Raw genomic sequence first — 115522 nt, 5'->3', positions numbered from 1 at the left:
TAGCCAGGGGCTAGGAGGGCAGGCTTGGTTCACCACCAGCTTTTGTTTCGCTGAGGGGACACTGTGAGGGTGGAGGCTGGAACCCACAGGGTTGAGAGTCTGAGGAGGAAGGGGCTGGGGAGAAATCGTATCCGGCAGCTCTGGGAGAGAGACAAGTTTGGGAAAACAGAGAGGTGTTGAAGTGCGACTGGGGGAAATTTTGTCCCACGTGAACTATGTGAAGCTCTCCTCAACTTCCCATAAAACCTTTCATTAAAACTATTTTGCAAGGGAGATGAATTAATGTCAATTTGGGGGACATGAATTATTGTCGGGGGCCCCAATAACGGACTGAGGCCAGCTCAGAGGGCCGGACCTGGGGTGGACCAGGGAGCTAGACACTCCTGGGTTATACAGCTTGAAGTGGGGTTCAAGTTCCCAGAATGGGAGGTGTCTGGGGGCTCAGGCAAGTGGGAAGGGAATGCTTTGCGGGGCCTGGAATGATGGCTGGGAGAGAAAGGCGGGGGGTTCTGAGGGAGAGTCCGGGGGATTTGTAAGATGGTGTGAAACTGTGATGGAAAGCCTCAAGCCCTGGACAAGTGAAAGGATTTATTGAGGTGGAAGGCAGGGAGGTGGCAGCGGATAGGACACAGGTCACTGATTCTGATCTCCTCTGGCCTGTGTATCAAAGAATTTGACCTGCCTCACCAAAAAGGGGAAACTGTCATCTCCCACCTGGGCTGATAAACAGTTCCCCAACCGGGCTCCTGCCTGCAGTCTCTCCCTCCCTCCAATGTGTCCTCCACATACAGTGGCACTAAAATAATCTTTTAAAAGTCCAGTTGTCAGGGACTTCCCCGGCGGTCCAGTGGTTAAGACTCCGTGCTTCCAGTGCAGGGGGTGTGGGTTCGATCCCTGGCTGGGGAACTAAGATCCCGCATGCTGTGAGGTGCGGCCAAAAAACTGAAAAATAAATAAAGTCCTTCAATGAGCCTGCATCACCTACACCCCACCCCCACACACACACCAGATTTCATCTAATTCCTGAGCAGGGCAGGAAGCACACATAATCAGGCTTTGTCCATCTTTCCAGCCTCATCCATGTCACTTCCCTTCACCCCTCACACTCCATCACACTGAACTACACGCAGGTCCTCAAACACAACTTGCTTTTTCACACCTCAGGGCCTTTGTATATGCTCTCCCCACCCCATCCCCCACCTCTGCCTGAAGTTCTTTCCCCAGCTCAACTGCCAACATCCCGGAGCGTTCTGTGAACCTCTCTCTCTACCTGCTACTGTATTTCCACAGTACGCTGAACACAGCACTTCCGCGTTGTATCCTCACCATGTTATCATCTGTGTATGTGTCTATAATTAGAGGACAGGACCAGATGGTATTCTTTGCAGCCCAGGAGCTAGCACAGCACCTAGCTCATTGCTGGCATTCAGAAAATTTTCAATGAATGAGTCAATTCACAACTCAAAAGGGCCCACAAAGGAGACACCCTTTAAGGAGTCTGTTCAGCTGACAAAGACCCCCTTTTCTCTTAGAACTGCCCCAGACACCAACTGGACTGTAGGTGGACATCTTATCTGAATTGAGCCAAATGGATTCCTTCTAAGAAAAGAGAAAATAACTCCAAGAAAAGCAAATTTGTTTCTGGAACTAATACATGTAAACTCTGGGGACCGTGCAAACTCCACCATTTAAAATGCACAGTAGAGGACTTCACTGGTGGTGCAAGAATCCACCTGCCAATGCAGGGGACACGGGTTCAATCCCTGGTCTGTGAAGATCCCACATGCTGCGGAGCAACTAAGCCCATGTGCCACAACTCCTGAGCCCACGTGCCACAACTACTGAAGCCCATGTGCTGCAACTTCTGAAGCCCGTGACCTAGAACCCGTGCTCCACACTAAGAGAAGCCACTGCCGTGAGAAGCCAGCACACCGCAAAGAAGAGTAGCCCCCGCTCGCTGCAACTAGAGAAAGCCCACACGCAGCAACAAAGACCCAATGCAGCCAAAAAAAAAAAAGATAAAAAAATAGAGTATCAATCCTCACGTTTTAAAAATAATTATAATAAAAAAATAAAATGGACAGTAGAAAAAGTCACTGCTTAAAAAAGAAAATGAACTAGCCATCTAGAGGACTTCAGAAAGCTTTCTGATGCCCAGTTCCAGCCCTCCCCTGAGACCATGACAGATTCCTGTCCCGAGCTCCCTTGAGACACCCCTGTTTACTAATAACCTGCCTCCTACTCTGTGTTTGAGCTTCATGGGATTTCTGTTCCTTATAAATTCCTGACCACACAAGCCAACCTTTGCCCTTGGCAGAGTTGCCTGGAGGTTCTTTTCTTCAAAAAACTTCTACTTTAACACATAAATCACACTCAGGCATAAATTAGACTTTAAATCACCATACACATGCAGAACCAGCTACATAATTTATGGGGCCCAGTGTAAAATGAAACTGTGGAATCCTTTGTTCAAAAAGTACAGTTAAAGGTACTAAAAATACTTATAAAGCTTCTTCTTTTCTTCTGCAGTCTCTCTTTTGGCTTGTCGTGGTGTTTATTTGCTATTTAATGTCTAAGTAAATAAAAATTACAATATAAAATCCTTAGCATGAATTTTATCATTTATCTTTATACTGTGCAATGCCCACATAGAGAATCACCACAGTGACTGTATTTCTTGGCTTCTCCCAGAAGATGCAGCCAGCTGGTCACAAGAGATGAGTCCAAGTCGCCCCCAGACACCGAGTTGTCTAATGGAGAACTCCATCAGGCACAGGATACTTCACAGGGCAAGTGCAGACCCTTATAAGCTCCTGAAGATCCCTCCCCGAGACTCAGGCCCAGCAACCTTGACAACTGCTGGGCCCTCCTTCCCACCAGCCCCCAGATCTATGCATTGTACCGAGGCTGGGGTCAGGAAAGCCAAGTCAGGCATCTCCCATTCCAACAGGCTGGCTGATCCAATCCACAGGAGACAGGTGAACCCCAGGGTCTTTAAACCTCCACACTGAGATGTGCCCAGTATCTGGTGGGTGAGAGACCCAAGCTCACCAAGTCACCTGCTGAATGTGCCATGGAGCTGCCAAGCTGAGCAGAGATGGCCACCATTATGCCCAGCCCTAAGATTCTACGGAGCATACAGACCCTCCCTGCATGCACACTGGGCAGAGGGCAGCAATGAGCACTAGTTGAGGGAAGGGAAGGCGGGGTCTTGGAGCACCAGGGTGCTGGGAAGCGGGTGGGCAAGAACCCAACCCAGGGAGATGGGTAGGCTTCGGGAATCAGTACTACATGTGAGCCAAGGTCCAAGTCCCTGACACATGCTCCAAAGTCCCACTGGACTTCACTTATAAAGGACACATGCAAATATAAAATTAAGAATTTCCAGACAGTGGCTATAAAGCATTAGACCCCAAGCGCCAGGCTCTTCTGACATGGAGCTCTGTGTGACTGCACGCGCCATACACCCGTGAAGTTGACCCTCTACACATGAAAAAGAGTTCTAGACCTTATTAAATAACATAAGAACAAGAAGCTGAGACAAAAGAAGAAAAACAAACTTCACATACATATTAAAGAGCTTTAGAACACCCAGACCCATAGGTCAAGAATACCATTCACATCTCAGTTTGAGGACGAGCTAAAGAGCAGATGTCTCTACTCCCTTCAACACAGACTGTACAACTGACAAGAGGCTGTAATATGTATAGATAAATTGGAAATAGGTTGCTAAGCACTAAGTCAGGCTTTATTCCAAAGTGTAATGCCTTTAGCTAGTCAAAGGGTATTTCATGAAGACAGACTAATACCAGAGCAAAAAAGAGGAGGAGATATTACTGGTTTCCTTTGTCCTAATAACTCATGCTTTTATAGCTTAGAAATTCAACATGAGCTTCACTTCCTAGAGGCTTATAGAAAGAACTTCCTGTTGGCACTGGCTCCAAACAAGGCCTTTCGTATTTCTGGCATCTTTTGCTGGGATAAGAGATCCAGTCGACTTTCCAGAGTATTGGAAACCATTATTCTCTGATCACCACTGTAGACCTCCACACCTCCAGCCGCATCTGCAGCCAGTTGCACCCCTCTGTCAACTTGGACTTCCACACGTTTGTGGGAGACTGTCGTGTATTGAGGGATGGCTTTTTGCACTGCAGCCTCCACCAGGAGGAGGTCCTGCGGCCTGCAGCGTACAATCACCACGGGCTCCAGCAGTCGGAGCAGACCCTGGAGCACTAGTTTATCCAGCAGCCCCTGGTAAAATACTGGGTCTGCCACGAGCCTGCTGAGTCTCAGCTTTGCATCATTCAGCAACTCTGAGACGAGGTCGTTTCGGGCTCTCAGGACTTTCAGCCTTGCCTGATTCCTCATGGCAGACATCTGGATTTTCTTCTGCTGCTCTATCTGCTTCTCTTTCTTCTCATAATACTCCATAATCTGCAGTCGCTGGGTTTGCACAAGGCGTCCCTTCTCAATGCTGAACTCTTCCTCAGCCTTGGCATCTATCTCTTCTGCCTTCTCGTTGGCTTCCTGCTCAATGAAAGCCATCATCTGCTTAATCTGCTTCTGCACATTGACATCACTCAGGGCCATGGCTGCTCCTGGAAAGGGAGGTGGAGGGAGAACTGGTGGGCTCTCTGGTTCCTTTGACTTAGGGCAGAGTTTCAGGAGTGTCTCCAGAGTTCCACATTCTGAGCTGTGGAATGCATGAGGGGAGGAAGGATATAGTCAGAGTCCAAAGGGAAGGATCATGGAGACCATCTATTCATGAATCACTTGGAGGAAACTGAAGCCCAGAGAGGGAAAGCAACCTGTCCAAGGTCATACCCTAGTAGAACAGAGACCCAAACCTGGGTTCCCAGAGTTCCATTTCTACTACGCTCACCACCTTTTTGTCATCAAATAATAATGAGATGATTAGGGCAGACCTCAGGAAGACTTCTAGTCAGCAATGGCTCAATCACAGATAGCAAGTGGAGAGAATGGAAATGCCAAATTAATACAAAAATGGAAAATGTAGGCACATTTTGGGTTGGAGAGGGCTGGGGAGAGTCATAAGAAACTTGTGGTTAAACAGGAAGGTTGCTTTGAAGCAAAATCCAGGAAGGTTGCCTTGAAGCAAAAAGATTTTTAGACCCTCAACTGATTCAAAGAGACAGAAAACTCATAGGCAGATGGTGGCATCCTGGAGAGAACTGCAAGGTGGGAGGGGTTGAAGGTAGTCTTTTAACTGGAAGTGGTTTCCAAACCTAGATGTACATATGAATCACCAAGGGACCTTTCAGAAATACAGCTTTCCAGGCCCCACTCCAGACTACTGAATTAGTATTTCTGCCAGTAGGGTCTGGGAATCCATATCTTAAAAAGACTCCCTGGACCCCCCTATACTGTGGTGGGAATGTAAACTGGTGTACTCACTATGGAGAACAGTATGGAGGTTCCTCAAAAAATTAAAAATAGGGCTTCCCTGGTGCTGCAGTGGTTGAGAGTCCGCCTGCCGATGCAGGGGACACGGGTTCGTGCCCTGGTCCGGGAAGATCCCACATGCCGTGGAACGGCTGGGCCCGTGAGCCATGGCCACTGAGTCTGCGCGTTCCGAGCCTGTGCTCCGCAATGGGAGAGGCCACAACAGTGAGAGGCCCAGGTACCGCAAAAAAAAAAAAAAAAAATTAAAAATAGAGTTGCCGTATGATTCAGCAACCCCACTCCTGGGCATATATCCAAACAAAACTATAATTTGAAAAGATACATGCACCCCTATGTTCATAGCAGCACTATTTACAATAGCCGAGTCATGGAAACAACCTAAATGTCCATTGACAGATGAATGGATAAAGAAGATGTGGTATATATATACAATGGAATATTACTCGGTCATAAAAAATATGAAATAATGCCATTTGCAGCTACATGGATGGACTCAGAGATGGACTGCACTAAACGAAGTAAGTCAGAAAGAGAAAGACAAATGCTATACGATATCACTTATATGTGGAATATAAAATATGACACAAATGAACTTATCTACAAAAAAGAAACAGACTCAGACATAGAGAACAGACTTGTGTTGCCAAGGGGTAGGGAGTGCGGGGGAGGGTTGGATTGGGAGTTTGGGACTAGCAGATGCAAACTATTATATATAGAATGGATAAACAATACAGTCCTATTGTATAGCGCAGGAAACTATATTCAATATCCTGTAATAAACCATAATAGAAAAGAAAAAAAAAAGATTCACTGGGATGCTTAACGAGCCCAGGAAAATGGTCTATGAAAAAAATAAGACTAGCAATAAAGAGATGGAAAATATTAAAAAGAACCAAACAGAAAATTTGGAGCTAAAGAATACAATAACTGAATTGAAAAATTCACTAGAGGTGTTCAACAACAGACTTGATTATGGAGAAGAAATAAACAGCAAACTCGAGGACAGGCCATTTGAAATTATCTATTATTGTTGGAGAAGCAAATTTTTTTAAAGTGAAGAAAGCCTAAGAGACATATGGAACACCATCAAGTGGATTAATATATGTAATATAGGAGCCCCAGAAGCTGAAGAGACAGAAAGAAAGGAGCAGAAATCTTATTTGAAGAAATAATGGCTCCAAACTCCCCAAGTCTGAGGAAGGAAACAGACACCCAAATTCACAAACAAAAATGAGAAAGGAATCAAATCATGTCACTAAAACAAATCAGTGAAACACAAAGACATCAAGAGAGGGGCAAAAAAAAAGCTACAAAGCAGACAGGAAACAATGAACAAAATGACAATAGCACATCCTTCTTTATAAGCAACTATTTTATGTAAATTAAACTCCCTAATCAAAAGCTATAGAGTGGCTGAATAAATTAAAAACAAAACAAGATCCAATTATATGCTGTCTACAGGAGACTCACTTTAGGTTTAAGAACACACATAGGCTGAAAGTGAAAGGATGGAGAAAGATATTCTGTGCTAATGGTAACCAAAAGAGAGCAGGAGTGGCCATACTGATATAAAATATATTTTAAGTCAAAAACTGTCATAAGAGTAAAAGAAGGACATTTTATAATGATAAAAAGGTCAATTCACTAAGAAGATATAGTAACTATAGATATATATGCACCCAACATCAGAGTACCCAAATATATAAAGTAAACATTAACAGAACTGAAGAAAGTAATAGTCAGGAACACAGTAATATTAAGAGATGTCAATATCTCACTTCCAATAATGAATAAACTATCCAGAGAGAAGATCAATAAGGAAACACAGGACTTTAACAATGATAGAGATCAAATAGACCTAACAGACGACACAGCAAAATATTCCACCACCAGCAGCAAAACACACATTTTTTTCAAGCACAGTTTTAACACTCTCCAGCATGGATTACATGTTAGGTCACAAACAAAGCCTTAACAAACTTAAGAAGACTGAAATCATACCAAGTATCTTTTCTAACCACAATGGAATTAAGCTAGAAATCAATAGCAGAAGGAAAAATGGAAAACACAAATATGTAGAAATTAAACAACACTCTCTTGAACAACCAATGGACCAAAGAAGATATCTAAAGGGAAATCAGAAAATATCTTGAGACAAACAAAAATGAAATACACATACCAAAACTTGGGACGCAGCAAAAGCGGTACTAAGAAAAGTTTATAGCTGTAAAAGCCTACGTCTAAAGAGAAAGATTTCAAATATGCAACTTAACTTTATACATTAAGGAACTAGGAAAAGAAAAACTAAGCCCAAAATTAGCAGAAGGAAGGAAATAGTAAAACTTAGGGCAGAAATAAATGAAATAGAAAAATGGAAAAGAATCAATGAAACTAAGAGTTAGCTTTTGAAAAGATATAACTGACAACCTTTAGCTAGACTAAGAAAAAAAGAAGACTCAAATACATAAAACCATCATACTGATGCCACAGAAATAAAAAGCATTGTAAGGGACTACTCCGAACAACCATACACCAACAAATTGGAAAACCTAAAAGAAATGGATAAATTCCTAGAAACATACTACCTACCAAGGCTGAACCATGCAGAAATAGAAAATCTGAACTTATCTATAACTAGTAAGGAGATTGAACCAGTAATCAAAACCTCCCAACCAAAAAAAAAAAAAAAAAAAAAAGCCCAAGACCAGATAGCCTCAAAGGAGAATTCTACAATTATTTATTTATTTATTTATTTATTTTTGCAGTACGCAGCCCTCTCACTGTTGTGGCCTCTCCCGTTGCAGAGCACAGGCTCTGGACGTGCAGGTTCAGCGGCCATGGCTCACGGGCCCAGCCGCTCCATGGCACGTGGGATCTTCCCAGACCGCGGCACGAACCCGTGTCCCCTGCATTGGCAGGTGGACTCTCAAGCACTGTGCCACCAGGGAAGCCCTCTACAAAAATTTTTTTAAAAATTAATGCCAACTCCTGAGAACTCTTCCAGAAAACTGAAGAGGAGGGAACCCTTTCAAATTCATTTTAAGAGGTCAGCATTATCCTGATACCAAAGCCAGAAAGACACTACAAGAAAAGAAAACTGCAAGCTAATATCCCTGATGAACACAGATGCAAAAATCTCAACAAAATATTAGCAAACTGAATTCAATAGCACATTAAAAGAATTATACACCATGACCAAGTGGGATTTATCCCTGGAATGCAAGGATGGTTCAACATACAAAAATCAATCAATGCGATACACCACATTAACAGAAAGAAAGATAAAATCACATGATCATCTCAGTAGATGCAGAAAAGGCATTTGACAAAATTAAACATCCTTTCATGATCAAAAAAAACGAACTAGGAATAGAAGGAAATTACTTCTATATAATGCAGATCATATATGAAAAGTGCACAGCTAATGTCATTCATACACAACAGTGAAAAACTGAAAGCTTTTCTTCTAACATCAGGAATAAGGAAGGCAAGGATGTCCACTCTTGCCACTTTTATTCAACATAACATTGGAAGTCCTAGCTACAGCAATTAGACATGAGAAAGACAAGAAAGACATCAAAATTGGAGAGATACAAAATCAACATATAAAAAGCAATTGTTTCTATACAATAAAAATGAATAATCCAAAAGGAAAATTAAGAAAACAATTCCATTTACAATGTCATCAAAAAGAACAAAATACTAGGAATAAATTTAACCAAGGAAGCTAAATAGTTGAACACTAAAAACTACAAATCACTGCTGAAAGAATTTAAAGACACAAATAAATGGAAAGACATCCCATGTTCATGGATTAGAACACTTAATACTGTTCATACTACTCAAAGTGATCTACAAAGTCAGTGCTATTCCTATCAAAGTCTCAACGGCATTTTTTTAAGAAATAGAAAAAACAATCCTAAAATTCATGTGAAACCACAAAGAACCCTGAATAGCAAAAACAATCTTGAAAGAAAACAAAGCTGGAGGCTTCACACTCCTAACTTCAAAATATATTACAAGCCTACAGTAATCGAAACAGCATAGTACTAGCAGACAGATAGACCAATATAACAGAATAGAGATCCTAGAAATAAACCCACACAAATACAGTAAAATAATCTTCAAACAAGGGTGCCAAGACTACACAACGGGAATAGTCTCTTCAACAAATGGTACTAGGAAAACTAAATATCTCATGCAAAAGAATGAAATTGGACCCTCATCTTACATCATATACAGAAATCAACTCAAAATGGATTAAAGACTCCCGTATGATCCAACAATCTCACTTCTGGATATTTATCCAAAAGAACTGAAAACAGGATCTCAAAGAGATATTTGCATTCCCATGTTCATTGGAGCTTTATTCACAATAACCAAGAGGTGGAAACAACCTAAATGTCTACTGATGATTGAATGGATAAAGAAAATGTTGTATATACATTGAATGAAATATTATTTTGCCTTAAATATGACAAGGAAATCCTGTCATATGCTACATAATGGATGAACCTTGAGGACATTATTATGCTAAGTGAAATAAGCCAGTCACAGGAAAAATACTGCACGATTACACTTAAATGAGGGATCTGAAGTAGTCAAATTCACAGGAGCAGAAAGTAGAATGATGGTTGCCAGGGGCCAGGTGGAGGGGAATTAGAAAGTTGTGTTTAATGGGTATAAAGTTTCAATCATGCACGGTGAAAAAGAGATCTGCTGTACAACAATGTGCATATAGTTAATACTGTACTGTACACTTAAAATTTTGTTAAGAGGGTAGATTTCATGTTATGTGTCTTTTACAATTAAAAAAAGGGGGGGGCTTCCCTGGTGGCGCAGTGGTTGAGAGTCCGCCTGCCGATGCAGGGGACACGGGTTCGTGCCCCGGTCCGGGAAGATCCCACATGCCGCGCAGCGGCTAGGACCGTGAGCCATGGCCGCTGAGCCTGCGCGTCCGGAGCCTGTGCTCCACAACGGGAGAGGCCACAACAGTGAGAGGCCCGCGTACTGCAAAAAAAAGAAAAGAAAAAAAAGAATGCTGTCCCAGAAAGATGCACCATTCACCAAGCTTGGTGGAAAAACAACCCCGTGTTTCTGACAAAGACCAAGACTTCGGGTTCAACCTTACAAACTGTCACTGGAAGTTAAAAAGAAAATGATTTAGTCCATCCATTCCCACTATTTTAGGATGTAATTTTTCTTAAACTGCACTTTTGTAAACAGAGCAAAACATTCTCTGCTCCTAAATAAGACAAGTCCATTAAATATTTTTAAAAAAGGGCTCTCTGGGTAACCCTGCTAATCACCAGCTTTGGAAGCCACCATGAATGAAAGCAGAGAGAGTAAGAGATGCAGGAAGTCCCAGGTTAAGTGTGTAAAGGAAAAAATGTACCAGACAAATCCTTACCAGTCCACTGCCAAGGGCCAGCCTTTGCTCTGGCGCCGGGCGTCTGTAGGCAGAATGTGGAACTTGGAACACGCACTGGAACCTGGCACTGTTGCTTCCTTCTTTCTGCAGACCCTCACAGTTTGACCAGGCAGCTCGAATCCAAAGAGCCAGACTGTCACTGGGGAAGGCGGGCCAAACCAGCCAAAAGGAGGCCAAGAGGAATTTCCTTGGCACAGAGGCCTCAGCTGGGGGCTACGCTTGCATGCCCAGAATCTCAATTAAGTTGGCACATGGTGGGCCTCAGCTCTGGGGTGGGCTCACCTTAACCAAGCTGTCAGAAACAGGTATGTATGTGAACCCAGGCAGCCAGTTTATTAAGTTACTAGTGAAAAATACAGCTGTCATGTTGGCAGGTCATGGCCCTCTTTTCCTGTATGTGAGTCGCCTGGGAAGCCAAATCCAAAGGTTGTTTTAGTGAGAAACCAGAGCAAGCAAAACTTGCCAGACAGCCTTTCAGAATGCCATACCAGCCACAGGGGCTGGCATGCTCCGGTCCATCAGGGAGGACATCCTCTCCAAGCCCAGACAGGGCTTAAGGAGGCATCGCCGGCTTCCACAGTATGGTTGCTGGAGTGAGACTGCTGGAATTCAGATCCTACTTCTGCACTTAACATTTGTATGACTTTGGGAAAGCAGCTCATGCCTTGAAGCCTCAGTTTCTCCATCCGTAAAATGGAAATAATAATAGCATGCACATCATAGGATTATTGTGAGGCTTAAATGGAAGAAGTGAACGTTTAGCATACTGCTAAGCACAAAGTTAATCTTCACGCTTGGTAGTTACTGTCATTATCAGCATCACTAGTACTATATTATTACTAGCTCTTCCCCTCCGCTTTAAGCCTCATCACAGTCACTCTCTGTGTGTACAGAGTACTTATGACTGATTTGAGTTCCACTCCCTAAAATAAGTAGAAACACATCCTAGTCTTGCTTCCTTATATTCAAATTAGGAGCCCTGCACGGAGTTTGGGAACCTCCCGGCACTTCGTGGCACATTCACCCATGGTCTCAGGTGGCCAGCCATATCCTTGGTGATGGTAGGTAAAGTCCTGGAATTCCAGGGCTCTTGGGCTGAGGCTGGGGTAGAGTCATCCCACAGCCTGTCACAGTCTCTGAATCTGCAGTCCTGAGTTCTCATACTTCTTCTGACTCCCACTTCTACTCAGTCTATCAGTGCTGGGACTTGAAGGCAGCTGCAGGGTGGGGCAGGGCTAAAAGTCAGGAATTGAACAAGTAAGTGTCTCTGCATGAACTCGGGTGCCCGAGTAATGTGTCTGGCAGATGTAACTTCCAGTCTGTCTGGGATGGGGATTATGAGCCCACTTGAGCCTGTGGCTTGAACAAAACAACAAAACGAACTTAAGAAATGTGAAACACACGTGTCGGCTCTTGCACAAGGGCACAGGATTCTCCATTCAGATAAGGCAGGCTTGCACTGTAAGTGGCATCCACCCTGCCCATGTTTGGGGCTGGGGGCAGATCTAGAGCTCTCCAAGACAGTCGTACTCCCACAAACTATTCAGTACTGGGCTTCCCTGGTGGCGCAGTGGTTGAGAGTCCGCCTGCCGATGCAGGGGACACGGGTTTGTGCCCCGGTCTGGGAAGATCCCACATGCCGCGGAGCAGCTGGGCCCGTGAGCCATGGGTGCTGAGCCTGCGTGTCCGGAGCCTGTGCTTCGCAACGGGAGGGGCCACAACAGTGAGAGGCCCACGTACTGCAAAAAAAAAAACAAAAACAACTATTCAGTACTAGGGTTTCTTCATTGCCCCCCCAGACACATCAGGCTCAGTCTTACCTAACAGCTCTTGATCTTACAGTTCTCTCAGCTACAATGCCTTCCTCTGCTCCTCTCCACTTACCTAAATCCCACCTACATCTTCAGCCCAGTTTGAGCCCCACTACCTCCTTGACCTCTGGACTCCTCCTCAAAATGACAGCATGGCCTATTTTCCAGATATAATTCAGAGCTGGATTCGGAGTCTTCTGATGCTCTAGTTACCTTCCTTCCTCCAGGAAATTCCTTGAGGACAAGAATCTCTTTCTCTAGCAGGGGCTGGATGCAGACAGGCACTGGTTAAACATGAATTGATTGGATTAAGGCCCTGAGGCTGGGGCGGGTGTGTGTGGGGTACTTTCTTTTTTACTGTGAAATGTAATACACATTCAGAAAAGTGTATGGCTTAATGAATTATTATGAGGCAAATATCCTGTAACCAGCACCCGGGTCAAGCAGCAGGACATTGCCAGCATCCCCAGAAACCCCTTCTTACGACCTTAGGGAAGAAGACATTTCAAAACTGATGATTTTGTATTTGTAGGTATAAGAGGCATTCTTAGAGGAAGTGTGGGCTTGGAAATCTCTCCTCCCCGGCCTCACCTGTGTGATCCGGTGTGCACCTTGGGGAATCCTCGTCACCATTAGCGGGAAGAAGGGGTGGCAGGCGTGCTTGGTGGGCAAAATGTGTCCGTCACCCTGAAGCCCTGCCCAGACCCTGAAGCAACTGTTCCTCATTCTAGCTGGGATTTGTAAGTAAGTCTGAGGGTGGATGTGTCTGGGTGTGGGCTCCGTAACCCTGGCTGAAAGAGAAGCAGCGCCAAACCAGGGCCTCCAGACACTCAGACATTACAGCGTGAGGAAGGGAAGGGGCTTTCCAGAGCTCGAAGCATGGGGCAACTTGCAGGGCCCAGGAAGTGGGCGAAGCAATTTAGAATACTAAATTTAAATACTAAACATGTGGGAAGGGGGACTTCCCTGATGGAGCAGTGGTTAAGACTCCATGCTCCCAAGGCAGGAGGCTGGGGTTTGATCCCTGGTCAGGGAACTAGATCCCACATGCATGCCACAACTAAGAGTTCTCATGCCATGACTAAGGAGCCGGTGAGCTGCAACTAAGTAGTTGCAGCCCACCTACTGCAACTAAGGAGCCCACGTGCCACAACTAAGGAACCAGCAAGCCGCAACTAAGGAGCCCATGAGCCACAACTAAGGAGCCCACTGGCCTCAACTAAGGAACACACATGCCACAACTAAGGAGCACACATGCCACAACTAAGGAGCCTGAGAGAGTCACAACTAAGGAGCGCACTTGCCGCAACCAAATAAATAAATAATTTATAAATAAATATGTGGGAAGGGGGCATTCCCTTTTCTGTCTTTCAAGAAATATTTGTTGAACATCTACCATGTGTCAGGCACTGTGTAGACACTGGAGACAGAGAACAAGCAGACACCAGCCCACCTCCCAAGCCTACGACGTCATGAGGGAGATGTACAGGTAAACAGGAAATCACACTACAGTGTGATCTGTTAGGAATCAGCAGTTCCAAGAAAGCTAAGCAAATGAAGGGATCCAATCCCTAAAAGCCCCTCCCCAGCTCACCATGGGCTCTTTTATAATGAACTTCTCTGCAACCAGGTAGACCATGTAGTGGGTGGTTTGGGACACACCATTAGTGACCACACATGTTTTAACTGGAGGCAGGTCACCTGGAAAAGGTTAGCTAGTAGACAGTATTCGTGAAGGAGGATTTATCCAAATAGGCAAGAATCGATCAAGCTGTGATGGATACCTGACTCGAAGCAATACCTTGGGGTTTCCAGAGAGGACTTTGGTTCAGAAATATGGAAAGGTACCTGCACCCAACATGGGATGTGATAAAAGCCAGGAGAGCACACAGGCTGTGTGGCCACAGGCTTCAGCTGAAGGAGTCGTCCTCTGAGCAAGGGGTCAAGCTGGGAGGGAGAAGTACAGATGGGCACTGAAGAACAAACAATTCTGAGAAGCAGGAAGACAGAGTGAGATTGTCTAGACAGGGAGAACACTGTGGGCAGAGACACCGTACTGGGAATGTGTAGGAGGTCTGAGTGCAGAGAACAGATTGGTGTGGCAGCAGACAGGCCTGCAGTGGCAGTGGGAGTGAGTGATGTCTAGAAAGACGGAGTTCAACTGGGGAAGGTTTGAAATGTCACACTGAGAGCTGGGACATTAGGCTAAGGAGCCCTATCAAAGGCTTCTCAGTAGGGATGTAACTTGGCCATACCTGGGTTTAGAAAGATTAGCCTGGTGATGGTGGAGGCAGGAGAGCCTGGCTGTAAGTAAATGCCGGGTCGAGACTGCATGGATGAGGGCTTGGACATGAACACGAGATGGAAGGAGATGTGGTACAAGAGCCAGCAGGTTTGATGACTCAGGGACTGGCCCTGGCAGCACCTGCTGCAGCTCCACCCACAGGGCTGAGCAGCTCAGCTCAGCGTGAAGATGTGGGAAAGCGGGTGTGATGCACCCTGCTCCCTCCCGAGCCAGCTGTGGGGAGACAAAGCAGCAGCCAGAGAGTTCATTTGGTCTGAAAGTAAAAGGAGACACCCAGAGCGGAAATCAGAGAAGTGTCCACAAAGCTTTATCCCTGCTTCAATTGCTGATAACTAAGGGGCCACATACAGTTTTAATCTAAGAACTCCATCCCAGTGGCAAAGCAGGCTTTGGTTGGGGCTGGAGAAAGCTAATGCCACTACAGGCAGGCAGGTAATATAAAGGAGAGAACCGGGCAGGGTCAGAAACATTTCTCCCTAAATAATTTACATTAAGAATTCACAACTTAGGGCTTCCCTGGTGGCGCAGTAGTTAAGAATCCACCTGCCAATGCAGGGGACATGGGTTTGATCCCTGGTCCAGGAAGATCCCACATGCCGCGGAGCAACTAAGCCCGTGCGCCACAACTACTGAGCTTGCGCTCTAGAGCCCGCGAGCCACAATTACTGAGCCCATGTGCCACAACTACTGAAGCCCGCGTGCCTAGAGCCCGCGCTCCGCAACAAGAGGCCACTGCAATGAGAAGCCGGTGCACTGCAATGAAGAGTAGCCCCCGCTCGCCACAATTAGAGAAAGGCCGCGCGCAGCAACGAACACCCAACGCAGCCAAAAATAAATAAATAAAATTAAAAAATTTATATATAAAAAAAGAATTCACAACTTGATTTCTCCTTTTCAAACGTCTGCAGGAAGGTTACTTCAAAGGAATCAAGTTCCCCCCAAGAGCAATTTGCCACAAAGTTGCATAGCTAAAGGTTTTCAGTGGTGGTTCCCCCCACCTGCAAAAAAAAAAAGGCCCTTCTGTTTCATCCCTGCCTAAAGGGCCCAGGCTTCTGCTGCCTTTTGGAAATGGGGACTTGGGCACAAGATCTGATATTTTAGAGAAGCCGGAAATCCCATTTAAAAAGTAAAATCCATTTATCTTTTTTCTTTGTCTTATTGTGGTAAAATACACATAAGTTTTTATCATTTTAACCACTAAGTAATGTTCAGTGGCATTAAATATATTCACATTGTTGTGCAACAGACACCACCAATCATCTCCAGAACTTCGTACCCATCAAACACTAACCCCCATTCCCTCCTCTCCCTAGTCCCTGGCAACCACCTTGCTACTTTGTGTCTATGAATTTGATTATTCTAGGAACCTCACAGAGGTGGAATCATTTAATATTTGTCCTTTGTGACTGACTTATTTCGCTTAGCATAATGTCTTCAAGATTCCTCCATGTCATAGCACTTGTCAGAATCTCCTTCCTTTATAAGGGCTGAAGAACACCATTGTATGTACACATCACATTTTGTTCAGTCATCAATGGACATCTGGGTTGCTTCCACCTTTTGGCTATTGTGAATAACATTCCTCTGAATGTGGGTGTACAAGTATCTGTTCAAGTCTCTGCTTTCAATTCTTTGGGGTACTTACCTAGAAGTGGAATTGCTGGATCACATGGCAATGCTGTTTCCTTTTTTGAGGAAACTGCCCCACCATTTTCCCCAGTGGCTGCACCATTTTATAATCTCACCAGCAATGCAACAAGGGTTCCAATTTCTTCACATCCTCACCAATTTTTGTTATTTTCTGGTTTTTTGATAACAGCTTTCCTAATGGGTGTGAGGTGGTACTCATTATAGTTTTGATTTGCATTTTCCTAATGATTAGTGATGTTGAATATCTTTTCACATGCTTATTGGGCATTTACATATTTCCTTTGGAGAAATGTCTATTCAGGCCTTTGCCCATTTTAAAAATCAGGTTGTTTTTGTTGTTTAGTTGTAGGAGTTCTTACAGCTTTGTGGTCCTGAGCACTCAACTCCAGCTGCCAGCCAGGTAGCCACTCAGCAGAGCCCCTAGGGCAGGGTTTTTCAAAGTATGGGCCGTGAAGCCAAATGGAATAGAAAACCCAGAGTTCATTACAGGTAGTTAAGTTTAAGTGTTGTTCTGTCAAACCTTTGTTAAATATATGATATATATGTACATACGTATTCTGGTTCACAATGAAAATGTATGGGTTACTGTGATTTGCTGTACAAAACATTTGGAAAACACTGACTTCGTGTTAATTGAATCCACCCTCCTTAGAAAACAACCATCGTTACTCAAGCAGACCCTTGTAAGTTCTCCCACAATCGATTTATCAAAGTATTCGTCCCCCAAGACAGGCCCCCTTTAAGGTGGGGATGGGGGTGGGTGGGAGTGGTCTGAGATTCTGGCTACAAGATGTATAAGCAGCTTATATGGCTAATATCTATTGAGTGTGTCCCATGGGCTGGTTGGTCACAGGACGTCACGGGATGGTAACCAAGGGTGGGAACCAGGCTGCCTCTGAAGTAGGAGGCCTCTCTCTGGCTCGGATGCCCCCACGGGCCATAGCTGGTGTCATGAGAAGTGCGCTGGACGGAGCATCAAAGGTAAAAGTTTCGGTCCTGATGTCACTCACAGGCCGGGTGATCTGGATAAAGGTTCACAATCTGCCTGAATTCCATCTGGATAAAGACACAAAGCCTCATCTGTTTACAGAAAGGGTGTTAATGAGGAATTTTGTGAAAGCCAAAGGATGTGAGGAGTGAAGAAGCTTTGTAAAGTGCTAGGTGAACGTCAGAGGTCGTCATTCACAAAACACCACCCCAGTCATCCTGTCCTTCCCAGAACTGCACTCCCAAGCTGCTTGGGGGGTGGTAGATGCGGGCCAGGAGTCAGCCCAGAAAGCCTCCAGGGGCCAGAGGGTGGGTTTGAAGTCAGCGAGGAGCCCCAGGACACAAGCCCTTCAGAGGGAGCTGGCCGGCCAAGCCTCCAGCCTCTGAGCCAGAGCCAGGGACAGGCCCGAGAGCAGATGCTCTGCTAGTTCAGGGACATCAGGAACGTTTGGTACCCGTCCCCGGATCAGGGGATGCATTCAGATGCCAAGCGCTCCTTTAGTATTGACTTAACTCTCACTGTGATAGTCCTGACTGGCTTCACCTCTGCTGAGAGACACAGCTCAACCCCAGACGCAGCGAAGGTACTGGTTGGCGAGGAGGAGAGTGTATCCACCCAACTCTGTCCCTCACCATGCATAGTGACTTCCACAATGACCTGGTTGGGAAAAGTGCTATTTCTGACCCCCTCTGCACTCATCTTAACGCTTCACCCAGAGTCTAGTACATAGCAGTAGCGTTAAGCATTATGTGTTGGACCCACAGATGAATGGATGGGTAGTGAGGAAAGAGTCTCCCGTATAGACTGTCACAATCCTAGGGATTTGTAACTGTCTTTCAGATGAGGAGAGAGGAATATGAAGATGGAAGAGGTGCTGCAGTGGCCTGCCACAAGGGGGACACCTCCTCCTGTCCCACCCACATTCCTGCAACACAGAGCTCAATAAGAATTTTTAAAATCTAAATTATTTAAATGAATTTGCCCAGGGTCCTCTGGTTGAGACTATTCTACTCAGAGAGGTGATTTGAAGTCCCAGGCAAGGCTCTCACAATCCTAACCTACACCCCACTCAGGGATGACACTTGACATAATTAATGACCAACCAACCAAAATAGTCCTGCCTCTGCTGGAACAGGGTCTTGAAGGCCTCCTTCTCTGCTGGGGGCATTATCCTTTAGATGTTGAATCAGAAAGTCAGAGGGAGCCAGGGAAAGGCCTAGGTTGACTGGAGCATGGTGGGGGTAGAGGTGGGTTCAGGGTAGGAAGCATTTACCAACCAACATAAAATTATTTCAGGGACTTCCCTGGTGGTGTAGTGATTAAGAATCCACCTGCCAATGCAGGGGACATGGGTTTGAGCTCTGGTCCGGGAAGATCCCACATGCCACGGAGCAACTAAGCCCATGCGCCACAAGTACTGAGCCTGCACTCTAGAGCCCACAAGCCACAACTACTGAGCCCGCATGCCACAACTACCGAAGCCCACGTACCTAGAGCTTGTGCTCCGCAACAAGAGAAACCACCCTAATAAGCCCACGCACAGCAATAAAGACTCAACACAGCCAAAAATAAAAATTAATTAATTTTAAAAAAATTATTTCACCATCATTGTAAAGGGGTTGACAGTTAGTCCTGTCCCAATGACATCTGCTGGAAATTCCTATCTTTAACTGAAGGTCTCAGGAATGCAGAGTTTAGGATACAGCTATGGTGTTTTTTGTTTTGTTTTATTCCATTAGTCTTTTTCTCTTTAGTTTGGATACTGCTATGTCTTCAATGTCACAGGTACTTTCTTCTACAGTGTCCAATCAGCTGTTAAGCTCAGTCAGTGAATTTTTCATTTCAGGTATTGCATTCTTAAACTCTAGAAGTTTGATTTGGTTCCTTTTTTAAAAAATTTTATTTATTTATTTATTTTTGGCTGCATTGGGTCTTCGTTGCTGCACACAGGCTTTCTCTAGTTGCAGCAAGCGAGGGCTACACGTCGTTGGGTTGTGCGGGCTCCTCACTGCGGTGGCTTCTCTTGTGTCCCCTGCATTGGCAGGCAGATTCTTAACCACTGCGCCACCAGGGAAGCCCTTGGTTCCTTTTTATATCTTCCATTTCCTTCCTCCCCATGTTCCCATTTTCCTTTAAATCTTTGGGTTTATTTCTAATTCTTTTTTAAGTCTTTGCCTGCCAATTCCATTACCTCTGTCATTTCTGGGTTTGTTTCTATTGATTGATTTTTCTGGTTACAGTTCTCTATTCTTTACATATCTAGTGACTCTTGACCTTCTGAAATTTATGTTGTTTAATGTCTTTATTTTGTTGTTGTCCTTAAAGAAATGATGGAATTTGTTTTGCTCAGCAGTTATCATAATAGTGGATAAATTCGTTCTATATGAGGCTTGGGGGTCTAGAATTGCTTCTACTTCAGGGCTAATTTAGCCCTTCTACTAATGCATAACCCTTCTGGAGTTTCTACTGATTTCTTTGGACATTCAATAGGTCTCTTCACATTGGCTGGTTGAAACTCAAACATCCCCCAGCCCTGTGTGAGCCCTGGGAACCAATCAGCTCATGTTCCCTGGCAGTTCTTTGCCTACCATGGTGGAGTTTCACTCTATGCACGAGCAACTTAGTATCAGCAACGGACTCAAGAGGACACTCCCCCCTATCTGGTACTCAGCCTTGAAAAGTCTCCTCAGCCGTCTCTTGGACTCAGCAAGATCACTATGGTCAACTTTGGTTCCCCCTTACTGTGCTGCAATTCAGAAAGTTCTTCCAGCAGAAAGGGTAATTAGTAGTAGAGCTTGCCTCATTTGTTCCTTTCTTTCAGAAATCACAGTCCTGTGCTATGTTCAATATCTGAAAACAGTGATTTCATATATTTTGTGCAAGTTTCGAACTGCTTACATTAGGAAGGTATATAGGTTGAACGTGTCCCCACAAAATTCGTATGCTGGAACCTAATGCCCAAAGTAATGGTCTTAGTAGGGGCCTTCGAGAGGTGAGTAGGTCATGAGGGTAGAGGCCCCATGAGTGGGATTAGCGCCTTTATAAAAGAGGCCCAACAGAGTCCCTTTGCCCCTTCTGCCATGTCTGCAACCCAGAAGAGGGCCCTCCCCAACCATGCTGGTACCCTGAGCCTGGATTTCCATCCCCCAGAGCTATGAAAAATAAAGTTCTGTTGTTTATTAGCTACCCAGTGTGTGGCATTTTGTTATAGCAGCCCGAATGGACTAAGACAGAGGTTGGTCTGGTAGAAGTGGGAATCTCTGCTCCCACTGCAGGAAGCACATTCAATATAGCGATCCACTCCTCCAACCTCTTCTCAAGAGGCTGCGGTGCGAGGAACAGAAGCTGTCAGGGGCTCACTGCACAGCAAAGGAACCTCCAAGGACCATGCACAGCACACAAGATCGTGGGCAGGCTGGTACAGCTGCTCAAGACTGTCTTTCCAGGAGCCACGCCCAACACACGCCTCAGGACCTGCTCTGATGAGAAAATCACTTCTGGTGTCATCGCTGCCACCAAATTCTAGACAGTCAGTGTGTACGGCAGTCACTTCTGCACCAGGAACTCAGTCACACCACAACCAACACCACCACCCACCCTGTGTGCCACTTCCTGTGTTTAGTACTGAGTTGTGTACCCAACACTAAAGCTGCAACCTCCAGAAAGCGTGCCCTGTATTTATTTAACTCTAGTCACTTCAGCTCTTGAGTCTGACAATGAAAGCAAGGGTCTGTAACTTTCGGCTTCCAGAAGGGGCGATCTTTTCTTCCTACCATGACTTACGAAGTGGGAGATTTCCCAACTTCAAAACGTGCTTATAATACTCAGTGACCACAACATCCACCGTGCAAGAACAATCATAAATGAGTCTCAGATGGTTTTCTGGCACTCTTAGTACTGAAGCCTGGAATAAAGTCATTAATTTCATTTCTGGAAGAGGGATCTATGATCCAGCCTCCTTTGGACCTTATAAGAGGTGGTCACTCCCAGATCATATGAGTATTCTGCACCAGCAACCTCTAAAGAAGTGTCCTTTTCATGATTCAGCAATGGGGGCAATGCCATCAGGTATAACGACTGGTCTCCTGACCTAGGCTGCAGCAAAAGGTAGTTAGGAATGAAGATCGGAAAACATTATTAAAGATGCTTGAGCCCAAATTCTCAGAGGCTGGGGTTTACTTCTGAGTTCCTGGTATGTAATGAACTGGAAAAAAGAGATCTAGATGCATTCTAGAAACATAACTAGAAATGAAAAACAAGTGAGCCAGATTTATTGGATTTTTTTTATCATTCTGATCATTAGGAACCATTGACCTTTAAGAAATTGCTGCAGTGTTTAAGCCATTGGTATCTTAGCTAAAAAAAATGTGCAAGGTATATTACATCTGAGCCCTAAGAGAAAAGGATGCAGATGGGAGCTTTAGTGGTGGGAAGGAAAAGAGGAATAGGTATGGCACATAGCATGATGCTATGATCGTGGGACAGGTGAAGTCTGGGAAGCAAGAGAGCTCTGGGGAATGAAGAGTCTGCAGTCTGCAAAGAGAAAAGAAGCATGTATGGAGACAAGAAGCATAACTGAAGAGCAGAGGGGACGGGGTAAAAGGATGATAACCACTTTACCTCCTTACCAGTAACTCTAAGAAGGAAATTTGAAGGGGGCAGAGTGTACCTACTGTCAGCCAAGAATTAGGGGTTCACACCAAGCATGGATTCATGTACTGACAAACCAACTGACTGAAATTTGAAACAAATCATAGATTTGACTTAGATCCTTCTCACTTCCTTCTTCCCTTGAAATCTGCTTTTCCTAAAGTTCTTTATTTCTAGTATAGCTTGGGGAGGCCTAGAAACTTTGACTGGTGGGCAACAATCCAGATGTAATAGATATTGCTGGTCGCCTCCCCAGCATATATTCCCCAGATGCCTGCGATGCCTGCCGCCCGCTGTGCAGGAACCATAGAACCTAAGTGGGATTAAAATCCTGGCCTTGGGGTGGGCCCTGATAGGCCTAATCAGGATAGTCCCAATCCCTTGTCACAGTGATGGTTTCAGGGATGGCCAATAGCCCAGGCCTAAGGCAACGAGCGTCTGACATTCTGCTGGCCACCATGATGAACTCAGCTAATCTGATCAGAGAAAGTCCAAGACTTTTGTGCAATCAGTGAGTCAAGAGAAGCTCTTTCTCCTCCTGGGCAGTGTGGTGTACGGGTGGTAATGCCTGGACCTGGTACAACCATTCTGTTTTCAAGAGAGAAAGCAACCTAAGTAGGAAGCTGGCCCAAAGAGAAGAGAAAAACTGAGAGAAGTGAAGAAAAAAATAGATCCAGAGTTTTGATCAAGCCATGCCCGAAGCTTGAGCTACTTCTGTATGTTTCAGTCAAAGAAGTCCATATACTCCCTTTGCTGTTGAAGCCAGTTTGGGTTGACTTTCCTATTACTTGCAACCCAAAGCATCATGACACCAAATGATCCATTGGAATCCAGTTTTCCATTTTGGGGGTGAATGTGAGGGAACACAAACAAAATGACAGAAACTTAATGTCCTTCTAGAGATCTACTCTCAGCTTGATTTAGGCAGTTGGTCTCATGGTTAGGCACCAAGAGGAGATGGGAAAGTTTTTAAAAGTAAGGAAGAAAACTAAAATAAGGAGGATAAAAACAGAGGAGATTAAAAAGGAATGGAGAGAAGGAATATGTCAATGGAATCATACGTCAATGGATAACGCCTCAGAGGTATCCTAGCCCTTCCCCATGCTGTGTTACCAAGCCCTGTGGACTTGGTCATCTAAATATCCTGCTAGGGACTTCCCTGGCGGCACAGCAATTAAGAATCCACCTGCCAATGCAGGGGACACAGGTTCGAGCCCTGGTCCTGGAAGATCTCACATGCCACGGAGCAACTAAGCCTGTGAGCCACAACTACTGAGCCCACGTGCCACAACTACTGAAGCCCACGTGCCTAGAGCCCATGCTCTGCAACAAAAGAAACCACTGCAATGAGAAGCCCGCACACCACAACGAAGAGTAGCCCCCGCTCACCGCAACTAGAGAAAGCCCGCGCACAGCAACAAAGACCCAATGCAGCCAAAAATTAATTAATTAAAATATCCTGCTACCCATGGCCTCCTCTTCATTTACACAGCCATGCCTGGATCAGACCTTCGTGACCTCTCTCCTCACTTCCTCTGCCTTCACTCTCGTCCCCTCTAAATCCACGTTCTCACACCACTCCCAGAGTGATCTTCTCAAAAGACAGCTCTAAACTTGTCATTTCCTACTGAAACTTTTAATGCCTCCTTCATGTGGAACATGGGAAGTAGCATGAGCTCAGAAAACTGACCATTTTGAAAGCTAGCTCTGCCACTTACCAGCTACATGACTTTGGGCAAATTTCTGAATTTCGCTGCACATCACTTATCTCAACTGTAGTGATAATACTAACATAGTCAAGATTCCCTTGGTTACCAGTGACAGAAAACCAACCCACACCCACTAGGCAAAAAGGGAAGGGGGACTTGTTAAATCAAGTGACTAACTGAAGACCAGTAGGTACGACAGGGTGCCAGGGATAACCAGAAATAGGAACTCGTGAATATCCTGTGAGTCTCTTCCATTCTTCGAGGTTCTGGTGGAGCCCTGCATGCCCGGGTGGGGCCCTGCATGCTCTTACCGTGGCTTCCAGAGGCCCATGGCCTGGCAGCATCACATAGTTCTCAATTACATACAAACCAGTTGCCCTGCACCACTAATCCCGCATCTGTCCACCTACATGGCTCACCATTCCCAAGAAGTTGTGTGCTGTTCCTTCTTGCTGGGGGGCAGGGCTGTCTTTCCTAGGCATTCTTATCTTACTCCTATTGGCCTCTTAACCCCCAGGCCAATGACACCCTTCTGCAAATCCTTCCTCAGCACATCTAGAGCTAGGTACTAACAGCCTCCCTGCACTTGCCGAAGACTGTTCTTTATCCTCGATCACAGCACTGATCACATTATATAGTAATTATTTGTTGAGATCTGTTTGGTCCTTCCAGCTAACCCATCATTGGGCTGACCTGGGCATCTAGGATAATTCTCCCGTCTCCCTCCTACTCTACATTCAACTGGTGGAATCAGTCCAGAGCTCAAAGTACTCCTGGCAGTCAGTCTTGGCTTTTCTATGGGCCAAAGGGATGAGGTCACCGTCATCAATGAAGTCACCACTGCATGATTCATCTGACAGCAGTTCCCCACTTGGAGTGTTCTGATATTCCCAGAGCTTCTCCCAAAGCATCAGAACCTGGAGTCCCTTCCATTTTTCAAGGTTCTAGAGCTAATCCTCCAGCTCTCTGGATCCCTGGTAAATATCTGCCGCACTGAAAAGCAGCATGAGAACTGAGAGGCTGGAGTCCTCAGTGGGGGAAGCCTCTATCCTCCAGTCCTGGGACAGACCTCATTATCCCTCGAAAAGGCCGTCCCCATGTCTCTAGCAACTGCTTCTCCCCTGGCCCAAAGCTTTTGCCAGGATCTCTCAGGACACATTGTGAAGAGCCCTAGCGTTCTCAAAGGTGAGCCCTGACCTCACCCTTATGGATGAGCTCACATTTATAGATGAGAAAGCAGAGGCCCCAAGAACAGAAGTGGCATATGCTCAAGGTCACACTGCTAAGTACCGTCAGAGCCAGACCCAAATGCCCTCTCTAGGCTGAGTGCGCCCGGTAGCTCCTTAACCTCTCCTGATAGACCCTCCTTTCACAATCCCAGTCCCAGCAAATGCTGTCTGAAGAAGTAGTCCTGTAGGCAAAGGGGGCAAGTGCTCCTTTCTTCCCCTCTAGAAGGAAGTGGCAGAGACTAGTCTTGAACCAAGATCTGACTTCAAGGCACTGAACTGCCTTCCTTAACCTGTCATTCAGTACATAAAAAATATCTTCCAGATTCACTACATAACCTAAAGCAGCTGGCAATGTAAATACCCACACTCAGACACAAATGGAGGGGTCTGGTGAGACGTTCAGTGGGACCCCACAAGGAACTTCCAAGAATCCAGGAAGTCTTGCAGGACAATGGAAATCAGATTTGGGGTTTGAGAGTTGAGGCCTGGGAAGTGTGGCGTGAGGACATAACTGAGCATTTCCCAAAGTGTGTTCCAAGTCCTTGAATGCTGGAATTAGCTGGAAGCCTTTGACATAACCACTTCACCTCTCTGCGTCTCAATTTGCTTACCTGCAACCTCAGGGAGATCTAAGGGAGGTGGTCCAGTTGACCTCTGCGGTGCCTCTCAACACAGCATTTTCTGATCCTGTGAACTGATGAAAGGAAGCGATTTATCTCCTGTCAGCAAGGGGAGGGAGGGTGTGGTGGCTACGTGCAGAGTATTCTCCCCCCCCCACCCCCCGGCCCCAGGGCCTAAAGTTAGAAGCAGCACTGTTGGCGAGTGAACGCGACCTGGCCTGACGGGTGTTTCCAAGCAAGCATCGCCCAGGCAGGAAGACAGGGGTGGTTGCCTGGATCACAGGCCGCGTCTTAGAGCTCTAGAGTGTATCACTCCTCAGGGATCACAACCTAACACCTTCGAGGGACACTGGGACTGTAAAGGGGCCTCAGAGAATGTCGCCTATAGGGGGAGCAAAGGTACACCCGCCGCATCCAGAGTCGCAGAGTCTCCCTTCTCTGGCTGGTGCGGGGGTGCGTCAGTGGTTCAAGATGCTGTAACTCCCTTAGACACCAGTTTCGTAGTAAATGACTCAAGCTCTGCCGTGAACAGCATGGGGTGGTGGGGATGGTGGGAGGCGGGACGGAGCAGTAAGTCAGGAGTCCCTACTTTCCAGCTCAGGGACCACCGCCACCCCTCCCCCATCACCCCGTGCGTGAGAGTGAAAATTTTTTAAAAATTAAAAAAAATTTTTTTAACTCTCTTGCCCTTTCTTCCTTCCCGATTTCTAGTTCTGTTGTGCACTTAGAGGCCGACAGAATGGATCCTGCCTTCCGGGTGGAGTTTAAATATACGTAAATAATTTTTCATGACTATTGCGTCATCATAAGAGTCGTCGCGGTTCCCCAAGAGGCCTCCACGTCTTCTCCCAGCATCGGAGCCTGTGGACGCTTCTGGGCGTTGCGCACACTTTCGCGAGGAGCCCTCGCCTCCTCGCGAGCGCTGGTCGCTCGGCCCCCTCCCCCAGTCTCACCTTCCTCCCCGTCGCTCCTCCTCGGCTCCTCCTCCTCGCCCCCTCCCCACAGCCCTCGCGGGGAGTCAAGCTAGGGTGAGCCGGCAGGGCCGAGCTGCGTCCGCGGGCGGGGCGCGGGGCGCGGGGCGCGGGAGCCGGCAGGCAGGCGGGCGGGCGGGGGCGCGGAGCCGGCAGCCCGCAATCCGGGGAGGCGCCTGGGCCCGCCCTCCTCCGGGGCCGAGCGGGGAGGGGGCCCGGGCCGGCGCTGGGCGGGGAGAGCCGCCTGGCCCCTCCCCTCCGCCGCCCTCCCCAAAGTTGCCGTCTCCCCCGGGGCCGGCCAGTCTTATGATCCAGCGGATCCTCCTGGGGAGGCCGGGCCGGGGAGAGGGCGCGGGCGCCGAGCGGCGGGGGCAGCGGGCGGGCGCGGCGACCGGGGCCCGGGCGGGGATCCGGGCAGCGACCGAGGCGGCGGCAGCGCCCCGGGCCCGCCGCCCCCTCCCCTCGGGCGGGGGGAGTCGCTGCATGGGGCCGGGGGGTCGGCCGTGCTGCGCTGAGCGGCGGCGGCGGCGGACCCCCCAGGCGGGCTGGGGCTGAGCCCGGGGCCGGGGCGGGGGCTCCGGGGGGACCATGCCCGGAGGCCGGCCGGCCGCAGCATGGCTCACGGGCCCGGCGCGCTGATGCTCAAGTGCGTGGTGGTCGGCGACGGGGCGGTGGGCAAGACGTGCCTACTCATGAGCTATGCCAACGACGCCTTCCCGGAGGAGTACGTGCCCACCGTCTTCGACCACTACGCAGGTAAGCCTCGGAAGTGCTGACTAAGGGGCCGCTCCCCGGGCTGGGAACTTTGGAGCAACTTTGGCTGAGCCCCCTCACCGCCTCCCCTGCGCGCGCTCCCCACCCCTCCCCCGTCGCGCCCTCCGCCGGGCGCCCGGCCCCACCCCCAGGCTTTCCCTCTGGCAGCCCCTAGCATGCCGGACCCAGCCCTCTTCCCACCCCCAACTCCGGTGCCCCGTCCTGGCGCCCCGCATTTCCCATCCCCCTCGGCGCCCGGGGCCGACCTCCTTGACCTTCCTACAGCCGCCTTCCCTATTGCCCCAATCCCCGAGGGGGAAACGTGGCTACGGGACTTGGGAGAAAGGAGTGGGCAGCTGGGCGCCACATCGCCCCAGCCTCACGCCACTTCACAGTGAGCCGGGCACAAGGGAAAACGGGTGGCATCTCCCTGGGAGCTCCCGCTTGCCTCCAGCTGGGTTAGGAGGGAAGGGTCCTGATGGGGAACGAAACTGCCCCAGAGCCTCGATGATTGTGAGCTTCTCTCCCCGCCCCCACTTCTCTGCCCTTGCAGTCAGCGTCACCGTAGGGGGCAAGCAGTACCTCCTGGGACTCTATGACACAGCCGGACAGGTGAGTGTCTTGGCCCCTGGCCGCACCCCCCGCCCTTTCCCCAATTCAGGGTGTCTGTGAAGGGCCTTTGGAAACTGACGTGTCTAGGAGTGAGGGTGTGTCTGCAAGGGTCCCTCTGGATCAAGTATTTCTTTCTTCAAGTCACTACATTAGGGAAAGGAAAAAAAAAAAATCTCAGCAACAAATCCAGACCAGCCTACCCCATGTGAACCCCTGGGCTGAAAGTTTCTGCCTGTGTGTGCCTTCTGTCTGGTGCCTGGTGTGTGGGTCCCAACTCCTGTTGCAAAGTGGCAGCGGCCAATCCTGAAGCACTCTTATTTTTAGTTGCCGATGACCAGGTCTCCCCTCACAGCCTTTGTCTGGTCCCTCATTGGTGAGTGGTCTGCCTGCCCGAGGAGCCTGATTGGTGGGAAATGGCATCATCTAATATGATGGGAAGGCATTTGGTCCTGGTTATGTTTATTACAACATCATTGCACTCTGGGACTCCAGTCCCTGAAAACGTAATTTGTGGTATTACCAGAGGACCACGGGGAAAAAAGAAAAGAAACAACAACCATCCAGCCACTCCCAGGGGCAGGGAGGGGAAGGAGGGGTTAGGAGTTCAGTGTGAATCTTGGAGGAAGAGCTTTCTTTCGTTGTTCCCTAGGAAGGCCAGGTGACTTTGTCTGGGTTTTCTTTGGTAGAGATTATTGTTCAGAAAGAAAATGCACCCTCCGACCATTATTTGCAAATTAGAGGTGGCTTCTGAAGCATTAAGTTCTCCTCTCTGCCTCTGTCCCAGCTCCACCCTCTTCCCAAACCCACTTCTGCTGTGGGCCTAAGATGATTTGTTTGATGAAGTTTTGCAAAATCCATCCCTGTGATTAGACCTGAAAATTTGGGCGGAAGTTTCCCCGTGTCATCCAGACTTGAGTCCTTGAGAACATGTGAGCGGCTGAGGGCCTTGGAGAGTGTCTTTAGGGGATGTCCAGTAGTACAGTTTCCTTATCTGTAAGACGGGGTTCAAAAAGTTCAGACCATTCCCCTGGGCATGTATTATACCCTGGATGCTTAGCACTGAGTCCGGCACACACTAGGCGCACATTAGGTCAATAAAGAGGAGCTTTTCTTTGTAGCCCTTGTAGATTTGGATTTCAGAATTGTAGTACCGGGTTAGATTCCGAAGAATGTCTTGTTGGGGGGCATCTCGATGTGGCCTCTGGTTTCTATACTGTGAAGTTAGAGGAGCCCCTGAGAATAGAGGAACCACTGGCAGAGCACTAGGCACCAGGTGCCTGAGGCCGCCCACTTTCACCAAACTGAACCAGGTTAGTACAACGAGTTCTTAGCTTTCCAGGGCCCCTTTTCATTACCTGCTTTGTAGTTACTCCTTCTATCATTACCAGACGGTATGGAGGGCAAGAGGCAGAACCCATTCAATCAAATAAGACCGACTTTTAAGAAGTACAGCTGGTAAACAGCAGGTTGAAATTGTTGTTTGAAAGGAGAGAGGTTAAAAATCGTCTCTAATTTTAACTTCTCTCACTACTGCCTCTTCCCTTTTCTTTGTTACTTGTCACCATGGCCATCTTTTGACCGCGAGCCCTATTCAACAGGACATGTGTATGTCAGAGCTGTTCTGTGCACATTCAAATCTGGCTAATATCTACTGACTTCCTTCTACATATCAGGCCTGGGGCAGCCACATGCAAATATTATTTTATTTTCTGCACTAAACAACCCCATGAGATAGGTGATCCTCCATCTTTGCAGATGAGGAAACTAGGGCTCAGAGAAGCTAGGTTGCTGATCTAAAGTCACAGCTACGGAGGGAGGTCGCTGGGATTAGGACACGGGTCTGAATCTGCCGTAGTCTGAGGCGGTTATGTACAGATGAAGTCATGGGAGGTGCTGGGGTGCCACCTGGCTTGATTGGGTTGCTTGTGTCTCTGTAGACATGGTCCCTGGAATCTTCACAGTCATTCTTTGAGTGGGGGTTGTATGCCACCCCTGCAGAGGAAAAAACCCAGGTCCAAAGAGTCAAGTGCTGTTTTCAGTGGAGATTGTAAGCTGTCTTCTAAGTGGGATCAACCTATTAGTGAGAGTCAGATATTACTGTTTTTATCCAATGGTGGAGCACTTACTCTATTGGCCAAGAGGTATGTTAGGCCCCCTTGGTGTTTCTCTCAGTGTCTAAGACTTTTCTGAGTTAGCAATAATTCACCTTTCCGCCTCCAAGGGTTTATTACTAATAAGCAATCTTAGCAACATAATCATCAATGAGATGAAATGAGTGCCCACTTTGTACCTAGCACTGTGCTAAGCACCAGAGGGGTACAAAAGAATAAACTTAAGATAGGGATGTGCCATGTCTGAGGACAGCATAGGTGGAAGTGTCTGAATTAGATGCAATGTGTGATATGTAGGAGATTTCTATGTTGTACTTGGTCATTAAGACCTCGTGCCTCTATGAATTGGTAACCGATTAATCTTACAATAATAATAATGATAAAGAAACACATTCACGTGCATATACATATAGAGAGAAATTTTCGAGTCTGATGGGCAGCAGAGGAAAGCCCATGGGCTTTGGAACCAAATAGGCTTGGGCCCAGATCTCCACCTTGCTGTACCGGTCCTGTGATTCTAGCTGTATTATTAAGCTTCTCTGTGATCTAGTAAAAATGTGGTTAATTAGAATCTGCACTGCAGTGTTATAGGTCGGCTTAAATTGTTTAATGTCTATAAAAGCAGCTGACACTGTTCTTCGTTCATAATAGTAGATGTGTAATAAATATGAGAAATTATTGTGCTCCACTGTGGGCAGTTTTATAGGGGGAAGAGGTCACACGTGGAAGAGGACCGTGTATTATACTTGGAGTCGATAGAAATTCTACTAGGATGCCAGATCCTAGAGGCTTTTTAGTGGAGGTCTGATGCTAGCTTTGTACTTCGTAATTGCCACGGTCCCCATCACCGGACCCATGGACACGGTCAAGTGCTCCCTGCTCTAAATGCCCTGTTGTGTCAGGATGGTTTCCTTTCTTGATCAGAACCTGCATCCCCAGTGATGTAAGAGAAACTCTTAGAAAAATGAAGAGTTCAGCATAAAATTTGAGAACCAAGTGGGGTATGTAGGTTTCAGTCGATTCTACTTTGGGAGGTAAGATGGGATGAGGGAGAAGCTCACAGCACTTTAAAAAGTTCACTCGTGCACTTGGGCGCTCACTGTATTTGAACCACAGCACATCTCCCCTGGGTTGGAACTTCTAGTCTGTGTGCTTACTCTTGGGTCCCCTCTTTGACCCCAGTTGAGTTCAAAGCCATAGGTATCCAATGGCCCAATTTATATATTAAAGAACATATTACGGAACTTCAAGAGATGACTGTAGTAGATAACCTCTTGCCTTCCGGAGTAGGCTGCTTCCCCCTTAACCTCCGCTGCTATTGGCAGAGAGAGAGAGAATATATAGTGAATGTTAATGTGTCGGGCATCACGTTCTGAGTCCCATCACGTTCTCTGCCTGGGCAGACACCCCCGACACACTAGCATTAGGCCAAAGGGAAGACCCCCTCTCTTGGTCCAGCCCCTGGTGGCCCAGGAGCAGCCCGACATTTTAGTGCCAAGCATTTCAGAGTGGAAGTTGAAGGCGCTCCTTCCTCCTCCCTGTGGCCTGCTGGAGGGGTCCGGCTTCCGGTCTGGGCCTCTGCAGTTCTTCTCTTTTCTTGCCTGGCGTTCAGGGCTTCAGGGTCGGCTCTGCAGCAGCCCCAGTGTCTGCTCAGGGAGGTGCTGGAGGGGTGAGATTTTCCCTCCTGACTCTGCACTGTGTGGCGCTCAGGGGAAGTGAGAAGAGCTCTGGCTCTGGCAGACGAGCCAGTGGGAGTTGCCTGGCAAGCTGCTCTCGAGGTGCGGGCTCCAGGCTGATCTCTTAATCCTTGGCAGGAAGGCAGAACTTGATACCCTGAAGAGGGAAGGACGGACGCCCAGTTTATCCCAGGTCCTGGAATACCCACACTCAGGAGGGTGTGTTGGGAGTGAGTTTGGGTTCCCTAGAGTTCCGGATTTAGCCACTGCCTCAGTGTGTACACGTCCATATGTGTGCTTTGGGGTGTGCTGTTGCTATATCTGTTAACTTAAACACACACAAGTTCAAGGATGCATATAAGAGAGCTATAAATACCTCCACTAAGGTGTCCCCTGGGGTTGGTTCAGGGACAAGCGAGGTCTGTTTCTTACTTGACATAGCCCAGCAGCTGTGGCTGCCTTGCAGGCCCTCTGGGTGCCCCGGGAAGCACTTCCCCTCCAGAAGGGGATCTCCAGGGAGGCAGCCTGGGAATGCCCTGCCTTCTGGAATGCCCTGCAGCGCCCAAGAGCCTAGTTTAACAGGAAGGGGGAGGGGTAAGCCCAGGGTATTGCCACTCATAGAACGCCTCCCACCTTCAGGCAGGCATCCTCACAGAACCTTCCGAGGTAGACTCTTCCCAGGTGAGGAAATTGAGAGTGAGTGGGCTTATGAGAACCAGACCAAGATGGGATTAGGACAAAGGATTTCCTTACTTTGGAGGGGCCTGCAGGGAGCATCATTAGGGCTCAGGAAGTACCCACTCACATCACTCAGGCTCCAGGTCCCTGCAGCCCGACACTGTGTCCCTGAGGGGCCCCGGGAGCAGAGTTTGGGAGGAGCCGCAGGGTTCCTTCCAGACATCAGCTGCAACAGGTGAGATGCTGGCACTGAGCATCCTGGTTTCCCTTAGTAACCTACTGTAGATTTGTCATCTGTGCATTTTGCTAACCTTTTTAGAAGCTATTTATATTTCCAGTCTGCGCTGCATCATAGGGAATGCTGGTTTACTCCTCCGCGTGGGGAAGGTGGATGGCCTTTCTTGGCTTCAAAGCCTTTGCAGTGGCCGAATGCCCTGTGTCCCCCCTCTTGGCACTCTGATGTGAGTTTGGGATGTGATCCTCTGATCCATCCGGCTTCACTTCTCTCATGATTCTCTTGAGGTTTGGTGACATTTATGCTCTGGGAACCAAAGCTTACCAGCAGGTGTGTCAAGAATGGTGTTATAGGTGCGCCCAGATGCCATCCACTCAGCTCGGGAGTGGGGGGGGGGCCCAGTGTGTAGCTTCCAGGGGGCTGAGCATATATGGTCATTTTTATGTGTGCCAGGATGTGAAAAAGGTGGGAAGCATTGCTTTAAAGCTCATGGGTTAGAGGCCTTATGGAGAGCTGGGTGTTTGTGGTTTTGTTGTGGAGTTTGGGGTTTCAAGAGATGAGCCCTAGTGGTATTAAAACAAAACAAAACAAAGCCGTTCTCCATGGGGCTATCGGTTTCTAGCAATGACACGTGTTGGCAGCAGCTGGTACTACCAAGAGGCCTCAGGTACAGAATAGCAATATGCAAGGAGGAGGAAAGAGAGGCTGTTACAAAGAAACTAAGCCCAAAACCACACATGTTTTTAAAATTCGGGCGCCTCAGCTGAATTTCCTTTCACTCAGAGGGCTCGGTTTTGCCCTAATTTGGTGTGTTTGGGTCAAGGAGCGGCTTTCCTTGCCCTCAGCAGTTTGCTGTTCCTCTTTTAGTTTCTGGCAGGCAGCTGCTTTGCAGGAGGAAGAGCGGGGAGACCCAGCCAGGGAGGCTGCGCGGGGCGGCAGGATGGCCATGGCGGGTCATCAGCGCCCTTCCCGGCCACCCAGCTCTCCGAGTACAGTTCTTCCAGATCCACTGCCTGCTGGACTGGCTCGATTCTCTCTAAGCTCCATGAGGACAGGTGACCGTGTCGCTTTTTCTCCACCGTGTTTCCAGCACGCAGCCCAGTGCCTGGTGCGTGGTAGGTCTACAATGACTGTTTGTTAAATTGAGTTGATTCGCATTTGGCTGTCAACTCATTTCTGCTAAAAGGTTAACCAAAGACTAGGGTTATTGCTGTTAAATAAGAGCTTCTGGCACAACCCCTTTCTTGGGAAAAAGCTTTGTTCATTTAGTAGAAGTCTCTAAGTTTCAAAGGAGTGACGGGCATGGAGGTAAGCAGCAGGCCAGGCGCTATCCCCTGACCCAAAACCTGGGGGCTTTCCGTGGGCACCAGTGGGCCCGTCCCCCAGTGCTGTCTCTCAGGTGCCGGCCTCCACGTCCTTCCTGAGACCTGTCACTCTCAGATGCCCCGAGGGGGAGGCAGCTCGGCAGTGACAGTGTGCTTTCTCTGGAACATTTTTGAATCCTACTCCTCCTCTCTGTAGCTGTGAGACCGTCAGGCAGCCAACTTCTTCCCTCCCTGTGGACGGGGAAGGTGATGGCCACCTCGCAGGGTTGCCGTCAGGGCTAGTTAGAGATGATGTGTCGTTGTCCCAGATGGCCTCACGCTCAGTCAGGGGTGATGGTCCCGGCCGGCTTTGGGGGCTCTACCCCAGTTCAGTTCAGCTGGTGTTGATTCAGTGCCTCCTCTATGTCCCAACCTCCCATGGGAGAAGAAAGGGGGAGTCAGATGGCAGAAAGCAGCGGGGAACACTCCTCATGTGAAATTGAGTGGTACACCATCCCAGTTGAGAAGAGGTAGCAGGAATAAGCTCTGGAAAGCTGTAGGCTTGCAGGAAGAGATGGGAGGCAGTACAGTAGACTGGTTACCACTGTGGGCCCCCACATTGGACTGCCAGGGTCTACTTTCCAGCAAGGGGCTTGACTTCTCAAAACCTCAGTTTTCTCATCTGTAAAATGGGGATTATAAAATCAAATCAGAGCTTCCCAGCTCCCAGGTAAGGGATTTTTCTTAGCCTCAAGGTGGCTGGGTAGGGCCTGGGATGGACAGCCCCGGGCTCAGGTTGTCCCTTCCAGCTTGAGCCGTCTAACCTCAGTCACTTAGCCCATGGCCCCTCTACCCCACCCACTGTGTGCTGAACGCATCTCTCTCTTCTCTGTCCCAGGAAGTGAAAGCTTGGGAACCATTGGGCTAAATGAGGTCACGCAGGCAGAGGGGCACGGAGAACAGATATTCTGGGTGGAGAGGAACAGCATGGGGAGCACAGGCACAGGGCGTCCCAAATGTGTCTTTTTATGGTACCTCGGATCCCTGCTATCAGTGTCAACGTGTGGAGTAGGGATGAGAACTAAATTATGGAGTTTTTCACCCAGCAACTGACGACTTAGTAATTAGAGAGATATTAACCTGGTGCTGTGCTGCTTGTTGATTTTAATAGAAAGAACAGAACATGGGGAAAGGGGCCTCTATTATTGTTGCTGTTTCTTTTCAAGTGACTGGTGGGAGTAGAGGCCCAGCCGCCTCTCTCCTGATGCCCACACTCGCCAACCGTTCCCAGACTCAGGGAAGACCCCGGGGGTTAATAATGACACTCTCGTCATTGAGTGGCACTTTTACAGGGTGTGAACCACGTTGCACATGGTGCTCCGTGAGGCTTCTCACCTGCTCTGAGCAAAGGAAGCAGGTCGTGGTTGCCTCCTTTGCAGGTTCAGAGAGGTTAAGTGACTTGTTCGGACCACACACCTGGTAAAAAGGCAACACCAAGATTACAGGCCAGACTGCCCAACTCCAAGACCTGGGTTCTCTGTGTTAAACCACTCACAAGAATCAGCTTGATGGTGTTATATGTCTCCTTTACATCACGTATATTCTGTTGCTGACGATTTCATTAAAAAGTACATTCTGGGCCCATTGCTTTTCTGGACAGGAGAGTTGGTGGAATGGTGTCTATAGATGGGACACTAGGGGCTGCTGCTGAAATGGCTCCTTAAAGATACCTCCACCCCACCTCCACCCTGGGAGATGAAGGGTGTTTTGTCCATTTGTTCATTAACCTCCATTGTTGCTGAAAAAGAGGACTTCCCCTGCGTGGTGCAGGTAGCTGCATTGCCAGTGAGGCTGTGGAAGAAACTTCATGCTGGTGCAGGTGTCACCTGTTCCCGGGAAGGAGCTCTGCGCCGCTTTGCATTGTCACCCCTGCTCCGCCTGGCAGCCCTGACTTGACATGAACTTGCTGTGCGGGGGCTGCCAGGCAGATGTCTTTTCCATCCCATAGGGGCTGCCCCAGGCTTTTCTTTTCTCCCTGTAGGAGTTTCCTTATTTAGGTAAAGCTGCCATTTTCAACCTGTTTGTCCCTCTTCCATCGGGATGTGCCCTGAATATGCACCCAAAGACTTCCTCTGCCACCCACTCCTCATTTTGCCTGCCTTCCTGAGCGTCCTGTTGACACCACCTCCGCATGGGCTCCCACATCCCACGTCCCACAGCCTGGGCTGCGTCCCGCCGCTGTGACTGCCAGGACTAGATGAAAACACTCATTCAGTCAGTCAGCAAACATTCCTTGAGCACCAAATCTGGGCCAGTACCTGTGCAAGGGGTGGGACTTATGAGACAGATCGGGCCCAGGCCCTGCCCCCAGGAGCTCACGGTTCAGCAGAGTGGGAAAGGGAGAGGGTGCCTGTTCATCGGGGGCACAGAGGAGGCTGGGTTCTGTCCTTCCCAGGAGATGAGAATGGGCACAGCAGCCTGGGGTTCTCCAGGTCGATTTCAGGTGGAGAAAGTGCTCAGATTGGATTCTTACATGTACTAGATGCTCAGTGAGGGTTTGAATTACTGCACTGGTTCTCAGATGTGGTCCTCAAACCAACATGCATCTTCTGGGAATGTGTTAGAAATCCAGACTCTTAGGCTTCACCCCAGACCTCTGGAATCAGAAAATCTGGGACAACTCTGGTATGACAAGCCCTCCAGGTGATTCTGATACTGGCCGAAATGTCAGAGCCACCAAGTTAGTAAATGTGAACTTAATATACCTTGTCTTAGCACGCCACCTCCCCTCCTCCCCTCCCCCAGTACACACACACACACACTCTCTCCCTCTCTCTCTCTCTCTCTCTCTCTCCCCCTCTCCCCCCTCTCTCCCCCTCTCTCCCCCTCTCTCCCCCTCTCCCTCTCCCTCTCCCTCTCCCTCCCCCTCCCCCTCTCCCTCTCCCTCTCCCTCTCCCTGTCCCTCTCCCTCTCCCTCCCCCTCCCTCCCCCTCTCCCTCTCCCTCTCCCTCTCCCTCTCCCTCTCCCTCCCCCTCCCTCCCCCTCTCCCTCTCCCTCTCCCTCTCCCTCTCCCTCTCCCCCCCTCCCCCTCTCCCTCTCCCTCCATGCTCTACTTATACACTGTCTCCAGAGTGCAGGTACATAACTTATCCATCTTTTAATCCTTATTCATCTTTTAACCCCTGCCTATCCAAACACGCCTCCACACACCCTCATCTCTAGTTCTTTATGCGTGGTTGGGTTGCTCCATATTTGTTGGAATGAACTGAATCATTCAGCCACTGGTGCCGCCTTCCTCGCCTGCCTGGTGGAGATGGGGCCAAGGCATGATCAGGAGAAAACGGAAGCAGAACTTCTTAAGCTGCCCTTGGCTCCACTGGTGTGCTGTCTGGCCCAAGGCCATGCACACAGTAGGCTCCAGGGGTATTCCTTGATGAGGCCCAAGTGCCAAGCCATGTCCTCCCCCGTACATTAAGCATCCAGACAGACTTGAGACGCAAGACCTGCTCTGTTCACCGTAGCTGAGGTTAGCACTCTGGGAGGTGACAGGCCTGCCCCTGAGGACAATGCTGGTTTGGTTTGTGCTAAATTAGTTCCAAAGCAACAGATGGGCAATGATGTCCTTTTGTATTAAAACTCCCCACTGGGACAGTTGGAGGAAGGGCTGTTACTGACACCCTTCTCGGCAGTAATTACTTTTCTGGCTGACCATGGCTTTCTGCGCAAGTGTCCTCTTCCTCCATTCCCCTGCCTTCCCTCCACTTTTAAATTCCCCCTTTCCTCCTTCCTTCCTTCCTTCCTTCCTTCCTTCCTTCCTTCCTTCCTTCCTCCCTCCCTCCCTCCCTCCCTCCCTTCCCCTCTCCCTTCCTTCCTTCCTTCTTTTTTTACTGCTCTCTCTTTTTTTTTCCTTTTTTCAAAACTTGTTCCAGTATAGAAACGCCATCTTCTTTCAAATGGCCTAACGGTTGGGATTATAAATGAGTTGGCTCAGAGTATGCCCCCCTTTAAGAGCTGCCACTGAGAGAAAGAATTTAATTCTGATTGTCCAGCTCAATTAAAATTCCACTTACCAATTTCGTTTCTTTTTATGGCTGAGTTGAGTTATTTGTAGTGAGGTGGATGGACCTAGAGTCTGTCTTACAGAGTGAAGTAAGTCAGAAAGAGAAAAACAAATACTGTATGCTAACACATATATATGGAATCTAAGGGAAAAAAAAAGTCATGAAGTACCTAGGGGCAAGACGGGAATAAAGACACAGACCTGCTAGAGAATGGACTTGAGGATATGGGGAGGGGTCAGGGTAAGCTGTGACAAAGTGAGAGAGTGGCATGGGCATATATACACTACCAAATGTAAAATAGATAGCTAGTAGGAAGCAACCGAATAGCACAGGGAGATCAGCTCGGTGCTTTGTGACCACCTAGAGGGGTGGATAGGGAGGGTGGGAGGGAGGGAGACGCAAGAGGGAGGAGATATGGGAACATGTGTATATGTATAGCTGATTCACTTTGTTATAAAGCAGAAACTAACACACCATTGTAAAGCAATTATACTCCATTAAAGATGTTAAAAAATAATAATAATAAACAACCAAAAAGAATAGAAAAAAATTCCACTTACCCCAGCGTAATTTTCAAAGGGCCGTCCCACCCAGCGAGCTGGTTCAGGGTTCACAATTAAGGTGTTCCTTGTGGCCTCCCTGGCTCTGCAGGTATGGGGGATGGGATAGAGGTGAGAGGGTCCCTGCTTTCTTCAGACAGGGGCCTTGTCTAGCAGCAGGGAGCTTCTGGTCTTCATCCAGCCTGCAGAAAGTGAGAAGTCCTTCTGAGGAGGAGGCACCCCGTGAACTCCTCCCCTGAGACTCCAGCCCTCTTAGGGTTGAACCCCGTCTTTGAATTTCAGCTGAGAAAATCATCTATAGGCTACAGTCTAGCATTCTGTTTTATTCTTGTGTAGTTCTTTATCAGCACCCAGATTGTAAGCCCTCAGAGGGGGTCTGCATGTGGCACGTAGCGCTTAGCACAACTCGCAGCCAGGTGTGTGCTGGATATAGGAGAGTCTGTTAGAAAGATGATCATGAAAAGAACATCTCCCATGACTTTACATCACCTCCGTATCGGTTTTCTCGTCAGCTCATTTTAAAGGGAATTCTATTCTGTCTTGACATTGTTGAAGGTTTTTTAAATCGGGTTATAGGTGGTCGGTGTAATGCGTTGCCTGCTGAGGCACAGTAGAACTCAGTTCTTAACTCAGGGAGTCCATTAGCAGAAAGGCTGCCAGGTCTTTTTGGATAAAAGATTGGCCAGGATGTGTGCTGTTCTCCAAGTTTGGATCTGTAGGATTCCTTCAGTGTGTTTTGTGTCATGTGTCCCTCTGTTACAAGCAGGGGGAGCCCTGACATCCTGCTGCTGGGCCAGGCAGTGTGGAAGCATCAGAGTCTAGGCAAGCTGGTGTTACAAACAAAGCAATTCCTCAGAAGTTCCTCGTGAGCCAGACTGCTTGTTTACTCCTCTTTCCTTTTTAAAAGTTGAGATATTATTCATATTCAGTGGGTTTTATATATTCACAAAGTTGTGCGAGCATCACCACTGTTTAATTCCAGAACATTCTCATCACCCCCAAAGAAACCCTGTACCTATAATCAGGGACTCTCCATTCTCCCCTTTCCCCAGCTCTTAGCAACCACTAATCTACTCTTTTTTTTTTGTTTTTTTGCGGTACGCGGGCCTCTCACTGCTGTGGCCTCTCCCGTTGCGGAGCACAGGCTCCGGACGCGCAGGCTCAGTGGCCATGGCTCACAGGCCCAGCCGCTCCACGGCATGTGGGATCCTCCCGGACCGGGGCACGAACCCATGTCCCACGCATCGGCAGGTGGACTCTCAACCACTGCGCCACCAGGGAAGCCCACTAATCTACTTTTTGACCCTGTGGATTTGCCCATTCTGGACATTTCATATAAATGGAATCATACAATATGTGACCTTTGTGTCTGGTTTCTTTCACTTAGCATCATATTTTCAAGATTCATCCATGTTGTAGAATATACCAGTACTTCATTTCTTTTTTGTGGCTGAATAATCCTTGTCTGTCCTTTTTATTCCTTTTCGCCAGTCTTCATTACATGGACATTCTGCCCGAACCCTGGAAACCACTGGTCATGTACTTCTGGTGCTGTCTTCACCCCAGCTCTGGTAGGGCTAGGGCTAGTCCCTCTACGCTTTCAGTGTTCCAGTTCTCCTGTTGCCTCTGTTCATAATCTTCCCCACCCCCATCTACACCCTTATGTCTTTATTCATCAGATATGTGAGTATCTGTTAAATACAGGTGAGGTGAGGAACACGGAGATCCATCAGATAGGGTTCTTTCGCTGTAGGAGCTTAGAGTCCATTGGGAAGAGAAGATGTATACAGATGACCAAAATGCAAACAGAATATGGGACGTACCAAGAAAAGGTAAAGTGTGAGGAGTGTCATAAGGGTGCCTGACTGCTAGGCTGCTTGCCTGGAGCCTCCCAGAGAGCCAGGGCCTCAGTGGGGCCATCAAGACCCAGAGACTTGATTTTGTTGAGGCGCTCACATATCATCAGGTCCACCGGTCTGATCTGTGTTAACTCATAGAGATCTGGATATAAACAAGGTTGTGGAAGGATTATTTATCATGTGGTCTTGGTGGAAAAATGGACTCAAGCCATAAACCAGTAGCTCACAAGGAAGAAAAGCAGACAGCCAGTTGAACACACAATATGCAAATAAAAACTTTTTTTTTTCACGTATCAAATTGAACAACATGGGAAAAATTGATATTCAGGAGTCAGGGAAGTGGATGCTGTATGTACCGTTCAGTAAAAACTGACACGATCCATTTGGAGGTTAATTTGGCAAAGACACTTAAATTTTCAGTGATCCATTTCTATGAATTTATGCCAAGGAAACATTCAGTGTACACAAAGATTTACATAAAATGATATTCTTCACAGCCATATTTATAATAGTGATAAATTATGAACACAACGCATAGTAAAAAAGGATTTGTTAAATGATAGCATGATATATTTTAGAATGATCACAGCCATTAAGAACTGCTTTCAACAAATATTTAAAGATATATGAAAAGGCTAGTGGTGTGTTAAGTGTGAAAACACAGGAATCAAAACTATATTTGGCATTATTACAACTTTGAAAAATCTGCATATGTATAATGTGTAAGAAAAAGATTGGTATAAAATTGTCAAAATGTTAAGGCAGTTGGCTCTAGGTAGTGATATTGAATACTTGCAGAAATTTACTTCTTTATACTTTATTCTGTTTTTCTCCAATTTTAAAAAAAGTCACTTTATTGAAGTTATATATGCGGATGGTTTAAAGAGTCAACAGTTCTATAAGATCCTGTTATGGAGAAACAAAAGATCCCTCTCCGCTTTCCTACAGAGAAGTCCTTTTCCACTCCCCCAAGGCAACCGCTTTCAGTTCTTAGCTGTTTATGTTGGCAAAAGAAATCCTCTGTTGCCTTCACACCATGAATGATGAGGCTTTAGCTGTCTTTTGAATATGTCTTCCACTTCCCATCTACCTATCCCCAGTAGCTATATTGTAATTTCCATTTGATTATTGATCAGTGGTTATATTTTTATCACTGTGTTAGCATAGCTGAACCATGTAGTGTACTATAATTACTTTTCCCTCTTTGTGCCGCTTTTTGTTTCCCTGGAGTTACTAATTATCTTCTTCCCTTGCTTAGTTTTCACCACCTGTCTATTTCATTCTAAACTCACCTTTCCATACATTCCAGCATATCAAGTATTCTGTCAATTTCTTCTTGGAGACATTCGTCATGAGCCTACTGATCTGCTTCAGTTTGGGCTAGTTGCCTCGAGCCTACTGCACAGCTGTCATCCTAGGATTTTCCTTCATCATTACTGGGATTCCCTTTGGCTCTATGTCTTGTATTAGATGCCAATTTTTATTTTTCATGTCTTCATAGTTTATTTCCTCATTTTGGTAGAGTATATATTTTATTAGTTTCCTGAGAAAAGGTGCATTGTAGGCAAATTTTTTGATACCTGGTATGTTTGAAAATGTTTTTATTTCCTTCATACCTGCTTGACATTTTGAAAATAGATTAGAGATCATTTTTGCTTCAGAGCTTTGAAGGCATTGTTCCATCATCTTCCAGCTTCAATTTATGCTGTTAAAAAGTCTGATGCCAATCTTACTCTGGATTCGTTTTTAGGAACCTGTTTTTCCTGTCTGGAATTTCACACTCATGGTCTTCAGGGTAGGGTATAGCTGGCTATTGTGGGCTATTTCATCCTAGGGCCTCGTGTCCTTCAGTTCTGAGAAATTTTCTTGGTTTATTTCTTTGATTTCTTCACTTCCAATTAATCTCTTCTGTTTCACTAGAACTTCCAGTATTTAGATATTAGAGGTTTTGGGGGTGGTCCTCTAATTGTGCCTTCTCTGTGTCTTTTTGCTCTATTTTTGAGAGAGCTCCTCAATTTTATCATCTGCCCCTTCTATTTTTTTTTTAATGTGATTCTATTTTTAATTTTCAAGAACCTTTTCCTGTTCTTTGGATGTTCCTTTTTTTTTTTCTTTATCATCTTCTAAGTTTGGTTTGGCTTGCTTTTGGTTTGAATATCTTCTCTAATTTCTCTGAGGGTATTAATGATAGCTTTTTGAAATTTTTGTCTCCCTGCGTAGTCTGTCGTTTTGATCTCTGCCTTTTGTGGCAGTTCCTCAGGTGTCTACTCATATTTACGAGAGTGGCATTGGAGAATGGGAAACTCTGTGTATACGTGGGGCTGGATGACTCTGGCCCTTACTGAACGTCTGGGTTTCTCAGCCTCAGCACTGTTGATATTTCGGGCTGGATGGTTTGTTGTGAATGCTGTCCTGTGAACTGTAGGATGTTTAGTAGCATCCGTATTGTCTTCCCTACCCCAATCATGATGATCAGGAATGTCCCAGACACTGCCAGATGTTCCCTTGGGGCAGCGTCAGCCTGTGCTCCTTCTACCCCCATTTGAGAACCACCACTGTAGGGTGATTCATCTGGGTCTTTTCATTGGGGAACCTGGTCCTTCCTCTTGCACTGTTCATATTCCCCAGAAAAGAACCTTCCACTCTACTGCCTGAGTGCTTCCTGCTGGGCTGCCACTGTTCTGGGAGGTGAGGGGAGGACTCAGGGTAAGTATCTCAATTTTCAGTGTACCCTGGCCTTGTGTGTTCAGTATGTTCAACTGGGCCCCGTGTCCTCCCACCCAGGGAACCCTCTGTTCTTCCCTTTCCGGGGAATAAATATCCTCTGCCTTTCATCAGGGCTGGGGAGAGTATCATGATAGAGAACAGATCTGGGGTTTAACTGCTTCATAAGCAGACTGTCAATCTGCCCTCTTGTTTGTGGCTCCACCTTCAACCCACTTTCAGAACACAGTGCTCCAGCTCCCACACCTTTAGGGGGTTCTGTTGTACGGAACCGGGTGCTTCTTAACTTCTCCTCATTGCTGGCCCAGGATCTGGCTCCCAGGGTCTGCTAAATCAGTTCCTACTTGTTCTTTGGTTTTCTAGCTTCTAAAATTGTGTGGCTGTTGTCTCCTTCCCTGTTTGCTTTTCCTGTGGCTTTATGCCTTTTTTTTAAATTACTGTACATGTCAGAGGATTTTGGAAAGATCAAAGATAGATTCATGTGTTCAACTGGCTAGCATTTAACTGAATTCTTCTCCAATTTGTTTTAATAGTTAGAAAACATAAATATGAAGATCAAAGCTATAGTGATAGATACCTTTTCAGTGCCTGTTATCCAGTGTACCTTTCCTTAGCATAAGGTACCCAGGAAAATGAATTCATTAGAAGCTTTCTTGGGATTCAGGCTTTGGAGCGAAAGGTCTTAGAGGAGATGTGAATTTCATCTGGATCCTGGAACCACATGGCAACTGCCCCTCCCCCACGGGAGCTCGGCTTTCTAGTGTTCAGCATCTGTTTGTCCCCCACGTTTAGCGTCTTACTGTTGGGCAAAGCTAAATGGACACATATATTCTAATTAGGCAATTTCTCCTTTGCTAGACTCTATTTAGAGTCTCTATAGACAATAACTTTTAAGTCAACATTTTTCAGACAGGCCAAAACATACTCTATTAGGTTACAGCTTCCTTTAGTTACATTTTAATCACCTTGATTAGATTCGGGTGTTTTCAAGAATCTCGGTCATCTCTTAGTAATGACCCATATCGCAGATGACTAATGACGATTATGGTTTCATTTTCATGAATTTAATTCTCAACATGTAGCCATATGTCAAATTATTAGGGTGTCCTACTATAGTTCCCCTATATTTATTAACTACACCTCCAGATACTGACATTAGGAGGCAGGAAGGGGCACTTCCAGCTCTGGGGATGGGGGTGGGGGAGGGTCGGGACTGTCTTCCTAGGTGAGGAGGTGGCATGAGTGTGTGGGTTTGGGGTGGGGACAGGACATGGGTAGAACAGGTATTCCATGCAGCCTTTTCTAGTCCTCAGGTGGTGGACATACTCACTCCTGTGAATTCCTGTGGCACTTAGCGTATGTGTCTCTTGTCATTAATCTCGTGCCTACATCAGAGGCCTCTGGACCTGTTTGTCCCATTTAATCATAACAACAACCTCTGAGGTAGGTGATATTATCCACCCCTCCCCCTGCCTTTGTTTTAATGGATGAGAAAACAGGCACACTAAAGTTACTAGTATGAGTTACACGCGCAGCCCATGAGAGCAGCACTGGACCTCAGGCCAGGCCCGCAGGCTCCTGATCTGTAAGTCGTTCAATTAGTGACTTCCCCTGCTGCCAGGGTCTTACTAGGTTGCTTAACTAAGCTAGTGGCTCTCTGAAGGGAGATGTGTGCTGTTTGATTCTCCAGGAAGCAGCAGACTCCCTAAAGGGGTTGATGTGTGGGCTTGGAAAGGACTCAGCTTAGTGGGTTACGCCGGGCCGGGCTGAGAGCTGGAAACTCGCAGGTTCCCGTGCAGCTTGACCGGGCTCTACGGTCCACACCTGCTATGGTTGAAAACTGCCTCCACCTCCACCCTGACCCGCCCAACTGCTGCAGCCACAGTTTCGCCTGCACTTCACCGACTTCACCCTGGCCTCAGCTGCTGCCCTCCACCCCAGAGGGGGGGTGACAGCTGCTGTCCCAACACTGTCTCCAAGGGTTTTATGAGGATACGCAGAAGAGAATGGACATTTGAAACCCCTGGAATGACCGGGGTTTTTCTTGCAAAGCTTTGTTGTTTCCTCGTCTGCCCATAGTGTTGCTTTTTGATTTTGTTTCACGGGCTCTCAGTTTGTTTTGGTCAATGTCACATCTTCCTAGCCAGCTTCTCTGTGGTGGGAAGTCCAGCTCCTGGATTGGCTGAGCTTCTGGGAGCACGAGGATACTCGTACAAACATGGGTCCAGTGAACCTTTTACAGGCAGCAGCTGAAAACTGTCCGTGCTGTTTGCAGCACAGGGCAGAGAGGGCCTGGCGGCAAGGGCTGGGTGGCCATCAGAGTCCACGTGCATCATGATTCTTTTTCAGTTCTCAGGTCTCGTTTACCGTTGTTTTAAAAAAATACATTTGGGGTATATTAGTTTAGCTCTCTTCAGTTGTTTTAATAAAATTCCTGACTTCAGTTCCTGCCTGCCACGTAAACATATGCACTTAGTAAGCAGCCACATTTCTCAGTGTGTTCTTCACAAAGTTGCTTTTACCCTCAATCCTCCTTTTCCACCGATTGATTCCCCTCTGCCAAATCTGCCGAAACTGAAGAGCTTAAGGAATACTACTGGGCGTGGTGATAAACTCGCAGCCGCCACACAGGCTCCACGCTAGCTCATTTAATCTTCCAGCAGTTTAGTCCATTTTATGGATGAAGGAAATGGAAACGGTAAGTAACTTGCCTGGAGCCACATAAAACTATGATTCAAAGATTTAAAAGGTCTGTGTCTAAAACCTGTGACCTACTGCTTGCTTAGAACAAAGGGGCCAGGAGGGTCCTAAACTAGTTGATTGGAGAACTGCTGCCTTCCTGCCTCATTTCTGCCCAACTGTCCTGTAACTTTGGACAGGTTGGACGAGTTTCTCTGAGCCTCAGTTTCCTCATCAGTAAAGTGGGAGCTGCCCTATCTCATAGGCTGATGGTGAGGGTTTGGTGGGATAGTAGGGCTAGTGTGAAAGCAGGAGCAAGGCGCTCTGTGCTGTGAAGCAAAATAAGGCTAGAGTAACACAATGCGGTGACTCGTTAATAAGCCTGGAAGAGAGCTCTGCTGGGAGCCTCCTGTAGCACAAGAAGGCCAGAGCTGGAGGGGAGAAGATGAAGTGGGTGATGCAGAAGAGGCAGAGTAGGGGTTATGAGACATGCCTGAAGGAGGGTAAGCTGTGCTCCACAACGTGGAAGCATGTCACGGTGATGAAGGCAGGTCCTGAGGAGTGGATGGCTTGGGTATTTCTGCCAGGGACTCCCTGCAGGGAAAGGGTATTTCTGCCACGTGCAGGCATCTCTCTGAATTTCAAAGAAATCTGTGTGTGTGTGTGTGTGTGTGTGTGTGTGCGCGCACACGCATGTGTGTAGGCCCGTGAGGACCCAACTTTGCATACTTGTGGACCTATGTGTATTTTCCTTAAATTAAGGTGAAATTCACACAACATAAAATTAATCATTTTTAAGTGTACAGTTCAGTGGCATTTAGTACCTTCACAATGTTGCATAACCTCCACCTCTGTCGAGTTCCAGAACATTTTCATCACCCCAACAGAAATTGTGTATACTTTCTAAAGGGTCTGTTCTGTGCAAATGTATTTGTGAACCGCATTAGGCCATCCTGATTTTGCCTACCTGCCCAGAAGCCTCCCTCCCTCGTCTGCCTGTCCCATGTCTTTGGCCAAGGAGTGTGGTCTAAGACCTCAGATTCCAAATGGGTTTGCTAGTCATGGTAAACTCCTCCATGCAGTGTGGCTGTCTCGGGTGGGCATGGAGAAAACCAGCATTTCAGGCTTAATCAGAGGGTAGTTCCTGAGGCTTCTCTCGCCGCTTGACTGCCTGTTCTATCTATCTGCCTGCACCTATCAGTCATCGTAAGCCTCTTCCTCAGCCTCAGAGGCGAAGAAGGTAGGTGTTAGTCCACAGTGGAGGAAAATGGTGTTTCCTCTGCATTTGGCCCATCTGTAACTCCTAGTTCTATGTTGGTGCCCTCGCCACATGGGCAGCCCAGGTGCCCTGAATCCACAGTGCCCAACAGTCCTCTGTAGCTCAAGCATTAAAAAGGTAAGAGGGGGCTTCCCTGGTGGCGCAGTGGTTGAGAGTCCGCCTGCCAATGCAGGGGACACGGGTTCGTGCCCCGGTCCGGGAAGATCCCACATGCCACGGAGCAGCTGGGCCCGTGAGCCATGGCCACTGAGCCTGCGCGTCCGGAGCCTGTGCTCCACAACGGGAGAGGCCACAACAGTGAGAGGCCCGCGTACCGCAAAAGAAAAAAAAAAAGGGTAAGAGAGCTCTTCCCCTGGAAGTGTCAGACCTGGTACTTACATATGCCTGCCTCCAAATAGCTGGCCCTGGGCAGCATCCGCTCCCCTGTGATACAGGGACCACAGCACCAGCCAGTGTAGTGGGGATCCCTGAATAGTCTCCATGAGCTGCAGAGATGGGGCCAGTGAGTAGCAGATCCTTCCATACTGAGTGAGGGGTGGAGGGAGAGAGAGGGAGACAGAGAGGAGGAGCAGCAGAAGGAGAAGAAGGGGTGAGGAAAGAGCTGCCTTCAGTCATCTAGGGACTACTTCATGCTGATTCCACTACTTAGATCTTGTGCTCACCCAGGAACCAATATCAGGCACACCTCAGAGGTACTGCAAGGTCAGACCATGCAATACAGTGAATATCGCAATAAAGTGAGCATATGAATTTTTTGCTTTCCTAGTGCATGTGAAAGTTATGTTTATACAGTAGTCTATTAAGTGTGCAAAAGCATCATGTCTAAAGAAAAAGTGCATACCTTAATTAAAAACTATTGCTTAAAAATGCTAACCATCACCTGAGCCTTCAGTGAGTTCATAGTAGTAACGTCAAAGATCACTGATCAGGGACTTCCCTGGCAGTCCAGTGGTTAAGACTTCACCTTCCAATGCAGCGGGTGTGGGTTCAGTCCCTGGTGGGGGAGGTAGGATCCCACATGCCTCACAGCCAAAAAACCGAAAACAGAAACAATATTGCAACAAATTCAATAAAGACTTTAAAAATGGTCCACATCAAAAAAAAAAAAAATCTTTAAAAAAAAGATCACTGATCATAGATCACCATAACAAATATAATAATGATTTTTTAAAAAGGCCTGAAATATTGCGAGAACTACCAAAGTGTGACACATAGACATGAGGTGAGCAAATGCTGTTGGAAAAATGGCACTGATAGACTTGCTCGCTGCAGGGTTGCGACATACCTTCAGTTTGTAAAAAATGCAATCTGCAAAGTGCAATGAACTGAAGTGCAATAAAATGAGGTATGCCTGTGCTTTGGCCGGGGGCAGAGAGTGAGCCCCTTGGATAATCCAGGGACCACTTCATTCTGATTGGACTACTTGGATCATGTGCCCACCTAGGAACCAGTGACTTTGGCCAGGGGGTAGGGAATGAAACTCCATGATTGGCTTAAATCCAACCAGGAATTCTTTAAGCTAGATATGGGGTCAGGGTTCCCAGGGGCATGTGTCTGAATAGAGGAGTGGTGGGTCTTGACCTAAATCAGTTTTGGAAAGAAAGAACAAGTAGGAGAAGGATGCCGGCTAGACAGTCAATGATATCCTCCATCCTAGATAAAACAAATGTCAAGACAATGGCAAAAACGTGGTGGTGAAAAACAGTAGCAGGAACTAAAATGCTGGAAGAACTGCTCCGTCTGAGGCTCTGCACCTTAGAGCTCACCTTATTATTCAGGAAGGTGGGTTGGACAGAGAAAGGGCCCTGATCTTAGGAGGCAGTTGGAATCTTGGCTGAAAGCGGTAACTGCAACCTGAGAAATTCACCTGTTAGTGGAGGATTCAGAGGCTCTATCCATCATCTCCAGCTCTGCAGCCGATAAAGGAGGTGCAGGCCACCGTGATCTGGCTGCAGTTTGTTCTTCTGACTTCATCTCCCACACGCTACCCTCATTCATTCAGCAAGAATTTAATAAGCAGCTACTATAAACCAGACTTTGAAGAGTAGTCCTCTGCCCTCACGGAGTCCTGTGGAGGATACAGATAAGAAAAGAGGTAGTTGTATTACAATGTAAGAAACGGGATGACAGGAGAAGGCGTTACAGAGAGAGGGACCTTGATCTGAATTGGGGGTTTGGAGAAGGTTTGTTGGACCAAGAGATTTTTAGACCAAAGCTTGAAAGATGAGTAGGAGCTGCCCAGGTGAGGAGTGTGGAGAGGGAAGAACAGACTGGCTGGGCAAGTGGTTGACCGACTTTGTGTTTGGGGTTGATACTGAGGACCCCCAGGGTTATGGTTTGATCCTGATGGTTTGATCCTGATGGACCCCCAGGGTTATGGTTGATCCTGATGGTTATGGAGTTTGATCACCATTCTGATGGTGATGTCTTTTCGTGAGATGGTGAACTCAACAGGACTTGCAGATTTGAGGGGGAAGAAATGACTTTAGTTTAGAAATGTTGAATCTGAGATAATTCTGGTTCAGCCAAAAAGGAGGCATCTAGAGCTGGGTCTGGAACTCAGAGGCAGAGAGCTCTTCCAGATACTCGTTTCCCACTGTCAACATCTTGAGCTTCACATGCCCAAAATTGGCCTCTTGAGTTTTCTCCCTAATGTGTTTCTCCACCTTCCGTCTTCCTCATCCCTGTAAAAGACATTATCCATCCAGCTGCACAAGCTGAACCCTGGATTATTCCAGAAGGCTCCCTGGAGGCATCTGTCAGGGCTTTTCTGCCTTGGGCCTTTTGCCCCTAGTGTCCTATATCTGGCTTCTCAAAGCATCCCTCACATCTCAGGTAGACGTCGCTCCCTCCGAGAGGTCTTTCCAGACCACCCAGACTGAAGCTGCTCGTCCTGGTTATTCTCTGTCTCCTGGCTGTTTTCCTTCACAGCACCTATCCCAGTTCGCATTTATAATCATTTTTGTCCCAATTTGTTAAATACCTGACTCAGTGCCTCTAGTATATTAGATCCATCCCCCCTTTGATAACAATTTTTATGTTTCTCCTATACTTATCTTCAAATGAAGTCTATAGCTAATGTAACCTTTCTGTATATATAATTTCTAACATCCTGGCAGTAATAGGAAGGAAAAATAAAAGGAAAGTAATTCATAATCAACATATTTATTTCAGGGCTTCCCTGGTGGCGCAGTGGTTGAGAGTCCGCCTGCCGAAGCAGGGGACACGGGTTCGCGCCCCGGTCCGGGAAGATCCCACATGCCGCGGAGCGGCTGGGCCCGTGAGCCATGGCCGCTGAGCCTGCGCATCCGGAGCCTGTGCTCCGCAATGGGAGAGGCCACAACAGTGAGAGGCCCGCGTACCGCAAAAAAAAAAAAAAAAAAAAAAATTATTTCAGTATTAAATTCCTAAGTTCCCAGGGCTGAGTACTCAGAAATCATAATGAAGTAGTCAGGTGAACAACCATGAATGCAATAGCTCTAAAAGTTGACTAACGGGTTTGTGTTTTAGTGACAATTAGGGTACTAAGAGCAACATTGCCAGTGGTGTGCAATTTCCTGCATTGGTAAGCAACTCCTGTAATGTTAGAACAACATCAAATAAATCTACCTTTCTACTAATATGCAACAGAGATAGATCCTAGATTCAGGTAATTATTAAAAGTTTTTTCATAGTCATTCAGTGCCTAGAGGTACACTCATCAATCATGCAGGACCCAGGACTGTTTTTCACTACACAGGTCAGGTAGCACCCTGGCTCACACCCCTAAATGCTGGTAGAGTTCCCCCATTCGTGTTGACGATCAAAAATACCTCCCGCACTTCCACAGTGTCCCCTGGACCTAGAGTAGTCCTGCCCCAGTGGGGAGGCACTTGCCTCTCCTCTGTTGTACTGTGAATTCCACGAGGGCAGGGTCCACGTCTGTTTCTCACTGGAGTACACAGTGTTCAGCACCTAGTGGGTTTATGTTTATTGAAATGAAAGAATGCATGACTATTCCATCAACATGAAATTTGTGCCAAAAAAAGTTAGGAAAGGAGTACACTGCACAGAAGTGTGGCCTGACATTGACCTTCCTTCTGCATGCCTTAGGCCAGCTGACCTCTGTTTTAGTGAAAGAGACTTGCAATTATAGCTCCAGACAATGTAGAATTGCAGCTCTTAAATCCTTTACAATGAAGGAAGTCATCTCACCATGCACAAAAGAAATTGCACTGTCTCTGAAGCTGTGGTTTGTCTTTTTTTGGAAAGTCAGGCTTGTCTGTTGAAGAGCTCAAAACACTTGACCAGCTCTCTCATTTATCTTAACATGTGTATGCTATATTTATTCTCCCCTCACAGATGGGGAAATGAAGCTTGCCGAAGGGCCATATTTAGTTGAGTGTTGATCCTCTGCCTTGGGGGGTCAGCTTAGATAAAACAGTATCCTAAAACTCAATTTTTATGCAGTAGTTTAAACCTCCACCCACATTAAATCTGTTACTAGGGCTGCTCACAAGGGTAAAAAGTGTTAGTTTGAGCGTTTTTAACCATGTGACGTGGCGATCTAGTTCAGTCCTCTCCTTTTAGAGATGAGGAAGTGCAGGTTCACGAGACACGGTTAGATAATGGCAGAACCAGTTCTCCAGCTGGTCGTCTTTCTGCTACCGCACATTTCAACCTTTCTCTCTCTCTCTTTTTTTTTCTCCAGCTAACCTAAACAGGAGTTATAATAAGTCAGGCAGCCAAAAGGAAGATAATAATGGAAAAGAAGCCAAAGATCTGGTCCACTAGCTGCTAAATAATTAATTAATTAACTGGGAGACTGACTTATTCTAATCAAAATATATGAAGATGACAGTTGCTTAAAGTTAGAAGCTGAACCTTCAGTTTCAAGAATTCTTTTACCAAGAGCTAATCAGGCTCACGATAAGTAAATACCATCTCACAACTGAACAGGGATTTTTAAAAAAGGAAGGAAAAAAAGTCAAATATTTTTAAAGTTTTTGAAAAACAATGATCTCTTAGGAATTTCCAGCACTTAAAAAAATTCTCCTCCCCAAATTTTCTTTAGTCCACCTGTAGCAGGAGAGTGGTAGGTAAATTCAATAAACTCATCATCGATGCATTTTGAACCAAACTTACCAAAATATTCCACAAAAGAACTCAACCCAGCTTCCTTGGAAAAGTTATTTTTAAGGGGGTGAAAGGTGATATTTCACAAAGTTAAATACAAAATGAACTTGAAAGTGACAAAAGGACAACACAAAAAAATGAGGTTTCATAGACTACTGTTACCAAGAATTATTAAAGAAATGTTGATAATTGATAAGATTTCTGACAAAACACTTCATCTTCAGAAGGTAGCTTCAGTCCATGTGCCCTCTTCGCTTTAGTATAGCACCTTTTAGGGGGTAGAGTGATTCAAGAGCCATGCCTGATGCCTATTTTAGGCTTCTCACCAGAAACAGATGTTTCAGATGGAGATTACTACTCCTTCATTTACCACAAGCCACCAGTTGTCAGGGACATTCTTACTTAGTTGCCTTACATTTTATATATCTGCAAGTAGTCAGAAGCTGTTTTAGACTTTAGAAGTCTGGGGCTTGTCTGTTAAAGAATTATTCAGTTGTGGTCCCACTTTTTCTAGGTTGTTACAGAGGAGAAATTCTTACAAGTTTTGCTAATGACTGTTTTCTGAATCAAAGTAACGTCCTGGATTATTCGGAGGTGTAATATATTCTTATAGCACTTATAGTCTTCAAAGCACTTGTTGATCATCTCCCATTTTACAGACTGATAAACAAAGGCTCTAAGAAATAAGTGACTTGCCAAGGCCACATGCTAGTAGGTCATATATGTTCCAATCCTCTCCGTTCTGTAAGACCCAACCCAAATGCCACCTCTTCTAAAAGTCTTTTTTTAGAGTCCCCTAATTACTACCCTTGGTTTTCACCACATTCTGACTTGTAATACAATGTCTGCATACATTTGTCTCCCTTGCCGTGAACTCCCTATGAGCAGAAACCGTTATAAATGTTTTTGTCTCTTCCAACTTATCAATTCTCCCTCCTCAGTGCCAACTTTAAGCATGTTCTCTCATCAGCACCGCAGTTTCTTCTTCTGTTCTAGGCTGTGACTTTGAGGTCTACAAAGTTCTAGTGAGGTGCACGGGCACACCATGGGTATTATTGCTCATTCGTGTTCGTTGCCGTATTTTTAACATACAGGTATCTTACGAGAGCTTTGCAGATGTTTAAATTGTTTTACGAGTCAGAAAGGAACTAAACCTTGGCCTTCCTTCATTTCCCTGATGGATGCACATTCTGGGCACATAGCAGTGATACCAACCAGGGTTCTTGGCCTTCCCCAGTCAATAGAAATTGACTAGAGGCCAGACAAGAGATTCAGGCAAGGCTTTACTGGGGCCCCTGCTGCAGCAGGGGGGAGGGAGGGAGAACAAACAACAGGTTTCCTTGCTTGCTCACTCGCTGAGCAGGGGCGAGCTTGTTCCTTACATGGGGTGAGGGTAGGGGTGTGTCCAGGGGTTGGGCTGGAGGGGCGGCTTAGGTGGTGGTGTGTGCAGGGGGCATACACAGTACCCTGCTTTTCCTCCTGACACTCTGTTTTTGCTCCAGGCTCTTCAAAAGTGGCAGTTGGGTTTTTTGGTCTCTTTGTATTGATCTCTTTTGGGTCCAGAATTTGCCCCAACTGCGATGCACACAGTTATTTTTAGTCTCATATAGTTTCTTTGTATCTTGTTGCTCCAGGAGAGGTTTATTCAGGCACAAGCATTGCAGCACTGTAGCAAAGGTTCCCAGGCCCCAACCTGTCTCAGTAGGTGCTTATTAATGTTTCTTTGATTAAGCATTTATATATTCACCTGCTCCAATTTACACTCTCCCATTGTTGTATCTACTGCCTTTTTCTATGTACATGTCTTGAATTCCCAACTAAACTGTAAGCTCCAAAGGGGACGAGGGGACGATTATATTTTTTTATTTGTGTGTACGTGTCCTTAGAACATCTTCCATGCAGTATGATCTCAAAACATCTTTGCTAATTGATTTTCAGTGACCAGTTGTGTGATAGAATACCACAAAAAGCATGGCAAGGCCTATACCACCCAACTTGAGTGATTTTGCTTAAAGTACATATTTTGGATAAGTATTTTAAATAGGTGTACACATTCTAAAAACATGTATTTTTTTTAAAATTTTTATTGGAGTATAATTGCTTTACAATGGCGTGTTAGTTTCTGCTTTACAACAGAGTGAATCAGTTATACATACACATATATCCCCATATCTCTTCCCTCTTGCGTCTCCCTCCCTCCCACCCCTCTAGGTGGTCACAGAGCACCGAGCTGATCTCCCTGTGCTATGCGACTGCTTCCCACTAGCTATCTATTTTACATTTGGTAGTGTATATATGTCCATATATACACTACCACTCTCTCACTTTGTCCCAGCTTATCCTTCCCCCTCCCCGTTTCCTCAAGTCCATTCTCTAGTAGGTCTGCGTCTCTGCGTCTTTATTCCCGTCTTGCCCTTAGGTTCTTCACGACAATTTTTTTTTTTTTAGATTCCATATATATGTGTTAGCATACGGTATTTGTTTTTCTCTTTCTGACTTACTTCACTCTGTATGACAGACTCTAGGTCCATCCATCTCAATACAAATAGCTCAATTTTGTTTCTTTTTACGGCTGAGTAATATTCCACTGTATATATGTGCCACATCTTCTTTATCCATTCATCTGTCGATGGACACTTAGGTTGCTTCCATGTCTTGGCTATTGTAAATAGAGCTGCAATGAACATTGTGGTACAAAAACATGTATTTTAAACAGGTCACTAAAGTGGGAGGGAGCACCCAGGTCCACGCCAAGGGAACAAAGGTGGTACAGAAATGGGCACGCTTCTGGGCTACTGACTGAGCTGGGCATAAAAAGGGTCTCCTGACTGATGGCCATTTGCCACAGTTCTCTGTTGCACCTGAAGGTGTTTTGTTTCCTCTCAGAGCACATTTCGTTGGTCTCTTATTGTCTGTGGACTCTTGTCAGATTGTCAGCGTGTGATATTGTTGAAGGATGAAGCTTGTCATCCTCACAGATCAGGCACTCGTGATGAGAATGGAGAGCCTAATCACTAAGCTACCAGAATACATTGTAAAAAACTGGATCCCGCTGGTACTTAGCCAATTGATAAGAAGCTAAAGCTTTTACTAAGCAGTTCAACAATCCTGTTGACCAAATTCACCATTGTTTTTGATGTAAGCCCGTTGTCTTTAATACACTTGAGAACATTTCGGTTACCAGGCTGAAATGTTTAGATATCTACCTTTAAAAAAATTTTTTTGGACTAAAATGTAATTGATTTCTTAATTAGGAGGACACTAGAGAATTGGCTTTGAGGAATTCTTTTAAAAGAAAGAGCAGTTCCGCATTTAACTTTCTTTGTGTTGTCAAATTTTAAATATATAGCTGGGGAGGAAAGAATTGCATGCCTCAATTTATTTATCCCCAAATCTAAAATTTCACATTAAGTTCACTCAAGATATTGCACAGTAGATATAAACAGTTGTATATGATGCAGGGTACAGTACGCACAGGGGATCATTTATTTTTTTAATTTGCTATCTATTATTAGACTTCTAATTACTCAGGCTGGATGGAAGCAGCAAGGTCTCATTCTGATAATCACTGCCAATTATTTAGCTGGAGATTACAGGCAGAAGGAGTTCATTTTAGATGGTTCAGATTTAAGAAGTAACGTTTCTTGCCAAGGAGTTCTAAACACACTTGTCTTTTTTTTTTTAACCCCAATTCTTCACATTTTAACTATTCCAACAAAAATCTACAGTTTAACAAATCTAGAAGTGATTAGTCTAGTTCCATTCCTTTGTGCCCACATGTCTCTCGAGGAAAATCAGTATGCACTGTGGTTATGAAAGGAATCTGTACGATAGACTTATGTTCTATAAAATGTTTGGATGAATATTTGAATATTAAGCATTTCTAGAGAACTTTGCATTCACTTGCTTTTTATTTCTTGTAATACCCTCCCAGAGAAAGAGTGCCCTTTCTATTTCCCTGATGAGGTAAAATTTTCATTAAAAAAATCTAATTTGATTTTCTTAAAAAATGTGTAATTCTTTTTTTTATTACATTTTAAATAGTCTTCAGGCTCTTGAATCCCCCAAATGACTAATTAGTACAGTAATAATATATCATCCTCTTTTATTAATCTGAAAATTATACTGTCCTCAAGAGACCTCAGTTTGATTTGTGTGTTTTGATGCCAGAGTAGAAAATTTTATTTCTCACTAAAGGAGTTTCTTCCCTGTGGTTGGAGAGAGAACGCTGCAGAGCCAGGGCTCATGTGCCACTGATGGGACCCTGCGTGGATTGGCAGAGAATAGGAGAACCAGTTTCCCGTGGGGTGAAGAATTGATGTTAAAGAGTTGAAAGAGTTCTTTTATGTGCTTGGCACTCTGCTGAGTGCTTTAGTTGCAATATCTCATTTATTCCTCATAATCCTATGAGATAGTATCCTCATTTCTAATTCTGTGAAAACTGGATCTCGAAATATGGATGAGGAGAGATGTGTAGCAAGAGCCCCCCGTTCCCTGAGCGTGCCGTGTGCAAGTCTGCTCAGGAACAAACTGCTAGGTAGCTGCCAGGGGGAATGCTAAGATCAAATACTGTCCCTTTAATTCTTCTTCTCGACATGCAGTTTGAAATAGGAGGTAGAGTACAAGAAGTATACTTAATTCACCAAATTGTACTATTTAACACTCAAACTGATTTTTTAAACATGTTATACTTTTGATAATAGTCCTTTTGTAACTGACTGGGGTGCCAGCATGTTTCATACCCATTTTGCGTGATCTCTTCATTAATCATTTCTTAACACCAGAGCACTGCTTTATTCGAATCCAATTAGAGGCCTCCACTTTTAAAAATAAATGCTAAAGAAGATTGGGGATGGCATTTCCCATCTTGTCCTGAGCCAACACTTGAGAAATCTTTCAGTGCCCTTGGCTCCAAACTGCAGGTGTGCCCTTCAAAAGCATCACAGAAAAACAGGAGGGTTAGCTCCAAAGTCAGGAGTTTGAGATAATATGAGTTTGAGTGTAACATTGTAGTAAGAAAAACGTCAGAAGATGACATGAAAGGAAAATTGTCCCATGAGAGAAATACTACCTGAAACTCTGAGTGGAAGATGTTTTTAATATGCCTTTAATTCCACATTCATGCAGTTCTAGTAGTGAAGCAGGTCATTTAAGAGGGGTGGTGGCTTAGGCCAAAAATAAACTTTCCTTGAAACCAGATGAGAGGCTAGCCCTGACAAAAATGGAATCCTGACTGTTCACTCACAAAAATGTAAGCAAGTAGAATTTTGTGTCATAGGAAATAATCTAAATGAAACAGGATCTTCACTGCCTTTTGTGATGGAGAGATGCTAAAACAGCCCTTCTATAAAATGTGAAGCAGCAGTTTAAATATGGAAGGCATATTTTATAATAACCTATAAGGGAAAAGAACCTGAAAAAAAATAGATATCGTGTGTGTGTACATATATATATATATATATATATGTACACACACATACATATATATATAATTGAATCACTTTGCTGTACACCTGAAACTAACACAACATTGTAAATCAACTATACTTCAATTAAAAAAAAAATAATATAGCAGTCTAACATATTCCGGTCTGGAACCATGTCCAAGACGTACTGAAAGGTGCAGAACAACATGGGTTGCACGGTTTTCATCTGTGTACAGATGTTTAAATATGTACAGTTGTAGGCATATACATGCACAGAAAATCACTGGAAAGATACATACGAAAAATCTACATTTCAGGAAAGGAATGGAAATTGGAGAGGAAGGGGGATTTCGTGAATTTACTCAGTATGTTTCTATCTTTAAATTTTTACACAAACATGCATATGCACACACACACACACACACACACACACACACACACACACACACAATTAAGAAAACTATATAAACAGGGAAAGCAAAGATTTAAGGTCTCAGTGAAGATGTATAGTGGTTAAGGCATAGGTTCTGAAGTAAAACTGCCGGAGTTTGAATCCCATCTCCTTTACTTGCTGTATACTTCCTTACACAAGTTAGTTAATTACTGTTGCCTCAGTTTAGACAAATGCAACATAGAGATAATGGTTCTTATGTCATATAGTTGTTACAAGGATTAAATAAGTAATACATGAGAGAGCATATGGATCGTATGTTTAATAACATAGTGAACATTCAGATAATATTATTATAAATGACTATACTTAAACATCTAGCTACAATCAATTCTGTGTGCAAACTTTTCAGTTAAAAATGCTTCCAGTGACAGCTCTCGTCATCACAATGTATTTTCTCAGAGTTTCATTGTAGACGTTAATGATACTGTCATATTTTACCCCAGTGGTGTTCAGAGCTTCCAATTAGAGTAGAAGAGCAAAGACAAATGGAATTATGTTGTTTTTTGGTAGTATGTCATACATTCCATTTGTGGACTAGTCCTGACTTTGCTCCTTTGACCATCTAATCTAATGTACATATTTGTTAGTAAACTCTAGAAATGGAAATAATGAGGTTTTTCTTTCTCCCTTAGGAAGACTATGATCGTCTGAGGCCTTTATCTTATCCAATGACTGATGTCTTCCTTATCTGCTTCTCTGTGGTAAATCCAGCCTCATTTCAAAATGTGAAAGAGGAGTGGGTACCAGAACTTAAGGAATACGCACCAAATGTACCCTTTTTATTAATAGGAACTCAGGTACGTCTGCTTTGATTTTACCCATTTAAGAATAACCTCTGTGGCCTGCCTTGTGGTGTTGCTCTCAGACAAATGGCCCTAAGGTTTCGCAGATGAGATAATAATATGTTGAATCTCCGTTGTTATAATAAATTCTGTCACATTTTTGGAAAAAGTAGTGTCAAAGAAAGCAATTACTTTATTAGTTGGTTTTAAAGATTAGGTTCTTTTGTAATCCTTTTTTGATACGTGGGGATAAATGGGATTACATGCTTTATCTTTAAAGACTGATAATATTATGGGACATTATTAACCTTTCTTAACTAGATTGATCTGCGAGATGACCCCAAAACTTTAGCAAGACTGAATGATATGAAGGAAAAACCTATATGTGTGGAACAAGGACAGAAACTAGCAAAAGAGGTAATGCAACCTTTACAGAATTTAAAAGTAAATGTAAATGAAGCTAAGGTGATAATAGAAGCTAATATTTATTGTGCTTTACTGTATGCCAGGCACTGTGCTGAGTGTTTTACACGCATTAGATCATTTAATCCTTGCCTCGACTCAGTGAGGTTGGTCTGCTAGTACCTCTGTTTTACGGAGGAGAAAACAGAGGCACAGCCTTGTCAGGTAACTTGTAAGGTCCGGCAGGTAGTAAATGGCAGAGCTGGGCTTCGGTAAAGGCCTCACTCTGGCCTTTACTAAACCTGTGCTACACTGCCAACAGTATTTTCCTAGTAAGTCATGTGTACAAAGAGGCGTCACAAATAGGGGCTGCTTAATCAGGCCCTGTCGTCAGTGAAGACTCATGGTGGAGAAGAAATGTGTTGTTGAATTCTCTTCCACAAGAGAATTTTTATGCAAGGTGGAATATATTATCATTTTAAAAATATAACTGTGATGCACAAAATACCTTTTAACTTATATTCTTCCTCTCCCCAAAGTGAGGCTTACTTTTTTCTCCATTTGCCCCTAACATGGTTGGATTCTATTTTTTAGATGTTATGACTTTAATAGGACTTTTGTGGAAATGGAATATAATAAGGTATTTTTAAAAATACTATCAGGAGGCAGAAGGAAGCAAGAAAACTTTTTGGAGAACAGTTTTTCCTAAGGCAAAAGATAAATAGCTTCACTAACAAGTTACTAGCAAGGAATTTCACATATTAAATTCTGTCATCTTAGGAGAGAAGGAATTTCTAAATTTCATAAAGGTAAAAGTCATAAATGAAAGCACTGATGATTTAACTACGTAAAAATTTAATATGACATCAAATGCCAGAAATAAAATTAAAAGTCATATAACAAACTTGACATTTATGGCAGAAAAATGGGTTAATATCCTTAGTGGACATGAACCCCTTGCATAAGGATTAATCAGAAAAAGACATACGCATGCCCCAATAGGAAAAGGGACTCAGAACGTCAATGGGAGATTCTCCAAAAAATGCAGATTGCCATTGAAGATAAAAAATATGTTCATATTCCTTAGTAGTCAAATGTAAGTTCAATTTCCATCTATAAAATTGGCACACAAAAGAGACGTTAATTAGAATACCCACCGTTCCAGGTGTAAGCAATTGGGTACTTTGTTGTTCTGTTGGTCTTTGAGTAAAAGCCTCGACAACATGCAAAAGCCTTAAAGTCATGTACACTTTTGATCAAGCAATTTCATAGGGAGGAGTTTATCCTAAGAATATTATACGGGATGTGCTTAAAGAGACAGCCATAAAGTTCCTGCATTGTTTATAATGGCAAAAAAAAAAACCCTGCATCTATTAAAAATTTATACTAATTTACTTGCTGAGATGTTCATGTTTATTATGTAGTTTAAGGGGAAAAAAAGTGGTTGCAAAACACCTTTTCTAGACCTGTCAGCAGCATTTGGCACAGTTGGTCCCTTCTTGAAACACATTCACTTGGCTTCCTTGAACGCCCTCTCTTGGGCTTTCTCCCCGCTCGTGGGCCTCTCCTCCATCTCCCCATCTCTGAATGTGGAGGGTCCAGGGATCCGCAGTCAGCTTCTTGGATGTCTTTCCTTCTATATCCACACTCAGCCTTTAAGCTTGGTAAGCTTCTATCCGTCTTGTGGTTTGAACCGTCTGCTGCTGAGATTCCCAAATTTCTATCTGCAGCCTGGACCTCTTCCCTAAACTCTAGACTTGGTTATCTAACTGGTCATGCAACAAGTCCATCCGGGTGGTAAGCATCTCAAAACTAACATGTCCAAAACAGAATCCCCAATTTTATCCCCTAGGCTTAATCTTCTCAGTTACTCGGGTCAAAAACCTTGAAGTCACACTTGACCTTGCACTTTCTCTCATACCATTCAGTGAACCCTCCAGCAAAATATATTTTTCTACGTTCAGAAAATACCCAGAATCCAAACGCTCCTCTCTTTCCCCTCCTCTGGCAGCCTGGTTCAGGCCCCCTCCCTCTCTGGCCTGGATTACCGCAACAGCCTCTCACTCACCTTTCTGCTTCCGTCTGTGTCTGTTAACCTGTTCTCAACACAGCAACCAGTGAGACTTTAAAAATAGAAGCTCCATCAGCTCCCTGCTCTGTTCAGAATCTTCCAGTGGCTTTATTATCTTCCGAATAAAGAAAGGCCCAAGCCCTCACCCTGGCGTGCAGGCCCCGCTACTTCTCTGCCTCACTCATTGTGCTCCAGGCGCTCGGCCTCTGTGCGGTTTCCCTAATCTTCTGCCTCAGAGCCTTTGTCCTTTCACTGCCCCCTCTGCCTGGGATAGTCTTCCTGATGTAGACATTGTTCATTCTTTCACTCAGATATCACTCTTGTCAGTGAGGCCTTGCCTGACCTCTCCCCACTCCCTATCTCCTCCCCCATTTTTCTCCAGACCACATATTCTACCTCTCTATTTATTAGTCCACGGTCTTCTCCCTCTAAAATATAAGCTTCATGAGAATAGCTTAGGGACTTAATTTTGTTCCTTGCTCTATTCTCACATTTGGCAAATGAGAGTGCTCTGTAAGTTTTCAATGAACGAACGAATAGATGGATGGATGGATGGGTGGGTCCCCTCTCACAGTAGAAGCCAAAGTCCTTACTCGAGGTCGCTACCTCAAGGCTGCCTCACTGACTGCCTCTCTTGCCATTACCCCTGCTCACCCTCTTCTTTCCCACCCCCTGAATGCTCCGTGCATGCTCCTGCATCAGGGTCTTTACCTCTGTGGCTCTGTCTGCCTGGAAACTCTTCCCCTAGGTATCCTTCAGTGCTCAGACTTTACCTTGGTGAGCAGCTTTCTCTGACCACCACCATTGTCCTCTGCACCCTTTCCCTCCCTCACTCTGCTTGTTTTTTTTTAACCTGTAGCATGTGCCACCATCTGCTCTATATTCCTCTGTGTGTTCCTCCCGCAGTAGAACTTAAGCAAACGTAAGCATCACACAGCAGAGACTTTGCTGTTTTGCTCAGTTCGTTGACATGATCCCCAGCACCTAAAAGCAGAGCCTGGCATATAGTAGGTACCCAGTAAATATTTGATGAATGAAAGAATTTTCCATAGAGAAAGTCTGGAAGAATATACACTAGTATTTTAACAGTTAGCTATCTCTGGGTATCATAAATATGGATGATTTCATTCTTTTTGCATTTTATGATTTTCCTTATAATGGTGTATTTGTGTGGTATCAGTTGTTGTAAAAAAGACTGTATATATTTGTGATTTTTTTTTCTCCCTCCCAGATAGGTGCGTGCTGCTATGTAGAATGTTCAGCTTTAACCCAGAAGGGATTGAAGACTGTTTTTGATGAGGCTATCATAGCCATTTTAACTCCAAAGAAACACACAGTAAAAAAAAGAATAGGATCAAGATGTATAAACTGTTGTTTAATTACGTGAGAAACGTCTTCAGTGGCCAAGTAAACTGTCCATTTCTCTCAGAAAGCATATGAAATGCTAAAGCTATACCCAGACCTCTTAAAAATAATGAAGCAGTTTAAAACTTGAAAGGAAAAAAAAAAAACAACCCTGTCCTCAGAATTCTATAAAGTTGATTAAGAATGTTTCTTAAAGGTCCAAGAAGCAACAAACAGCATCTGAAGCCACAATCTATTATAAATACTTTATTTCAACTAGAAGGTACAATCTCTCAGGGGTTTCATAGTTTAAAAAGCTACAATCACATCATGTTGTAACTATATAAAAAACAGTGCTGTTAAGTGGAACTGCCTGGCTTAGACCATATACATGTCTGCACAGTCTTTATGGAATCTGCACAAAGAAATATCTTCTCCCTTTGCTCCAATTAATTGTTCTTGTATGTAAGTTTCTTTCTATTCCAGTATATCCAGAGTGGTGAAGTAACAAGGCCAGCCACGTAGCCAAAGGTCGCTCCAAGCGTGCAGGAGATGGGCCATTCCTGAGGAGAGAATGTATGAGATCGAAAAGAACAAATGTTTTATTATTACTTGAGCACAAGTGTAACCTAAATATTTCTATATTAAAGCTTAATGTGCTTTCTCAAAGAATGCCAAAAGTGTAATAAGGTCATATCTGCATTTATCATGAACACTAAAAATGTACACATTTTAGTTAATGTGCATTCAACTGTAACAAAGGTTTCTGGCAATTGTAGATTTAGTTTGATGCTCCCCAAACTGCATGAGTTACATGCTGAAATTACAAATTAAAACTTTGGGTCAGACTTTGCCATAATCCTGGACTCAATTTAGCTCTCTGAACTAGTTGGTAGTTTTGTTTTTCTAATTTCCACATTGGCTTGTATATCAAATGAAACGAAAAGGGTGTATGCTGACCAAACCACAAGAAACTTTAAATTGTGTTGAAAAGACCTAGAATTCAAGCATGTTACATGGAATTTATAACAAAGCAACTGCTTTCATAATAAAACTGATTTCACCTTTCAGATATAGATATTGGAACCACAGTAGAAGTTACAGAACCACAGCTTATGTACACACCTAGAGTATAAGTTAAATGACATACTGGCTTCCAAATACCCATTTTCTCCAGCCATATTACATTTCACAATATTACGTCAAGCCAGAAGTAAATAACGTTGACTTATTTCATCCTCGAGCAGTGCATGGTAGTCCCTAGGTTTTGAAAGGTCCTGCTTTAAAAAAATTTTCTCATGTTTATCTATGAAGCTTATTTGGTATACTGGAGCCATTTCTAATCTTTCTCTAGGGAAACAGACTGTATAACTGTGGTAGAGGTGAACCATCTTAATGACTAGTTCTGTTACCTAATTAAGCTGTCTCGTTTGGTCTGCTGTTGATCTACCTTATTCCAGATGCCATGCAACAGACAATAGTGTTAGACAAAGTTTCAGTCAGTGTGAACCAACTAATGCAGTTCAGAGAAGCATAATGTAATCCATAAAATTTTTCCCAGCCTTTCCTACATTTAAAAATGCTGTTGCCTAAATTATGATTTCTTTATGTCTTCGGTGAGCTTCTGTTAATTTCCATGACGTGAGCTTATAGCTATGTCTATTGCACAGATTGGGTAATGGAACACTAAACTTTGATACTTGAAAATGACAGCCTTAAATGCTCATAGCAGTCACAAATCTAGGATGTACTGTCTTGTGTGTGAGCTTTGTAGAGATTTTTTTAAAAATATAAGCATCATCTTCCCCATTGACGTGCGGAGAGTCTACTGGATAACTGGTCAGGAGCTTTCTCTCCTGAACTGGACAGTGGATGTCTTCTTTCTCCCAAGAAGTGGTGGTTCGCATTAAGTACCATGGCCTTATGTATGCTCAAATGGAATCTGATGTAACTTTCTCATTTAATTTTGGTCTGCTATTTTTAGATAGAATTGAAAAGAACTGTATAACTCAATTAGTATATGAGCTAAGTTGTCCAACACATGGTATAAAGGAATTAAGACAGTAAAGTATTATACATTTATTTCCAACTTGCCTTTGGGGATTTGATGGGAATTTTTTTTTTTTTTCTTCCTCAAATTCACATCTCTGAAACTCTTCACACTTGGTTTCCTAGCCAATAAAGTTAAAATCTAGAATTTGTCCTGCCCTAAGAGAAATGGACTAGGACTCTGGTGTCACCTCTGTTTCTTGACTGGGCCTCATTTTCCTCATCTGGGACGTAGAGGAGACGATCTCTAATCTCTCCCATTTATCAACTCTTAGGATTTTCTTCTTTCTTACAATAATCATTGTTGGACATTACCTTTTCGGCTTCATGTTCTTAAGATGGTAGAAATCCTGTATATAGATGATTAGAACTCTAAGCAAAGATGATTGTATCATCTGAACCTGAGGTGCCTTAGGTACTCTATTGACCTTGATGGGGTTTGGAGTTTCCCATTGCTTATTAAGAACCTTTTCGTTGCTTTGGTTCTTTAGTATTTCTTTTTTGCAAAATCCTTCCTGCTAGTTTAACTAAAACCAAAGATTTTTTTTTTCTGTTCATAAACAGATTGTAGAAAAGTTGCCTTATTTTCAGAAGCATGTCTTCAGTTAAGACTTAGGTTTCCATTGAAATTCAGGCTAATCACTGGAACAACTAGTTCAAAGTAGTGAATTCTCTGGAAAATAAAATACTTCAAAAATATCTTACTGACATGAATTTTGCTAGTGAATGAAAATACACTGCTTCAAATAAGGTCATGTATGAATGAACTTAAACTTATAGTTAATATTTTTTTGCATATAATCAGTTCTGAAGTTCTTAAAAATAATTTTAGGGGCTTCCTGAAATCTTATTTAATATTTTGCTTATATCCTTATTCTATCTCTAAAGGTACATTTTAGGTTAGCCTATGTTGAATTATCACATTTACAATAAGTAGAGCCTGCACTAATGGTTTTTATTGTGAATTATCTTAGTTACTTTAGGCATTGCTTCCATTTGGTTTTAATTATTAATTTTAAGTACCACATTAAATACTGGTTTGTTGGTTGTTGCTTTTTAAGTGATTGTTGCTTTAATAGTGTCCCATCTTAACACATGGGGGGTCACAAATAAAATAATATGCATAGTTTACTATCTATGTAAAGCACTGACCTTCTTACCTTAGTAGTTTTTATTTAACACTATGTAAACATCTGGGATAATATTCTTTCCTCTGTTTCTCACGTGGTGGATCTATGCATCATCGGCCAACTGTGAGCATCTGCACCTTGGTAAAGGGTGCATTGTCAAAGTGCAGGGAGAATCGTACTCCCTCATGAATTCAGCCAAATTCCAATTTGGGTTTCTAAATTCTATTTTAATCACTTTGTAATTTCAGTGTGGCTCTTTGTTTCCGAACACATATATACACATTTACACACACATTCTTTAAACAGCTGCTATACTTCATCTCCAGTGGAATGCCAAAAATGAAGTAAATATTAGTTAGAAAGTTTTGCCTTAAGAGGAGTTAAGGCTTGGAACACCTGCTATTCAACATGTCAAGGAATCCATGCCATCAGCAAATTAAAATGTTGGACTGGCTTTGGAGACTGTTTGCTAGTGATGGACCAGGCTTTCCTGCTTGATTTTTTCTGAAATAAATAGTCCTTAACTGTAACACAGTCATTTTTTAAAAGAGAATTTCTCTTTATATAAGGGCAACTTTCCTTAATAGGGAATGGCAAAAGGAGCTGTTGAAGGGAGTTGGGGAAGGTTGCCAACGAACAACCTTTCCTCAAGCAATTTCCTGCTAACCTTAATATTGCTTTAAAAAAATTAAAACTATCCTATGGCAACAATTCATTTTGACTTGTCAAACAATCGTAGCTTAATCACATATTTTCATAATTAGATCTTGAAGTTTTCCATTTAAAACTACTGTCTCACATACGGAGATGTTTCTATTTAACGTTCCTCATGCCACAAACAGAATTAAAAAAACACACCGTATCATCTATTGAAGAGACAATTCAACTGCGTTGCTATAAACATTTCTCCAAATTATGATAATCTGAGATGGCTCTCTCTATATATCTTGTTTTGTTTAAGGAAAATAGAAAACTCAAAGACATTCATGTAAAGGAAGTCACAAGTGATTACCACCAAACGACCATCTTCTTTTTATCCAGTTCTTTATAAATTTAAATTTTTTTACATCACTAAACAAAAGAAAAAATTCCTCTTGCATAACAAAAGATAATATGGACAAAAGATAATGCAACTGGGTAAAATTATTACAGTTACTGTCAAAGAAAAACTAAAAAAATGAGTAGCTGCATCATGTGAAGAAAGTATCTTGCTTAGAGTACTACTATTATCCTTTTTCTAAATCGAATGATTCCTTATATGTTTCAGCACTTAAAAAAAGGTCACTGTTCTCTTAAAATAATCAGCATTAACAAAGGCCTGATACATAGGGTCTTGGTACACGTACTACCAATAAGTTATTTTTCTCTTAGAAATAAAACAATTTCACCCTAATAAGCTTTAAAAAACATCTTAAATAATACAGATATAACTTTTTTTCTGTTAAAAAATCAATATTATTGCTGGTTGAAAGACATTTCAAAATTATATAAGCTTATTTCTACCTGAAGACCACACTGGTTTCTTCTGATCAGGCATTACTATAAAACTCTGCTTACTTTTTAGGAAAGGAAAATGTACCAATATAAAGAGTTTGATATATTTCAGAGCATGTTGTGAGTAGTACAGAATAGTGATTAAGAACACTGATTTTTGGGACTTCCCTGGTGGCTCAGGGGTTAAGAATCCGCCTGCCAATGCAGGAGACAAGGGTTCGAGCCCTGGTCTGGGAAGATCCCACATGCCGCAGAGCAACTAAGCCCATGTGCCCCAGCTACTGAGCCTGTGCTCTAGAGCCCATGAGCCACAACTACTGAGCCTGTGTGCCACAACTACTGAAGCCCACGTGCCCTAGAGCCTGTGCTCTGCAACAAGAGAAGCCACCACGATGAAAAGCCTGCGCACCACAACGAAGAGTAGCCCCCACTCACCTCAACTAGAGAAAGCCCCGGAGTGGCAACGAAGACCCAATGCAGCCAAAAATAAATAAATTTTAAAAAAAGAAAAAACTCTCATTTTTGTATTAGACTGGATTTGAGTCTCAGCTCTGCCATTTGTTAAATATCTGACCCTGGGAAATTAATCTGGATGGAACCTAGGATACAACATGACGCAAAGGAACTTCTTTACAAAACAGAAATGGTCTCACAGACATAGAAAACAAACTTACGGTTACCAAAGGGGAAAGGGGGAAAGGGATAAATTAGGAGTTTGGGATTAACATATACACACTACCATATATAAAACAGACAACAGGGATCTACTGTATAGCACAGGGAACTATATTTAGTATCTTACAATAACCTATAATGGAAAAGAATCTAAAAGAGAATATATATATATTCTGAATCACTTTGCTGAACACCTGAAACTAACACAACATTGTAAATCAACTTTACTTCAATTAAAAAAAAAAGTTTAGATCAATGGAACAGGAAGAAAGCCCAGAGATAAACCCACGCACATATGGTCACCTTATCTTTGATAAAGGAGGCAAGAATATACAGTGGAGAAAAGACAGTCTCTTCAATAAGTGGTGCTGGGAAAACTGGACAGCTACATGTAAAAGAATGAAATTAGAACACTCCCTAACACTGTATACAAGAATAAACTCAAAATGGATTAAAGACCTAAATGTAAGGCCAGACACTATAAAACTCTTAGAGGGGAACATAGGCAGAACACTCTATGACATAAATCACGGCAAGATCCTTTTTGACCCACCTCCTAGAAAAATGGAAATAAAAACAAAAAAAAAATGGGACCTAATGAAACTTAAAAGCTTTTGCACAGCAAAGGAAACCATAAACAAGACGAAAAGCCAACCCTCAGAATGGGAGAAAATATTTGCAAACGAAGCAACGGACAAAGGATTAATCTCCAAAATATACAAGCAGCTCATGCAGCTCAATATCAAAAAAACAAACAACCCAATCCAAAAACGGGCAGAAGACCTAAACAGACATTTCTCCAAAGAAGATACACAGATTGCCAACAAACATGAAAGGATGCTCAACATCACTAATCATGAGAGAAATGCAAATCAAAACTACAATGAGGTATCGCCTCACACCAGTCAGAGTGGCCATCATCAAAAAATGTACAAACAATAAATGCTGGAGAGGGTGTGGAGAAAAGAGAACCCTCTTGCAGTATTGGTGGGAATGTAAATTGATAACAGCCACTATGGGTTGAAAATAGAACTACCATATGACCCAGTAATCCCACTACTGGGCATATACCCTGAGAAAACCATAATTCAAAAAGAGTCATCCCCTCAGATCCAGCAAATACTGGCTTTCATTGTTAATTTCTTCTTTGCTAGTTATTCAAAAAGCAAGTGTATCGCATGATTGAACTTATAAATGGAGAGATGACCCACAGTCATTATTCCAGACAGCATTCCAATTCTGCAGGAACCAATACTGACCCAGACAAAGAAATTATTGAAGGCACTAGGTTAAACATACAGATCTGTGTGCCATTTCTTTATGAAGATACCACATTTTGGATTTCTCTTTTTGTGAAATCTAGAGGTTGTGTTGCAATTTCAAGAAGAGGGTGGGACTGTATGAGACAATGACACTCTTTTAACAGATACATTTTTGGTGTTTTTCTTTTTAAAAAACTTTTCCTGGGGGCTTCCCTAGTGGCGCAGTGGTTGAGAGTCCACTTGCCGATGCAGGGGACACGGGGTTTGTGCCCTGGTCCGGGAAGACCCCAAATGCCACAGAGTGGCTAGGCCCGTGAGCCATGGCCACTGAGCCTGGCGCGTCCGGAGCCTGTGCTCCACAACGGGAGAGGCCACAACAGTGAGAGGCCCGCGTACTGCAAAAAAACAAACAACAACAACAGCAAAAAACTTTTCCTGTTTAAGCAGTAAATGGTTAGAATTGTTTAAAAAAAAACAAACCCAAAAAGGGTCATGTACCACAGTGTTCATTGCAGCACTATTTACAATAGCCAGGACATGGAAGCAACCTAAGTGTCCATTGACAGATGAATGGATAAAGAAGATGTGACACATTTATACAATGGAATATTACTCAGCCATAAAAAAGAAACAAAATTGAGTTATTTGTAGTGAGGTAGATGGACCTAGAGTGTGTCATACAGAGTGAAGTAAGTCAGAAAGAGAAAAACAAATACCGTATGCTAACACATATATATGGAATCTAAAAAGAAAAGGTTCTGATGAACCTAGGGGCAGGACAGGAATAAAGATGCAGAAGTAGAGAATGGACTTAAGAACACGGAGGGGGAAGGGTAAAAGCTGGGATGAAGTGAGAGCATTGACATATATACACTACCAAATGTAAAATAGGTAGCTAGTCGGAAGCAGCCGCATCACACAGGGAGATCAGCTCGGTGCTTTGTGACCACCTAGAAGGGTGGGATAGGGAAGGTGGGAAGGAGACAGAAGAGGGAAGGGATATGGGGATATATGTATACATATAGCTGATTCACTTTGTTATACAGCAGAAATTAACACACCATTGTAAAGCAATTATACTCCAATAAAAATGTTAAAAAAAAAAAAAGTTTACCAAAATGTGACCCTGGGCAAGTCACCTAACCTTTCTGTGCCTTGGTTTCTCATCTACAAAATAAGGATCACTGTAAAACTCACCTCATAGGGTTATTGTAATGATCAAATGAGACAATGTGATGTGTGATACTTATAACCATACCTATAACAGTATCTGGCACATAGTACAAGTGACCAATTAATGTGAGTTATAATTGATAATAATCTTTTAGTTCATATTTTTAATAGGCACATATGAAATAAGTTGTCATTATAATCTAGAATACCATCATTCCTCAAATATACCATCTCTAAAGCTATTTTTAAAATCCTGCCCAAATTTTAAGTACCTTAAAAGTATTTTTAAAAAATTACATCTACATATATATGGATCATGTTTGACGAGAAGGAAGCATGAATTCCATTAGATGGTAGTTGGATGTGTATATACACACATCCATATAATTTCAAGGGTTCACAGACTTGAAGCCCATATATGGACTCCTGGTTAAGAATCCCTACACTTGGAACTATATTCAATATCCTGTAATAAACCATAATGAAAAAGAATATGATACATATATATAACTGAATCACTTTGCTGTACACCAGAAACTAACACAACATTGTGAATCAACTACACTACAATAAAAAAAAAAAAATCCCTGTACTCTTCATCACTCTACCCTAATAAGTATTTTTATTAACTGTTCTAGTTGGCCAAAGAAATACAATGACCTTTCCACTTTTTGGTTTCAGAATTTTACGGATCAATTTTAATGACGTAGATGGCATTTGTGTGGATTGAGAGTAAACAGTTTAAATACATTTTAATTATAATATGCACAATATATCAAGTGCAAATAGATTACATTTTTACTCCATAAAACAGCTAGTTTCGTATATCACTGACTATGGCAGTTTATAAGCTGCTGCAGGTTTCATCAGGTATTTGGGATTGGATAATGGTGACTTTTTTTGAAATTAGTTTAAAATATTCAACAAAAAGTTTAAAAAGCTAATTATATAAAAACATTAGGCTGCTTTTAAAAATACTTTATATTTTACTTGGGAGCTTTACTTTGCTTTTCTAGGAAATGGCATGCGACATTGGAGTGAGAATGATCTGAGATGCAGGGCCAGGTCAGCCACTTACTGGCCATATGACCTTTGCCAGGTCACTTAACACCTGAGCCTCAGTTTCCCAACTGCAAAACAGGGATAATAATACCTCTTGTACTTAAAACATGGGACTCTTGTATTAAATGAAGTAATACTTAAAAATCTGTCGTGAAAGCTGTAAAGTACCATGCATCAGTATCATTCCGTATATTACATATTTTAACTTGAAAAAATTAAACTTACATGATCACTAATGGAAGTACTTCTTAGGTATTCTAATAGGTGATAATTAGAGCCTGCAGTTTAGAACAAATAAAATATTAATAGTTTATGAGCAATGTTATATTGTGCTGCAGGAACTATTCCCTTGCCCTTGTAATATAAGCATCTTTAGTACTTGCTTTTCTTCCCATGAAATGTCTGGGGAGCATAAAGCTTACGAGAGAAAACTCTCAAGAGCTATATAGCATATGGCATTATATTAACCGTATGTAGCCTTACCACTGAAATAGACGGGTGATTCTTGCTCCTAGCTGCCGTTTTTCATAACTTTTAAGAAGTATAAGTACAGAAACTGATTTTAAACCAACCACTGGTAGGCATTTCTATCATTTTTAAGAGTCTCCATTTGAATGGCTCTGTATATTCAAAACTATTTATTGAGAGCCCCTACTATAAACCAAGCAGTTAAGGGGCAAACTAAGATTATTTAATTTTTTAGATAAATTTTAATAACACAAACTTTAAAAAATATGTTTCAATATAATTTTTGGAGAGGTATGTACTATGATAGATATCATGGGAAAACTGACCTATCTGCAGATCAGAAAACCTAGAAACACTTAGAACAACTCACAACCATTAGGATTACTGGCTCTTTCAGATAAAAAAGGGAGATAAAACCCAGGCAGTTTTAAATTTCAAACTACTTTTTAATATGTTTTGTTTATCATGCTTACCACAAATTTACATTTGCATGACTGATAGAATTCATTTTTAAAAACCTACTTTCAAAATTCTACTGGTTTTAAATGATTATTTGTATTTTCCTCTGAATTTGGTTTTAAGTGATGTGTTTTTCCAGATGTCCTTAAAGCAAATGCTATTGTCTGATGTAGGAATACATGTACAGATGAATCTACTCATCTGGATACATCTCTCTAGTTGTAACTCTTCCCTGTGCCATGTATACCACACCACTCTCCTGTGACTAAGAACACAGATTTAGGAAGAGCTATTTGTGGAGAGGTCCACAGTCTCCAGGCTGGAACTTCTTGTCAAAGTGACGATAAATGGTCCTTGGCAGGACCATGCAAATGAGCTACCTTAGCCAGCACTCTTCTCCCTCACATGAAAGTTCTGCTAGCAGATCATTTTCAACTTCACTGCCCAACAGTGAACCCACTTTTAAATCCAAAACCATTTTCTATCAGTTACGCATTATAGTTTTTTTTCCATGCTCGAAATATGTAACTCATATTTCATATACATTAATATTTTATTTTGGTCTGTCTAAAATACTGTATAACACCTTTAGCATCAGAAACACCAATTAACCTAAAAATATGCACCCTTCAATAATTAAATCCATAATCTTAGCTTTATCCCTCACTCTGTCATTATTTGCAGTGATTCATTTAATTATCCTTATGATCTCCAGCTTCAATTTATGAAAGTATTATCTGTGGGATCTGTGACTTTTAAAAATGAATATATATGTTTCACAGATATTAATGTTTTAACCTGATAAAACCAGAGAAAACAAAAAAGTTTTTAAATATAACAATGCCTCATTTATCTGGTATCTGATGGGAACAAGTACAAATATTTTTAAACAACTTAAAATTGTTTTCAAGACAATCTCAATCCATTTTGCTTTTTAACTTTATAAGAAATAAATATGCTCAGAAGAGATTTGGTTCTCTGGGTCAATTCCATTTTGGAGACAGTAGCATGGAAGTCCAGAGTTTAAAGATATTTGTTGGTTTTCTAGGTACAAAAGCTTCACATCTTAGCTTCAAATACTCTCCTACAAATACATTAAATTTTATGGTCTAAAATACAAACACTACCAGAGTGGTCACGGCACTTAAATGAAATTCTCATGTGAAGAAAGAAACGCAATATAATAACTACTCAACCTTTTCCCCCAAAAATCTAAGCTACGGCCATTTTTTAAAAAGAAAAGCTATGTTTCAGAGTCTCCAGGGATAAAGAGAATCATGGTGTCTTGGGGCGCTGGATCCTGAGTCTTCCTCTAATCAGCCAAGAAATGCTGAACAAGATGTGTACTCCTCTCCTCACACTTGGCTTTCTTTTGTGTAGAAGTGGGACTGAACTCTACCTTGCACTAGGGTTACCAGGATTAAGTTGCCTGTGTGACAGTGCCAAGCCCATGCCTGGTACATACACAGACAGATACGACGTTTTCTTTCTATTGCCATCCGAAATGTCAGACAGAATTGAAAATTACGTGAAATCCAAATACCCTAAATACCTAAATACCAGGGAAACAAAAAGATGATTTAACAATCCACCCTACCAATTTAAGGATTATCGGGCAGCATGAATACAATAAACTGAGACAGTTAACATGCTCTAACACTTGGAGAACTCAAATAATGGGATTTGCAGGGTTTTTTGGTAATGCTAAAAAAAACAGTCATTAACCTACTCCTTTTATAGGTCATAAATGCCTATAAAAGTAATTAAGCAGTAACTATGTGTCAGGTTCTGAACTAAGTACTTTAGAAGGATTATATTATTTAATCCTCACTAGCAAGTGGCAGAGCCAGGATTTGAACTCAACAATCTGATGCCAGAGCTCTTAATCATCCTGTTATCTGTCTACCTATTAATAAAACATGTGGGTTTAAAAACTTCATGGTAAATTTCCTTTGCTCAGAATAACCAACAACAATTCCCAACCTCCCGTTAATTTTTTTAATAACATGAAATACTAGCCGACTTTTGATAATTAAGACATTTTCCAGATGAAAAGCTCATAACCATCTATTCTGCAAAATATTTAGAGCATATTAAATCTGAATCTAAATCACAATATGAATCTAAATTATCATTACCACACAATTAAATTCCAGTCCTGGTAATATTTAAGTATCTGTTATAACTTACACAGAATATGTATTTTGTACACAGTAAGAACTCAACAAATATTTACTGATTAGCTATTTTTACAGCAGATAATGCATCAAATTATAATGTACAAAGATCTTCCATGGTCAAAATATTCATTTTGTCAGTAACTATAGCTAGAAGCTTTCTCTGGGGCTGAAGAAGGCTGTCTGGGTTATGGGCAATTCAAATGTTTATAATGTAATAATTAAGGCAAGGAAGAGAAGCAAGATGACTTTCAATTATTTTTAAAGAAAACAATAAAGATGACCAACAACATAGTGGGCAGCCACCGACCACGTTCTCTTTCACCCAATTCTCTTGCTGCCTCCTAGAAAGGGAAGGCTTCCTCCAACTATAAAGATACTATAAAGGTATCTTTCGTCATTTGTCATTACTTAAAATTATTTAAAATTCCTATTAGTAAGTGAAAAACATTTTTCATTGAGGTTATATATTTTCAATGGGCCTTTCTAGTCATTTAATGATGAAACAATTTAAAAAATATAAATATTCTTGAAATTGCTCAGTACAGAACTCACTTCATTATAATCTTATGTTTGGCCTCTGGAAATTTTATACGAAGTCAGATTTGAATTCAAAGTAGAAAAAATGGAACTAAACATGCAAAAGTTTTTGTGAGGTGGATGGTATGTGTTTTTAAAGAAAGTATAATTGCTTAACCAGATACCCTTGTTTCTCTGACTGAAACATCAGTCAAACCAGATCCCAATCCAGAAAAGCTTGCTTTACCACAAACATATCAAATCTTTACTGGGCTACAAGGAATAGAGAACTAACCTCTCTTCCTAATACTATAATATTACAGTTTAGATAATGAAGTATATATAGTTATCTTCTCGTGAAATTTTACTCTAGAAAAATCTCCATTCTGAGGTGACGCCATGATCTTTCATTTGGTTTATTGTTTCTCTGGCAGATTCTGTCAGCACCATGAGCCACACGGAGTACTTATTCTGTAGTGAGGTTTATGAAGAAAAAAACCAAAACAGAACAAAAAACTTGTTCACTGAAAATAAAAAGTGAACAAAAAAGATGCCTCAACATTTCTCTAGTTTATCAGTAAATCATTGCTAAAAGGGAAAGGGGCAGGTGATTATTATATGAATAAAAGATTAATTATACATCAATTCTATTATTTCACCAACAGTATCTATCATAATTTTAAAAGATGATAGTGAATAAGTGGGTCATTAACTTGGAATACTTTAAAAACAACTCAACAGTAAAGATGATTAAACAACCAGTAATATTCCAGTCAAATGAAACATTCTTAATGAAGACCAACATTTGTTACATATTAAATTAGCTAGTTAGAAAACCTTTTTTAAAGTCAATAATTCAAATAGAAACTTTATATTAATTTTAAAAGTCTGATACCATTAATTTGGATCCGGTTCACCTCTTATTATAAACAAGAACTGAGGTAGAAAAATGAGAGTCAGTAGCTAAAAGCCCAAACAATCGAAAATAGATAACTGAATTGTAAATAACCAAAAAATATATTTTCTACGGAAACCTAAACCCAGATTGTACAGAGGGCATCTACTCCCCATAATTCAACATCTATTTCTGCATAGTCTTATAAAGAGAAGATTTATACAAGTGTAACATATCAAACTTTTACACTCCAAAATATTCCATCTATACGCAAACTAACATGCTAATTACATAGTACCTTACCAACTCATAAGCTGAGGGCCAATGGTGCTTTATATATCGATACTTTGTATTTAGATTTAATTGCATACATCTGAAAGTAAGGAATTAAAATACAATTTCCTGTGTATACTTTTCAATGATTTTGATTGTCCTCCAATTTAGAAATCACTGACACTATTGAATGAAATTAAGTTCCATAAGATTGTAACTTGAGTACAAATGAATCCCCATTTCCCAGTGGTCACTGAGATGGCCAAGAAAATATAAAGGAAACCTTTATTAATATTATAACCTTGGGAAGGGTATCAGTGACACCACACACCCCAAACCTCCAGGGATTTCCATAACATATAGTAGAGAAGGGCAAACCTACCACACTTACTGAATGTAAAAGAACAACTCATTTGTCTAGGAGACACAACATCTAATAGAAAGCACAAAGAATGGACTTAAAAAGTAGGCAGTTAAGTGCAAGACATATAATTCAGATCCCTCAAGGGCCTTTGGAAAATGACATACATAGCAGAGATTTAACCCAGCCACTTATTACCTAGGAATTTACACTAAAGAGAAAACTGGAGGGACTTCCCTGGTAGCGCAGCAGATAAGACTCCGCACTCCCAATGCAGGGGGCCTGGGTTCCATCCCTGGTCAGGGAACTAGGTCTCACACGCAGGCCGCAACTAAGAGTTTGCAAGCCACAACTAAGGAGCTGGTGAGCCACAACTAAGACCTGGTGCAACCAAATTAATTAATTAATTAATTAATTATTTTAAAAACCTAGACAAATCTGCAAAGATATATGTTTTATGATAATCACAATAATTCGTAATAAATTAGTAATAGTGAAAACTATAAATAATCTAAATGTCCATTCATAAGAAATTGGTATATGATTTTACCCAAATAATGGAGTATTATAATGCAAATTTCCACTGACATGGAATGAGCTCCATAATATGCTGTTGAAGGGGAAAAAAAGATTAAAAATAACATGTGTGGGCTTCCCTGGTGACGCAGTGGTTGAGAGTCCGCCTGCCGATGCAGGGGACACGGGTTCGTGCCCTGGTCCGGGAAGATCCCACATGCCGCGGAGTGACTGGGCCCATGAGCCATGGCCGCTGAGCCTGCGCGTCCGGAGCCTCTGCTCCACAACGGGAGAGGCCACAACAGTGAGAGGCCAACGTACCACAAAAAATAAATATAAAAAAATAATAATAATAATATGTGTATTATGAATAGTTACACACATGAAGAGAGAGCTGCAAAGATTACCACCGAAACACAAATGGGAGTTGTCTCTGGGTGGCTGGCTATTTGATAATTTTTACTTACTTTTTATAATTATTAGTATTGCTTAAATTGTCTAAATAAATATATACTGTCTTTGTGATCAGAGAAAAATTCTCTTCATGTTGGAAAAAGAAAGTATATTTATTGTTTAATACCACAATTGATTTGGGAGAAATCATCTTAATATTTGGAAAAATCCATTAAGATATAGATTCAAAGATGTTTATCATAGCACTGTTTATAATAGTAAAAATAGTACTAAATGATCAATAGTGAATTTTTAAAATAAATTTTAGAATAACTATATAAAGGTTTACTATGAAGCCATTAAAAATTACAACAAAGATGTATCCATCACTAGCTCAGTGACCTTGGAATATTACATGTCCTCTAGGTATCAGTTTCCTCATCTGTAAAATGGTGATAAAAAGAACACTTATAGTATTTCCCATAGCTTATTAGCTATATCCTATTGTCATAGAAAACAAAAAACCTGATGTTTATGAGCTTCCTCTAATACCACAAGCCCCTATTTCAAAACCTACTTTGCTATATGCTTTAAGAAAAAAAATCTCAAAATCAACGTTCAGTTTGGCTATCAATCAAGCTAAGAAAATATGAATCTAAGACTACAAAGGCAATGTATATCAAAGTTAAAAATAGGGAATTCCTGAAACTTCTAGGCTATTAAACTCCTATACATATTCTCAAACGAAGCTTGTTTATTCACCTATACATGTAGAAAAAAATAGTGTTAGAAGATAGAAACAGGCTGATCTGGATGCCTGTGGCACTGAGACAGGCCCTAATAAATCACCCAGATTACAGTGACAGAGGGAACTGGCATCCCTACTTAACTAACCAATAAAACAATTTAAATAAACATACTCGTTAGCTTCATCAGTTTTACCATCACTGTACAAACATCTGCTTTGTTGCTTTAAAGAGTTGAAACCAACCTGCCATGGTCTTCCCCAATCGAGTGGAATAGGAAAGGCTCCAAGCCATGTTCCTAGAAAACTAGAAACTGTAGTGATCTGGAGACTATTCTCCCAAATGGATGTAACCCTATAAAACACAAATATATAAATTATTGGTGGTATATATCTTAGCTGCTGGGGAATCAAACAAACAGCATAAATTAACACTATACATATATATATGTTGTTCATTTAAAATAAGCATCGCAAATTGACACAAATATTTGCCATGAATCATTAACAATTAATGGGTAAGAAGATATAAGTGTTTTTCAGCTGGAAAGGTAATATATGCACATAGTGAAAATCAAACAATACAAAAAAGTGTCTGCAATGAAAGCTAAGTCCTCCTCTCACCCTTATCATCAACTCTGATTCCTTTTCCCAGAAACAACTGCTATCACCAGCTTATTACATATCCTTCCAGAAATATTTTATACATACACAAATAAACACACAATTTTGTTTAGAATGATATATGCACATCTGCATATATACACACATATATGTATATATCCTTCAAAACAAAACTCAAATGCACCATTTTATAAATCCAGTTTTGCTGTGTGTTCTCCCTTGTTAACAGTTTTACTAGTATTCTATTGTCCAAAGGAAGCAATCACAAAAGATCACATATTATATGATTCCATTTTTATGAAATGTCCAAAATACGCAAATCTACAGACAGTAAATAGATTAGTGGTTGCTTAGGGCTAGGGGAGGGGGAATAAGGAAGTGGCAGGTAAAGGACATGGAGTTTCTTTTTGAGGTGATGAAAATATTCTAAAACTGACTGTAATGATTGTTGTACATATCTGTGAATATAATAAAAACTATTGAATTGTACACTTTATATAGGTGGCATACATGGTGTTTGAATTATATCTCAATACCGTTTAAAAAGCCATCTCCCAGCTATCTCAGTTCCCCTCATGTGTATGAGCCACACCTTCCACATCTGCCTTAGCTTTCCAACAACCCTCCTTCATAATAACTTACAAGAGGCAACCCTTCCTACATCTACTTCCAAAAGCAAATTTCAGGTTTTGTCCAAGGAAAAGTGCCATATTTATTAAAATATTTACGCAATTCTTAACCATTTAACATGTATTAAACTGTCCTGCCATTTTTATTAAGTTCCTACATTTTTTAATGTGTTACTGACGAAGTTTTTGAGCGTTATGCCCCATCCCATTTTTCCCATAAGTTCTGTGTTTCTCATTGCCCAGTTTTGCATAATGCAAGGATTTTTAGGAATGCATATGCCATCTTATAGCAGAACTGACTATAGAATCAAATGACAGTATCTCCCCCAAGTACACCATTAATGCTATTATCAGAAACAGAATTCAAAGCTGGATAAATCACCAATCCAAACCAATAAGGTTTCAACTGATTTTCACTGTTTAAAAATGTCAAACTAAAATACTAAAAGAAATTAATGCCATTTGGGATACTATGGTAACAATGTGGGAAAAAGTGTTCAATGTGACACTTTTGTTTTCTTGAGACTTTATGAACACTAGAAGATGGTTCTGAAGGGGAACAAACAAACATTTCAAAAAGAAAAAGTCAGTAATTTATGGAGCCTAGCTACTCAGCAAGCATCCTCTGCTCCACTTGGGCTGTTCTCTTCCAAATCACACAAAAATACCATGTTCATTTCAGTTTCTATAGTTTCATTCATCCCATAGCGCGGGGTGTCTCCCCTTCCCACTTAGTCTTACCAAATCTCTTACTCCTGATCCAAGTCCTTCATAGATCATCCCCCCATCCAGCTCATTCTTCAGTGGTCCCCTACCCTACTGAGTTCCTAAAACTTCATTGTTCGAGTTACACAAACTTAGTCTTATGTTTTTGTTCATCTCATCCTTGCCCCTTGAATGTCCAAGATCCTCATGGAGAGAAGCATAGCTAATACATCAGACTCCACACAGAGTTTGCATAACACAGAGCACAGAGTTAAGGGCTCAAGAAGTCTTTGCTGCTGGGTGATAAACAAGACAAAATCATGGGCACCAAATAACTTTCTAGTTTTCTTAGTTATAACTCAACCATTTCTGATACAAATGATTTCACTGCCTTTCAAGAAGTGAAAATTTTAACTTAACGATGCTGAAAATACATACAGCTGCTAAGGGAATAAAATCCTGTAAAGTGCTTCCCTGGTGGCGCAGTGGTTGAGAGTCCGCCTGCCGATGCAGGGGACACGGGTTCGTGCCCCGGTCCGGGAGGATCCCACTTGCCGCGGAGTGGCTAGGCCCGTGAGCCATGGCCACTGAGCCTGCGCGTCCGGAGCCTGTGCTCCGCAACGGGAGAGGCCACAGCAGTGAGAGGCCCACGTACCGCAAAAAAAGAAAAAAAAAATCCTGTGAAACCTGCACTCGGATGTCTCACCACAAAAGAGGCTGAACAAGAAACTATAGCTGTTCCAATAAACATTTTTAGATGGTGAACCGCAATTCTACATTATAAGATGTACAGAAGCAATTTGATCTGTAGCAATTTTATCACAGTGATTAAATTATCCCCAAGGAGGGGTTTTCAAAGTTTTCTTTTGGTAACAGAAACCTTTTTTCAAGCAAAAAGCTAAGTGGAATTCTACCACACACACACACACACACAAAAAGCAGAGCTGATCTTGCTAACGTGGAGGGAGAGGCCTATAGTTCTGCCTGCTTGGGTCTCCCTCAAGTGCATGCCACCCTTCCCTGGCCCCAGTCCCCAGCTGCAGTGGGCCCTTACAGCATCACTGAGAACCATACAGTGCTGAGAAACACTCAAGGAACAATCAGCAAGCTGCCATGAATAGAAAAGTACCTCATTAATTTTTTTTTAAATTTCAGACATCACTAGAATATAAAATTCAAACTTACCCATTTCTACTGAAAACTCTTAGCCATGCTTTGAAGTTTGGTCCTAACAAACATAAACAAGGTACAGTAGTAAAAGTGGACAAAGTAACTGCGAGTAAAAATGTTTCCAACGCCAACCTAGGAAAAAAACACTGTATTAATTTTTTCTTAAGTGTTAAAGATGCATATACACACACATGCATAATCTTTTTTACTTAAATAGATTTAGTATAAAACTATTTTCTTACACTTAGAAAGGTAACATGAGTCTTACCAAAACCATGACTATAAAAAACGTTACTACCAAAATGCAAGCTATAAAAAACAATCTAGCAAATATTTGTCTTTGATGATAGAGTTCAGAAGTGTTAAATGCCATACGATACTGAGACTGTCCATTGCAAGAAAACCCATTTCTAGATCATTAACTTTTCCTCAATAGTCTCTGGAACTTTCTCTGCAATTCGTGGTTCAAATTTAGCTTATATCGGAACCACTTGGAGAACTAGGTAAATTTGTTTCTGACTAAGGCCTGAGAATTTGCATTTCGATAAAATGCTGATGTTGTTGGTTTTAGAACCACAATTGGAGAACCACTGCTCCAGACATTCATTCTACTCTAAAATGGATTACAGAGAAATTATCATTTCCCATTAGAAAGGTCTTGTCCTCCCCACTCTAGAATATAATTACCTGTTAATCTAGTATGTGTATATATAACCAGGTATATATATATATATATAAAACTATACATATAGCTCTCTCTGTGTGTGTGTGTGTGTGTGTGTGTGTATGTATTGCATCACTCATTTCAACATGATCATTTATCACTGCTAAACTGAACTTTCCCAAACTATAATGGAACATTATATAAGACATATTAATGAATTTGGCTTTCACTAATTCAAAACTGTTCAGTTTTGAAAAGGTGTTGAGTTAAATTTTACCTTTAAACTATAAACATTAGCTTCTACGTAATTAAATACAAGAATCTATTGACTTTTCTTAAGAAAACAAACTCTTTTCAAGCACTTCAGAATCACATTTACTATTTATAACTAATTTATATGTATCATTATAGTCAGTTTCCTTAGAGGTTCTAAGAGCCACACACCTATTGGTATATGACAGTTTCTCATCTACCTCCCCCTTTAAGCAATTGCATGACAAAAGGCTATGTAATAGGAGCATTTAATGAATTAAGTTATTCCATTGTCTTTTAAAAAAATAACAGTACCAAGGGCAATGATGTCAGTATCCTTCTGTGATCCACTGACTAAACACATCATGTTTTTTCTCTAATCACCAACAGAATTAGCACTTGGTTTAATAAACGACTGTTTTAAAATATAGTTGGCTTAAGGTAAAAAATTTCAGACTTACTCTATTAGTGGTGCTCCATATAGAACAAAAATTACATGAAAGGCGAAACAAGACATAAGAAAGTAGATACAGCATTTCAAAAATCTGGTTACCTAAAAAAGAAATGAATAACTTAAAGAATCAAGAGAATGACTAAAGGACAGCAAATGATTTGATTTTATCTACAAATACAACTTAGCCCTATAACGTGTGATACAGCTGAATATTCTTTGGATCTGCTCCTGAAGTCAGATCACATGTTCTTTGCACAGCACTGTAAAAAAGCCACAAGACAAAAATCGATCCCCATGTTCCACTCACCTAACCAACAGCAGAATCAGAAAATGTTTTTGTTTCTATGCTAAGTATTGAACTATGTTGTTAATCAGTATTTATGAAATATTTACCAATAAGTGTGCTAGGATACAAAAAACACAAACACAGTCCTTCTTGTGTGATGATACATGAAATATTCATAGAAAATAATGATTATAATAATATTTTTTCATTTTAAAACAAAATTCCTAGGAAAACTGGACCAAAGAAAAGCACAATATTAAATAATTCCCCAAATCATATTCATGTTACTATATGATCCACATAAAAAAAGACCTGCATGTCTGCAAATCAGTGTGTGGGACCTACTTGAGTTCGAGCTCAAGAAGATCTAATAATAAAACACACAATGAGTGTTTTAAATCATAGGGCAGTAAATGTGTTTTAAATTACCTAATAAAGAACATACACATAGTATTGAATAATGTTAAGTGAGGACTTTATTAATTTAAATAATAGTCAAGTGTTACACTGTAGTGAATATTCCAGAAAATAGATTCCAATGTCTGAAAACTTCAACTGCTATCTAGTCAAGGAAGGCCAAGCTTGAAACAAGAGCTTATTTTGTAATTTATGAAAAACCCATTGTCTTTCAGAAATGCAAAAGATGAATGAAAATAAACTGAAATGTCTTATAACATAAGATTTAAAGGTGTGATTGCTGTATTTATATATATTGCTACACTGACGATATATTTATCTTCCATGATGACATGAAACATGACTATATAGGTTCACAATGCTATGATATCCAATTAATACATGGCAAGAATCTATCAAACATTGTAGACAGTCTTCCAGCAAGCAATAGGCTACTGACTAGAAAAAAAAAAAATCAGCTTCTTTATTCACTGTAAATAACCCAATAAGTACTTGACTAATACTTTATTCATCCAGTAATAAAAACATTACCTACATCTAAAAGTCAGTTGTCAAGAAATAAGTCTTACCTTGTATGATAATGAACTTCTTTTAGAAGATGCATTTGGTTTCACTACTAAACACAATACTAAATTGACAGCAGTTACAGAAACAGAACAGATGCACAACCATGTCAAGTGTGTTTCCAGTACTGAGAAGTTCTCCAAGAAGAATGATGGAATGAAGATGCTTAGGATAATTGAAAATATGCATAATAGATGGACATATAGTAGTCTCTTGATGTCAGTATCTTTCATGGTGTTTTCTTGAGTGGCTATCTAATGAAAAACAAATTAAGAAAAGAGCATAGGCAATAATGACTTTTTCCATTGTCCTAAATGCTCCAACATCTAAAAACAAGTCATGAACCAAAGTCAATTTTCTATGGGCAATAATGTCACAGTGTCAGAATATAGGAAGATGCATATATGTAAAAACTAATAGACTAATATAGTATAAACAGCTCACAGAGCCTGAAAAAGGACAAATTTACTAATTTCTTAAATATTTGTGTCTAGTTTCTGTAAAACAGTCATGTGCAAGGACTAATTAAGCAATTCGGTTTTTTTCTTTTTGCCAAAATCAGAGGTGAAAACAAACAGCATGTGTTAATGATTTGCCCTGTTGGAAATATAAGCTATGCTTTCTAGAAACCCCATAATACAATTTGGCTGAACTGTTGGCATTTTTATCATTATGGACCCTTGTCTAACATCCCAGTAGTTCACATTTTCCAACAAATGCCAAGTAACACCAGGTACACACTGGAATGGTGGCCAGTGTTACCAAGAAGCTTCAAAGAACATTATGCTAAACTAAGGAGTCCCAGTACTGCAAAAATACCAAAATGACAATGTCAGTTACACATGCCAGATTCCAACCAAAAGCAGAGCATGAATGGAATGTGGAAAAATATTTACGTTCTCTCTCACTCTCCCTCTCTCTCCCTCTCTCTCTCTCTCTCTCTCTCTCTCTCTCTCTATATATATATAAACACGTTATTTTATATAGGTATGTATTTACAAATTACCTAACAGCTTATAAATAGTATTGACTAATGTTAAGTAAGGACTTTATTAAAGTAGTAGTCCACATGTTACCCTGTGGTTAATATTCCAGGAAAAAAAATATATATATATGTGTATATTTTATAGACACACACAGAGCGCCCACTGGGGCAAAGGGGCGAATCCACGCCTTATAATAACACTCTCATTTAATTCACACTGTATTTTTACAAGGCAAACACTTTACTGATAAGGAAACAGGCTAAAACAGATTAGGAAACACTCCAAGGTCCCAAGCTCCCAAGTGCTAAAGCCATTTCAAAACCTAGCCTCTTTGATACAAAGATACGCACTAGGGGGTCGAGAAAAGAATGCATGGCAAGAAAGGAGAAAGGAAATGTTTCTCACAGGTCCTAGCCTCAGCTGAGGGGCTGGGAAGGGAATCCAGAATATAGTCTCTCAATAGACACACCTTCAGATATTTTTCTGGGACACCCTCAGAATCGTAACTGACTGAAGCAGATCTGGACCTAAGACAGTGAATGGTACCCAAAGTCGGATGCTTGCTGAATGACTGAATGAATGAACGAACGAATGAAAAGTTGGTCCAGTGTTGCCCCTCCTGAGAAACCAGCCCTGTGTTGGGCCCTGGCGAGCCCAGGAGGACTCTCGTCAGGTGCTTCCTCGGGTGGCCAGGGCCCCGGCCTCCACGGTCTGACCTGGCCCGAGTCCTTAAGCCTTGCAGCGGGAGAGAAGGTTCTTCTGGGCGGCTCCTAGAGGAGCCTTCGCGGGAATCGAGGGACCTTAACCTGCAGCTCCATCCCAAACTGGGTCGCTCCGAACTCTGCCCAAGCCTCAGCCGACGGGAGTGTAGGCAACGAGGGACGAATTGAGAAGCATAATCAAAGAGCACAAGCGTGGAGACCGAGAGAAAAGAAGGGACAGACACAGAATGTCGGATCCGAAAGAGGCCAGTCCATCACCGCAGCCCCTGGGTCACGCAGGAAGGGCGGCGCTGGAGGGGCCGGCAGGCGCGGGCCGGCAGGCACGGACCGGCCGGGGGCAGATATTCCCGGCCAGTTGGGTAGCTGGCGGAAGTGGCTTGCAGCGCCGGGAGGCTCGCGCACCCCGAGCCTCCGGCTGGGCTTACCTAACTCTCCCGCCCGCGGAAGAGAACGGAGAGTTTCTACCTCCCACCATCAGGTGTAACTCGGACCCTGTGCCTCGCGCAGGCGCAGGTCTGTGGGGAGGAGGCCCAAGGCCTCACAGCCAATCGCAGAAGTGGAGAGGCGGGCCAAGAAGGCAGACCCGCCTCCCCACTCGCGTTTATTCCTCCCGCGGCTTTCCAGGTGTTGGATAGGCGGGGCGGAGGGCGGAAGGGCCGGAAGTGGATTTTCGTAACCCGGAAGGGGAGTGCTTCCCTGGCTGTATTGTTAACTTCTTCTAGCTGCCGCTCGTCCTGCGGGTGAGGGAATCGTCGCGGAAGGATGGTGTGCGAAAAATGTGAGTTAAGGAGACTCTTCTGCGGGAGAAGGAGGCTGGGAGAACCTAACTGGAGTTCCCCGGGAACTTTGCTCTTTCTTTGCTTTTCCTTCGGCCACAGGTCCTTGATTCTAGCCTCTGTCCTCCTATACTGCCCTTTGACCATTCCTGCCCTCCCCAACGACCGTATCGTCCTGTATTTGCATTCAGAGTGGTCTCAGTTTTGCACCTCTGTTTATTTCCGTTGCTTCCCATCAACCCCGGGTATCATGCTGAACTGCTTCTTGACGGGCTTCCTCCCTTCACAGACCCGCCGGGTTGGAATGGATCTTAAAAGTCACTTCCACAGCATCTGGAGTTGATGGATTTAGTAAATAAAAGTACCGGACGCCCAGTTAAATTTGAATTTCAGGAAAACAACAAATAATTTTTAGTGTATGTCCTATGCAATGTTTGAGACTTGGCTCTGTTTACTGCTCCTCACTACAGTAAGTGCTTTGTCCCAAAGCACGCACTTTCAGGACATTCTTTACTAAAAAAAAAAAAAAAAAAAAAAAGTATTCATTGTTTATATGAAATTTAAATCTAACTGGGTGTCCTGTATTTTATCTAACAAACCTAAGTCAATATCCCATTCAATGGCTTAAATGCTCTTTGCATGAATGCATAGAGGATTGAGGCACAGGGGTAGGAGAATCTCACCACCTTCAAAGCAGTCTGTGTAGATTTCACTGGCTTTTAGAAAAGTCTTTCCTCCCTATAGTTGCCATCCAGTGATTCTAATGCCAACCCTTGAGATTTAGAAAATATCTTATGGTATTTTGACCTCACAAACTGGTTATGTGTTTTAAAAGAGCTGTCATATCCCCAAATCCCTTTTTCCTACAGCTAGATATGTCTGACTCTTCTGTGACAATTTCAAGTCCTCTTATCCTGATAATTGTCTAATTAATATGATCCACTTTGTTTATATCCCTATAGTATATAAAACTTGGAACATAGATGCCCTTGAGTTTGAATCACAGTTTTTATATTAAGTGAAAGAATGACCATGGATGGTTACTTTAATAAATTCTCAGGGTGCAGAGAATAATTTGGGATTTCTATATTTGGAGCCTGGCATTCAGGAGGACCCTCCTCAGTGAGGCCTCAGCTTACCTTTTTAACTGCATTTTCACTAAGCCTTACCCTTTTCACTTCAGCCAAACCAAACAATATTTTGCCCGTATGTACCCTGAGTTTTCAATGCCTTTCCCCAGGATGTGTCCCTTATTCAGTTTACCTTCATCTTCTTTTCTCCTCTTTCTTCACAGTCTCATTGCCACTAACCCTCTCTATTGCCTTCCCCACAAAGCTTCACTGGATTTCCCTAGCCAAGATTATTTCTTCCTCCATGGAATTTCTCCTAGTACTTGAGCTCTCAATTGTCATACTATTTACTTTCCAGCTTATATTTTAGTTGAATAATTCTTAACTTTTTTTTGGTTCTCTGAGCCCTTTGAGAATGTGATGAAAGCTGTAGACTTAACATAGTTTATTAAAAAAATGGATATACAAAAGGTTTGTGTACAATTTAATCTTGTTCATATATTTCCTAAGGTCTACCTGTGAAACTCAGGTTAAGGACTACTATTAGAGAAATCAGTGTGCTATAAATTCCTTGAAATCTAGAGCTTTATCTCATTTGTTTTATTTTTATCTGTACTTTGTACAATGGCTTATACATCAGAGATGCTTAGTAAATATTTATGGAATGAATAGATTTATCAGATTTGTTTAAAGGATCCATGTACAGAGGAAGCCTATTATAAGCCATACTATTATCCACAAATTTTACTGAAGTCAGCTATCCATTGCCCACAGTTAATATCTTAAGTCTCAGTTCACTGGCCCCGACCCCAGCATTAACAGGCTTGTACATAATATGACTGGTGATGCCATCGCGAACTTTAGGCACAATGTAGTGTATTTATTAAATAGTAAACACTAATCTCCCTTACTTTTACTGTCTTGTTATAACAGGTGAAAAGAAACTTGGTACTGTTATCACTCCAGATACATGGAAAGATGGTGCAAGGAATACCACAGGTATTTTTCCTTTTAGAACATGGAAACTGAATCAGATACTTCTGTGAATAATGTTTTCACTTTTACATTATTTGTAAAATGATATGTTATGTGTACAATGTATTTTATCTGTTAAACATTAAGGAATACTAGATACCCCAACAATTTAATATCTTTTCTATTTAGTTCTCTCAGTGACATGTCAGGGTTCCTAATTTGATAGGCAGGAGATAGCAAAATATTTAAATGATTTTTAAGCAATGAGTATATCACAGTAATTGATTTGATTCAGCTTAATTAGAGTTAGTATTGAAAGCCCCCTCTCCTCACCTGATTTTTATATTCTTGAACAAATTATTTAAATGTTTTCACTTTCATAATCATTAAATACAGTGAAGATGTTTTCAAAGGGAAGAAAAAGAAACATTTTTACTGTATTCAAGATCAATGGCACCAAAGTAGCGGCATCTAGAGTTTACATTAGATATATGTAAATATAGACCCATTCCTAAAGTCCTACTTTGAGTTTGAGAAATAAAATGATTGCCTTTTATCCAAATTTTTATTTTCCTAGTAAATAATTGTGTGGTTTTTTTTTTTAAGTAGTGTCTTTGAAACCTGGTACTAAATGAAATTTTTTAAAATTTTGATATAGGCTAGTCTGCTGGTAGGAGGTCACAAAATGAACTTTCTAACTAATTGTTAAATGTTTCATGTATGTGTTAATGTGTGAAATGTGTAGACATAGCACACTGAAATACATGTATATTTCAATGCAGAAAGTGGTGGAAGAAAGCTGAATGAAAATAAAGCTTTGACCTCAAAAAAAGCAAGGTAGGTATAAGAGCATCTATAAAGCAGTCATATTAATTTCCACTCTTTTTAATATTAAGTGTATTGGAATGAATTTGTTTTGCCTCATTCTGTTGTGATAAAACATAGTTAGATAGTTCCAAGCATGCATAACCAAGCTGTCTGTTATAACCTGCTGATTTCACCCTGTTCATTTTCACTGTATCAATATATAAAGATATTATACATTATTTTTATAATTTCACCAGAAAGCATGACTTATTTTTTCTAGTTCTTAATTTTCCTGCAAATCAGAGGCCGCAGAGAAATGTGGACAGGTCATGAGCGCTGGAGTCAGACCTAAATTTGAATCTAGATTTTGTTACTGTCTAGCTCTGTAACCTTAAGCAAGTTAAACCAGTTCTAAACTTTTCTGAACACTACTTTTTTACCTAGGAATAGGGATAAAAATGTCTCCCACCATAAAAACAATTTTTGACACCATACTCTATTATATCCAGTCTTAAAAATTCCATGAATCCTTCCAGCTGCCGTCCCATTTCCTTGCTTCCTTTTACAGAAAAAGTTTTCAAAACCCTTATCTAGATGGTACTTTCTCAGTGTCCTTAAGTTTTATTTACTCCTTCAGCCGCTGTAATCAGGCCTCCATCTCCACCACACTCCTAAATCTACTCTTGTCAAGATCACAGGTGACCTTTAAAACTGATGGCTACTTCTCTGTTCTTACCTTATTTAACCTTTCGAAAACTCTCTTTTTTGCAACACTTTATTCTCTTGTCTTTGAGATACCACACTCTTCTTTCCTCTTAACTCACTAACTGTTCCTTCTCAATTGAGTGCTTCTGGTCTCAATCCTAGACTTACTTTTTTTTTCTATTTATAAATTTATGATCTCTCCTCAAGTGACTTTAGTCCAATGGCTTTAAATTCAAACTGTATGTTAATGAATTCCACATGTATATCTCAGTCCTGACTTTTCTGAGCTCCAAACATATATCCAGTTGCCTCCTTGACTTTTCCAATTTGATGTCTGACAGGCAACCTCTTTTTCCTTCAGTCGAATCATAGTCTTCTCATCATTGCTCTATGGTCCAATCTAGCTGTGCAAAACTGGAATCCCTAACTGATTTCTTAATTTCCCTCACTTCCCATATCCACCAGCGAGTTCTTTGGCTCTACTACCAAAATATAGCCTGAATACACCTGCTTCTGTTCATCTCACTGCTATTACCCTCTTCTAAACCATCACAGTTTCTTACTTGGGTATTATAATAACTTTCTGTCTCCCTGCTTCCTCTCTGGTTCCCTATAGTTCGTTCTCATAATAACCAGGGTGGTCCTTTAAAGGGCCTGTAACTCCTTTGCTCAAAACCTTGCATTGGTTTTCTTTTTACATTGAATAAAAGCTAGGTCCCATACCATGTTCTTACAGGGTCCTCTGTGATCTGGCCCCTCCTGCCTCTCTGACTTCCTATTGTGCCAACTCCTGCATCAGATATGCCAAGCCCACTCCCATTGGAAGAGGTTTGTGCTTACTACTCCCTCTTCCTAGAATGCATCGCTAAGAGCTTAACAGAGCTGGCTCTTTCTTGTTACTTGGGTCTTAGCTGAAATGTCATCTCCTCAGAGAGGGTCCCTAACCAGCACCTAAACTAATGTCTTCCTTCCTTCCCCTCATGTCCACCACAGTATCCTCTCTGAATTTTCTCTACAGCAGGTATTACTATCTTAAAAGTGTGGTTGTTTTCTTACTTATTATCTGTCTCCTCTCACTAGAATGTCAGATTGATGAGGGCAGAGGCTTTGTCAAGTTCATCTTTGGTATTTAATAATAATAATAAGGCTTTTAATACGTAAAATGCCCGACACATAAAGGTGCTTATTAAATAATGGGTATAAAATAGCATGATAGACTTAAACTTCAATGCATTGTCACATTATGTATTGTTGACTGACTTATTGATGTCTTCTAAGACCACGAGGTTATTATTGACCAAGTTGTTATGTTTTACAGAGTGTATAGTTTTAGGTACTTCCAGTTCCTTTATGCTCCCAAACTTACTTCAGTGTCATTAATAAGTAGCTATTACTTTTGGGTATTTTAAGTATCTCACTTTGGAAAGTGTACGTAAGATTTCTGAGACATTAAAATGTACATTTTAGAATAAAATATGGTTTTAAGAAAAAGCAATCTCTAGACATGTAGGTCCAAACAAATTGAGCTTATTATTAAAAGGAAGAATAGTGTCCACTCTTAACTTCTCTTGTGGGAAGTAAAGTGACATTCTTTTGGATTTGGAAAAATTAACCTTTAAAAATGAGCTGTTGTATCATACCCAAGAGAAGAAACCAGGTCTAGGACAGTGTTGGTATTCAGTATATGAGTACGGTTACAAAAAGTTATTGCCAATTTAATGGGAAGTATTTCCTCTAAAGTTATTTTGCCTTCTAGTCACTGTAAGGTCACATTTTTTTTAGTAGAAACTTTTTTATCGAAAGGGATTGCATCAGTTAATTGAAAATGTCAGTTAAAGTGGGCAATCATTAAAAGATACACATACTTTATTTTAAGTCAAAGCACATAACTGTACATGCATTCATCAGTCATTTGGCATTGAGACAAGGCTTTTTGAGTCTACTTTATAATTTTCCTTACATTAATCATAACCAGAATATATATTTCCAGTATCTTTAAGGTAGAGCAAGAACTGACACTTGTAAGGTGCCAAGTCCTTCCACTTAGGATTTTTCCTCAATTTTTAAGTTTTCTTACCCATGCCTAATTCCATAGCAGTTTTAATGATTCACACTTACCTGGTCATCCTAAAGTATTCATTTAGTTTTTAATATAATCAATCACTCTTTGTGTACTCTCATTACATGAGTTTCCTTAATATTATATCACATGAATAGATTGACAAATACAGCTGTTATAAACAGGTTTGGGATTACATACAGCTGACTCTTTACAAGCATACAGCTTACATGGAAGGGGCAGAAGTGTGGAGACATATTAACAGAGTAGCCAGTTAGAAGAGTGCTATGCCTATCAATTGTAGAGCTTGATAGAGGGAACAGAGAGCATGAATTAATCACATTTGTTACTTAAGTGAGGTTATTTAAGAGTATTTCTATTGTATTGTACATTTTTCTTTCTTTAAAAAAAAATCTCTAGATTTGATCCATATGGAAAGAATAAGTTCTCCACTTGCAGAATTTGTAAAAGTTCTGTGCACCAGCCAGGTTCTCATTACTGCCAGGGCTGTGCCTACAAAAAGGGTAAGTTTCCTTTAATACCATTTTTGAATTCATATCAAACCTACTTCTTTTGATACTGATTTGGATAACATAGTGAAGGAGTAGCCCTTCATAAATTAGTCAAATGCTCTTTTTTCTAAGGCAAAATAAACTTAGAACTTGTCCTAGTTAAAAGTATATATTTTCTTTTTTTCTTTTCTGATGCTGTTAAATTATGTTTTAAGCTTCAGGAGTGACTTAAATAAACCAAATCATTTGTATTGGTTAGCTAGTAGATTAGTATTATTAGTTATTATTAAGATTTGATTACTTACATGAGTTTTTTGTTTGTTTGTTTTAGGCATCTGCTCTATGTGTGGAAAAAAGGTTTTGGATACCAAAAACTACAAGCAAACGTCTGTCTAGATGTATTGAAGTTTCTGGCTTTCCGTATGATTTTACTTTTTGCTTGAATTTTCAAGGCATAATATAGATGTTAAAGTTACAAAATAACATGTCTTAAGACAAGTTTAAACCAGGGAAGTAGATTGGTATTCATTTTTGTGCTCTCAAGAAGTTCTGAACAGCAGCAGTGTAACTAGTTTTTGCCTTAAGTTTTTATTTTCCTTACAAACATCTTATTGAACTGGGATAAGTGACAAATTTAACGAAAAATATTTTCCCAGTTCTGTATGCACTTTTTATTTATCACTACTCATGTAATTTTTATTATCCTTTCCCTCTACTTTATAGATATTGCAAAAGTGTGAGAAGGAGGTTATTGATATTTGGCTTTGAACTTGGCATCCAGATTTGGAATTTTTCCCTCATTCCCTTTTGGTTGCATAGTTCTTAGGATCAGCAGTCCCTTAATTAATTGCAGCTTCATAAGGCATTTAAATATCTGAGATCATTATTGCTAAATAGTTCCTTAAGTAATTAGCCCAGGCCCAAATCAAACAAAAGTTGTATTTATGTTATTTTTTATTTGTTCTTGAAGCCAAAGTGCCAATATCTTTCATATGAGAATGGGAATGCAAGGAACACTCCACACAAATCCAAATGAATACACTGGATTTCAGAAAAACACACATTACACATATTACCTTGAATTCAGACCATCATGAAAGCCAGGAGAACAGTGTGCATCCATGATGATGTGTAACGAATGAATCACCATTCCTTGGGAAAGCGCTTTGAAGCAGAAACCAAACTTCTTTTTAACCTCCTCCTCTTCTCCTTCCCCCACCAAAAATAAATAGACTAAGCAAACATTTTGACTCTTTTTTTTTTTAATATATATATATAACATAGACTGCTGAAAGACTACTTTGAGGTTTCTTTTTCTTTTTAATTGAAGTAAAGTTGATTTACAATGTTGTATTAATTTCTGCTGTACAACAAGTGATTCAGTTATACATATATATACCTTCTTTTAAAAATTCTTTTCCTTTATGGTTTATCACAAGATATTGAATGCAGTTCCCTGTGCTATGCAGTAGGACCTTGTTGTTTATCCATTCTATATATAATGGTTTGCATCTGCTAACCCCAAAATCCCAATCCATTGCCCTCCCCACCCCACCCGCATTGTTTCTGTTTCTTAGATAGGCTCATTTGTGTCATATTTTAGATTCTACATATGAGTGATATATGGTATTTGTCTTTCTCTTTCTGATTTATTTCTCTTAGTATGATAATCTCTAAGTCCATCCATGTTGCTGCAAATGGCATTATTTCATTCTTTTTTGTGGCTGAGTAATATTCCATTGTATATATGTACCACATCTTTTTTATCCATTCATCTGTCCATGGACATTTAAGTTGTTTCCATGACTTGGCTATTGTGAATAGTGCTGCTATGAGCATAGGGGTGCATGTATCTTTTTGAATTGTAGTTTTGCCTGGATATATGCCCAGGAGTGGAATTGCTAGATCATATAATAGTTCAATTTTTACTTTTTTGAGGAACCTTTATATTGTTTTCCATAGTGGCTGCACCAACTTACATTCCCACCAACAGTGTAGGAGGGTTCCCTTTTCTCCACATTCTCTCCAGCATTTATTTGTAGACTTTTTAATGATGGCCATTCTGACCGGTGTGAGGTGGTACTTCATCATAGTTTTGATTTGCATTTCTCTAATAATTAGTGATGTTGAGCACCTTTTCTTGTGACTGTTGGCTATCTGTATGTCTTCTTTGGAGAAATGTCTTTTTAGGGTTTCTGCCCATTTTTTGATTGGGTTGTTTGTTTTTTGGTTATGGAGTTATATAAGCTGTTTGTACGTTTTGGAAATTAAGCCCTTGTTGGTCATGTCATTTGTATTCTCTCCCAGTCTGTAGGTTGTCCTTTTAATTTTGCTTATGGTTTCCTTTGTTGTACAAAAGCTTGTAAGTTTGATTAGGTACCATTTGTTTATTTTTGCTCTTATTTCTATTGTTTTGGGAGACCTTAGAAAACATTGGTACGATTTATGTCACAGAATGTTTTGCCTATGTTCTCTTCTAGGAGTTTTATAGTATCATATTTTATATTTAAGTGTTTAAGCCATTTTGAGTTTATTTTTGTGTATGATGAGAGGGTGTGTTCTAACTTCATTGATTTACATGTGGCTGTCCAACTTTCCCAACACCACTTGCTGAAGAGACCGTCTTTTTTCCATTGTATATTCTTGCCTCCTTTGTTGAAGATTAATTGACCATAGGTGTGTGGGTTTATTTCTGGGCTCTGTATTCACTTTGAGGTTTCAGACAAAGATTTTTCTTATGCTACCTTCAGAGGTACAGGACTTCTGCTTTTGAAACCTGCAGCTTACTGTGGAACACCAAAAAAGTATTCCTTATTGCCAAGTGCAATATAAATACATAACACTATAAAATGGAAGAATAAGGCAACATGATGATATATATGGTATAGATATCACATTTTTATTTGTTTTAAAATACTATGGAAAGTATTTAAAGTTTTAACTGTTTAATTTATCTATAAAGTTTTTTTCCCTAGGATACATTCTTATTCTTACCCAGAAAAATCGTAAGGGTAATGCAAAATATAATAAATAACAACAGCTCTGAGGTCAGGAAGTATCTTCTCATGCTTTAATTGGGGATTTTAAACTAAAATCAATACAAGGGACCCATAATAGGACCTGGTTAAGAGAGTGACCCAGATCCATCAACAGCTGGGTTGGTCAACTTTGGGAAACTACATTTCTCATGTATCAGCTGGGATCTGGACTTCCCCAACTCATATTTCATATTCATGCCTTGACTAGCCTTCTTCTGTAAATGATCCAACAGCCAGACTGAGGTTCTCCAATGAAGATATTTGTCAGTATTATACCTCAGAATAGTTTAAGTATTATAAACCTTCATATTGCTGAAATAACAATATGACTCCCATAAATTGAATAGAAGAAGTTATTAAATGAGGAAGAAATTCCCAAAATAAAACATGAACATAAAGTAGTTTTTAAAAAGAAGACGTAAAAACAGAATAGATAACATTAAGATGACAGGATTAAGATCAAACATAGCTTTTATTAGAGTAAATAACATGTTTTTAAAAAAATCTCAGATTGTATTTAATATGTGTATATGTCAGAAACAACTTAAATTCCAACAAGAACACTTCTTAAGTTCATTCATTCATTAAAATATGCAGCCATCAAAATGGTACAGGAATTACATATATGTCCAGAAGTTTATATATACAGATAGAAGACATCTGAAAGCTACTAGTGCTGTTTTTCTCTTTGGGGTGGAACTAAGGGTTGAGAAAAGAAAGACAACCCTTTACAGCCTCATGCCAACTACCTAATACTTTTTAGCTTCTAGTTCCCTTACCTGGGGGAACAGGAGAGTACTAATAATTTTAGTATCTTAGAAATATATATTTACATACATAGATATGTATATATATTTTTTGAGAATTTCAAGCAGAAGAAATATATACATTGTTCTGCATTTCAACTTCTTAATGTTTCTCCTATTTACCATTTTCTCTCTATCTCTTGTTACATGTTTTTTGTCTTGATCACATGATGAATACACTGCAGACATCATACCCTTTAATACTACATACATACTTCATAAGAACAAACATACTAAGTTTGGTTATCAAATTCAGGAATTTAACATTGATATAATACTTTCATCTAATCTGTAGTCCCTATTCCAATTTAATTTGCTGTTCCATTGGTAGTTTTTGTTTTCAGCTACAGGGTGTAGTCCAGGATCATATGTTAGATTATCATGACTCTAATCTGGACCAGTTCTTCAGCCTTTTTTAATCTTTTATAGTATTGATTTATTTGAAGAATACAGGACAGTTAAAGTATAGATGATCCTTCTTTTTGGGTTTTTCTGATTCTTCCTTATGTTTAGATTCAGGTTATGCAATATGGGCTGAAATACTATGAGTGATATGTCCTCCCAGGGTCACATCCAGACTCCCAGAATGTCCCATTGCCTATTATTGGTGATGTTAATTTGATCACTTGGGTAAGAAGTTGTCTAGTTTCTCCACTGTATAGTTCCCATTTTTTTCTTTTGTGATTAGATAATTTGTGAGGAGAAAGTTTGAGACCAGGTTGATTGATATTCTGTTCCTCATCAAACTTTCCCCTCCTAGATTTAGCATCTTTTGATAATTCTTATCTGAATAAATTTTTACTGTGCTGTTTACAAAATTGATTTTTCTAACACATTATTCTTTCTGTATTAATTAATTGTCATTCTGCTCTAAGGAAAAGGTTTCCCTTTATCTATTTATCATGAGTATAGAATAAGTGCTTTTTTTCTGACCATTTGAGTGTTAGTTACAGATAATTCCTCTTTACCCCAAATATTTAAGTGTGTATTTTCTAAGGACAGGGATATTTTCTTCCATAACCACAGCACAATTATCAAAATCAGAAAATTAGCATTAATATAATACATTATCTAATATTTTCCATATTTCACTAGTTGTTCCAGTAATGGCCTTTGTTGGGGGGAAAAAATAGTCCAGGATCCAGTCCAGGATAACACATTACATTTAGTTGTCAAGTCTCTAGTCTCCTGTCTGGAACAGTTCTTCAACCTGTCTTTCAAAAATGTCAAGGTCATGAAAAACATATACCAGTTATTTTATAGTGTCCCTTAATTTGACGTTTTCTGATGTTTGTTTATGATTAGATTGAGCTTATGCATTTTTGACAGGAATATCATAGAAGTGATGCTGTGTCCTTTTCAGTGCATCATATCCTGATACCAGTTGTCCCATCACAAGCTGTTAATTTTGATCACTTGTTTTAGGTGGTATCTGTTAGATCTTTCTGCTGTAAAGATTCTTAATTTTTTCTTTTAAATTAACAAGCATTTTGTGGGGATATACTTAGAGACTGTAAATATTCTGTTTCTCAGCAAATTTTCATACACTAAGTTTAGCATCCAGTGATGTTTCTTGGCTGAATTAATTGCTACTCTGATGGCTGCCAAATTGTGGTTTTCCAATTCTGTCACTCCTTCTACATTTACTAGTTGGCATTCTACTGTAAGGAAAAGACTTCTCTTTCTCACTTGTATTAGTATGAACTCATAAATTCCTATCTTATTCAGTCTGTTACTCTCATTTGTTTTAATGTCAAATTGCCCCATATTTGGCCAGTGGGAGACCTTTTAGGCTGGCTTCTGGGTCTTTTTGACATGTTTTTATCATTCTTTGAGAAATTTCTTACTTTTCAGCACAAAATGTTCCAAGTTTATCTTGTTTTTTTCCCTCCACCCTATCCCTGGAATCAACTATTTCTTCAAAGATCCTTAGTTTCTTTTAGTAGAGAATGGTGTTTAGAAACTAAGATCTGGGCCTGCTGGGTGTCATTGTTTCTAGGCCCCTTCAACAGAAAGAACTAGGAAACATATATTAAAAATCACCAGTTTTTCTGATATCTCCATTTCCAATCCAACCCCACAGGGTTCTTCCTTGTCTTTACCCATTCCATATTTGTACCTTCTTCCACAGTGAGAACCCGGGCCTCCAGTATCATTATTTGCAGAACTCTGATTTTTTTTTTTTTTTTTTTTAACTTTTGGTTGCACCAAGTGGCATGCAGGCTCTTAGTTCCTGGACCAAGGATCAAACCCGAGCCCCCTGCAGTGGAAGCGTGGAGTCTTTAACCACTGGACTGCCAGGGAGGTCCCCAGAACTCTGAATTTTTTAATACTAGTCATGTGTTTTGTAATTAAAAATAGTTTTAAGTTTTTAAAAACTCTAAGTAAGCAAGTAGGAGAATTATACATGTGAATGTCATTCATTAGTCTGTTACTACAGAAAAAAAGTTTGGGAACTTTTGTGCATGTGCTGCCTCCCAGATAAATTTGGTAAGTGAATAAATGGTAGTAAATACTTGTTTCGAATCAGCTAACATTTATTGGATCTATAATACATTCACATCCCTAATCAGACTACTGTTATTGGTTCCAACTTTTTTGCTCATAAGCAAGAACTTGATAAACAACCCATCAAATTAATGTAAAATTGTAAAAGTAAGGGGTGATGATAGACACAAAGAAAATATATTGAAAGAATATAAAGAGAGAGACTGGTTCAAAAACAACAATTCTAGCAAAAAGAAAAAAAAAGAATAGGAACTAGACTAAGGTGATACTAGGAGAATCGAAATGAAGGGACAGATTTGAAAGACCTGATAAAAGATTTGACAGCCTTGTTGACTAAATGAGGAAATCAGAAGTTGAGTCACAGTGGGTCTCATTTAGATGTTGTAATAGTATTGGTTCTCCACCAGAGGGCAATGGTGTTTTTTCTTGGTTTTTAATTTTCCATCATGCTAAAAGATTTGCAGTTTTAGCAACTTAAAGATCAAATAGATGGACGTAAATCTCCAACAACATTGTGAACAAGATATCCAGAGAAACTTAACCATACAATAAAAATCCTGGAAAATATTTACATATATACATATGCATATAAGTATATAAAATTTGTACATATGTATGATTTTAAAATATAGAGTTGATTAAACTGGCGAGAAAGTGATGATGATCCTCAGAGGCCAGAAACAGAGGGAAAGTGCAAGTCCAAAGTGTAAACTAGCACCAAAGCCAGTACTTGCCTTCAAGAATATCTTCCAATCTCGCAGTGCCTAAAGCCTACATCTTAAAGCATCACGTGCGTGGAAGACAAAGCCTTGGGCTTGAGCAAGGTGGGAAGGTTAGATAAGAGACATGTGCATTAAGCATGGAGCCCTACAAGGCAATGATTTCAGTGGATTTACTTTAAAACCCCACTTATACACAAAAGGGCAGTGGGAATACGTTCTTATGGCCTTAGCCCTGGGAGGACCAGGGGAAGAAAATTAAAATCTCTCCAGAGACTTTAGCACAAAGATCCAGGGATAGAAAATATGAAGTAGAAATTGAGACATGAGAGGTAGAGGCAAAAGGTCTGACCTACATCCAAAAGAGACATGTTTAAACTTTTTTCATAATAAATAGTTTTTTAAGAACAGGAATGAAAGAGACTTTTTTTAGGCAAGCGAGTTTAAACCAGCAGATCCTCAGTAGAGGACATTCCAAAGGCATACTTCAGGAAGAAGAAAATGAGCTCAAAAATTAATGAAATGTAAGAAAGAATGATCAGTCCCAGAAAATGGTAAATATGCAGGTAACTGTAGACAAACATTGATTATATAACAAGATAATATCTAATTTGTGGCGTTCATAAGAACTAAAATACTAGGAAATATTAAAATATAGTTGATCAGGTTAAGTACTTAAGAAGAAAAAGATATTGACAAACTTTCAACTTGGTCAAGTTAAAAAATACATGTTAAAATTTCTTAAATAACAAAGAATAAAATAAAGAGCGTATTTTGCAAACCAGAGGTATTATATGGAATGAGAGAAAATATATTAATCCAAAAGAAGTCAAAAAAGGAGGGGGTTGGGGGGAAGGCATTTAGAAGGGACAAAGTAAGATGAAGGCAATAAATTCAAATCTCTCTATTCACAACTGATGTGAATATACTAAATTTTCCAGTTAAACAAATATTGTCACTTTTTTTTTAAAGTTCCAGCCGAATGCTGAAGTGTGTTTATAGTAAAAGGATGGGAAAGTATATCAGGCAGACACTAACTAGAATAAAACTGGTGTGGCTATATTAATGTAGAAAAAGTAAGTCTTAAGGCAAAAAGCATTACTAAAGGGAAGAAAGACCATTACATACTGATAAAAAGTTCAAGTTTCCAAGAAGATAAAACAATTCTAAGTTATATACTGCTAACGATATAGCTTCAAAATATATAAAACAAAAATTGACAGAAGTGTTCTAGTGAAAGATTTTACGCACTTTTTGCACTAATTCATGAAACAAGCAGACAAGCCTCTTAGATAGCCTCATCCACCAGAGGGCAGACAGCAGAAGCAAGAAGAACTACAATCCTGCAGCGTGTGGAACAAAAACCACATTCACAGAAAGACAAGATGTAAAGGCGGAGGACTGTGTACCAGATGAAGGAACAAGATAAAAGCCCAGAAAAACAACTAAATGAAGTGGAGATAGGAAACCTTCCAGAAAAAGAATTGAGAATAATGATAGTGAAGATGATCCAGGACCTTGGAAAAACAATGGAGGCAAAGATCGAGAAGATGCAAGAAATGTTTAACAAAACCTAGAAGAATTAAAGAACAAACAGAGATGAACAATACAATAACTGAAATAAACTACACTAGAGAGAATCAATAGCAGAATAACTGAGGCAGAAGAACAGATAAGTGACCTGGAAGACAGAATGGTGAAATTCACTGCTGCAGAACAGAATAAAGAAAAAAGAAAAGAAAAGAAATGAAGACAGCCTAAGAGACCTCTGGGACAACATTAAACGCACCAACATTCGCATTATAGGGGTCCCAGAAGAAGAAGAGAGAGAGAAAGGACCCGAGAAAATATTTGAAGAGATTATAGTCAAAAACTTCCCTAACATGGGAAAGGAAATAGCCACCCAAGTCCAGGAAGTGCAGAGAGTCCCATACAGGATAAACCAAGGAGAAACACGCCGAGACACATAGTAAACAAATTGGCAAAAATTAAAGACAAAGAAAAATTATTGAAAGCAGCAAGGGAAAAATGACAAATAACATACAAGGGAACTCCTGTAAGGTTAACAGCTGATTTCTCAGCAGAAACTCTACAAGCCAGAAGGAAGTGGCATGATATACTTAAAGTGATGAAAGGGAAGAACCTACAACCAAGATTACTCTAGCCGGCAAGGATCTCATTCAGATTCAATGGAGAAATCAAAAGCTTTACAGACAAGCAAAAGCTAAGCGAATTCAGCACCACCAAACCAGCTATACAACAAATGCTAAAGGAACTTCTCTAAGTGGGAAACATGAGAAGAAAAGGACCTACAAAAACAAACCCAAAACAATTAAGAGAGTGGTCATAGGAGTATACATATTGATAATTACCTTAAACGTGAATGGATTAAATGCTTCAACCAAAAGACCCAGGCTTGCTGAATGAATACAAAAACAAGACCTATATATATGCTGTGTACAAGAGACCCACTTCAGACCTAGAGACACATACAGACTGAAAGTGAGGGGGTGGAAAAAGATATTCCATGCAAATGGAAATCAAACGAAAGCTGGAGTAGCAATACTCATATCAGATAAACTAGACTTTAAAATAAAGAATGTTACAAGAGACAAGGAAGGACACTACATAATGATCAAGGGATCAATCCAAGAAGAAGATATAACAATTATAAATATATATGCACCCAACATAGGAGCACCTCAATACATAAGGCAACTGCTAACAGCTGTAAAATAGGAAATCGACAGTAACACAGTAATAGTGGGGGGCTTTAACACCTCACTTACACCAATGGATAGATCATGCAAAAGGAAAATAAGTAAGGAAACAGAAGCTTTAAATGACAATAGACCAGATTTAATTGATATTTATAGGACATTCCATCCAAAAACAGCAGATTACACTTTCTTCTCAAGTGCGCACGGAACGTTCTCCAGGATAGATCACATCTTGGGTCACAAATCAAGCCTCAGAAAATTTAAGAAAATTTAAATCATATCAAGCATCTTGTTCTGATCACAATGCTGTGAGATTAGAAATGAATTACAGGGGGAAAAAACGTAAAAAACACAAACACATGGAGGCTAAACACTACATTACTAAATAACCAAGAGATCACTGAAGAAATTAAAGAGGAAATCAAAAAATACCTAGAGACAATTGAAAATGAAAACACGACAATCCAAAACCTATGAGATGCAGCAAAAGCAGTTCTAAGAGGGAAGTTTATAGCTATACAAGCCTACCTCAAGAAACAAATATCTCAAATAATCTAACCTTACACCCAACGGAACTAGAGAAAGAAGAACAACCAAAACCCAAAGTTAGCAGAAGGAAAGAAATCATAAAGATCAGAGCAGAAATAAATGAAATAGAAACAAAGAAAACAATAGCAAAGATCAATAAAACTAAAAGCTGGTTCTTTGAGAAGGTAAACAAGATTGATAAACCATTAGCTAGACGCATCAAGAAAAAGAGGAAGAGGACTCAAATCAATAAAATTCGAAATGAAAAAGGAGAAATTACAACAGACACCACAGAAATACAAAGCATCCTAAGAGACTACTACAAGCAACTCTATGCCAATAAAGTGGACAACTTGGAAGAAATGGACAAATTCTTAGAAAGGTATAACCTTCCAAGACTGAAGCAGGAAGAAATAGAAAATATGAACAGACCAATCACAAGTCATGAAATTGAAACTGTGGTTAAAAATCTTCCAACAGGGCTTCCCTGGTGTTGCAGTGGTTGAGAGTCTGCCTGCCAATGCAGGGGACATGGGTTCATGCCCTGGGCTGGGCAGATCCCACATGCTGCAGAGAGGCTAGGCCCGTGAGCCATGGCCGCTGAGCCTGCACGTCCGGAGCCTGTGTTCCGCAATGGGAGAGGCCACAACAGTGAGAGGCCCGCGTACCCCCCCCCAAAAAAAATAAAGCTTCCAACAAACAAAAGTCCAGGACCAGGTGGCTTCACAGGTGAATTCTATCAAACATTTAGAGAAGAGCTAACACCCATCCTTCTCAAACTCTTCCAAAACATTGTGGAAGAAGGAACACTCCCAAACTCAGTCTATGAGGCCACCATCACCCTGATACCAAAACCAGACAAAGATACTAAAGAAAAGAAAATTACAGACCAATATCACTGATGTATATAGATGCAAAAATCCTCAACAAAATATTAGCAAGCAGAATCCAACAATACATTAAAGGATTACACACCATGATCAAGTGGGATTTATCCAAGGAATGCAAGGATTCTTCAGTATACGCAAATCAGTCAATGTGATACACCATATTAACAAATTGAAGGAGAAAAACAATATGATAGTCTCAATAGATGCAGAAAAAGCATTTGACAAAATTCAACACCCATTTATGATAAAAACTCTCCAGAAAGTGGGCATAGAGGGAACCTAACTCAACATAATAAAGGCCATATGACAAACCCACAGCCAACATTGTTCTCAATGGTGAAAAACTGAAACCATTTCCACTAGGATCAGGAACAAGACAAGGATGCCCACTCTCACCGCTATTATTCAACATAGTTTTGGAAGTCCTAGCCTCAGCAATCAGAGAAGAAAAAGAAATAAAAGGAATCCAGATTGGAAAAGAAGAAGTAAAACTGTCACTGTTTGCAGATGACATGATACTATACATAGAGAATCCTAAAGATGCCACCAGAAAACTCCTAGAGGTAATCAATGAATTTGGTAAAGTTGCAGGATACAAGATTATTGCACAGAAATCTCTTGCATTCCTATACACTAACGATGAAAAATCTGAAAGAGAAATTAAGGAAACACTTCCATTTACCACTGCAACAAAAAGAATAAAATACCTAGGAATAAACCTACCTAGGGAGACAAAAGACCTGTATGCAGAAAACTATAAGACACTGATGAAAGAAATTAAAGATGATACCAACAGATGGAGAGATATACCATGTTCTTGGATTGGAGGAATCAATATTGTGAAAATGACTATACTACCCAAAGCAATCTACAGATTCAATGCAATCCCTATCAAATTACCAATGGCATTTTTTACAAAACTAGAACAAAAAATCTTAAAATTTCTATGGAGACACAAAAGACCACGAATAGCCAAAGCGGTCTCAAGGGGAAAAAAATGGAGCTGGAGGAATCAGACTCCCTGACTTCAGACTATACTACAAAGTTACAGTAATCAAGCCAATATGGTACTGGCACAAAAACAGAAACACAGATCAATGGAACAGGATAGAAAGCCCAGAGATAGACCCATACACCTATGGTCAACTTACCTATGAAAAAGGAGGCAAGGATATACAATGGAGAAAAGACAGTCTCTTCAATAAGTGGTGCTGGGAAAACTCGACAGCTACATGTAAAAGAATGAAATTAGAACACTCCCTAACACCATACACAAAAATAAACTCAAAATGGATTCGCGACCTAAATGTAAGACTGGACACTATAAAACTCTTAGAGGAAAGCGTAGGAAGAACACTCTTTGACATAAATCACAGCAAGATCTTTTTTGATCCACCTCCTAGAGTAATGGAAATAAAAACAAAAATAAACAAATGGGACCTAATGAAACTTAAAAGGTTTTGCACAGCAAAGGAAACCATAAACAAGACAAAAAGACAACTCTCAGAATGGGAGAAAATATTTGCAAACGAATCAACGGACAAAGGATTAATCTGCAAAATATATAAACAGCTCATGCAGCTCGATATTAAAAAAACAAACAACCCTATCCAAAAATGGGCAGAAGACCTAAATAGAGATTTCTCCAAAGAAGACATACAGATGGCCAAGAAGCACATGAAAAGCTGCTCAACATCACTAATTATTAGAGAAATGCAAATCAAAACTACAATGAGGTATCACCTCAGCACCAGTTAGAATGGGCTTCATCAGAGAATCTACAAACAAATGCTGGAGAGGGTGTGGAGAAAAGGGAACCCTCTTGCACTGTTGGTGGGAATGTAAACTGATACAGCCACTATGGAGAACAGTATGGAGGTTCCTTAAAAAATTAAAAATAGAATTACCATATGATCCAGCAATCCCACTATTGGGTATATACCCAGAGAAAACCATAATTCAAAAAGACACACGCACCCCAATGTGCATTGCAGCACTATTTACAATAGCCAGGTCTTGGAAGCAACCTAAATGCCCATCGTCAGAAGAATGGATAAAGAAGATGTGGTACATATATACAATGGAATATTACTCAGCCATAAAATGGAACAAAATTGGGTCATTTGTTGAGATGTGGATGGATCTAGAGACTGTCATACAGAGTGAAGTAAGTCAGAAAGAGAAAAACAAATATCGTATATTAACGCATATATGTGGAACCTAGAAAAAATGGTACAGATGAACCAGTTTGCAGGGCAGAAATTGAGACACAGATGTAGAGAACGAACGTATGGACACCAAGGGGGGAAAGCCGTGGGAGTGTGGGGGTGGTGGTGTGATGAATTGGGCGATTGGGATTGACATGTATACACTGATGTGTATAAAATTGATGACTAATAAGAACCTGCTGTATAAAAAAAAATTAAATTAAAATTTAAAAAATTTTTTTAAAAAACAAGCAGCCAATATATAAAACTTCAGTAAGATTTGAACAGTACAATTAACTAGCTTGATCTAATGGACACACAAAAGATCATCCCAATAACTGAATAATTTGCATTCTTAAGCATGCCAGGAACATTTATTAAAAAAAAATTAATCATGTACTAAGCCATAAGACAGGTCTCAACAATTTTCAGAAATTTGATATCAGAAAAACCAACCTTTAATCACAATACAATTAGGTTAGAAATCAACAGCAGAAAGATAATTTTTTAAAACTATACAGTCGGCCCTCTGTCTCCTTGGGTGCTACATCCATGAATTCAACCAACCACAGGTTGAAACTATTCCCCCCAAAATTTTCCAGAAATGTCTAAAAAGCAAACCTTGCATTTGCCATGTGCTGGCAACTATTTCGATAGCATTTACATTGTATTTTACAACTATTTACATAGCATTACATTATAGGCATTATAAATAATCTAGAGATGATTTGAAGTTTACAGGAGAGAAGATGTACATAGGTTATATGGAAATACTACACCATTTTATGTAAGGGACTTGAACATCTGTGAATTGTGGTGTGTGTGGGGGGGAGGGGTGTCCTGGAAACAGTTCCCTGCAGATATCAAAGGATGACTGTATTTGGAAATGTAAGACATACTTCTAAATAATTAATGAGTCTGAAAAATCATAGTGGAATTAGAATATACTTAAGATCAAATAATAATGAAAATATTTTATCAAAACTTGTGGGATACAGCTAAAGTGGAATTCAGAGGCTTTAATTGCTTATATGGGAAAAGAAAGTCTGACAATGAGCTAAGAATCGGACTGAAGTTAGAAGACAAATCCAAAGAAGGTAGGGAGAAGGAATTAATAAAAATAAGATCATAAATGAATCACATGTAAAACAGAGGTACAGTAGAAAAAATGGAGCTCAAAAAGCAAAAAGTTCATTCTTTGTAAAAACTAGTAAAATTCTAAAACCTATAGCAAGACTATTAAAGAAAAACATCAGGAATAGTCAATTTTAAGAATAAACAATGGAACATAATTATAGATAAAGCAAAGCAAAAAAAAAAGAATATTATGGATGCTTTTGTGCCAGTATGAGTTGAAGAATATTAGATGAAGTGGATATTTTCTTATAAAAATAATAATGATTGACTCAAGAATAAACTAAAAAACGTGAAAGGTCCTATAATCACTAAAGAAATTTTATCAGAAGTCAAACATTAGAATGAGATGGTTTTACAGGTGAATTATACAAAAATTCAAATAACAAGTGATTCCAAACTTACACAGACTTTTTCAAACAAGAGAAAAAGTGGGAATACTCCTCAGCTCACTTACAAGGCTAGTATAACCTTGTTACGCAAATCAGGCAAGTACTGTAAAGAAAAGAAAATTACAGAGCATTATCAGTCATGAGCATAGATGGAAAATATTAGAAAACTAATTCAGCAATGCATAACAGTTGATAATATTATTTTGTGACCAATACGAGTTTATCCCAGGAATGCAAGACTGGCCAACATTTTTTAAAATCTATTAATTCATTACCCACATTAACAAATTAATGAAAAAAACTATGTGATTATTTTTTATAAAATCCAACAAACAATGAAAACTAGAATAGAAATTCCTTAACCTAGTAAAAGGTAACATCAAAAGCCCACAGCAAATATCCTATCAAGTATTAAATGCATTGACTTTAAAATTAGTAACAAGACAAGAATGCCTACTCTTACCACTTCTATTCAACATTGTACTAGAGATTCTAGCAATTGCAATAAAACAAGACAAAGAAGAAAAAAGGTATAGAGATCAGAAGGAAAAAGCAAAACTAATTGTTTGCAGTATTCCAGTATTTTGTGGATCCCAAAAGAATCCACAGCAAACTATTAGGCTGAATAAACAGTTTATCCAATTTACCACAAAGGAGATCAGTACACAAAAGTAGAATGCATTTAAGCATACCAGCAAAAACAAAATGTAATTTTAAAATATACCCTGTATAATAGAAACCAAAAATATAAGAATAAATATAACAGAAGGTGTCCAAGTGCTTTGGAGAAAGTTATAAAATTTATTGAACAAGATAGAACTCAACAAGCTGATCATAAAATTTATATGGAAGAGCAAAGGGCCAAAAGGCACTTTTAAAGAATAATAAATTGGAGGGTCTTGATATACCAAGCATCAAAGTTTTTCATAAAACTGAAGTAATAGGACTCTATTGTACCAACACAAAGACAGAAACAGAGAGACCAGGAGTCAATGAATACATATATGGGAAGGTGGTATATGACACAAGTGGCATTGTAAATCAGTGGGGAAATTCTTCAGTAGATTCAAACTGGATCCCTGTACACAAAAGTCAAATCCAGAACTTAGACGTGAAAGGTAGTCCTGCTGTCCAGTATCAGAAAACAGTTTTCTAGATTTTGTCTGGTTTCTTAACTGTTTAGAGCAGTAAGGTAAGTTTGGTTCCTGGCAGTCCATCATGGTCATAAGTGGAAGTCAAGTGTAGTTTTGTAGAGTTTTCCTCTTCCCACACAGTCTGTTTCCTCCACGTTGCTTTTATGTTTGTTTAGGTTTCTGTCTTCCTTGTTAGTTTTCTTCAAATGTCTGGCCTTTTTTTCTTTCTGCTTACTCTTAATAGTGTGGGGAGACTATTGGAAACTCTGCTTGTGTTGGTAGACAAGTTGACCATGAGTTTCATGTAAGGCAGAGGTTATCAATAGTAACACTACTGATGTTTTGGATTGGATAATCCTTTGTTGTGGGACGCTTTTCTTGTGCATTGTAGGATATTTAGCAGCATCCCTAGCCTCTACCCACTAGATGCCAGAACCCCCAACCCTACCAAGTTTTGTGAAAATAAAAAATGTCTCCAGACATTGCCATATGCGTCTTAAGTTGAGAATCACTGATTTAGGGTGATTCTATCTAAGCTGTTTGCAAAGGGACTGTTGAAGTCAGTATATTTAGATACTTCTTTTTGAGGTGACCATATTCTCCACAGAATAGTCCTCCAATTTCTCTTGCCTAAGGATAAAGTGGAAGAAAGCAGGAAGCCTTAGTATTCAATATACAGGCATTCACTTATTTTTCCTGTTTTAAGTACTTCATACCGACCCTCAACTGTGCCTGGTTTTCCTCCATCCAGAAACCATCTGTTTACCCATCTCTGGAGCCTGAATCTCTAGACTTTGGCCAGAGTGTGGGACGGGCAATCACCAGTGATGTGGAGTATGGGGAGGGGAGAAATCCAGGAAGCTACGTGATCCTCAAACAGCCTTCATTCAACCAGTCTTCCTTATTTCAACACCCTGTTTCACCCCACTTCCAGAGGCACCATCAATCCTTGAGTCTTTTGAGGATTCTGGAGTGCATATAGAATTTATTTTTATCTTTACTTAATGTCATTTACAATTTGGTCTTTCAAGTTTGCCAAGTCCATTACTATTTGCTTTCTACCCTCCAAAATTTGGTTCCTTTGGTATCCTCTTTCACTCTCTTTATCCTTAGGATTTATGCCACCCCCTTAAGCGCCTTTACTGTATTTTTATGTGAGGGGATTGAGCAGGATAAAAATTAGATATGTTTCATTCCACTGTCTTTATCCAGAAGCTTCAATTCCATATACTTTTGATAGTTGTCATGTTTCTAATTGTCACCAGACATTTACCCTTTGGAATGTGGGCCGTCAGGTGGAAGGGAACAGATACAGCCTTTATTTCCTTCCCCTCTTTCTATTTCTTATAGATAATATTATAATTGGGAGGTGGGAATGAAGAGAAAGATGTTAACAGAGGATATGAGAGATTAACTGATTGAAACTGAAGTTCATGTTGAAGGGTTATGGGAGATATGAATACAATAAATAGATAAGGTGGGACCAGATTATGAAGCCTACAATACTGATTTGAATATATCATATTGGATCCAGGAGGCAGTAGAAAAGCATTATGGACTTTTCATCTGAGAAGTGATTTGATGAAAGTAGGTTTTATAAATATTAATCTTAAGAGCTCAGATAACAGATGGACAAGAATAGGGAATGAGTAGAGGCAGAGGAGCTTTCCAGGAGACTGTGGCTGATATCCAGAAAGAAGTGATAAACTAGGCCATAATGGGAGGGATGGGAATGGAAAGGACAGATTTAAAAGTCATTGACAAGGAAAATTTGATTGTATTTGTTACCTCCAACAGGTATAGAAGTTAAATAGATCACAGTTGAATGTACAGAATCTCATATTCATGGGTGGTAGATCTAAACACATTAAATAAACTGTTGGTGTGGCGGGAAATGTGCCTGTTAGAGCACCCCATGATTCAGTCATTGAGAAAAGGCCCAATCAAGACAGCTCAAGAAAAAGGAAAGGGAGGCTGTTGAGAATTCACAGAGGGGTCTCATTGGAATATAAACATTCCTGAAGAACAACCAGCCTTCTGGGACTGGAATGAAACAGAAACACTTTCTCTGTTTTACTTCGGCTTTTTCCATGAACACATCTTGTACAAGGCCCACAGATGGCTATTCTAATCCCTGAGGCCGTGTGACCTTTCTGGCTACATCTCTACCACCAACTGCTTCTTCCCTCTAGTCTTTCAGTTAAATTACTGAAAGAGAATTTGGACCCAGCTCCACCTTTCATTTCAGGGCACAAGTTACACATACCTGAGCAGCCAGCAGTGACAGAGGATAGGTTGGGGAAGGGGTGGTTACACAGTGATGTCCAGTCAACACAACCACAAACACAGCAGGCACATTGACCCACCCAGGTGAAAGAATTGTTTTAATGAATCTGAATTAGAAAGGAAACGGAAACTTTTTGGTGTATAACCTTACCTTTTAGAGTTGGTGTCAGCTACAGAATCCCCAAGCTACCTTACAAAGCCACCATGAGTGGTGGAAGTCTGAAAAGATTATAGGATTGGCTTAGTGTGCTTATTCCTTCTATGTAAGTAGTTTGCACTTCAGACTAAAAACTCTGTGAATCCAGCACACAGGTCTGCTGCCTGCGAGCCAACTGGCCTCTTTGACAACACCAGACAATCCTCATCCAGGCTTCCTTATGTAATGTTTGTAGAAAAAGGGCACAGTTTGCTGACCAGTAGACCAATACACCGTCATCATGGCCCCACAGAAACTGGTCTGCTGTGGTGCTCCAACGAACTCATAATTTTTTCAAATGAGCTTATAATTTTTCTACATCTGTGCAGTTGTTCAAGATTAAGGGTCAGCAAACTATGATTCACAGGCTAGTTGCCTATTTTTGTATATAAAGTTTTATTGGAACACAGCTATGGCCATTCAGTAATAGATTGTCTATGGTTTCTTTTGTGTACAGTGGCAGAGTTGCAAACCTAAAATATTTACTACCTGGCTCTTTAAGAAAAACTTTGCTGACCCCTGTTCTAGATAGTTCTAGAAATGATCAGCATTTTGGGGAAAACCTTGCGTAGATATAAAAGACTAGCGGCTGCACAGTAGTGGTACAGTGTTTTCCCACACTGCTGCTTTTATTGTTTCTTAGCTCCTTAATCACTTCATGGACCACACTTAGGGCCAGAAGTCACTCAGACATCTCTCAAGATTGTCTTATTGGCCTAAACTCATTATTCTACGTTCATAGATTAAACTATTAAGTAATTTGATCTAGATGACTAAAGCAAATGTCTTTAGTCTGTTCTGATTATTTACCCTCAGATTTTATTTTCTTGCTACATTCACTCAGAATAATAGTATGTAATTATTTCCTGTGTGATCTGGAATGTCGGGGCCTCTTGCCAAATGCAGTCCTTTGATTTGTTTCCACAACATGGAGCTGGCCTTTAGTTGATGTGGTTGAGGTTCCCCAAACAGGATATTAATTTTCGCACAGCTGGAGAAACATAATCCTATTTCATGATTTAGTGGGCCAAAGATCCTTCTGCCTTCTCTCACTATCCTTCATTTATAAAATAAATGTTAATTTGGTTTCTTTGTGGATCGTTTGCAACACACCTGTATTTTCAAGGAACTCACCCCATACTCAGGTGAGCATACTCAGCTAAGGTAGCCCATTTGGAACAAATGAGCTTTGGCCAAGAGTTTAATGATAAAAATACATTGCTTGGGCTTCCCTGCTGGCGCCGTGGTTGAGAGTCCACCTGCCGATGCAGGGGACACGGTTTCGTGCCCCGGTCCGGCAAAAGTTCTAATTTCGGTCTCTGGTGTCTCCTGCATGGTTTTGCCAACAAATTCTTCGCCTGAGATACAGCATCTTTCAAGTCAACTGCTATCCCTCTCCAAGAGGTGAGGGGGAGCAAGTTTGCGGCTGTCGCATTGTGAAGGACCCACCCCACCCCCACGCGTTCCTTCCCTAGGCTCCTGATTCAGCACAAATTGAGAAACAGGGAAATGGAACATTCTTGCCTAGGCTTGCAGCACTTAGCTCTTTTGAATGAGAAAAATTTGTGTTCATAATCACCAAATTTGAAATGTATGGCTCCCGGAAATTCGGGCTGTTTCAGAGCCAGATCAGATGCTCCCTGAGCCCTCTCCCACAGCCTGTGGCCTGGCCTCTCAGTGTCTGCCCTGCCCCAGAGCCCTGGTGCTACTTCTCTCAAGTTCTACCTGTTCTTTCTTCTTCTACCCAGAAAGCCTTCTCTGACACCTCAAGGCTTGGCTAGGTGTCCTGCCTCAGTGTTTCACTACAACCTGCATTTTCCCCATCATAATATTGGCATTGCTCCTTCTGTCTTTCCATGGGCTCCACCCCCATCCCCAACTAAATTATAAGATCTTGAAATCCAGCGACCATGTCTTTTCTGTTCAGCAAGACTCAGATAAATTCACCAAGACTAAAACAGGGTTGCTTGTTCCCCAGTGCATAGCCCAGCATAGGAATTCAATGATTATGAATGAACGAACGAACCGAACAAACTTCAGATCTACCTAGGGCAGGAACATCAGAATTAGAGGTACCTTTCCAACAGCCCCAGGGGCAGGGAAGTTCCAGAGAGAGCCGTACCCCGCCTGGCAGTGCATAGCGCCTTCCCTTTCTTCCCATCACCACCCTTCCTCTCCCAACACCCAGTCTGAAGGCTGGAGAGCCTTCATGTACCACAGAGAGAGCTTTCATCCTTCACCCCATCCCTAGAAAAGATCCCTTTATTATTCAGCATTGTGTCTAAAAGTCATTTAGCTCCAGATGCAAGCACTGCAGAAAACATGAAGAGCCTTAGAAAAACTGCACCACTGCTGGGGGTCTTATTTTAATTATTCTATAAAATTTCACTCTTTGCTTAGTGTCTGATTTCATTTGGGGCTGGTTTCCTCTCTTGCAGGCCCTGGACCCATGAAATCTGTATTAATTTGTATACGTGGCAGAATAGTATCAGCCAATCCCTTTCCCTGTGTTTAACCTCCTTCTTTCTTCCCCTCACTCAGGAAGCTAGCCTAGTTTGTGCTTCTTACCCAGAGGAGGGATGTGATAGCTAGAAGCAGAGAAATGAGTATCTTCCTGGCTTTTGGTCTCAAAAGCTGCCCTTAGAAGAAGAAAAATTACACCATAGACAAAATACTTGGAGGAAAAGATAATAAGAGTAGAAAAGAGCTCCTGAGTCCTAGGGGGATGAATTCATGGGAAAATACCAAGGGCAAGAGACATTGCTAGGTCCTGTGTGCTACTCTACAGGCTCACCGTGGAAAGGTGGCACAATCCCAGATGTTTGTATGGGGCCTGGGAATAGAGAAGGTGTGTTCCTTACATCCTCAGTAGAGCCCCGGGAAGGTTGCAAGACCTCAGAGAAGAAGTGGGTGCATGGTGGGTCGCTGCTGAATGGGCTTTAGGCAGCAGAATTTTCCATGCCCCAGTGAGACATAAAGCATGTCTCCTTGTGCCCAAGACGATGCCAGAGAAATGGAGGGTGCCTCTGAACCTGAAGGGGTCATGCAACCAGGATAAAGGATGTCTCAATAACTACCAGTGTATTTGGTAGAATGACCTTGAGGACCAGATTCCTCACTCCCTCCACTCCCCCTCCCCCACTGCATACCTTGACACCTCATAAACCCCTCCCAGGAACTAGACACAATCCAGGGGAAAGGGGAGGTTGACATCTACAAATTCACTGAGATTATGTTAACTGACAGTGCAAAGAAATGGAAGATTGAAATAAAAATTGGGTTATATTTCTTATATAAATTTGTGGATAAAGACATGTATCCACTGCTCGTATCTTATATTTAGGGATGACATTTCCCACAGAGGAGCAGTGCTCAACTAGCCACTAAAATGTCTTCTTAACAGGTTTCAAGGTTCTAGAAACCAAATGGTGAGTGTACTATCCAACATATGCCATGAAAGTAGAGCCAGTAACAGGGGAAAGTTTCTCTCCTAATGGTAAGATGTCCTGGGCTTCCCTGGTGGCGCAGTGGTTGAGAGTCCGCCTGCTGATGCAGGGGACACGGGTTCGTGCCCTGGTCCGGGAAGATCCCACGTGCTGCGGAGCGGCTGGGCCCGTGAGCCATGGCCGCTGATCCTGTGCGTCCGGAGCCTGTGCTCCGCAGCGGGAGAGGCCACAACAGTGAGAGGCCCGTGTATCGCAAAAAAAAAAAAAAAAAAAAAAAAAAAAAGATGTCCGAATTCTCTGACCCAATCAATAAAGTCAAATGATCTGACAAGTGTAAAGACTGCATTTCAACATTGAAAAAACTGATTTTGCTTAAACTCAAGCTTAATATTAACTCTACTTTTAGTTTCAGCTGATTAAGAAAATACATAACAAAAGGCTAAGCTATATTCAGCAACATTGTAAGATAATTTCTTTTATTCATCATAAAAACACTTACGCATATTTGAGAAGTAACCCATATGGATGGGCACATTTTTCATTCAGTCTACAGACAGAACATGTACGTGGGTTTGCAG

The 115522-nt window shown here is 41.6% G+C and overlaps 4 protein-coding genes across 6 annotated transcripts; 2 read left to right on the top strand and 2 right to left on the bottom strand.

Moving 5' to 3' along the window:
- Window positions 1–3172: 3172 nt before the first annotated feature.
- Window positions 3173–26936, bottom strand: ATP6V1E2 (ATPase H+ transporting V1 subunit E2). Of its 3 annotated transcripts, none has more exons than XM_060026685.1 (4): window positions 26771–26936; window positions 25809–25891; window positions 10835–12594; window positions 3173–4598 (listed from the first exon to the last, which is right to left on the bottom strand). In XM_060026685.1, exon 4 carries the CDS (start codon window positions 4588–4590, stop codon window positions 3910–3912), a length of 681 nt encoding a protein of 226 aa, XP_059882668.1. In that variant the 5' UTR covers window positions 4591–4598; window positions 10835–12594; window positions 25809–25891; window positions 26771–26936; the 3' UTR covers window positions 3173–3909. The 3 variants fall into 3 exon arrangements, with proteins under 3 accessions (XP_059882668.1, XP_059882666.1, XP_059882667.1); XM_060026683.1 differs by having other exon boundaries at window positions 3173–4693; window positions 26771–26934; XM_060026684.1 differs by having other exon boundaries at window positions 3173–4693; window positions 25809–25884; window positions 26771–26789.
- Window positions 26937–27144: 208 nt separating this feature from the next.
- On the top strand, window positions 27145–65135 carry RHOQ (ras homolog family member Q). Its single transcript, XM_060026687.1, has 5 exons — window positions 27145–27544; window positions 28095–28153; window positions 58947–59111; window positions 59418–59513; window positions 62801–65135. Exons 1-5 carry the CDS (start codon window positions 27403–27405, stop codon window positions 62954–62956), a joined length of 618 nt encoding a protein of 205 aa, XP_059882670.1. The 5' UTR covers window positions 27145–27402; the 3' UTR covers window positions 62957–65135.
- On the bottom strand, window positions 63341–86619 carry PIGF (phosphatidylinositol glycan anchor biosynthesis class F). Its single transcript, XM_060026686.1, has 6 exons — window positions 86463–86619; window positions 84335–84583; window positions 83070–83161; window positions 81708–81824; window positions 78811–78919; window positions 63341–63476 (listed from the first exon to the last, which is right to left on the bottom strand). Exons 2-6 carry the CDS (start codon window positions 84560–84562, stop codon window positions 63363–63365), a joined length of 660 nt encoding a protein of 219 aa, XP_059882669.1. The 5' UTR covers window positions 84563–84583; window positions 86463–86619; the 3' UTR covers window positions 63341–63362.
- A 98-nt stretch (window positions 86620–86717) lies between these two features.
- CRIPT (CXXC repeat containing interactor of PDZ3 domain) lies at window positions 86718–94178 on the top strand. Its single transcript, XM_060027586.1, has 5 exons — window positions 86718–86815; window positions 88817–88882; window positions 89641–89695; window positions 92850–92953; window positions 93273–94178. Exons 1-5 carry the CDS (start codon window positions 86800–86802, stop codon window positions 93335–93337), a joined length of 306 nt encoding a protein of 101 aa, XP_059883569.1. The 5' UTR covers window positions 86718–86799; the 3' UTR covers window positions 93338–94178.
- The last annotated feature ends 21344 nt before the right edge of the window (window positions 94179–115522 follow it).

This window comes from Delphinus delphis, chromosome 12 (assembly GCF_949987515.2).
Source record: "Delphinus delphis chromosome 12, mDelDel1.2, whole genome shotgun sequence".
NCBI lineage: Eukaryota > Metazoa > Chordata > Mammalia > Artiodactyla > Delphinidae > Delphinus > Delphinus delphis.
This window is presented reverse-complemented; position numbering and strand designations above follow the sequence as displayed.

What these genes read in the sequence shown, in the direction of transcription:
- ATP6V1E2 (XM_060026685.1), bottom strand. Translation starts at nt 4,590, where the DNA reads ATGGCCCTGAGTGATGTCAATGTGCAGAAGCAGATTAAGCAGATGATG.
- RHOQ (XM_060026687.1), top strand. Translation starts at nt 27,403, where the DNA reads ATGGCTCACGGGCCCGGCGCGCTGATGCTCAAGTGCGTGGTGGTCGGC. An exon ending in CGTCTTCGACCACTACGCAG is followed by an intron (nt 27,545 to 28,094) that starts GTAAGCCTCGGA and finishes CTGCCCTTGCAG; the next exon opens with TCAGCGTCACCGTAGGGGGC. An exon ending in GACAGAAACTAGCAAAAGAG is followed by an intron (nt 59,514 to 62,800) that starts GTAATGCAACCT and finishes TCTCCCTCCCAG; the next exon opens with ATAGGTGCGTGCTGCTATGT.
- PIGF (XM_060026686.1), bottom strand. Translation starts at nt 84,562, where the DNA reads ATGAAAGATACTGACATCAAGAGACTACTATATGTCCATCTATTATGC. An exon ending in AGAGTTTTCAGTAGAAATGG is followed by an intron (nt 78,920 to 81,707) that starts GTAAGTTTGAAT and finishes TGTGTTTTATAG; the next exon opens with GGTTACATCCATTTGGGAGA. An exon ending in ATTGGGGAAGACCATGGCAG is followed by an intron (nt 63,477 to 78,810) that starts GTTGGTTTCAAC and finishes TTCTCTCCTCAG; the next exon opens with GAATGGCCCATCTCCTGCAC.
- CRIPT (XM_060027586.1), top strand. An exon ending in TTGACCTCAAAAAAAGCAAG is followed by an intron (nt 89,696 to 92,849) that starts GTAGGTATAAGA and finishes AAAAATCTCTAG; the next exon opens with ATTTGATCCATATGGAAAGA. An exon ending in GGGCTGTGCCTACAAAAAGG is followed by an intron (nt 92,954 to 93,272) that starts GTAAGTTTCCTT and finishes TGTTTGTTTTAG; the next exon opens with GCATCTGCTCTATGTGTGGA.